The 144,179-nt window shown below is 46.8% G+C and overlaps 1 protein-coding gene across 1 annotated transcript; it reads left to right on the top strand.

Annotated features, from left to right (window-relative positions):
* Positions 1-43,802: 43,802 nt before the first annotated feature.
* Positions 43,803-113,946, top strand: LOC144095563 (uncharacterized). The gene is made up of 7 exons (XM_077629254.1): positions 43,803-43,821; positions 60,400-60,552; positions 64,533-64,618; positions 91,722-91,929; positions 105,595-105,816; positions 106,373-106,676; positions 113,750-113,946. The coding sequence occupies exons 1-6, from the start codon at positions 43,803-43,805 to the stop codon at positions 106,546-106,548; spliced, it is 864 nt and encodes a 287-aa protein (XP_077485380.1). The 3' UTR covers positions 106,549-106,676; positions 113,750-113,946.
* The last annotated feature ends 30,233 nt before the right edge of the window (positions 113,947-144,179 follow it).

Below are 144,179 nucleotides of genomic sequence, written 5' to 3'. Positions count from 1 at the left end.
CTTATCTCCAACAACACGGTTTGACGCCGAAAGCCTGACGGACTTGCTTGTTGTAGCTCCTTGGCCTTGGATCGTCACTGGTGAGTTTAATGCGCCTCACGCAATGTGGGGGGGCATCCGTATGATCTCTAAGGGAAGTCTTTTCTGTTTCGCCTCTTACCACAACCTACAATGCCTTAAAGATGGTTCTCCAACGTACAATCGCGAGCTGTCTTACTGCAGCTGTCTGGACTTGGCATTCGTGTTTCGGTCCCTTGCGAGACGCGTCCGGTGGTTTGCCGATGTAGAATCGCGTCGAAGCGACCACAGCCCCACATATATTATTATCGTTCCAGGTCTCGCTGCATGCAGATCTGTTAAACGTTTGCAACACTTAAACTGGTCTATGTTTGAAAATTCTAATGGGAGATGCCTGCACAGAAGACATTACAACAGGCACTGAAGACTCATCAAGGAGGCTATAGAACACGCGAGATGCTTTTTCTTTCCAATGACAAAGTTTACAGACTTTGATGTGGAGATGCAGCACCTCCGATCGCTCCGATCCCGAAGGGTAGAGAGAAGATACAGGCGCAGAAAGTCGCTGCTCCACTTCAGGGATGCAAGGCGCACGGAGAAGAAAATCCAGCGCAGAATTCAAACCTTCCAGGCTGACCGTAGGAAGGCATTATGTGAACCTCTGGATCCTCGAGAGCCTCTCTCACGCATCTGGAGTATGGTGCGTAGTCTACGAACATCTCCTCAGCAGCTCTAACCATTCAAGTCTCTCGCAGTTCACCAATGACGTAGCGAAGCAGATATTGGTGAAGATATTTGCGCAAGAATAGCAGGACCTAGGAACCCATCCATAACTCTGAATTGCTGTTAAATGTCTATATCTAGGGCTTCGCGAATGGACCATCTTTTCTCTATGGAAGAACTGGACGCCGCCATGGCTGATTGCAAACGGTCTTCAACGCCGGGGCCCGATGAGTAGCATACTCTCTACTTGTAATCCTTGGTAAGGAGGCTCGACGTGCTCTTTTAGATCATTTCAAATCATCATGGTGTGCGGTTACAATTTTGAACGCGTGGAAATCAAGTTGCCTGGTTCCAGTTTTTAAACCCGGAAATCGCCGTTTGAGCTCGCATTGTACCGTCCAATCTCATTGGCTAATTGCGTGGGGAAACTCATGGAAAGGATGGTACTTCCGCGAATTGAGTGGTATCTGCAACACTACCAGATGTACCCAGATGCAACGTCCGGATTTCGGCGTGGACGTTCTTCTACTTATAGCGTGATAGACCTGGTGTCATCAGTTCAACATGAGCAGCATCTGAAGCGCTAGACCACAGCGTTGCTCTGGATGTTAAAGGAACGTATGATAGCGTCACTCATGAAGTTATTTTGGACTCTCTGGAAGCTGCAGAACTTGGTGGTTCATGTTCTGCTGGATAAGCAGTTATCTATCCAACAGATTTCTATTTATGCAGACTGCGGACGGACCAACATCTTCACATTTCACTTTCCGTAGGTTCCCAAAGAGTGGAGTACATAGCCCAGCACTTTTCAGTTTTGCACTTGTCGGCCTTATGAATGTAATACCACAGTCGGCGCGACTCTCTGTCTGTGAGGAGGATATTTTTTATCACTTTCTTGGAGTAATCATCGATCGTAACGTAACATGGAGCCCACATGTCTCCTACAAGAAAAGACGGCATCGATCATTCGCGTCCTCTTCTTAATTGGAGAGAAGTCGTGTGGAGCATCAGTGCAGTCGATGCTAACGCATTACACCGCATTATTCATGGGACTCCTTCGGTACAGTATCCCTGATTCGGAAACTTGAGGAAAATGAACATACGTTGTCTACAAAGTTTTCAAGCTCGAGCTCTCTGGACATGCCTAGGACTGCCAAAATGAGAGTCTACAGCAGCAGCAGTACACATCGCTAAGGAGAATCCAGTGACTCCTATGTAACAATCGAAGCCTTGAGTGCGCATATTCGTCACGTCTCTCGGATTCCCGCACACCATCTTTCCAGTCTTTCTGCCAACCGGCCGAGTACATCGTTTGCGAAATATATTGAAGCTCATTGCGACTTTCTACCAGCCCAATTTACATCACCCTCTAGACTGTCTTCATTATTGAATCTGCACCAACCTCGTGTGCTTCTCTTCATACTGGGCATCAAAAAGAAGGGTGGTTTATCGTCGACAGCATTAAAACAGACCACTCTAGAATATTTGCATGAGAAACATGGGCACCGACTGTACGTATACACCTATGGCTCAGTAACTCCTGCCAGTTTCTCGGGCTCACTGGCCATCCCCGTAAGGATTATAGTTAAGAAAGTGAAAACATCACATCGGGCTTCATTGACTGGTGCAGAACATAAGGCCATTCATGTCATCATTGAGTATATCAGTGAAGAAACACCCCAGCAATGGTCGGTTTTCACTGCGTGAAAGGCAGTCCTCCAAGCCTTACATATGCTCTTCGTCATGGGTCTCATGAACAGCTGGTAGCGGAAATGCGAGACCTCCACCACTTTCACCACTTCGCGCACTTTTGTGTGCGCTCCCAGACACCCTTAGAGCGTGTGGGGGTAGCGGTCTCGGTCACAGAGGAGATGCCCTCGATTCAGCGTGGCAAGCTCAGCCGGAGACCAGCTACCAAATGACAAGAGGGTTGGTCGTTTGGTGCCCAGCTTTCGCCGGTCGCAAGACAGAGAATGGGTCGGAGCCAAAGGTTCACAAACAAAACAAAGTTTATACAGCAATGAGACGATACAGAGGATTTCACAATTAGTCGTACGAGCACATACAAAGTGATTTTCAAAAAAAAAACAATGCAACTCGTGCAAAGTAACAATTGAGAGAGATTAAAATTAAACAGAATCTTTGCACTAACAAAGAAACAAAACAGATTTTGTTCACCAGGCACTGCGAAAGTCCGACGACATGAGGAACACGACGGGGCGGATCCGCAGGTTGGCGAACGTTGTCTCGCAGGTCCGTGGCTGGGCGAGTGATGTCCCCCGGGAGTCGAGTGGACGCGCTTCTCAGAAGCTTAAACGGCGGCTCGGGCTTACAAACAGCGGTTACAGCCCCTCATTTATAGACGCGGTCCGCGTCTGTTCGTTCTTCGCGCCAAGTCAGGCGCGCACAATCACGAGTATCAACTGCGCAAGCTCATTTTCCTTCCCGCACGGGGTGCGCGACCCCATTGGTCGAGCGCGGAAACCGCCTTCGAGAAGATTCCGGGTCGTTCTTGCGATGCGAAGACGCCCTCCCGAGAACGAAGGGGAGAGGGTATCGCCTTAGCCGCGGTCAAGGTTACGCCCTCTCCGTCGACGATGAGTAGAAACTACTCGGACATTCTACATAAATCGACGCTGCGCGTGGCCATGTTTCCTTTGACGCACACTGGCGAGCTGAGTGGAAAGGGCAGCAGCACACGCAAAGTTACGCGCTCTCCGGGGATCGTTCCCCGCTGTTTTTCTGTTTTATTTTACCGCGCGTGGGCGCGATTGCTTACATACCCCGCCGTGTTTTCGAATATGCGCCGAATTTTATGACACTGCCCCTTTCTTTAAGAATAATGTGCAACAATATTCACAAAAGACAAAATTCGTGTGCACATGCTTGCGCTCACAAAGTGAATGGCGAATTCCAAAATACACACATCACTACAATGATGTTTGCACGCACATCTCACTTGAGAACTGTGAAGATTCACTTCAATACATGCCGCAACTGGGCAACACATTAGTATAACATTACACAGCGTGCACACAAGTACGATACATACTTTAGCCGATACTTGCACATAAATTTCCATGCGCGCGTGAGGACTTTCACACTTGCCTTTTGTCGCAACAAGAGTCTCTTCGACTCGCGGGTATTTTTCTCGGTAAACATGAGCTTCTGTTTCGCCCCACCTGAACCCTCCAGATAAATTTGCCGACTCAGAAAAGAATTGTGCGCTCAGGTATGCACACACAAACAAGGCAATCGATAGATTCCAGGGAACCTGCGTCAAAGCACACAGGCTCACAATATTGACCGGTGTGAATACCCTCTTGGTCGCATTCCAGAATTTTCCTGTGCGATTGAAAGGCAGCTGAAGTAATGTGCACAACAGCACGATTAACATGTCCACAACCTGCGCTAAGCTGAGCTTAGCAGAAATTCCGGACACCTTGCCCTCTTGTGCTGCCTTTCTTTCGCGTTTCGCTGCTTCCTCTTGACCATTCCGTGGCCTTTCTTTCGGTTTCGCACGGCTTTCTACTGCAGTGCCCGTCCCTTCCTGTGAAAACGTTTTCTCCTTCACGGGTCGTTCATCCGCGGAGCTCTTCCGTTCATCATGCTTCACTGCTCCTTTGCTTGAGCTAGCACGCTCGCGCTTCCTTCGCCCCTTCGTTTTTGCTTTGCGATCACTGCGCCATTCCAACGAGCAGGATTCGGATTTCTCTGCCTCGTGGCTACTTTCTGGGCCCTTTGGAAATTTTTCCCCCTTTATGTTGCCTAACACGAGGTCGTAAATGGGGCGCTCCATGCATAGTGCAGCTAGTTTCCCGCTGTAGTACGCACTGTGCAAATGTACTTCATCTGCCGGCAAGCATTGAAACGAGCCGTCCACTAGCCACACGAGGCTTTTCGTGTGGCTAGCGGTTACAGCCCCTCATACAGCCCCTCATTACAGACAGCGGTTACAACCCCTCATTTATGGACGCGGTCCGCGTCTGTCCGTTCTTCGCGCCAAGGCAGGCGCGCACATACACGCAGTATCAGCTGCACAATTTCCTTCTCTTTCTCGCGCGGGGTGCGCGACCCCATTGGTCGAGCGCGGAAACCGCCTTCGAGAAGATCCTAGGTCATTCTTGCGATGCGAAGACGCCCGCGCGAGAACGAAGGGGAGAGGGTATCACATCTAGCAGTTCTGCAACTGGATGATCCCTTTCTGATAAAGAGTTCCTATGAAGTTGCAGAGTTCTTAAAAGGTCAGAAAGATGAGGGTGCTATCCCATTATCCATCGATATTAAACTCTTCATTATTCTATACCAAACAGAAAATTGCTCAAGGCAGCAGAAGAAGGCATAGATCACCATGGTTCTATCGCCTTTCAGAACGCTTCCGGTATACCTGTAGTAGGCTTTCTCGGGTTATTGGCCATGCACCTCTCCTCAGTGTTTTGTACATGGAATGAACTCATTTACCTCCAAAAATCAGGAATACCCATAGGGTATTGTATAGCATTCATCCTAAGTGACATTTTTCTGGCTTCCATAGACAGGACCTTGGCTTCCATCCTTCCCAGCTTGTCAGTAGTATGAACATTTAGGCAGGTCGATGATCATCTCGTATTGATAAATATTCACAGGCAGCCGTGCAGAATGTTAAGAATGTTTTCCCTTCGACCATATTTCCTCTAGTCTTAACACACGAGGCGCCAGAAAATTGCACTATCAAATTTCTAGTCCTCAAGCTGGAATTCCAAGGCCACCACATTTGTTGGACCTATGAACCACGTAATAAGAAACCGGTGATTCCGTACCAATCAGCTCATTCGAAATTGGTGAAGAGAGCTATTGCTAGTCTTTGTATGTATAATGCGCTCAAAAAATGATGTCTACACACCATTTAATTTCCGCCTCCCATAAGCTTCAAAAGCACATGAAAAAACAAGGCAGGCAAATTGAAAAAGCTAGTGAGGATAAAGGTAGAAGGAAAAAAAAGCGGCACTCATTCCATACTTCCACGCTCTGTCTCATATTCTCATAAAGATTATGATTCGTGAAAGGTGGTGTTTTCATCACCTCAAAAGGTGGCATACATCTGAAATTGTGTTAACCATTCTCCCAAGACAGCAAGAACACGTAAGACAACACATCAAAAATAATTCGTCTCATGTGATAAGGAAATGATTTATTCATTCCCTTGAACACGTGGCCATCAATACGATGGACAGACGGGCAGATGCATTAATGACCTTTTTCTTGAACACGACAAAAAGGTGGAAAAAAGGGAAAAAGGACATATAGCAGCCCATATAGAAAACTGCAGCGCCTGTAAACCAGAATTCGAACAATGCAAGGTGATAGGACACCACGCTAATCAACTAACTAGGGAAGTGGTTGAAGTCTTTAACATAAAATCTAATAACTACACCTGTGTCAGTGCGCCGTCTGTATTTTTATGAGAAAGAAAGAAAAGAAAAAAAGACAAATTTTTGAGGTTATCTGCTTTTGATTATTTTATGTAAGTGTGTCAGTGCGTACGTAACATGTCAAAACCGTTGAAGGGGAGTGAACTCGCCTTCATTCGTTAAATGTTTCAAGCTTTAAGTTCATTTTATTTACATTATAGATGTGGGTAGGTCCGGGTAAAAAGTGATCGCAGATCACTTGAGGGACCCCCGGACCCCCTTTTATAGGTCATACAGCAGGAAATATGAGTACTATGTAAAAAAGATTGCAAACGTCGGAAGATCGGCCAACACTATAGACAAAAGTTTTACACAGACACAGATATACACACAAAATATTTTTTGACCGCGGCGCCTGCTTTTTTATGGAGGGAAAACGCTAAGGCGCCCGTGTGCTGTGCGATGTCAGTGCACGTTGAAGATCCCCAGGTGGTCGAAATTATTCCGGAGCCCTCCACTACGGGCACCTCTTCCTTTCTTTCTTCTTTCACTCCCTCCTTTATCCCTTCCCATACGGCGCGGTTCAGGTGTCCAACGATATATGAGGCAGAAACTGCGCCATTTCATTTCCCCGAAAAACCTATTATTATTATTATTATAATTATTACACCAATATATATATTTATATATATATATATATATATATATATATATATATATATATATATATATATATATATATATATATATATATATATATATATATATATATATATATATATATATATGGACGAGTGGCGCTGGTGAACACTCTCAAGGTTCGCTTACACCCATTAAACATAAATACCCACGAGAGCAGCAGATTGGACAGCTCTCGCCGTAGCTCAGTTGGTAAGAGCACCGGATGCGATATTCGGAGGTCGTGGGTTCGGCCACCGGCGGCATGGTTGTTTTTTCTGCTGCTTTATAAGTAATTTTCTTTAAGCGATAGATTAATCTAAGTATTATTAACCCAGTGATTAGCACTGCGCATTAAAAAAAATATAAAGATTCCCTTATGCACCTTGGTATCGGTGACTGTTGGCTCCCCTCATAAGCTTGTCAAAAACGAGTCCCTCATCTCCTTTACCTTCTCTGCTATATATATACATATACTGAAGCAGCGTTCTGTTGCTTATGTAAAAGTACCTCTAATTTCGCGCAAGCTGCTTTTTGAAATATCGACATTCATCGACTGTAACTGATTTAATAATTGTGGCATATTGTAGCGTAACATTTGATTCCCATATTTGGTGCGGCAAAAAGGAATATACCATTTTTTGGTATTGCGCAGGGTATAAGCCGGTGCAGTTTGAGTGAGGCAAGTCATGTCTTAAACCCTCGATAATTATATTGTAGAGATTTTTTGTATCTGGTTGCTAAGCAATATTGGTACAAGCTATGAACTGGCCTAATCCGGTAGTGTGAAAATAAGAGATCGGTAGGGGCGTGGTAATCAACATTGGCAATATAACGGACAACTTTCTTTTGCAGCTTGTAAATTTTATGCATATTTGTTTCTGTTGTAGTGCCCCACACCAAAAAACAGTAGTTTAATGAGACAAAATAATGGCATTATATATCTTTAACTTGACTGAGACAGGAAGGAAGTATCGAAATTTATCGAGAATACCAACACACCGTGAAAATTGAGTAACGACAGAATCGACTTGGGCATTCCAGTTCACGTGATTGTGGAAAAGTGTTCCTACTGTTTTAATCATGTCCTTGACTTCTACGTTGGCGCTCCCAAGCTTTATTTCGATGTTCTGAATAATTGATGATTGCCTTCCATGAAAAAGTACGGCTTTAGTTTTTGTCAGTATTTAGAATTAGTACATTATTTTCAATCCAGGTTTTTAATCGATTCATTGCGTCATTTATAATTGGGAGAAGCTGAAATGAGGTGCCTTCAAAAAATAAGCTCGTATAATCTGTGTAAAGGAGATATTTTGGTATTTCATGCATTGTAACCATATCATTTATATATAATATGAACAGGAGAGGCCCTAAAATGCTGCCTTGCGGTACACCAGTACAAACTGCTTGAGATGATGACAGATGGGACCCTATTTGGACTTTCTGATAGCGACGTTGAAGGTAAGACTTTATAAGGTTAGAGGCGTTCCGCGTATGCCGTATAATACCAGTTTCTGTAGTAAAAGACCATGATTGAGGCGGTCGAAAGCCTTTGAAAAGTCTACAAAAATTCCGATACAGATTTCTCGATTTTCAATTGCATCCAGTATGATTTCTGTTTGCGTTAATAACGCCGTTTCGGTTGATTTCCCGTGGATAAAGCAATGCTGGGAAGGGAAAAAAGATTGAACTTTAAGCAAAAATTAATTCTTATTTTGTAGATTATTCTTTCTAATCCTTTCGAAAAAGCCGGTAATATTGAGATTGGTCGATAATTAGACAGATAACCTTTATCTCTCTTTTTGTAGACAATGATAACTTTTGATACGTGCATTAACTTTGGAAATAAACCAGTAGATAGGGCGATACATGGATGAGAATATATGGGTGAGAATATGGGTGAGAATAGAAGCTATGCAGTCAATTACGTATTTTATCGGCGCAATTTGAATGCTATCTATATCACTAGCTCTGCTATTATTTAAGGAGGCAAAAATACTGCGAACTTCCTTTTCATTGGTAGGATCTAAAAACACAGTTTGATCATTGTCTTTTATATTGGGATTTACAGTTTTCGGGGGTGTGTTTTGTGAAACAGCATCCTTAAAAAATGATTGAACTTTTCTGAAAGCTCGATTCCTTCTACCTTATGACCTCGAAAGTAAGACTACTAACACCCGCAGAACTTGATTTGCAATCGAGTAGTTTGTTTATTTTCAACCAGACTTGAGCGCTTCCATCGCAATTTTCGCTCATAAACTCTTTAGGCAGATATTTTCTTTTTTCATTCTTTAAATAAGTAGTTAATTTATTAAGATACTCTTTGAGTCTTTGTCGATCAGCCAGCGACTTTGTTTTCATAAATTGCTTGAACAACTTGGATTTCTTATTAATCATCTTTAGATATTCGCGGTTGATCCAAGGTTTACGATTTCTTTTTGACTTCTTGATCACCTTACCTTTAAAATATTCATGATATAGTGACTTAAAAGGAGAAGTGAATAGCTCACATGCATCATCGGCTGCATCGGAAGAAAATACATTATTCCAACTTTCGTTTATAATATTTGAACGAAACGCTTCAAGGGTCACGTTTGTGATGCAGTGTGTTGTTTTCACAGCAGGTAAATCAGTTGTTTGCTTTTTGAGCCTCGTACAACTACATAAATCGGGTAGTGGTCACTGATATCACAGCATAAAACTCCGGAGAAAACGTAATTACTCTTTTGGTAAGGTGCAAAAATATCAAGAAGGGTAGCAGTTTTCATTATGACGCGGGTTGCAGTTTGGGTTAAAATAAGATGGCCACTGGACTCTACCGTTGACACAAACGTCATTTGAGCAGGAGATGGCTTCAATAGGTCGATATTGAGGTCTCCACTGAGAATGAAGTTAAGATTTTTTGATTGACATAATTCAACAAGTGATCTAAATGACCGATAAAAACATCAACAGAAGAATCTGGTAATCTGTAAATGACTGAAAACACATTTATTTACGACACAACTGTTAAACATTCTACATGATCACTCATAAAAGAAAATTCGGGTATTATATCACAGTATAGAGCATGTTTCATTAGTATTGCCACTCCACCCCCATGTTTAGATGTCCGATTTAGGAAGACAGTTTGGTAGCAGTCTTGTTTGTAAACTTCAGTGGTGCATGTGTACCAAGTTTCAGTCAAAAATATGGCATCGAATTCAAAACAGAATTTATCAAGAAAGACAGATAGTTCGTCTTCTTTATGTCTTGCAGACCGAATGTTTAGATGAAAGCAGGCTGGATATACGTCTGTGTAAGAGCGTTCTACAGCGTTTAAACCACGGGATAAAACTGCCATGCTGAAAACAAAACAAAGAAGCACCTGGTGTCTTTACTCATGCAATTTTTGCCAGATCCTGCTCATCTCGAAGGCGCATTGTATATGACAGTTCGCCTTTCTTTGTCAGGATTTTTCCGCCAATTGTCCAAACAAAGCTCCAGCAAGCGGATTTTTTCTGCGTTACAGCCCTACTCAACAGGGCCTTGAGAGCAGGGCAGAGATGTTCATTTATTTATATTGGTGTTTTGGTTGTTTACTCAAAATCCTCCATTGTAATTTTTATTTTCGGTGCTTTTTGTAGCACTGTGTCGCGCTTGGAACGGTTTCTAAACTGCACAATGATGTTAGGAGCTGTATTTGGATCTTTTCCCGGAATGCGATGGCACACATCAATGTCTGATTCGCTTATAAGTTCATTTAACAGCTCGCCGATTTGACTCAAGGTCTTGGAAAGATCTTCATCTGTCTCTTTTGTTATGCCTTTTATCTCTAGGTTGCATTTTTTAGAGCCCTGCTCTCAAGCAGTCATGCGTTGTTGATGTTCCGAGGTTTTCTTTTTTAACATTTCACATTCTTTGAGCAGTGCCTCATTAGCTTCCTTGAGAGCTTTGTTCTGTTTCGTACTTTACCTGTTCAAGATATTATTTAAAAATTCTAAACTAGTTTTAAATTCTCTTATTTATTTCTCAACTCACGCTCAAGCTTTCCTTTGAATTCATTCATTTCTTTTCGCAGTTCATCACGGAACCGAGTAAATTCCGACAAGTTGGGAAATAGAACAGGCAAACCAGGAAACACAAGGGCAGAAACCAGGGCAGCGCAGTTAGCGTGGCTTGAACACAATGCAAAAGTGTGTAACCAGCAACGATAGCAAGCAATGCTTCCGCCGCCCCCGCTGTGCCAAGCGATCGCTGGTCCGCAGTGCTGTTCTTCTTATAGGCTTTGTCCCTGATGGCGGCACTCTTGATGGCGTTTCTTCTCAGATGATCTGGAGTAGCCAGCTGATAGGAGCGGTCAGGACACTGTCTGTGATTCCAGCCAGCAACTATCTGCAACAATAGCAAGCGCACGTGTCAGGACGAAATGCTTCCGCCGCCCCCGCTCTGCTGTTCTTCTTATAGGCTTTGCCCCTGGTGGCGGCACTCTTGATGACGTTTCTTCTCAGATGATCCGGAGTAGTCAGCTGATAGGTGCGGTCAGGACACTGTCAGTGATTCCAGCCAGCAACGATCTGCAATGATACCAAGCGCACGTGTCAGGACGAAATGCTTCCGCCGCCCCCGCTGTGCCAAGCGATCGCTGGTCCGCAGTGCTGTTCTTCTTATAGGCTTTGTCCCTGATGGCGGCACTCTTGATGGCGTTTCTTCTCAGATGATCTGGAGTAGCCAGCTGATAGGAGCGGTCAGGACACTGTCTGTGATTCCAGCCAGCAACTATCTGCAACAATAGCAAGCGCACGTGTCAGGACGAAATGCTTCCGCCGCCCCCGCTCTGCTGTTCTTCTTATAGGCTTTGCCCCTGGTGGCGGCACTCTTGATGACGTTTCTTCTCAGATGATCCGGAGTAGTCAGCTGATAGGTGCGGTCAGGACACTGTCAGTGATTCCAGCCAGCAACGATCTGCAATGATACCAAGCGCACGTGTCAGGACGAAATGCTTCCGCCGGCCCCGCTGTGCCAAGTGATCGGTGGTCCGCAGTGCTGTTCTTATGGGCGTTGCCCCTGATGGCGGCACTCTTGATGACGTTTCTTCTCAGATGATCCGGAGTAGTCAACTGATAAGAGCGGTCAGGACAGTGTCAGTGATTCCAGCCAGCAACGATCTGCAACTATAGCAAGCGCACGTGTCAGGACGAAGTGCTTCCGCCGGCCCCGCTGTGACAAGTGATCGGTGGTCCGCAGTGCTGTTCTTCTTATGGGCTTTGCGCCTGATGGCGGCACTCTTGATGACGTTTCTTCTCAGATGATCCGGAGTAGTCAGCTGATAGGAGCGGTCAGGACAGTGTCAGTGATTCCAGCCAGCAACGATCTACAACTATAGCAAGCGCACGTGTCAGGACGAAATGCTTCCGCCGCCCCCGCTGCTGCCAAATTCAATCCGGTCTTCTTTTGTCATTTTAGTGGTAAGGTTAATGCAGTTGTCTGCAAAAGCTTGTCACTTTCATATGCGATCCACTTGTTAGATTTTATCGAATTTCATTTTTTATTCATGTATTTTATCGTTTTTGTGGCTCTTTACACCTTGTTACATTATTCGCTATGTAGTAAACCATTTTGGCCTTGCATACTGAGACTGGGGAGCGGTAGATTCAAGACAAAGGGACAACGCCGCGTAGGAACACCCCGAGACACGAGAAACGAGCGCTCGTGTCTCTTGGCTCGTTTTGTTCCTATGTGGTGTTGTCCCTTTGTGTTGAATCTAGCGCTCCCATGTCTCGTGCAACTATATTGCTTTTGTCACCCTTACCATGCCTTTTGAGATTTCATCTTGTTTTATCCTTACCACCATTTTATGTTTTGTCGCTTTTATGGCCATTATGAGTTTTTAGTAATATCAATGTTTAGATTGTTCTATTCTCGTGTTGCTAGAGGAAAAAAATGAGTATTTGAATATTTCATTACGGAATGGCAACTCGTTTATTTGTGAGTGAGGTTGTGGAGGGTCGATTTCGTTTTTGTGGTCGTTATGTATTTTGTAGCAGCCACTTTTAGCTGGTTGTGTATTGGCTGATATATGATTTTAAGTCTAGCAAATTTTGCTCTGTTCTCCAAGGTTAGGAGTTCTGCACGTTTTAGTAATTGCGTTGGGGAATCTGTAAGGGAGTGTTTCGTGTACACACATCTTAGTGCCTTTTTCTGCAACCCTTCAAATTTTTTAATGAGCTTGTTAGTAAAGGAAAACCAAACGTTGTTGCATACTCTAGGATTGGTCTGACAATAGTTTTTATATGCTAGTAATATTGTTTCAGAGAGGGCTAGTTTAAGGCGTCTATAAATAAAGAAGACTTGTTTTAGTGCATTAGATGTAATGATGTTAACGTGCGAATCTCATCTGAAATCAGAGGTTAGTGTCACACCGATGTACTTATGCGCAAGGACAGATGAAAGATGAATAATATTAAGCGTGGACTGAAAAGTTGATATTTGTTTTTTCCTAGTTACAGATAAAAGAACAGATTTATTTAAATTGATGTCCATCTGCCAGTCCTTACACCACTGGGACACTGCTGTTAACGCGTTATTTAAAACTATATGGTCATTAAGCGAGTTAATTTCCTTGTAAAGGACGCAGCCATCTGCGAAAAGTTTAATATTCTGTGAAACACAAGATGGAAGGTCATTTATAAATATTAGGAACAGCACCGGTGCCACAACACGTCCTTGGGGTACTCCCGATGTAACTTTAGTTGTCGCTGATTTCTCATTGTTAATTTCAACAAATTGCATCCGATTACTAAGATAGTCTTTAAACCAGTTTAGAATAGGGCCAGTTCCTAAAGTACGTTGAAGTTTTACAATAAGTTTAGTGCGCGGCACACGATCAAATGCTTTCGAGAAGTCTAAAAATATGAGGTCCATTTGTTTCTGGTTATCAATGCTCATGGATATGTCATGTGTTAATTCGATTAGTTGATAAATAGTAGAAAGACCCTTACGGAAGCCGTGCAGACACGGGGTTAAAATTTCATTTACTTGATGATAAGCGTTTATGTGTTTTAAAACAATATTGCCACACTGCTCACATTCTGCGAGCGCCTTCATGCGGCCGAACGGCATGGCTGGGCTCGTGTGGAAGCGAAGATGACGACGTTCCCGCTCGGACGCGCGCTGCTGGTCCTCTTGGCCTTCGGATTAAAAGCCCCTTTTGTGTCGTCCTACGATTGTCGGCGACATTTTCGTGGAGCCGCTGGGTATCGTCCCATAACCGCTGACCCCGAGGACAATTCTGACGATCATCAGCGCCGCTTGGACACAACACCCGTGCACAAAGCGAGCCGCCGCCTGCGAAGCCTGCAACCTGAGTGTCAGCCACTGACGAGGTCGGTGCGTACCATGACGTCTACTACTGGCAGTCAGACAGGTCAGCCTTCCGGCACTGTCCCACCGGTTGTAGTCCTCACCTCGCTCGCCGCCAACCTTCCACGGCGATCGGTGCGAGGATGTCGAGGACTGGTTGTCCGGCTTTGACCGTGTGGACACTTTTAACCAGTGGGACGACGACCGAAAACTACGAAACGTGTATTTCGCGCTCAAAGACTCGGAGAAGACATAGTTCGAGAACCATGAGGCATCCTTTATCAGCTGGGAAGCGTTCCGTCGTGAGTTGCTCGCGACCTTCAGCACCAACGCATGCAAGGAAAATGCCGAAATCGCCCATCGCTACATGTCACAGCAGTCGTACGAATGCGTGACCTTGTTTATCGAAGATATGCCGCGTCTCTTCAGTCGGGCTGATCCTGCCATTCCGGAGACTACGAAGGTGCGCCACCTCATGCGTGGTCTGAAGGAGCAGCTCTTCGCTGGCCTCATACGCGACCCTCCAAGAACCGTCGCTGACTTCGCCAAAGAAGCCACGGCCATGGAACGTTCCTTGCAGGAACGCAGTGCGCAGTACGGTCGTCTGGGCAGTGTTGCGGCCAGCAACTATTGTGCGACACTGCCAGTCGACGGAGACGAGGCGCTTCGAGAGCTTGTGCGGAGTGTGGTTCGAGAAGAACTGCGCAACCTCCGCTTAGATGTTTCACCTGCCAGCGCTGCAGCTGTAGCCGATGCCGTCCGTGACGGAATTCGGCGAGTGGTCCAGTCACCACCGGCACCACAGCCGGAGCCGTACATCATGAGCTACAGCGAAGCCTTACGGACACCACAGCTGGAGCCGTACATCATGAGCTACAATGAAGCCCTGCGGAGACCCGCGCTAGTGCCACAGGCATTCCGCTCTGCTGCCGAACCAACGCAGGGATACCTTCCCCCCGTCGAGCTGCGTGACACGCGCCCTGTTAGAAAAGCGGACGTGTGGCGCGCACACAACAACCGGCCACTATGCTACCACTGCGGGGAGCCTGGTCATGTCCTCCGCAACTGCCCATACCGGCGGATGGGATTAAGAGGATTTCCACCGAGAGCACATCCACCACGCTATGGTGAGAAACCGCGAGACATTGAGCAGTACCTGGCCGATCATGTGCTGCCCTCACCGCCTCCACGACGTCAGTCTAGGTCGCCGTCTCCAAGACGGGTTCCCAGTCACGCATCATCCGCTGGCCAATTCAGACGCACGTCCCCCCGCCGGGAAAACTGATGACGGTGGCCTCCGGGGGTAGGACCGCCGCTGCCGCAGAGAGTGAACAGCCTCCCTCCGACGGTTGTATGCGACGACCCGAACGTCGACGACCCCAGCCACCGACCAAAAAACGATCTCAACGCCGACCGCAACGACGATGCCACCGCCGATCCCACCGATGAGCGCGTCGACAACCTCACCGATGACTTCACCGACGACCCCATCGATGACGGCACCAAACACCTCAGCGGCGAGTAGTCGAATAATTGTTTCCGCCGTCGAAATTCTTGTTGCCGCCGATGGCTATGACGTGTCAGCACTCGTGTATACCGGAGCCGACTTTTCGGTCATGAGCAGCTACCTAGCCACGACCCTCAGAAAGGTTCTAACACCTTGGCATGGGCCGCAGATACGCACAGCTGGTTGCCATGTGGTGACGCCGGTTGGCGTTTGCGCCTGCCGCATAAAGATCCCAGGTGTAACTTTCATTGGCTCCTTCGCCGTGCCACGAGAGTGTTCCAAAGAACTGATTCTCGGAATGGACTTCCTTAAAGAGTATGGCGCGGTCGTCAACCTTCATGAGCAATTGGTATCGTTTTCGACACAGCGAGCCGTTTCTACAGACCCCGAGCCGCACAGAGCAGCACTACGCATCTCTGACGACCACACAGCGATAACGCCGAGAGCAAGCAAGTGGGATAACAGCTTCGGTACTCGGAGCATTGCCGAAGCGAACATGTCGCTGCTACTGTCTCGGCAAGTGTCTCGGCTACTGTCTCGGCTCGCGCCCTTGTCGACCCTGTTCACGCGCTTATTGAGCTCTTAGTGACTATCTTTGGTAACGAACCCCAAACTTTGACGAAAAACACAGTGATTTTCCATTTTGAAGAACTTGGTGAGCATGCCGCCTAATGTGCCTTGTCCACAACGGACCCCGGAACAGCGGATCAGGACACGGCAAAAGCCATTACGATTGACGTGAACCCTTGCGTTCTGACCAATCAGAAATGCCGCGTGGAAAGCCTTATTGACTCTTTCCGCGACTGTTTTGCGTCAACCTCTAAGATTCTTCAGACGCCAATAACTAAGCAGCGCATTATCGTCGAAAGTGACCAGAGACCACTATGTCAGCGTCCTTATCGTGTTTCGTCGACGGAACTTGATGCCATCCGCCGCCAAGTTGCCGAAATGCACCGCGACGACGTCATACAATCATCGACGAGTCCCTGGGCATTACCTGTTGTTCTCGTCGCAAAGAAAGATGGCAGCCTACGGCTCTGCGTGGATTATCGACGTCGCAACAACGTTACCAAAAAGGATGTATATCCACTGCCGCGTATTGATGACTCATTAGATCGCCTCCGCCATGCTACCAACTTTTCGTCACTCGACCTGCGTAGCGGTTATTGCCAAATCGAGGTCGACGAACGTGACCGAGAAAAGACCGCCTTCGTTACTCCTGACGGACTGTACGAATCTAAGGTGCTTCCTTTCGCTTTTGTTCAGTCCCTGCAACGTTCCAAATGATGGACACCGCACTAACTGACCTGAAGTGGCAGTCCTGCCTTGTGTATCTCGTCGACGTCGTGATTTTCTCCGACACGTTCGAGGAGCACCTGAAACGTTTGCGTGCTGTTTTCGAGGCCATTCGTTCCGCAGGTCTGTCTCTGAAGCCTAAAAAGTGCCACTTCGCATTTAGGGGGCTCAAGTTTCTTGGCCATATTGTCAGCGCTCAGGGCATTATCCCTGACCTCGAAACGACTTCCGCCGCTGCAGCATTTCCCCAGCCAACAGATAAACGAAGCTTGCGGCGTTTTCTGGGGCTTTGCGCCTATTATCGGAGGTTCGTTGAAAACTTCTCCAAACTCGCAGAGCCGCTTACTCGCCTGACAAAAGACTCACATTCTTCTTCTGGGGCCAGGATCAGGAAACAGCTTTCACAGAACTTAAGGCCCGCCTCCAATCTACGCCTATCCTTGGCCACTTGGACGAGAGAGCCGCCACGGAACTGCCAACAGATTCCAGCAATGTTGGCCTCGGTGCGGTGCTTGTGCAGTGGCAAGACGGTGTGGAACGCGTGCTCGCATACGCAAGTCGCACTTTGTCCCGTGCCGAAATGAATTATTCCACCACGGAAAAGGAGTGTCTCGCTGTTGTGTGGGCAATCGCCAAATTTCGTCCCTACCTGTACAGCCACCCGTTTCGAGTCGTCAGCGATCATCACTCCTTGTGTTGGCTTGCGAACCTCAAAGATTCATCGGGGCGTCTTGCACGGTGGAGCCTTTTGTTACAAGCGTTCGACGTCACTATCGTGTATAAGTCGGGTCAGCAACATAGCGATGCAGTCTCTCTCCCGAGCTCCTCTTCCGTGCCCACCAGATGAGCCCGACGACGATTCTGCTTTCCTCGGTGCTGTCACCACTTCCGACCTTGCCCGCCACCAGAAGGCCGACTGCGAACTGCTGCCTCTAATCGAAGACCTCGAAAGAACCGCTCCGTCTCCGCGCAGACTTTTATCTCGCGGACTTTCGTCGTTTTGCTTAATAGATGTGGTCCTCTACAAGAAAAACTACAGCCCGACCGAAACTGCGCATATCCTCGTTGTCCCAACCGCCTTTCGTCAAGAAGTTCTCGCTGCATGCCACGACGACATTTCTTCTGTCCACCTTGGTTTTTCCAGAACATTGGGACGCCTCCGCCATACGTACTACTAGCCTCAGCTTGCTGCGGTCGTCCAACGCTACGTTAGAACCTGTTAGTGTCAACGACGGAAGATACCGCCGACAAATCCGGCCGGCCTTCTGAAGCCAATTGATCCACCGTAAATCCCATTTCAGCTAGTCGGCATGGACTTACTTGGCCCATTACCAGTGTCCTCCATGGGTAACCGGTATATTTTTGTTGCCTCGGACTACCTCAGCCGCTACCGTGAAACCAAGGCTCTTCCCCGTGGCACCGCGGCTGAAATTGAAGTTTTGTTCGCCACATTGTGCTTCGCCACGGCGCCCCCGTGGTTGTATAAACTGACCGGGGAACCGCGTTTAACTCGGCTCTTACACATGAGGTCCTGCGTCTCAGTGGCACCAGTCATAGAAAAACGACTGCTTACCATCCTCAGACGAACGGTCTGACTGAGAGGCTGAACAAGACCATTGCAGATATGATGTCTATGTATGTCGACGCTGACCATCGCAACTGGGACGAAATACTCCCTTACGTCACGTTTGCGTACAACACCACCCTCCAAGAAACGACGCGCTTCACTCCCTTCCGTTTGGTGTATGGCCGGGACGCCGTGACCATGCTGGACGCCATGCTGCTCCCAGATTGTGCCCCTTCGTCTGTCACCGGCGCTGACCAATTCATTCGTGATGCAGAAGTCGCTCGCCACCTTGCTAGACAATAGATTCGACACCAGCAGAAAACTGACGCCCGGCGTTACAACCTTCGCCACAGGGAGGTGATTTGCCAACCCAGCGAGCACGTCTGGGTATGGAGCCCTATACGTTTGCGCGGGCGCTTTGAAAAGCTTCTGTGCCGCTACTTCGGCCCCTACGAAGTGCTACGTCTACTCAGCGAGGTGAACTATGAAGTGTCCCCTCAAGGAGTCGTCCGCTCTTCTCGACCGCTCAAGTCGGAACTCGTCCACGTGTCCCGCATGAAACTGTATTACGCCCGTTAGCCATTGTCGGAGTTCACATCAGTGCCGCTGCCACACGCACCTTCGCACTTTCGATGCCTCAATTCGGTTTTCCCCCTTGCTGGAGGCATCGATGCGATGCCTCTTGAAAGGAGGGGGCCAATGTCACACTGCTCACATTCTGCGAGCGCCGCCATGCGGTCGAACGGCATGGCTGGGCTCGTGTGGGCTCGTGTGGACGACGTTCCCGCTCGGACGCGAGCTGCTGGTCTTCTTAGCCCTCGGATTAAAAGCCCCCTTTTGCGTCGCCCTACGTTCGTCGGCGACAATATGTTCTAATAACTTGCATACAGTGCTCTTTGTTTAGGAATAACCTTGTTTAGGAATTTCGGCCTCTCGTGACAGCTAGAGGCCTCAACTGTTCTACCGAAAAGTCTGAACTCCTGAGAGTGGGCCGACACCAGACTAAGGCGAAACTGGAAGTCACTCTCGAAGGACAACTCATACCGGAATGCAAAATGATCCGCATCCTCGGCATGTGGCTGCAGGGTGTGGGAAGCCTGCTAGACCCACGTTGGGCGGCAAGGGAGCCAGGGCACAGAGCGAGAGAGAGACCCCTCCGAGACAGCGTAAGGTGCGTACGTTACTGTTCGTCCGAGCCGGCCTCTGCCGTTCGGACCAGTTCATACTCGAGCTCGCCAGCGTGGGTCCTCGATCCGCCGCGGCTCGAGCCTGTCCAGGGGTCCAACGACCTATGACAGGCGCACCTTGCGTTGACTGCCCACTCTCTCTCGCAAACGGCCCATCGGCCGACACGAGAGAGATCACAGCACTGCCGCGGGGACAATCTCCTGCAGCGGCGTGCTAGCGGCGCGCATTTCTCTTGTTGCCCCGAGCGCGCACCGGAGCCTTGCTCTGAGCGCGCTCCGGGACGGGGTGACTGTTGAGTTTGTGTATGTACCGCTGGAGGACGGCGTCAATAAACGTCTCCTTTGTGAACTTGGAGGCCTGTTTCTTGCGGCGAGCCGCTCTCCTCTGTGCAGAGGTTGAACGCCGCCGCAGTGGTACCCCAGGGTGCGTGTGGTGACGGCTGATCGGGGGCCTTGGCTCGCGCGAAGCTCGAACCCGCGGTGGGTAGTGGCCTGTGCCTACTGAGAAACCGACAACTGGCGCCCAACGTGCTAAGTCACTGGCTTTTAGCCTTTGATAGCACATTTGCCGAGCAGGTCGCCTTGACGATCACGCTTGCTTACCATGTCTGCCACCCCCATCGGGGCACTCGGCAGCCACGTGTCGGCTGCCTTAGGAGTCGAAGCGTCCTTTGATCCGTTGGTGGCTGTTTCTTTAAATAGCCAAACACCGTTGTTGGCCGCGGCCCCCATTGGCGCATACGGTGGTACAACCCCCAACGTCGATCACGCAGCTCCCATTGGAGCTGTATCGGGAGCACCCTGCGGTGCACCCGTCAATCACATGCCTCCGCTATGCGTGCTTTGCACCCAGTGCGAAAGCGGTGCGTGCGACGCTGCCGCAACCGGCCGTCCTGCACAGCAGCAGCCGTGCCCCACGAGCAGTCAATTCTGCTCTGGGAACGGTGAGGCGCTGGCCCGGCTCCCTGTGGAAACCGCGCCGCTCATCGAATTGGGCGCCTTGCCTCCTGCGTTCGTGCAGCACGCCCAAGCCTCCTCTGAGGCCGGGGTGCAGTCGCTGCTAAGAAGTGCTGCCCAGATGATTCAGTTGCTGTCAGGGGCGGTTGAGACGCTTTTGGCCGCGCCGAAGGTGTCTCACCCCGCGGTCAAGTTGCCCATGCCAACATACCGCGAGTATGATGACCTCCTCAGTTCCCGGGATTTCCTTGAGTCCCTCACCCATTACCAGAGAGCTTTGGGTCTCACTGATCAGGTTGTGCTTGCACACATCATCCCCGCAGCACTGACTGACACAGCAGCTAGGTGGCATCGGCTTTTCGGCCACCGGGCAGCGACTCTCGAGGAGTTCCGTGCAGCAATCTTGCGCGAATTCCTGCCCGCTGACTATGAGCGTAGGATGCGGCGAGAGTTGGAGCTCCGTACACAGGCTCCGGATGAGTCACTCCTGGAGTACGTACGTGCGATGGAGGACCTTTTCTCAATCGCCGAGCCCAGAGCCTCGAACGAGGAACGTGTGGAAAGGACGATCAGGGAGGCACATCCGACTTTTTCGGCATACCTGCGCGGAGGCCGGTTCCGAGATTTTGAGGAGCTGGCCGCCGAGGCAAAGCGCATTCAAGGCGACATTCTCGCCGCGCGCGCCTATCGTCCGCCACCGCCGGCAAGCGAGGCCCTCGAGCCACGCTGTACATGGAGAGGGGCCATGCCCCTACCCAACCGGCGACCACCCGCACACGCTGCCTCTGCAGCCGTTAGCGGGCAAAACGAAGTATGGGAGTTGAGCGAACGAGCTCTCGATCCCTACTCCTACAGGAGACGGACAGCCTGCGCTGCACCGTTTTCTGGATCGCCTGCCGAGGGACGCCAAGCGCCCCAACGCACAGCGGAGGGGGAAGCCCGACTCAGCCAGCCCTTTGGCCGTGCAACGGGCGGAACCAGGCAGGGAGAGGCGCCATTGTTCCGCGACCAAGCTCGCGGCGGTGTGCGCTGTTTCCGCTGTCAAGAGACGGGGCACTTAGCGAGAGAATGCCCCGTAATCAGGTCTCCTTTGAGGCAGGGAAATGGCGGCGCGGGTCGGTCGTAAAGGGACGACCGGCCCAATCCTTGCTAATCCCCTCAGCGTACAGAGCAACCTGCCTTGCTAATGCGCACGCGCCGTTTATTCCGGTCAGCATTGCTGGCCGCGAATTTTTGGCGTTACTGGATACGGGAGCCACTGCCTCCTTGTTCGGTGAAGGGGTGTTGTCCCACTTGCAAAAGCACTCGTTGCGCTTGTGGGACTGCCGTACGAAATTCAACCTTGCGAAAGGCGTAGCCCATTCGGCTGGCGCCGCGAGGCTGACTGTCAGGTGGGGAGAGCGGACGAGACGCACGCGTTTCATCCACCTCCCAGGGCTCAGTGTGCCCGTGATTCTCGGAAGGGACTTTCTCCTGAAAACCGGGATCGTGGTGGACATTGCGAATGGCGGCTATCGCGACGGACCATTTTCCCAGCTGAAGCCGTTCATCTGCCCACCGGCGTCAATAACTGCCTGCGCAGTGAAGGCGTTCGGAGAGTGCCACGCTCAGCGACCAGGGCCAAGCCCTTGTGTCGAGCGTTCCGTCGTTCACGCTCCCCTTTGGGACCGAGCGGCGCGGCACGACCAGGCACCACATCCGCTGGCCGCCTTTGCGGTAACGTTGGATGACACTCAGAAGGCTCGTTTGACAGCACTGTTGCGTCAGTACTATGAGCTCTTCACGGATCAACCTGGCTGTACTAATTTAGTGAGCCACAAGATCCACTCCGGAGATGCGCTTCCTTTGAAGTGCAACCCCAGACCCGTCAGCCTTGCGAAAAGGCAGGTGATCGATGGGTTGCTGGATAAGATGCTGTCGGCGGACATTATCCGTCGCTCGTCCAGCGCTTGGGCGTCTCCGGTTGTGTTGGTGCCTAAGAAAGATGGCAGCCACCGGTTGTGTGTGGATTATCGCCGTCTGAATGCGCTGACTCGAAAGGATGCCTATCCGCTCCCGACGATCAGCTCAATCGTAGGAAACCTGGGCAGTGCGCGGTACGTTTCCACGCTAGATGCCTCCAAAGGTTACCTACAGGTCCAGATGGCGGACGCTGACCGGTCTAAGACCGCGTTCACGTGCCACAGAGGGCTGTTTGAGTTCACTCGCATGCCCTTCGGTCTCTGCAATGGTCCTGCGACTTTTCAGAGGCTCATGGACCGCGTCCTAGGGGAAGCTAAATGGTCTCATGCCATGTGCTACCTGGACGATATCGTGATTTATTCACGAACCTTCGATGAGCACTTAGGCCACATTGCCGACATGCTCGCGAGGGTACGGTCTGCTGGGATGACTTTGAATCCTGCGAAAGCCCAAATAGCGCGGACCCGAGTTCAGTTGCTAGGGTTCACGCTGGGCGAGGGCTCCATTGAGCCCGATGCGGACAAACTCCGAGCCATACTCGAGTTTCCCGCGCCCAAGGACGTACGCGGCCTCCGCCGTTTTCTGGGAATGGCCAATTTCTATCGGTCGTTCATCCCGTCCTGTGCCCGCGTGCAGGCACCCTTGACCAAGCTCTTGGGAAAGACTGCTGCGTGGCGATGGGGGCCCGAGCAAGAGCGATCCTTTCGCCTCCTGTCGAGTGCCATTGCCGAGACAGCGCAGCTCAGGCTACCCGACCTGACCAGACAGTTCGTAGTCCAGACTGACGCGAGCGATCTGGGTTTAGGAGCAGTTCTCCTACAGGATTTCGATGGCGTGCTGCAGCCGCTGGCCTTTGCCAGCCGCTCCTTGCTGCCCTCGGACAGGAATTATTCCGTGACCCAGAAGGAGTACCTCGCCATCGTGTTTGCACTGCGGAAATTCGACGTCAGCTGCCTTGACGGAACGCATTTCGTGGTGCAGACAGACCACAGTGCGCTCAGTTGGCTGATGCGGCTCCGCGAGCCTGCGGCGGGTCGGCTGGCGCGCTGGGCTCTCCTGATACACCATTACGACTTTTCGGTGCAGTATCGAAAGGGGAGCACGAACGTGGTAGCTGGCGCGCTATCCCGTGCCCCACTCGGCAGCGGCGCCTTGACGCCAGCAGGCGGAGCGGGCGAAAAAGCGGACGAGCCGCCGGGCGGCAAGGAGGGGGATCCCGCAAACGGGCTAACCCATTCCGCTAACCAGGCAAGCAGCGCTTCGCAAAGCGGGCGAGAGGCAGAGCTCCGCGTGAGCGCCTCGGAGACGCCGTTGCGAGCGGAAATTTTGGCTGCAAACCTGAAGGGGGACGAGACCAGGCCCCCCTCTGGGGTAACTGGAATCGTTTTCAGCCGGAAAGAGCTGCTGAAAGCCCAGCAAAATGACCCCATGTGTCGCGAGATGAGCGACGGTCTCAGGGAGACGGAGCGCCGGGACGCTACTTGTATTGTAGCGGGCGCAGGGGGTGAAAGCCAGCGTGTGTCGCGGCGAGCCCCGGGGGATTCATATTTGCTGGGCCATGACGGGCTCGTGCTGAAATACATAGCCACCGATGATGAGTCCATTGACCCGTTCAAGGTGGTTATCCCCAAACGTCTGAGAGGCGCACTGTTGCGATTTTCTCATGGCGAACCACTGGCCGGTCACATGAGTGGCTCCAAAGTTTTTGCAAAACTGAGTCAATCGGTGACGTGGCCCGGCATGAAGCGTGACATTTTCCGCTATTGCCGTTCCTGCCATGTCTGTCAAGCGGTGAAGTCAAGGGGCGGCAAGCCGCCCGGAATGATGAAACCAATTGACAGTGTGCGTCCGTGGCAGATGGCCACCTGCGATCTGATGGGGCCTTTCCCCAGGAGTAAGCAGGGGTTCATTCACCTGATGGTAGTAGCTGACCATTTTTCCAAATGGGTCGAGTTGTACCCGCTTCGGAAAGTGTCAGCACGAGCGGTGCTGGATAAACTCCTGGAAGTGTTCTGTCGGTTCGGCTTTCCGAAAAGACTGATCACGGACAATGCGTCCTATTTTACCGCTCGGGTGTTCGGTAACACGTGCCGTTCCCTCGGAATCGAGCACTACACCACTTCACCCTACCATCCCCAGTCCAACTTGACCGAGCAAATCAACCGAACGCTCAAGCCAATGCTGGCGACCTTTGCCGAGTGTCAAAAGGACTGGGCAGACCATTTGAGCGAATTTGCGTTCGCCATTCGAACCGCTGAGAATCGCTCAACTGGTTTCTCTCCCGCCTTCCTCAATTTCGGGAGGGAGCTGGCGAATCCGATGTCAAACGTCGTGCAGAGCCAGCTCAGGGATGAGCAGACGCGGGCAGACTGCTCTGCTTATGCGTCAATGCTTCGGGACCGGCTTGGTCGGGCTCTCAACAGAGCAAGGCAGAGTTTGGCGGCATCCAGAGCCCAACAGAAGGCTCAGTATGACCGCAAGCACCGCAGCCTGACTTTTCAGGCGGGCGATCTTGTCCTGAAGCGCAACCACGTTATTAGTGATGCGAGCAAGGGGTTCTCAGCCTCGCTCGCTCCTAAGTGGCTTGGTCCGTACCGAGTGGTCAGAGACTGGTCGCCGCTCGCGTACCTGCTGGAGGATCCCCTTACGGGGAAAACCAGCCGTGCCCACATCGCAGACCTGAAGGCCTATGCGTCACGGTCTGACGAGTTTGCGTCGGTACCCATTGGTATCACAAGCAAGCGCAAAGGCACAACTGGTGCTGCGGAACGCAACCGTACCGAGCACCGGTACAATCTGAGGCGACGGTCACCGATGTGATTGATGCCGGATGGCGGACTCTTCCGCAACCGAAGGCACGCAGCCTCAGCTCGCTGGCGAGCTTTCTCGTCGGGCCCTACCCCAGGTGAAGCACGGCGGTTTCTTTTTTTTGTTTGTTTGCCGCATGCTCAGTTCCAGCCTTGTGCAGTTATTTAGTCGTTTGTTTGTTTTAGTCAGTCTGTAGCATATTTTTGTTTCCAGTGTATTCGTTGTTTCTTCTAACGTTCTGAGATCTGTACATATGTAATATACGTTTGCGTTGGCGTTCAGTTTTTTTAAACCAGACTTGTACATATGTAAAGTTCAGCCTACTCGCGACTGCACTTTTCTTGTAGCGCAGAGATGGCCTTCTTTTGTACAGCGCGCCTTCTTTTCATTTACGTTTTGACCCCACTGGTGCGGCCTGCCTCGCGAACACGGGACCGGCTGGTTCGCGGAGGGGTCGGCGAAAGTCTCCCCTTCCGGCTGGGGAGTGGTTTGCTCGTTAAGGAGCGAGTGTCTCGCGGCATGGTCTTTGTGTGGCTATGGGGAGCGTGAAGAGTGCCTCTGAAGAGTGTGTCCTTTGACCCCTGCCACGGCGCCTCGGAACGATTCCGACAAGCGGGTCGTTGTGACTGATCAATGTCCGCTTCTGTGCCGGTGCGTGCCTGGGATGATGTGCGTGTTCCCAAGATCAAAGGCAACGCCGAGAAGGGGGCAGGAAGGACAGCACCCTTTCCCGTGCGGGTCCTCTTCGGCATCGTCGAGCGTCGTCGACCTCCTCATGCTCAACTTTGATGACCTTGTGGAGGACATGGGACCGCCGTCAATAAATCGTCCACCGGGACCCGGAAGGCAGCAAAAGCGTGAGTTGGCAGCCGACAGGCCCAATGGGCCGAGCCACCGAACATTATGAGGCTGCAGGCCACCTGTCAGCTGGCCTTGTGTACAGTGTACAGTGTAGTTAGTTTTGTCTCCTTGAAACGTATGCAAGTGTTGTTTGTTTTCTGTTCTTGTTTGTTTGTCTTTTGAGTTTATGGCTGGAACTGAAGTGTGGTAGTTTTATATGAATTATTTTTTTATTTATTTATTTTGCCGCACGCTTTCGCCGATGGGTAGGAGGGCATTTAAGGAGAGGAGGATGTGGGAAGCCTGCTAGATTCCCGCTGTAGCGTCTGCGGGGCATCCCGTGTCGCTCTCTTTCCCTTTCTCCCGCCTCCGGCGGCGGAGAGACGGCTGGTGGCTAATCGCTGTCATTCGGCCGCAGCTCCGCTCCCGGCTTCCCAAGGGCCTTTGCCGTTGGTGACTTTTGGCGGGAATTCGGGACCCGTTTGGGGTGGTCGCGCGGCGCGCGACGATCCGAGCGGGGCCCAGAGCGAGAGAGAGACCCCTCCGAGACAGCGTAAGGTGCGTACGTTACTGTTCGTCCGAGCCGGCCTCTGCCGTTCGGACCAGTTCATACTCGAGCTCGCCAGCGTGAGTCCTCCATCCGCCGCGGCCCGAGCCTGTCCAGGGGTCCGACGACCTATGACAGGCGCACCTTGCGTTGACTGCCCACTCTCTCTCGCAAACGGCCCATCGGCCGACACGAGAGAGATCACAGCACTGCCGCGGGGACAATCTCCTGCAGCGGCATGCTAGCGGCGCGCATTTCTCTTGTTGCCCCGAGCGCGCACCGGAGCCTTGCTCTGAGCGCGCCCCGGGACGGGGTGACTGTTGAGTTTGTGTATGTACCGCTGGAGGACGGCGTCAATAAACGTCTCCTTTGTGAACTTGGAGGCCTGTTTCTTGCGGCGAGCCGCTCTCCTCTGTGCAGAGGTTGAACGCCGCCGCAGCGGTGCCCCAGGGTGCGTGTGGTGACGGCTGATCGGGGGCCTTGGCTCGCGCGAAGCTCGAACCCGCGGTGGGTAGTGGCCTGTGCCTACTGAGAAACCCACAAGGGTAGTAGGAAATGCGACCACACGATTTCCCTACTCAAGAAATCAACAGAAAGTGTCAGCAGAATGATAAGCAGAGTCTCTCAAAGAAGACATGGGATGAAAGAAGAAGACACCCTAAGATTGGTCAACAGCCTCATAGTAATCAGAGTTACGTACTCGCTTCCCTTCCACGTAAGGACCAAAACGTCTAATGAAGAAATCGAAACCATTCTAAGGAAAGCATACAAGACAGCATTACACCTGTCAAGAAACACACCCAACGAAAAGCTCATGCAGCTTGGCGTCAACAACACCTTCCTAGAAATGGTGGAAGCGCAACGAAAATCGCAAATTAAAAGACTAGGAGGGACCTACACTGGAAGAGCACTGCTCGACAGAATAGGCTGCGAATACATCGACACAAAGCGGTACGAAGACATGCCTACCGAAATAAGGAAAACATTTTATGTCAGACCCATTCCAAAGAACATGGACCCCAGGCTCCACGAAGGCAGAAGGAAGGCCAGGGCAGAACACATTGAAAGAACACTAGCGGGGAAGGATAACACCTTCTACACGGACGCAAGCGCTATGGAAGTAGCGAGCGGCAGAAGCAAATACATAGGTACGGCAGTGGTAGTCAACAAAGATGGGGAACTAACCTCCGGGGCATCCACGGAAATCTGGAGTATAACGGACGCCGAGGAGTTAGCCGTAGCGCTGGCGGCAGCAAAAGGATATAGGGAGAACAAATCATTGAATATTCTCACGGACTCAAAAGAGACCTGTCAAAATTATACGAAGGGCAGAATTAGCAAAGCTGCCCTTAAGGTGCTCAGAGAGTGCAACCTCTCAGAGAGCATAACAGTCCAACATAATTTAATCTGGATACCTGCGCACGAGGGCATGAGGGGCAATGAGGCGGCGGATGGTCTAGCTCGAGCTTTTTGCCGAGTCGGACAGCAGCAGGAGAGCCGTGGTCTGAGCGCCATGATCCTCGGGGACAGCTATTCAGAACTACTCCAACATCACAGAGGGGTGAGATATAAATATCCGCCCCCGCATAAAGCACTAACAAAGGAGGAGGCAACAGATTGGCGTAGATTACAAACAGGTTCCTTCCCCAACCTCTTTATATACAACAAGATGTTCCCAACGCAATATAGGGGCACATTCCCGTGGTGCGGGGCCACACCCACACTATTTCACATAACATGGGAATGCGAACGAAACAATGCATTCCGAGAACACAAACCCCCGAGTGCGGAGCACTGGGAGAGCCGGCTCGTCAGCTGCGAGCTCGCCGTCCAAAAGAGGATGGTAGAGCACGCAAGGGATGCAGCCAAACTCAGTGGAGCCCTGGACTGAGGGACCACCCTTTGCTGAAGAAGCCTTCCCTGCAGCGCAGCGTGAAGACAGCGACACGCGAAGCAAGCAAGAAGACTTCTGATCGCCTAAATACTTATGATTCAATAAAAGTTTTCCTATCCTATCCTATCAGCCTCTCGTGCTGTGGCACGAGTGTTTAGAAAAGTTCCGAAACGAAGTCCGTGAGAAGAAACGAAACCTTCATTATTGCTTATCGAAGAAAGATGCGCTACAGCTAAGCACAACAGCTCGATGTTACCGAACTGATGAATAAACGTAATTTCTTCCACCTCCATTGTAGGTCCAATAATTATTGACCACAATTCACCTAATCACTTTGACTTGTGACTTTCCTAGCTACGTGAAAAGCTTTTATTACGATTGATACTCCTTCCACCCTTGTCGCTGCGATTGCTCAGTGGTTACGGTGCATGGCTTCTGACCCGAAAGACCGGGGTTCGATCTTGCCCGCAGCGGTCGCATTTCGATGACGCGAAATTTTAGAGGACCCTGTACTGCGCCATGTCAGTGCTCGTTAAAGAACTCAATGTGGTATAAATTATCCGGAGCCCTTCACTACGAGGTCCCTTATACCCGAGTTACTTTGGGAGGTTAAACCCTTTGAAAACATAAATCAAACTTTCCGCTTTTCTTTACGCACGGCCTTCAGTCACTCAACCTGAGAAATTTAGAAGAAAAAAACCGTATTTAACTAATATCTACTGCCCATTTCCCCTCGTGCCTTGAACGTCCTCAAAAGAACACAGGGTGTGGTGGCCGTTGAATAAACAAATCTTACCTTCCCCATATTAGTGCTTAACTATTTGTAATAGCTGGTATTAGCTTCTTTGACCCCTGCTGCTCTGTTTATGGTTTTGGTTGTTTAGTTACGTTTAAATCTTGCACTTTGTATGGATCGTATTCAAGGTTATAGTTTTATTCTATTGTAGCAATATGTGTTTTTTTGTTTTCTGATATCATTGCTTTGAGATTTCGGTCTATCGGCTGTAACCACCCCAATCTAATACACTTAGGCATGAGGGCCTTTTGGGGTATTTTGCATAAATAAATAAAAAATTGCCACACTGAACGCTAGGCGCTGATGCAGCACCCAAGAACGGAGTCATAGAGAATGCAGAATGAAAATTGAAAAATATACCACTTCTGTATGCTCAGGAAAACTATTGATGCGAGTCTCGCCACCGATACAGAACACCTGTGCTGACTGAACGCTTGCGTTATGGAAGTTAAGTTTCATACTTACAAAATAACCATTGTTAAATTATTGAGTATTCTCAGATAATTGGCTTTTTATATTTCCCCAACAATTTACTTCACAATACAAAATAAATTACGCTCTCGAAGGAAATTCCTAGATATTTGAATGTAAGTTCTGCGTAATTTCTTAAGAAATCTGAATAGACATATGGGTACCGTTAATTTTTTCCAGCACATTTTTGTTGAACCAACGGTGACCATTGCCACCAAAAACCGCTTACAACGAAATCAAGAACGCTGATTTCACAGTGATGCAAAGAGCTGTGTAACTTCATGGTTATTTTGTGTTCTGTATTGTTCTTTTATTCTATACTGTCAGTTGTGTTGCTTTTTATTTTATTTTAGGCCGTGCATGGAAAAAAAAAGCTCTAACTTGGTTTTCAGGCCGCAGCATTGTTTTCGACTTTATTAATGATGGTAGGGGATGCGGTAATTAAGCTTGATATAAAAATCTCTGGCACTTCTCATTTACTGAGTTCTTATGTGCTCACTACTTAGAAACTCCAGCGTTGTTACCAAGAAATAGGGTAGCGTAGTGACTCAGTTGGCCACCCGCTGTAGAAGCAACCTAGGTGGGCCACTATGTCACATAACATTGTGGCGTCAGCACAACCTGCCCAACGTATTGTGAGCAAACTCACCACCGTGGCAGGTGGCTGCTTAACTAATGACTGATCGCGCCAGGTTTCTCGGGAAGAGCAACTTGGGTCGCACAATCCCTACCGGTTGCAGCGCCTGCCATCTCAATGCAGTTGCGCATTACTTAGGCGCTGCATCATTGCGGAACGATTCGTGTGAGGAATTGCAGACTTATGAATGTAAGGTTGATAATGGCCAATTTTGCATATATGGGCATTAACCGTATCACGTCATATGCTTAAGGCGGATCTTAACTGTCCCATCTGGTTCCAATTCTGATTCTGTTAAGTTTCAAATAGCAGATAGCGATCTCGGCTAGTCGATGCGGTACACCCGAGAGCTTGTCTATTTGAGAAGGTCTCATTATTATGCATTGGCTGGCTGCGATGAGTGCTCAGTTGGATTGCTGCAGCTGTTGGACTGTTTTTTTTTAACAGGTCGTGCTTCCTCCTCAACAGTCTAGGAATGCAATGCATTGATTTTAAGCGACCATGCGCCTTTTCGTTCCAGTGGCGCGCTTGAAGGACTTGAGATCTGCCGACAACTTATCACTCTGTGCACATAGAAACTTCTCCAAAAATAGCTTAGTGTGTCTGAGATATCAGTGCGGTTGGAAGGCGCACACGCGAACTTCTAGCTAATGCACAACGCGCCACTAGAATATCGATACCGTCCTTAATATAAGTGGTGTCGTTCTCAAAAAGAAAAAAAGACACATAAATATCTAAAACTGTGTCACGAATTGGCAGGGGCAAAAACTTTGTTTAGGAAACAAGAAAGAACAAAATCTAATAAATAATATCGTGTGTGAGAGAAAACTACAAAAATAGGCAGGAAAAAGAGAAGAATGGTGGAGTAAAATAATACAAATTGTTTAATCTTTGCCCATGTTTTGCAGAGACGTGTACTGAAAGCTTGAAACAAACAAAAAAAAGTTTGAAGGCAGGGGTGATCAAAATTCGGCAGCAATTGTTTGCACCTCTGCTTAACTTAAAATTTTGTGATTTGCAAAAATGGTATGGCTCACCGAGTATTAAGGAATGAAGTGCGGAAGTAGGTCGTAATTGTTGAGTACCGAAGGGAATTATTTAATGGTTAAAATCTAGTAACCATGTGTTGCCCTGCATGCGAAGCCAGACTGCAATAAATAAGAGCAAGGAGATATTTTGCTTTGTCTTGATCGCCGTTTACAAAATTACCGGAGAAGGTAGCGCAGGCTGCCCTTGCCAAGGCAGCATTGCCGACCAAACACAAGCTCGCTTCAAGTAGCTTTTGCGCGAACTTCATGAAGCATCTCACCCTGGCTGGAAGGAAAAGATGAAGTTAGAGCCCGAACCGGTAGATGCATGGCTGTTGTAGGTAGCTTGCGCTCCCTCGAGATTAACGCTGCGTGTGCAAAGACGAGCCTGTAAGACAGCTGCTTCCATGGGAACAATTGTTTGTACCACTGTACAATATCCTTGCATTTGTATTGAAACTTAGTTTCCTAACCAAATGCACTCCGAGTTTGGCACAAGTGGATGATCATAAACACCTTGAGCAGACAGAAATGCCTACACTTGAGTTAGTTGGGTTTTCATGATTTATGAGCGGCTCATCAGCCTAATGGCCAAGACAAGCATACGGAACAGCGCTTGTTATGTCTGGTACTGTTCCAAGCCCATGGGCCTCAGTTTGTTGCACTGGCGACCTACTAAATAAGTTGTTCCTCCTCGTCTTTTTAAACCATGGTAAATGTCACAAATCGTAATGGCCTACAGAATTCTAAAAAAGCCAAACAAGGCCGAGTCCCGTTTATAACGTACGATTTCACACAAAGCCGTTTTGAGCCCGGCCAGATTTTTCACCTAACGACAACAACTGGTTCTCTTTCTACACGATATGAAATGGTCGCTTTGCTCATGAAAGTCTCTTTTACGCCATATAAGCCCCGTCGATACTCCTCTCCACTGTTTTATCTCCCGACGAGCTGCTCGACCACCTCATTCCCCACCGGCGGTGGTCTGAGTACAGCACTCGCGATAGCTGCCCCGCTGGCGCCTGAGCCTCCACTGCCCCTAACAGCAGCAGTTCCAGTGAACCTTTGACAGTAGGGCCCTGCTGCGTGTATGTGCGTTTTTTTTCAGAACAAACAGCTGCAAAGAAAACAGGTCATTTTTGTTGTAGAATGAAGCATAAACTGTGCTTACATTTCGCTGTCGCCTTTTTGAATATCACTGGTGCGTGGGCACTTGGCTATTCCGGCCCACCTTGGGATTTGATATATTTTACTTGCTCCTTTGGTTACGTATTCAGCGCTGTACGAAATTAAACCTCTAATGAAGAATCGCTGAAACGCGTGCACCCTCGGTAATTGGCGCAGCCTCGCCCAAACTTGTGATCTTAACGAGCAGACTAAATTAATCGTCGCTTACAGGCTGTAACATATTTCTTAACCTTGTCGCTTACTCTGTGCGGCAAGCATGAATATTCGATCTTTTTACATCTCTCATGAGTGCAGGCTCAACCCATCAGGAGAAAGATTTCTTTGGTCCTCACTTTGATAAAGACGAACTTGCCATTTCTCCAACGCCCTTTTACGATGGAACAGTAGACTGCGCGCGTACACACTGGCGATGACAGCGACTGAGGGGTTTCAAAAGTCCCGAAATTTTCGGCGAGATTTCTCTAAAAATTTTTTACCAGTTTTCTGCTCAAAGCCCACTGCAATTAAGAAAATTCAAAATTCTAAGGCATTCCGAAGCAGACTAAGGCACTTTGATGCAGAAGGAACTAGATTTCCTTTTACACTAGCGCGTTGGCCATCTGCAAACCAACGTTGCTGCTATGCGACGTGGTTGTAGTGCGGCGCATGCTCTGCTGGCATTCATGGGCGAAGGATGTGTTTCATTAAAGCGCAGTTGTTAGTTCCAGTCGCAGAGGGGTATATGTTAAAAAGGCAAACGCCTCAGCACAGTGCCGTAGCTGGAGCACTGTTTATTCTTCTGCCTTCTGCTCATGCTTTATTCTCGCGGCTCTGTAAATATACGATGGCTCGAAGCCGCGCCATCCCGTGCCTTCACGTAGAGTGGACAACCTATCTGAAGCTTTGAGTAGCCGCAGCCACTTGTCGATTTTCTAAAATAGAAACTTTTCCAAAGGTAGCTTATCTGGCAGGAGATAAAAGTGCAGTGGCTAGAAAGACAACCCAAGAAATCAAACAGCATTGCGTCCCACCAAAATTATAATGTCTATAGACACTGTCGATAGTATTATCAGTATTAAAAGAGCAGATTAAATGTCCGAAAAAATATATTCGACGGCGGCTACAAGAGTTATTAGAACATGAAATAGAAATGCTTACAACTTTACGGCGTGCAAACAAAATACAACCAAAAGTTTCGAACTACGTAGAGAAAGGGAAGGTGCGGTAATAAAATAAACATTCAAAAAGCGCTTTTAAGTATTGCAAATGTTTCGCACAAAGACATTCTCATGTATCGAAAACAAGTGCAAGAAAATGGAGATTTAAAAGTGTGAAAAAAGTGTTTGTATACGTTCTCACTGTAAAATAATAAAGCACTTAACTAATCAGGTGGGCCTCATATTAAGAAATGAACAGAACAAGGTGCTCTTTTCTCAGAATTTAGCGAAGCCAAATTATTAAACAAGCGTTTGCCTAGAAGGGAAGCTTGGCAGTGCGTACGATTCACGCGCTAAACGGTCCTGTCCTTATCGCAATTATCAAGAAATAAAGGTATAGGTAGCGCATCTTCACTTTTCGAAGGCAGCGGCGCCCACACGAGGTTACCTTGCATACAGTAGTGTTTCCTTGAACTACACAAAGCTCCTCTTTTACGCTGGAGGCCAAAGGTAGCAGCCGCATCCGTAACCTTTGATGGCTTTGATGGCCTCACGCTGAACCCAGATTCAACGAAAGCGATTAACGACAACCTTAAAAAATATCTGCAATGCAAATGCCTTGTAGAGGTCGAATGGATTCAATTTGCGTTGCGGGAATACATCAATTATGTTTTTTCCTATGCTAAGAATGGGGCACGACACCGCATTCAGCTCTGACACGCCTCCTTGCGAGCCTGTGTCTTGATTGCGACGCAATAGGCCGAAGGTTGGACGCAGCAACCAGTTACGACCGATCATCAGCAGCTAATCTGGCAACAACGAGCACATTCTGCCATTATCCACGATGACCGCCGAGAATATAAGCAGCTATCAGCAGCCACCCCTGCGGGCCACAACGTCGCGTTCAGAATGGTGCACTCAACACGTATCTTATTCCAGACTGGCCATATACTCAAGGCGGATATAAAGTGGTGGCGAAGGCTGGGCCGAAAAGTGGTTTAGCGCGACTGCAGCACAACCAGAGGATGGGGGGCAAAACACTCATATAAAGAAATGATAAATCTACAAAATTGGAATGTAATCTGCCAATAGAAAAGAAAAAAATATATTAGCACCTTGTTTTATGAAAGAGGTAAGTCATTTTATTAAAACCTGGCAAATTTTGTATTTTTGCAACACTCTTGACCTGCCCCCTATTCATGAGTGTGCGGTGCATTACAGCGCGTCTTTGCAGGCCTTGTTTCGATACCCGGCTAACCCGGCCACGCCAGTGTCTGGAAGTGTTGCTGCCTTTCTATGCTGCCCCTCCTTTACCAGTCACTTTCATTGCGTTCCCAATTGTACATTAACAAGGCCATAACTAGCAGGAACTCGAGCACACAAGGCGAGCACATTTGACTGGCAAAGGTTGGGGCGCGCTGAAAGGCAGCAACCTTCGAGAGGTACGGGCTCGAAAACGCGGATTCTACAGAAAGACCGCTTTATAATTCGCGCCAAAGCATACGTATGCGTGACGTCATTCTACGTCACGTTTGCGTAGTTTGCTCCCCAAAATCCAGGGGGTGCTGGAGTGCCCACGAGCCGCCATTTTTTGGACCAATGGGTGTCTATGGAGCCTTCGCTACCAGTGTACATCTACCTTGGTATACTCGGCACGTTTGCTGCAACACCTGACACAGTCTCTCTGCGAGCCTCTGACCTGACTACTACGCAATGCGCCAAAGATTGGACGCAGCGACCAGTTACGAGCGATCATCTGCGGCCAATCTGACAACAACGAGCACATTCTGGCGTTATCAGCGATGACCACCATGAAAATTAGCAGCTACCAGCAGAGGCCCCGGCGGGGCCCGACATCGCGTTCAGAATGGTTCACTCAACTCGCCTTTTCTTCCAGGCTGGCCTTATACTCGGCATGTTTTCTGCAACGCCTGACATAGCCTCCCTGCGAGCCTGTGTCTTGAATGCGACGCAATGGGCCGAGTATCGGACGCAGCAACCAGTTACGACTGATCATTAGCGGGAAATATGGCAACAAGCACACTCCGCCAGTACCTACGATGACTGTAGATAACATAAACAGCTACCAGCGGCTGCCGATACGCGGCACGACATCGCGTTCAGAATGGTGCACTCGACTCGCCTCTTCCTCCAGGCTGGCCTTATACTCAGCATGTTTGCTGGAACGCCTGACAGTCTCCCTGCGAGCCTGTGGCGTGACTTTGAAGCAATGGGTCGAGGATTGGAAGCAGTGACTAGATACGACCGATCATCAGCGGCAAACCTGCGAACATCGAGCACATCCCGGCGCTATCAGCGATGACCGCCGAGAATTTAGGCAGCTACCAGCAGCCGCTCCTGCGGGGCACGACACTGCATTCAGAATTGTGCACTCAACTCGCCTCTTCTCCCATGCTGGCCTTATATTCGGCATGTTTGCTGCAACAATTCACACAGCCTTCCTGCGAGCCTGTGCCCAGGCAGCGACGCAATGGGCCGAGGATTGGACGCAGCGACCAGTTACGACCGATCATAAGCGGCTAATCTGCCAACATCGAGCACATCCCGGCGCTATCAGCGATGACCGCCGAGAATTTAGGCAGCTACCAGCAGCCGCTTCTGCGGGGCACGACACCGCATTCAGAATTGTGCACTCAACTCGCCTCTTCTTCCATGCTAGCCTTATATTCGGCATGTTTGCTGCAACAATTCACACAGCCTTCCTGCGAGCCTGTGCTCTGGCAGCGACGCAATGGGCCTAGGATTGGACGCAGCGACCAGTTACGACCGATAATCAGCGGCTAATCTGCAAACATCGAGCACATCCCGGCGCTCTCAGCGATGACCGCCGAGAATATAACCCCTTCAGCGGCGGTGTGTACAATTGTACACATCAAATTTGGCGCCACTTTGCGCTCCCGCCCTTGCTTCAAACGGGCCGACACCCCACGTGAGCATTGATGAATGCCTTATAAGTGAACAACTAGTGAAACCTAGTTTCACCTAGTTCAGACGGCATGGCTCATGACTTTGAGCTCTATCAAGGGAAAGGCACTGGCGTAAGCAACGACCATTCACATTTGGGCCTTGGTGGTTCGGTTGTGGTGCGGCTTATGGAAGCGCTCCCGCATGGCCTCAACATGAGATGCTACATGGACAATTATTTCTCTTCTGTGCCGCTCTTCCGAGAGCTGAAATTGCTTGGAATTTTAGCGTCTGGCACGATTAGGGCCAACAGAATTCTAGGCTGTGAGCTGAAAAGCGAAAAAGAGCTGAAGAAGGGAGGGCGCGGAAGCTACGACTTCAAGATTGTTGAAGAGGAACACATGGCCATTGTTCGCTGGCACAACAATGGTCCAGTCAACATGATCTCTACAGCTGTAGGACTAGGCAGTATCACTAAGGTGAAGAGATGGAGTAAAGCAGCAAAGGAGCATGCTGACATCAACCGCCCGCAGGTAATCGCCGAGTACAATCGATTTATGGGTGGCGTTGACAAGTTGGATTTTTTGATGTCGCTCTATCCCCTTCATACAAAGACGAAGAAATGGCCAGTAAGGGTAATCTACCACTTCATTTCCTTTGCAGTTTAAGACAGCTGGCTTGAGTACATTCACGATGCTAATGCAGAGGAACTGCCAAAAAAGGATGTGAAGGACGTTATGGCCTTTCAGTCCGACATTGCAAGGAGCTTGATTGCAAGCAACAGGACTGCACCAAACAAGAGGGGAAGACCGAGCACCAGCTCTGCAAAGCCTGCCCAAAACTCACATATCGGCATGCCCATGCCGACAAACTCTACAAGGTTTGACGGAAACAATCACTGGCCCATTCACATGAATGCCAACTTCCTGCAAAGGTGCCGAAACACAGGCTGTGTTTCGAAGTCTTGAGTTTGCTGTCGCAAATGCGCAGTTTTCCTCTGCCTAAGTGCCGCAAGGGATTGTTACTATAAATTTCATGCCAAAAAGTAGAAGCAATCGAAGTGGGCAAGCTGTGAGGCATTTAAATTCATTCTGAAGTACTTGTGAAGAGTCACAGCACCTAGAAATAGTTCTGCCTATGTGAGTGGTTGTCGACATACTTTACGGCCTAGAGGCGCCATGTGTACAAATGTCCACATCACAAAAAATTTCTGTTGACTTAATAAACATGTTTTTCTTCATACCACTCAGTGTGGGTAGCTGTTTATAGGCAATATTTGAAGGAATCACAATTTTTCTTCATCTTGTCGTAATTCGCGCCTGAAGGGGATAAGCAGCTACCAGCAGCCGCCCCTGCGGGGCACGGCACCGCATTCAGAATTGTGCACTCAACTCGCCTCTTCTTCCATGCTGGCCTTATATTCGGCATGTTTGCCGCAACAATTCACACAGCCTTCCTGCGAGCCTGTGCCCTGGCAGCGACGCAATGGGCCGAGGATTGGACGCAGCGAGCAGTTACGACCGATCATCAGCGGCTAATCTGCAAACATCGAGCACATCCCGGCGCTATCAGCGCTGACCGCCGAGAATATAAGCAGCTACCAGCAGCCGCCTCTGCCGGGCACGACACCGCATTCAGAATGGTGCACTCAACTCCCCTCTTCTTCCAGGCTGGCCTTATACTCGGCATGTTTGCTGCAACAATTCACACAGCCTTCCTGCGAGCCTGTGCCTTGGCTGCGACGCAATGGGCCGTGGATTGGACGCAATAACCAGTTACGACCGATCATCAGTGGTTAATAAGCAAAAACCGAGCACATTCCGGCGCTATCAGCGATGACCACCGGGAATATAAGCAGCTACCAGCAGCCGCCCCTGCGAGGCACGACACCGCATTTAGAATGGTGCACTCAGCTCGCCTCTTCTTCCACGCTGGCATGCTTGCTGCAACGCCTGACACAGCCTCCCTCTGAGCCTGTGCCCTGACTGCGACGCAATGGGCCGACGATTGGACGCAGCGACCAGTTAAGATCGATCATCAGCGGCCACTCTGCCAACAACGAGCACATTCTGGCGCTATCAGCGATAACCACCGAGAATATAAGCAGCTAAAAAAGCTGCCCCTGCAGGGCACGATATCACGTTCAGAAGGCTGCACTCAACTCTGTTCTTCTAGGCTGGCCTTATCCTCGGCAAGTTTGCTGACACAATTCACACAGCCTTCCGGCGAGCCTGTGCTCTGGCTGCGACGCAATGGACCGTGGATTGGACGCAGCGAGCAGTTACGACCGATCATCAGTGGATAATATGCAAACAACGAGCACACTCCGGCGATATCAGCGATTACCACCGGGAATATAAGCAGCTACCAGCAGCCGCCTCTGTGTGGCACGACACCGCAATCAGAATGGTTGGCTCAACTGGCCCCTTCTTCCAGGCTGGCCTTACACTCGACATGATTGCTGCAACGCGTGACACAGTCTCCCTGCGAGCCTGTGGCGTGACTGCGATGCAATTGGCCGAGGACTGTACGCAGCAACCAGTTACGACCGATAATTTGCGGCTAATCTTGCAACAACAGGCGCACTCCGCCGCTATCCACGATAACCGCCGAGAATATAAACAGCTACCAGCAGTCGCCCCTGCGGAGCACGACGTCTCATTTAGAATGGTGCACTCAACTCGCCACTTCTTCCAGGTTGGCCTTATACTCGGCATGTTTGGTGCCACAATTCACAAAGCCTTTATGCGAGACTGTGCCCTGGCTGCGATGCAGTGGACCGAGTATTGGACGCAGCGACCAGTTACGACCGATTATCAGCGGCTAATCTGGCAACAACGAGCACCTCCCGGCCCTATCTGCGATGACCGCCGAGGATATAGGCTGCTATCAGCAGGCGCCTCTGTGTGGCACGACACCGCAATCAGAATGGTGGGCTCAACTGGCCCCTTCTTCCAGGCTGGCCTTACACTCGACATGATTGCTGCAACGCCTGACAGTCTCCCTGCGAGAACATCGTGGCAAATAATACTTATACTGACAAATGTAAAATGTCAGTTAGCCAGAAGCATTCAACCTCGCTGTTTACTTATACCCTTAACAGCGTCACACTGACCCGCACGTCTTCTTATAAATACTGAGGTCTTTATCTGACTTGAAAGGTTTCCTGGGCGGAACATATTCAAAACATAACTGCTAAAGCATCGCGCACGCTTGGGTACGTGAAGTGAAATCTTCATAGCGCACCTCTTTTTACCCGCAAGCTAGCATACTTAACATTTGTCGGTCCACAACTAGAATATACGTCAGGTATCTGGTCACCCCATCACGCTTATATAATTCATTCTGTCGAATTCAGAAGCGTGCAGCGCGTTTTATTTCTCACTTTAACCGTCATTCCAGCATAACAAACGTTAATTTATCCTTATCTCTAACAAGTTTACAGACACGTAGGGATATCGCACTTGTTTGCCTACTACAGAAGGAAATGTGCCGTCGTCACGCGACAACACTGCCACTTACACGCCCATTGCGCACTTCATGTCAGCTGCATAATAATCTAAGCTTCCAACGTGTATTCGGCCGAACACTCGCGTTTAATTCTTCTGGTTAGCCACATGCTATAAAGTGTTGGAAAAGTGTTCCGGACTGCATTGCTACGACATGTGACCATTCATATTCAAAAATGAATTGACTACGTTTATGGATTCTTTATATAGTACATAGATCGTGTTCGCAATGTTTGGTTTGGTTTATGGGGGTTTAACGTCCCAAAGCAACTCAACCTATGAGGGAGGCCGTAGTGAAGGGCTCCGAAAATTTCGATCTCTTGGCGTTCTTTTACGTGCACTGAGATCGCACTGTACACGGGCCCCTAGAACCTCGCCTCCATCGAAATTCGACCGCTGCGTGTGTCCGCAATGAGTAAGTTGAATCAATGCAGTGCCGCTATTCGTGTACGTTTTTCTGTTTTAAATATAATACGTTTTTGTTTCAAGCAGGTTTCAATAAATGTATTTAGTCCAATGGATTTACCACCCTATTGAAAAATCCTATATGAATTTTAAACCGGAACCGCATACCGATTTATTGTACAAGATTTCCGATACCCAATTACCGCGGTATCATGTATGAAACAGGATAGTCAATATATTAAACAGGATAGCCCTGTATTATACAGGATAGCCCTGTATTATACAGGGAAGCCCTTTATTATACAGGATAGCCCTGTGTCATGCAGGCTAGCCTTGTATTATATAGGACGGTTCTGTATCACAGGACGAAGGCAGAAATAAAATGCTTCAAATATATCCCACTGGTACTAAATCTGCACAAAACTGGGGCATTTCTCCAACAAGTGCCATAAGTGTATGTACAGTACTCACGGATTGAAATAGGACATTCGGAGCGCTAGCCTTGCAGTGCCACGCAGGCATGTGGTAAACCACAGGCCGGCTGATTGGCTACTGCAAGGAACAATTCTGCTTTGTACATGTTCTCCCTCTCGCGCCATACCACAATGCACCACCTTGGTTCCATGAGCGTCTACGGGCGGCGCTCCACGAAGCGACGGCCACGCGCTCCGAATGTCCTATTTCAATCCGTGAGTACTGTACATACCAAATGCTGCAGTACACAGAGCCTCAGAAACTGGTAACCTGCGATTATCTGTCATTCGCATTTGCAGTCGATGTGCAATTCTTATTTGCTCACAGGTTTCACCAAGTATTGGCAGCTCTCTGAATGATGCCTAAAGCAACTACAAAAATGTTTATTTCTTGCGCATATAATGGACCAGCTCACTCAAATAGTGGTTTAGCTTCTTGCGACAATCTGTCGGTGCAGGCTTCTCTAGAGGGTTCTGGCTAATGAAGTATTCAAGAGCACGTGTGGAAAAGAAAATGATTGCTGGTACATATACCCCCAGCTGATCAATGGATTAGGCACTGACACACAGCACAACGCATGAAGCACTGTGACATTCAACTTACAGCCAATGACTTGTAGGTTTTCCGGTGTCGTTGCCTTTCTAACCACTGCGGAGAACTCTGTTTTGAGGTAGCAATGCCAAGCTTGGACTGTCACGCTCCTTTCCAGGAGCTGTGGTGTCGTCCACAGGCTGCGGGGCGCGCCCTTACAAAAACGTGAGTCCTTCGGTGACATCATAAGTCCTGTCCGCTTTGTTGAAGGCATAAAAATGAAATTTCCGAGGTGGACCTGTATGCACACACAATATCTATATTTGAACGAGGAGTAACAGAGCAATATACAGGGTGTCCTAGCTAACTTTACCCAGAATTAAAATATATTCCGCCGCACTCTAAGACAACGGTACCAAATGCAGGTTGCTGGCTATTGCATGGAGCAACTCACACTATTTTTTTCGATTGGGCTTAATTGCATATTAGTCGAGATAAAATAACCAACTTTGTAAGAAACGAAGATATAGGCGAAAAAGTTCAATTGAAAAGTTTTAGCATCCCATAGAACAGTTTCTAACTATGCATCTATTACGTATCGTTTTTCTTCTCTGCAGATGATCGCGAAATACAAAAAATACCACGTTAGGTGTCCGCAATTGCGCCGCGATAGCAGTGCCGTCCGACGTTCTGCCCAACAAACAAACAGGCTTAATTGCATAATAGTCGGAATTAAATAACCTACTTCATAAGAAAATAAGGTATAGGCGAAGACGTCCAAATAAAAAGTTTTAAAACGACCAGCGAAACCTCCCATTGAACTGTTTCTAACTATACATCTGCTACGTATTGTTTTTGTTTTCTTCAGATGCCAGCAAAATACAAAAGAATACCACGATTGGTGTCCGCAATTGAGCCACGATAGCAGTGCTTTCCGACGTTCGGCCCAACAAACAAACAGCATTAATTGCATAATAGTCGAAATTAAATAACCTACTTCATAAGAAACGAAGATATAGGTGAAAAAGTCCAATTGAAAAGTTTCAAAACGGCCAGCGAAACCTCCCCATTGAACAGTTTCTAACTATTCATCTGCTATGTATTGTTATTGTTTTTTTTCAGATGCCCGCAAAATACAAAAAAATACCACGTTAGGTGTTCGCAATTGCGCCACGATAGCAGTGCTGTCCGACGTTCGGCCCAACAAACAAACAGGCTTAATTGCATAAAAGTCGAAATTACATAACCTACTTCATAAGAAACGAAGATATAGGCGAAAAAGTCCAATGAAAAAGTTTTAAAACGGCCAGCGAAACCTCCCATTGAACAGCTTCTAGCTATTCATCTGCTACGTGTTGTTTTTGTTTTCTTCAGATGTTCGAAAAATACAAAAAAATAACACGTTAGGTGTCCGCAGTTGCGCCATGATAGCAGTGTTGTCCGACGTTCGGCCCAACAAACAGATAGGCTTAATTGCGTAATAGTCGAAATTAAATAACCTACTTCATAAGAAACGAAGATATAGGCGAAAAAGTCCAATTAAAAAGTTTTAAAACGGCCAGCGAAACCTCCCATTGAACAGTTTCTAACTATACATCTACTACGCATTGTTTTTGTTTTCTTCAGATGCCCGGAAAATACAATAAATACCACGTCAGATGTCCGCATGCGCGCCACGATTGCAGTGCTCTCAGACGTTCGGCCCAACAAACAAACAGCTGATCTAGCCAGGTGTGCTGCTGCTTAAAAGGTGATACTGGGCTATTATTATACTAGATCTAGAGCTATCGGAGCATCGATGAGCCCCGCGAACATCTATGAAGGGAAGCTCAGAGAGGCCATCGATCTCTTTCAGCTGCGCGCAAAAAAGTATGCCAGAAGTAACGCGCTTTCGGAAGGACTACTCGGAGTCTTTGGCTGACGGCGCAGCCAATGGTAACGCTAGGCGCAGCGGGGTCGTCTGCTGCACTTGCGCAAGTGCGCCGAGATGGCACCCAAGAAGGGAGGTGAGCAGCTTCAAAAATTGTTTCGTGACCGCCTCTCTTGAGCCGCGAGCAACGCGCCAAACCGCCAAACGCATCGTCCGCCGTTCGCTTCCTCACTCTCAGGTATGCACGGAGCAGACAACTCACGTTGCACAACGTCGCCCCACAATACATGCTACGCGGCAGACCCATTTCTGTATTCCTCGTAACCACACCGTTGCATTCTAGACTGTAAAATTATGAGATCACTGCGGCACCTTATATTTAAAAACGGCACGCTTCGTTTTTAAATTTGGCGCCAGTTTTCCTCCGGCCCGCCCACTTTTTGATATTTTAGCTCTAATTACCTAGTTAGCCCACATGCACCTCACGCTTCCTTCTGAGAGATTTTTTGATGCTCTATCGAATGCAATCACTCTTTTTCTTATAACTCAATTCGTTCGAAAGTTATTGTGATGACACGAAGTCGCAAACATAGCCATACGATGCTTAAGCATTAATAAAAGCTCAGTAATCAGTACTGAGTTCATTGAGCCATCCTATATTAGACAGGCACGAAACAGGCAGAGTGCACCAACATACTCATCTCTTACCTGCCCCTTTATGTCTACAAATGCAGGCGGTGGCGGCTGATGGGCGTCAGATTGGGGTGCGTCCATCTGCATGGACAGATATAACGTACTGGAAAGATTGTATTCGCACAAAAAATACCCGAATATCGACGACTTGTGTTGAGCATGCCCACAAACTGATTGGAAGATTAAAAACAAACCGAAAAACGTCAGAGTCGTCCACTCACTCGCCCTGAGCGCTCCGAGGGCCCAAAGGAATTTTAAACCACGAACTTCACCGCGCGGTTTTCACCTGGATATGCTTCAATGCCAAACGGTCGAGTAAAGTAAAATCGCATCTGCGTCATGTGCCAGCAAATGTTGCGAACAAAATTATATCGCACGTAAGATACAGAAAGTTAATCGACATATATACTCATGCAGACATACGGCAGAATGCGAAATGATTTCAACTCACCTCCTAGCTCCAGAATATCCGCATTGTTGTAATAGCCTTCTTCGCCGTGTCGAATATCTGACCTCCAATACGTGCTCACGTTCTTCCTCGTGTCTGTCGGGCTCTCGGCTTACAATCACTGATTAGCGGAACACGTACGATGGCCTTGCCGCCGTCACCGTAGCGCACATACGCGTAAGTTGAAAAACGCATTTTCATTAGAGTTTTAGTTTCACGTACGTACAGAGTTCACGTACGCAAACGTGAGAAGTCTACGTAGCATACGCGCATGTAGTTTCAATCCCTTTTAGTTGCATGTACGCGACATACGCCGCGCGCTCTTCTACTCACAGATGAAGATACTGCGGTAGCCACTCTAAGACGAGTCAAAGCCAAGCCAGTCGAACTGCGTCGGAACGCTGCTTCGTCAGGCTTAACAGCTGAAAAACCGCCCTTCTGTCTCAAAAACAAAAGCTCTTTGCCACTTGAAACCTTATGCGAGGGTAAGAATGGGCAAATTGAAGGCGAATACTACAGTTTAGAACGCGATATCACGTCGAGGGATTAGCGACGAAGCTTTTATCGCTGTGAAGCGGCGGGCAGGGCACCGCCGTGTTTGTAAACGCTACGTACGCAAGCAACACAAAGACCGCAACGTAAAAATCCGAATCTCACGTACGCACGTGAGACTCGCGTATACCCTTTGCGTTCTGCGCATGCGCACTGGTCACCCGTAAGAGCTCTACGTACGTGAAGCCTCTACGTACGTGATACTAAAACCCTCTATTGTTAGAAATTGAGGTACCGCATAGAGAATGCTATAAAATAAAAACGACTGCTTTAAAACAGATCGAAGTCGCTGAGAAACAAAATTACTGCTACAAACGAGTGCGATATATATTAAGTAGAATTGTAAGCAGGATATCTTATATTAATTCAACACGAAAAGCCCAAAAACTGAGAGCTTCGCTTCCCGCGCACGGACGCCACAGACCGTTTGGCGAAATGCCGACAAGCGAGGCACAAAGCCTAGTCCCGCAAGCCTCCCCGTCACGCCGACAGAAGTGGCCCTGCCTGCCCAGAAGACGGCCCAGCCCAGAGCGGACGCGCGGGCCGTCTGGTGGTGGTAGCAAAAACTTATTCTGGAAGATAATTCGAGGAACGCAGGCAGGCACGTAGCCAGAATTGTTTTTTTCGGCAGGGGCGCACCTAAAGTTTCCCCCACTGCACCAGTGCCCTTCTCCCTGGGCAGTCATTTTCGAACTTGTCCGGGCACGTCACAGGCGGAGCGCATTGAGTCAGCAACGTATCGATTGGTACACGCGCTGCTCTCCCCGCTGGCACTCTCTTTCATTGTGTGCACGTGCAGTCCTGCTAGCAAGTGCACAAATGAGGGGTTGCCGCTCGTTGTGTCGCGGCATTCAGAGTGTGGAGGAACTTATTCTTGCGTCAGGGACTGTCAGAATAGTTATCTGAACACCAAAGGCAAAAAGCTGGCCGTGAAATTGTACAGATTTGCTGGAGATGTCCTACATTGTTGAGGAAAATACGCGTATTTTATTAATGGTAAATTGTAAGGTACGTTAATGGAAATATTTAAGGTAATGACCCATCCTTTCAATGTGTTGCAAAATCTCTTTAAAATTTTTCATAGCTCGCATCGAGCAGTTCACGACAGCGAAAACGTCAATAGCAAGAATAAATGCAATTGCCTGTAGATGGTAGATTATTACAGTATAATCTTGAAATGTATGAAAAAATACGTTCATACACTCGTTCCCAGTCAAAAAATTATTTTATTCGGAATTGTTGACTATGAAATCGTTGTGAACCAGATACGGCAAGTCTGAATGACTGATGCGCAGGGAGGAGTCGGCATTTCTCTCTTGCTAAACTTGTTTGGTATGTTACACATGTAATATTAATTCTGACCAGTTAACGTTGTAAATAATTAAGCATGCAGTCTATTTTAGTAAAGATCGCGCTAAAGGTACAAATGTTTATTACTATTTATTCGCCAGTAAAGCCCCCCGCCGGTCAGGTAATGCAAAAAAAATTATTTTGGAGACTGAAATCAAGAAGGAGGAGGAGCAAAGGCAGGGAGGTAAACCAGAAGAATAGCCTGTTTGGTACCCTGAACAGGGGAAACGGGTTGAGGGCAGAAAAATACGACGGAGAAAAGCCAGTTGAGGAAATTTTTTACATGCAGTAAAGTAACTTCGGAAAGTGAGCCAGGCGTCACACGTCCGGACAATAAGGCGGTCACTGACCTTTCCTCACACGCATCTGCATAACGCAGCTGTTGACTGGCATCAAACCAAATACAGGTCGGGTATGTCCGATTTGCACTCGGAACCATCTGTCCGATTTGCACTGTGAACCATACTTGTCTGTTCGGTTTGAGCTCCAGACCGGACTCGTCTGTCCGGTTTGAGCTCTGTACCACACTGGTCTCTTGAGTTTCGAGCTCCGTACCGGACCAGTCTGTCCTGTACGAGCTTCGAACCGGACATGGCCTGTCCGGTTTGAGTTTCATACCGGACTGGTCTGTCCGGTTTCAGTTACATAACGGACTGATATGAATCAATATGTTCCGGTAAAATCCGGTTCGTCGCGATACGAGATTTTTGAATAGGGCATTGTTTACATTTGTACTTTTCGACGTTGTACCAGATTTTGTCTGGAAAATATTGTAACCCCTCCCCTCATAAAATGTTCCAAGATTGAAACCAGTGAGGTATTTGTATAAATAAATAATAAATAAAACAGTGCAACAAATGAACGCATGCTTCAGGGCCTCCTATGTCTGGTCATTGTTTCAGTTCACCGTGCTCCAGTTTGCTGCGCTCCACGTTACGGAAGAGCCTAGTTAATACCTCCTAAAGTTTTCTGTTGCTGCGTCCATTTCAAGGATCAAAATGTTCCCATCGTGCTTACGACTGAGTAAAATTTAACGCACGCCTACTTCGTACATACGCTGCATTTTCTATCGAAGGAAAAGAAGTTGCCTTTTGAGGTAAAATAAGGACCCCGCTTTGCTTCTTAAAGCCGATAGAGGTTTTATCAGCCACTTCAAAGCTCCTCTCGACTGGTTTATCTCACGACGATTTTCTGTGCCACTTCATTCGCCGCTGCCAGTTCTTAGAATTTCCTGCTAGCGTGAGCTTGCCCACTCTGGCCTAAGGTTCCTGCATCGCCGCTTCTCACATGAGTAGTGTCCGCACAAGCGTTTGACAGTATGGCCTGCTGCCAAAGTGTTGGCTTTTCGAGAATACCTACCGGAATGCAAGGCCGGGGGAATCTTGTATGGCATAAAATGAGGTCCACGGCTTGTCTGGTTTTGCTTCTCCTCGTGTGCGAGACAACTGGTGAGTCAATCCTTGGCAAATGACTCCCTTACGTCTCCATGCGCACTCCTCCTCTTCTTTGATTAAGCTGTCATTTGTTCAAACAAAATCATGAAGGAGCATCTTCCGAACTAGAAAATGACCCTACTGTTCCAAGTGCTTTTTTACTCACCACTGTAAAGAGAATGCAATGCATGAATTCAAGTCTGTGGTAGCAAACAGTGAATACATAAGCGAAATATTTTTTTGTTGTCTAGACCTAATCTAGTCAAGTTAACTAGGCAAGCTATTTTAAAACCCTTTTGTTGGCTTTTAAAAAATTCCACGCCCTGACGCTGGCGCTCGAAAGTAAGAAATAATAAGCGCCCTTTCTGTTCTTCTTTCCCGAAGCCTCAGCCTAGGAGGAGAAAAATTTCTTCTGTCCACAAATCAATGATGGTAATGATGAACCTGTCATTGCTCCAACGTCCGTTTGCGATGGAACAGTAGACTGTGATCCCCCGAGTGCCGACGACAGCAGCTAAAATCTTTTCGACGAAAGTCCTGAGATTTGTGGTAAGATCAAACCTTTTTTTTCCAACTTAATACCAATAGTCCTGTGCAAATGACAATTCAAATTTCCTATATTGATTGAACGTTTCTGGCTCCTGTTTTATTGAAGAAGTATACCGAAAAACCAAATTTACTGTATACTAGCCTAATGTTTAGGTAAACGAATTTCTATAAGTCATCGCTTATTGTCTCTTCTAGCTCCGCCCTCGTACCTGGAGAAAAATGTTTCACTCAAGAGCCGAGACGTGACCAGCACTTCCGCAAAAGTTTCCTGGTCAGCGGTCACACGATATGTTTAAGATCACAAACTAAAATTAGCCGGCTACTTCTTTTCTAAGCAGTCGGCACCCCAGTCGTTCCAGAACACTGTGTCAGCGCGCCTGAATTCTTATCAGCTGCAATGGCTGAAGCCCTGGACTAAGTACACGCTGGTTCTCCGACCTTTTTACACAGTGAGCGGCAAGCATGAAAGAGAATACAAGCTCGGCAGAGCGGCTTCGGCGACGTTAAAGACGCTTTCATCAGGCAAGCTGATAACACTCAAACGAAATTCGAGAGCTTGGTTTCTCTTATTTTTATTTGTCATCATCATCAGAGTGACTACGCCCATTGCAGGCCAAAGGCCTCTCCCATGTCACTCCAACAAACCCTGTCCTTTGCCTGTTGCGGCCACTGTATCCCCGTAAACTTCCTAATCTCATTCCCTCAGCTAACTTTTTGCCACCCCCTGCTGCGCTTGCCTTCACTTGAAATCCACTACGTTGCCCTTAAGGACCATTGGTTATCTTGCCTGCAAAAGACATACCCTTCCGAACACCATTTCTTTCTCTTGATTTCAACTAGGATGTTATTAATCCGGGCGTGTTCCCTCACCCACTCTGTCCGCTTCCGGTCTCTTAACGTTACAAATGTCACGTTTTTTTTTCCATACCTCGCTGCCTTGTCCTTACCTTAGGCTGATTCCTTTTGGTTAGTCTCCAGGTTTCGGCCCTATAGGTGAGTACCGGTAAGATAAGCTGTTGAATACTTTTCTGCTGAGGAAAAAGTGCCGTTCATTGTCTGAGAAAACCTGCCTTATGCACTCCACCGTATTCTTAATTTTCTAGTTATTTCTCTCACGATCAGAATCAGTGATCACTACCTCCCTAAGCAGACGTATTCTCTTACCTGTTTCAGCACCTCTCTACCGGTTGTGGACTGCTGTTCCCTTGCGAGACTGTTGAATATTGCTTTAATTTTCTGCATGTTAATTTTCCACCCACCGTTCTGCTCGGCCGGTCTAACTCATAGATCACGCTTTGCAGTTCACCTCATGAGTGACTTAGCAAAACAATGTAATCAGAGAGTTGCAAATTTTTAATTGTAGTACCGTTCAACTGTAACATTCAAGCTTTTTTAAAGGGATGGGGAAATATTGTTAGTTACACTTTAAGCGCATTAGAAAAAACACACGAAGTGCAGAGAAAGGCTAGAACAGCCTGAAATGACACGAAGTAACATTAAGAAATCAGGCCTGCCAAATATACAGTTTCTATTACCCCCCCGCGGATTTGTCTGCAGCTGCGCTTCGTACGTTTATTTTGTTACGATGAATAAAATAAGCACGAATAAAGAACTTACAAAAGAAATAGTGCCCATTAAATGTAGTTCATGGAAAGTAGTTCACAATTCTGTTATGTGCTGGTGAATTTAAAAATTATATATGTTTGTGAAGGACAACCAGGCAGCACACTACCAGTTTATTAACTGAAGCACACTAAAAAAAGTTCAATTTTTGTTTCAAATTTCGTACGACCAGAAAAATACGGCTGCATATTTGTCGCTGTATTAAAATAGGCTTCAGTCAAACGTCCGCATTTTGCTTGAACCTAGCCCATATCTTTGGTTGTTTTTATCAAGTATTACACAGCTTCCGAAATCCAAAATAATTATTTCAGATATTTTACTGTCTTACTTATTTATATCTGTCTTTAAGAGTGTTGACATCACACTAATGCATATTACGTCTAGGGTCGCCACTGGTGCTTCTTTAAAAAAATAGGCTACCTGGCGACTCTCGTTGGATTTGCGTAGAAGTATTTTCCCGAATATATCTTTTCTTTTCATGAGCGCTCTTTAATGCTGACACGAAAAATCGATTTATTTTGTTTTACTTACAAAAATTTACCTTACTCCTCATGGCCAGTGGCGTTACAGAGAAGTAGTGGTGAATATACACAAACACGGCGAGAAAAAATGCATTGTGGTACATGAATGTTAAATAGCACTTGAATATGCAATGTTAGCTAGTGCTACACGTCATTGCTAATATTTTCAATGGCAACAACTTCTTCGGGAATGTGGTTCTATTCATGTGAGGAATTCGCGCCATGAATGATTTCGAGAACCATTCCGTCTTACATGACAACATTACGACTTTGTGATGATAATCAATCCGGAGGGATACATAAATCTGCTGGGCGATGAAGTGACCAAGTAGAGCGATATGATGATACAACTTGCGCGACAGGGTGGTACGGAGCACGTTTCTACGTGACATTACCATCGGAAGGCAGAGATTGGACAATGGCAGTTACACTCGCTGTACGTTTGTAGTTAGAAGAAAACATACAGAGTTATTCTGGATTATCTCAAGATCCCTATGTTCTCATGCGTAGGTTCCCATACCAGAGTAGCATACTCGAAGTTACGTGGCATTGATGTTTATATAACAATAGTATAAAGTAATAAGGAACATTTAAAAAAACTGCGACGTAAGTAGCGTAGCATTCGATTAGTATTTTTGATAATGTTCTCTCAATGAATTGACCGGATAAGGTTAGGAGTAATGCAAACGCGTAGGTATTTATATGACGAGGTTGATTTCAAAGAATAGTTATCGATGTACTAGAAAGATGGCGCTGAAGTTTTTACATGCTGGTTGGCTCTCCGTTTCTCTTATTTGGCTGCATTAACCATTTTTTTGCCCCAATTTCCTAATATGATTAGGTCGGACTGAATTATTGTAAACTCGTTAGCGTTGGTTATTCCTCTCAAAATTACGCTCTCATCAGCGAATAGCTGAATATGAGAGTTCGTAGGGAAGGGGAGATCAATAACCTAAATTAGAAACAACACGGGTCCACGAACTGAACTTTGTGGAATTCCGCAAGACACCTCTGTAAAGCTGGAGTCATAACCGCTAGCAAAAACAAAGTGTGCGTGATTAAATAGAAAAACTTCAATCCATTTCAATAAGTTGAAGTCACTATTCAGTTGTTTCAGTTTGTGAAGTAATAGCGTGTGACATACCTTGTCGAAAGCTTTTGAAAAATCTAATTTACAGCCAGCTACTGATGATAGGTCTAGAATCTGATAAAATCCACGTGTAAACGATAATAACTCGTTTCACATGAGTAAGATTTTCGAAAACCATGTTGTGCTGGAGCAAAAAATGAGTTCGTTTCAAGGAAGTTTACAAGATTGGTGCTTATGACATGGTCGAGAATTTTAAACAAGTAACAGTAAGGGATATAGGACACTGTTTACTAGGGGACAATTTGCTGCCGGATTTGTAGATTGAAACCGCTTTTCTGTTTTTTCATTCAATACGTAGCGTTGATTGGTCAAATGCTTGCTTGAAAAGTTTGCTTAGTATTATGGAAGAATAAGCTTAAGTGCTTTTTAAGAATGCAACCATAACACGAAGCGGCATGAACACTGAGTCCATCAATAAGCTTATTTACACCAGGAGCGCCAACAGTTGCAGGCCGAAGGGTAACATACTAACAAGAGGAGTGTTTTTAAGCATATGTACATCAGATATGGCTGTAAAGATGTCAGCGAATGTGCGGTTTAGAGTCGTGGCGCAAATGTGGAAGGAATGGGATCACCTGAAGGGCATATAAGTCGATGGTATCTTTGGTGGAAGGATTATTTATACGTCAGAATTATTTTACATCGGTGGTTAGCGTAGGGGGCAGGAAATGTCAGTGGAAGTGCTTTTTAGCGTCGTTGAACGCCTCCACATACGTGTTGGACGCCACCGTAGGCGCTGCCATCGTTTGTTAGTTGGCGAAAGTTTTGCGATGCGGTAGAGAGTTTAGTTTTGTTAGATAAATGGTTAATGTGATTATTATGTCAGATAGAGTTTAAGTGGGTGTTAACCTTGCATTGTGGAATGTATTGTTCCGTAAGACTATAGCTGTGAACATGCTCTAGACAGTTTCAAAATTGCGGCTATCAAAGCTATGAAAGAAAACATCGATAAAAGAAGATCAACATTTAATGCGTAAAAATTTTCTAGGTTGTAATTTCTAACTATTTTCTCATTTCATTCGTATTCGGAGGGGCCAGATTAATGTGAAAGTGCAGTAGTAAGTGGTCGCTGATGCCTGGCAGGTATGTAATAGGTGATACTATGTCAGATCGATTTGTCAGAATTAAATCTAGTGTATTCGCTGCAATAGCTATTGTACTTGCTTGTATGCACAACTTCACTAACAAAATACTGAATACATATCTAAAAATTCGCGACCTTGATACGAGAACCCGGAAAATAAAGGGTAAACGGTGATCAATTTTTTTCGGGAAATTTAAATCGCTAATTCATAATAGTTGGAATGACTGCAAGCCTGTTGCGACGATATTAATAGCATTGTAAACTTCCCTACTAAACATAAGCGAGGAGAAATGCAGATGGTAGCATAACTGTATTACTGCTCTGTGTTGATTAAGGGCAATCGCAGACCATAATATTTCTGGGCTAGTCTGGAGATGTACACATGATGACGGCATACTAGTTGCAAAAAACAGAAGCACACCGCTGCCTCTCTGCATGCCACGATCAAAGTGGAGGAATGAAAACGTCGAGCATTCAAAAGTATAGCAGTGTCTCGAACATGCGCATTGAGCCATGTTTCTGTTAACGCGTTGGTTGGAGCTAATTTTTAAGTTTGAAATGAGATACAATGACAACTCTACTTCGGAGCATTTCCCTTGTGTTGCTTAATTTTGTCCAATTTTGTCTGACGATGACCCAGCAGTATATTACGGGCATCGCTACTGGGCAGAAACTTCCCTTACTGCGAAGAAACTCAAAGGTTAAGGCGAAAACCCAAAATTAAGCGGAAGACAGTGCGGCAGGCTGTGGACAATAAAATGAAGGTCAGACATTACGAGAAAGCAAAATAATGATATCCTGGTTAAAGTAAGGAGGAGGAGGAGGAGAAGGACGAGTAGAAGAATGTCGCGAATTGGTTGCGCGTCCCCGACTTTCCGAAGGGGAATGCTATCGCGTGCGGATTCGAACAAGAGGACAAGAGAACAAAGAGATCAAACAAAACAAAACGCAGCCGTATTTATAATTTAAAGGAAAAGGGGTCAATAAGAAACGGAAACGAAAACAAGAAAAACACACACTCAACACGCGTACAATACTACACAATAAAAGGAAAGAGTTCACCAGGTACTGAGCGTCCCAGGTGAAGCGGGGATGCCTTGCAGACAGGGCGGACGTGGGTGGTGGTAGTGCGACACGTCGTTGGCGCTGCGTCGAAGGAAGCAACAGAAGGTAGCCAGGTGGTATTAGGAGCGGAGAGGAACACAGGGAGACGCCAGTGTTCTCCCGTCAACAGCCCGAAGAACTTGGCGGTGGCAGGAGAAGGGTAGCCAGGACCCGTCGACGGCGTCACGAAACGCCGGAGGGTTAAAGCAGGCTATCCTTTCGGCAGCACGGACCCGGAGTCCATCGGCTGCCACCTCCACGCTTGCAAAGAACGCAGTAGGCTTTGGTCGGTGATTCAAAGTAGGTCACGTGGCAGCACGGACCCCACGTCCGACGGCTGCCACCTCCACGCTTGAATGACATGACCTCCTCTGCGCTCTCTCCTCTACACCTCCGTCGTATGACACGTTAGCTCTCCGCTCCTTATGCTCGCGACGCTCCCTGTCTCGTCGCCTTTTACAAACCTTTCGCACGTGCACACGCGCAACGCTGGGCTGGCACTTGCAGCGCTCCGCTGTCCGACGTACTACTGTCGACGCACCGCGTTCAAATATCCTACGCAGATGTGTTGTGCACCTCACTAGTATAACCGGAAGAGTAACCGGTTTGTAATTAAACTAAAGGAAAAGAAATGGGCATGGGCAGAACCTATGAGCCTAACGAAGGAAAACCGACTGGTAGCATAGGAAGGTAGGCCTGAGTGGCCGATGGACAAATGAGGTCACGATGAGGAGACACCGAGATTGCGGGGTTACGGTGGCTAGTGCTAACACAACATAATGCCATAGGTTTTTTGGGAGGAATATAAGATATGATCTTCACCTGCGACCGGGGTGATGGTGACGATAAACAAAAAAAATTGAAAAGGTTAACAACGAACCTCGTTTAAGAGCTATGAGAGCATTTTCCCTTATTTCAGAGCCAACCGCAAACATAAAAGAGTTTGGTTTATAATTTTATCTTTAATAACAATATTTGTAGAAAAATGAAGCAATAATCACTACTAGCGCAGGGCAACAGCAGTTCAGGTAAGTCGCAAAGCGCTTGAATCGGTAAGGTAATACATTCATGTAAAGCATATAGCGACCGCGCGCTACTGACGATAGGCACGGTAAATAGAAGAATAAAAAGGAGATGGGGAGCGTTTGGCAAGGACTCTGAGATGATGAATGGATGTTTACTAGTATCTCCACAAAGAAAAATATTAAAAAACTACCTTACCAGTACATATCTATGGGGCAGAAACATTGAGGCTAACGAGAAGGCTTTAATTTATATTGAGGACAACGCACCGTGGTATGCAAAAGAAAATGATGGTTGTAGCGTTAACGCGGGAAAATGGAAGAGTAGCTAAGGAAACAAAGACGAGAGAGAGAGAACAAACATTTAACTGTAAAAAGAAGACCGGGGCGGATTGTGGGTGGGGTCCTCAGTCCAAGACTCCAGTGGCTTCCGCCGATGCTTTGGCGATGGCGACTAGCGCCTCCTGGTCTTTCCAGGGTGCCGCTAGCTAGCGTCATCTCCCACTGCTCCAGCGCCGCGTTGCGCGGCTTTAAGTGGTTCGGTTTATCTGAGCATGTCCGTTTAATGTGCGTGCATGTGGGAATTTCGCCACACCAAGGACATGTATCTGCCTATAATGTTGGGTGAATGCGGTGTAGGTGGTGAAGATTGGGTAAAGTGAGTGTTTGCATGCGCCTTAGGTGGTAGGATTCCATCGGGGAAGGTTTCTTATGTGGCGGGAGGTAGAGACGCCTATTTAGGTGGGGGATGTATTGGCGGGTTGAAAAATGGGTTAAGATGGGGTAGAGAGTGGAGTCAGTTTGCCCCGCTCGGTTGGTGTAATTTCGAGTTAGGCCATCTGCTTAATATTGCCACCGAGACCTGTATGTCCTGGGACCCAGGTGATGACGTGACCACACTGGAGATGGCTGTCCAGTACGCGGAGAGCCGTGCGCTGGACGCGTCCACACGTATCGGCTCTACATGCGGCTTGTGAGTCTGTAAAAATGTGAGTGCCGTGGTGTTGCCTGTCGCTCATTTTTATGGTGATTGCTATTGCAATGGCTTCAGCGGCCGTCGGATCCAGTGCCTTGAAGGACGCTCCAAGAAAAGGGACGTGTTGGCGTGAATGACAGCAGAGCAAGCATATCTGTGGGGCTCTGCATAGGAAGCCGCATCCACATACATAGCGGAGGTGCCTTGGCCGTATTGCCTACGGAGGCTGTGAAGACGGGCCAGACGGCGCGGGGCCTGTGACTCGTGGTTCATATGGCGAGGGACAGGGTCCATGTAAAGGCGTGCGCGGACAGCATTTGGAAGAACTCTGGTCAGAGCCATGGTCCTGGAGGCTTGCGGATCACCTATCCTTGAAAGGATGGCCCTACTTGCCGAGGTGGTGAGGAGACGAGTCTGTTGGGAGTTCAGAACAGCCTCCTGGATTTCAGCAAACGAGTTAAGAATATCCTAGTTGAAATGAAGAGGAAAAGGGAATCGGCAGTTAATGCGCAGGCAAGATAACCGATTGTCTTTGAGGGTAACGGACTGTATTCCGAGAGAAGGCACGTGCAGCAGGGGGGCTGTAGCAAGCCAGGCGGGTAGATCAGATTCTGCAGTCTGCGGGGATAAGGCTGCCGTAGCTGGCATAGGACATGGTCTTTTGGAGAGAAATAAAATATTCGTTTGTCCTGAAATGGCGTAATTAGCGTAATGAGGTATGGATTAATATGTGTGATTAGCCCAAATTCAAATATGCCAGCCCTCTGTGAGCCTCAAAATTGTGCAATGAAATCAAAAGCTCTCCTATTTTCATAATGCGACAAAGAAATTATCCATTTAAAAAAAAGACCAGGAATAATTATCTAACTGTTCTGGAATGAATCCTTTACTGGGAAGAGAAATACAATTCTGCCAATTTTTCTTTTTTGAATTAATAGTTATCCTCATTATTTTATTTGAACCATCAGTAAATAAGATCAACGGCCTCTCGATTATTTTTCTGACACCATTAAACTTGAAGAATATAAGGAAAATGAATTTTTATTTCTAAAATAGCAGCAACATTTCTTTATTGCTCTTTCTTTGAGAGAGCACCAAAAGGAGGAGTTTATACAGATATCCTTGCGCATTTATATGCAACATAAATACATATATATGCAATTATGATTGTGAGGTAATATTTCCATCGCGTATTTCACAGCTTGTTTGAATGCCGGAAACGTGAAATGGTTTGTTAGTATTGTTGAAACCGGAAAAATCCATGAGTACCGTTCTCTTTGGGACAAGCCTTCAGAATAGAATTAACTATCAGGTTTCGCACGTAGCAACGATGTATTCCTTGCTCGATCTTCAATGGGTGGAAAAAATATCGAACGGTCAGGGTCAGGTGTAGTCCTGCCGTTCCATACCACGTTAACAGATGTTTATGTTTTAACATTGTTGAGCAATTCGAGTACATACTTTATCAGATTTTTTCGCGTCAATCATGTAATCAGGTGTGGAAGTTGAAGCTTTTCCTTTTACCCTTTTTTGTCAGAAAGAAAAATTTCAACATTTAAAGCTCAATTTTATCTGCTTTGCAAATAAACCCTTCTTCGAATTTTCTTGTTTTCTCTTGCTGTATGATGGTTGTGCAAAATACCCCAACTGTAATATTGATTACCTGCATCCCCAGAAACTCTCAGTTGTCACTGGTAAAATGAAACACTTTTGGCCTTGTCAGAGACAAATTTTTGTGGTGTTGTTTAAAAAAATGTTCAAATGCTCAAAAGAACAAAACAGGTCAAAAACTGCGATAAGAGGTGGTTTATTCGACGAAAAATAAGGATATATAAGATATGTGTCTTTCACTGGTAGTGAGTTCTGCGCCAATGCTCCTGTTTGAAAATATTGGCGTTTATGTTATAATCTTATAATCTATACCATTGAGGTGACTGGGGTAAAAGTTTTCTGACTGTGTGTACCAGATGTGAGGGCACAAATTTACTGTTTTTGTAAGTGTTTTCGTGGGCAGTGTCCTATTGTGACCGGCGAGGTGATTGCACGGTGTCGTCACACACGCTGTCCTCTTCCTAGCGCGGAGCCTGCCGAAGATGACGAAAGCAGTGCGAGGCGCATGCAAAGAGTGGTCACGTGATCACGAAATGGAGCCACACGTCCGTATCATAGCTAAGCGGTAAAGGCCAGTGGTGAAGTCCTTTCCTGGCTAGCGTGCCTTTTGGAGCAACAAAATATGATACAGCTGTCTAGGTGAAAGAAACCGAGATTCAAGCAAAATTGTCTTCACAGTGACCGGAACGCAAGGAATAAGCGGCGTCATATTACATCACATTGGCCTGCCTACAGGGCAAGGTAGTGCGAAAGATGGCCAACCCCAGTTAAGAGCAGTGGGACGCTGCGCGGTCCAGTACAAGCCTGAAAGACCAGCTGAAACTGATAACCCGGGCTCGCTTGTCAGCTGAGGCCTCTGGGCCTCTGTACCTGAGTCCTCACCTACTAGACCTCGCCACAGTTTTAGTGCGCAAGCAATATTGGCCACGAACTCGCAGTTTCGCCGTGCCCACATTCCCACCGTGCTCGTACCGCACCACATGACCAACCACGTGACTGGTCACGTGACCAACCGCGTGACGAACCACGTGACAACAACTAGCCAGACAACCAGACTAACCTGGACTTGCAATCAAGATTAACCAATGCTAACCAAGCTATGCTACGTATATGCTACGTGCTTGTACGTATATGCTACGTACACGCGTATGCTACGTGCTTTCGCTATGTATATCCTGGCATAGCCGAGCTAAGCAACTGCCAATTTTTCTTTTTTTCATGTCCATAGTTTACCCTGAATATTTTGCGCAGACATTACAGGCACTTTCAATGTTATCTTCAAGCAGCAAAAAAACAAACAAACATATTTGCACTGTAGAGAACATAACGCTTTTAGAGACATTAGCTTTCTGTAGATGTAAAACACCGACATTCCACAACCATCAACTTTAAATAAAACCATGCTCAGTCACTGCATACGTGGATACAGTTTTGTATGGTTATTTAAAAAAAAAACGTGTGGGGACTGTAAATAAATTTTTACGGCTTTGAAACAATCATTCATACCACACCGATTAAATCGGAAATCAAATGTTTAGAATTTCTTGGAAAGATTAACAAAATTTATTTATTTGTAGTGAGCTAAACCTTTATATTGCACTGGTCAGTACGCATTAATTTTCTGGCGTATGCCACATTTGCATTAGCTCTAGCCGCGGTCTCAGGAGGCGGCAAAAACCGGTCATCCGACTGCGGCTTTCCACTCTTCGATGGGCTAAGCCACGCTTCAAGAAATCTATCTGCGCCGTAACATCAAAAATAACAAAAAGCACACATTTCTCCAATGCCTTTGTTGGTATTGGTGACTCTTTTTATCTCCCAACCCTTGTCTGCTTAATAGTTCAACGAGAACCTCTGTTCTCTACGTGGTGTTCTCATACTAGTGATAATTTCATTCTTCCGCCCTAACCGTTTATGTTCCAAGTGATAGTCTGGCCAATACTTGACGTTCAACGCCAGCCGCTTGCACGACACTGCGGCTGGTTAACCCTTTTAAGGTTAGGCGATGCATAACCTATACGTTCCTGAAAGTAACAGATTGGCCAGCCACCGCCATAACTCATTTGGTAGAGCAGCGCACTCTCATACGGGTGATGTGGGCTCGAGCCCACTGGCAGCATGAGGCTCTTGTTCTGTTTTCTATTATTCTCGATTATCTTACAGGCATAAAATTATGACACTATTAATTTCAAATTCATCAACACGAGAAATAAAAAAAACAATTTTGAATGCATTTCTTGGATTAGGTTACAGTTGGTTTTCTTCACCCTTAGTTGTTTAGATTAGACTCAGCGTCATTCTTGATGCCTTCAGTCATGATTTCCTAATCCGGGCACAACCATTTCCCGAATGGGAAGCCAACACCAATAGTCGCTTGAGTGCATATACGGTGGGTCAGCAGTCATGCTTTTTGGCTACTTTTCTCAGAGCCTGAAATGCCCGGACTGGTGTCGGTGCTCGTCTCACAAGAACGAAACCTGTTGCTGAGCATCGTCGGCCCTTCGGCTTGGAACAGCAACCCAGCCGGATTCCACGTGCGCTGGCAGACAACCATCGAGAGCCAGGGGCCACGTTGAGAGCTAGACATTGGGCTGTCAGCAGACTGGTCGCCTGAAGAAAACGTGCTGAACGCAACTCTTCCTCTAAAAGGAGCCATCGACTTCCATCTGTTCGTGAGCGCAGTGGGTTCGGGCGACTCCGAACAAACCCTACGGGGCCCAGGAGTTCAGCTAAACGCTAGTGTGCCATTGGGTGAGTCATGACAGCTGCTATGTATGCACGAAATGCGAGTCAACATTTCGCTTTGAATATATCAGCGATACCTGGCAATGCGTGTAGAAAAGCTGTATCCCACTGCCGCTTGCAGCGTAAACAAGTGATATGAAGATTTACTGCCTACCTTTTATAATTTTATTTTTTATTTCTTCGCAAAAAGGTTTGAGATTTCCTGAAAGCCACAACCGAGAAAAGCTCATGTAAAACACGTCTTATATTAAAAACAAAACTTTGTAGTATCTTTTATACAAGAACATACGAATGTCGAAGGAAAATTTCAGAAAATACCAGCACAAAAATGAGCCCAGCGTAAAGTTAGCTATTTTGAAATTAGAATAAAACATCCATTCCTAACACGTTTCGCGTCTCTACAATGTTTCGTATAAATGTTTCACTACCTTAGCGAGATGCAAGATTTCTTCACTTTTGTGGGGTATCAGATAAAATGGGGTGTCCAAATTCTTTTTATGAACATGAGCTTACTAGAGAAATATTTCATCGTTCTGAGGAAACTATACAAATTATAAACAGCTCCCACTGATTTCTATGACATCTTTTAGATTTTTAAAATTTTTCCTTTCTATGTGGTTGTCGCAAAAAATATGCTGAAGTGTAGGTTAGACAAAATATTTCAAAGCCATTAGCATCATTTATTGATGCTATAAGAGAAATATAAAAAATCTGATTTCTCTTTCTACCATGATTTCTCTTCTAGCCTAGTTTTGCATAAGAATATGTAAACGCTTCATCGCAAATTGTGCGCAATTCTTTAAGTGCTTCTAGCTTTTCAAAATGCATCCAGGGCGACGTTCAAGAGTGCGAAAGCACCTGAGTGTTGTTATTGCATGTAATGATAGCTAAAAAGGCTTTTTCATGACAAACAACCATCGGCCGTGATGAGCAAAAAGCTCATGCTTCATAAAATTCTCCTTACCGGGAAAGAGATGGCAAGAGCTCCTGCGGAAAGCATGACTATGACAACCCTGACCACCATCTCTTCCTAAAGTGTCGCGCACATGGATGATCAGACGCCAACTCGACTGAAAATTCTCAGCGGGTCTAAGAAGCATTGAAACCTTATGTGAGCAGTTAGATCAGTTGGTGTGAAGCATTGCCATTGTCATCTTCTGGATTTTCAGAATCGCAACTTGGTAATTCAAACACTAGCCTCAATACCTCAAGTAAACAGAGAGCATTCGCGAGTTAATGAGGGCAGTATTCTATAAGCCTCCTTCCTGTCTTTATTATAAAATACAAAGAAACCATAGCTACGTCCGGCTTACAGAAGACCAGCCCAAGCTACTGAAATTATTTTGTAGTAATATAATGAGAGAAATGGGAAGATAGCGCGAAATGACAACTCATATCCAGGCACATCAAGAAAACCAAAGGTGATATTTGGCTGAGTATTTGCTTGTATGTTGTGAAAGCTAACTCTACGAAATGTGAGTCTGAAGGAGTAGTTATATATTAGGTTGCATTCATACAATGTCGTAATACACCAACTGCATGTCCCTCTTTTTTTTCTTGGTCATCGGTCATCGTGAGAAGGAATTCCTTATTTTGTCAACCCCATAACGAGTAGCCAATGCTTACGCCATCTCGCTTGATGAGAAGAAATGCGTGTGATATCACAAACACCTTTTAGTCAGGGCGACATAAGAAACAACCTTAGTTTTCAAAAGAATTACTGCTTTATCTCTTCACAATGCCATACGAATGGCGAATCGCTGTTAGAATTTGTTTCTTTCCAATATGGCAGCAGACAAGGGAAAGGGTGACTGTGACAACGGTTTTAGGATAAGCAAGGGGAAGTTATTAGTAGCGTACTTAGAGTCATGAGCACCTTCTTCCGCAAACCGGAATCTGGGAGTGGAAGTGGCAGACCGAGAATGGCGAAACTAAAAATGGAATTGACTTAACATTGCGCGCGCATTCTCGCACCGTATAGTGCTCGGGAAACCAAGATGTAGTGACCGCACGATGGTAGGATCCCCAGTTTGCATTCACTAGTGGAGGCCTGGAAGGAAACTTGCGCGACTCAGGTTGCTTTCCCGAGCAGCCTCTCGCAACCAAGCATTCATATACCTGACACTGTGCGCTGTTTGCTCACAAACTGGTGGGCAGGTTGTGGTAACGCCAAGGCAGTCCACCTGCATCCTAGTTGGCTTTGCTGGATATTTTCGAGAAATGTTGTAGCGATAGCTACATTACGGTAGCATTTCGAGCCTTGAGCATGGCGGCGCCACCACGCTGTCACCTGAATGGTCACGCTGCAGGGCAGCTGCCGGCGGCGCGACGCCGTAGCTGATCACGTGGTTCGTTACGTGGCTGGTCACGTGACCAGCCACGTGGTGCGGAGCAGCTGCTGCTGCTGGCGGCGCGCCGAATCGGCGAAACCCAGCTGCAACAGCTGTGCGCATGCACCGTGTCAAGTAGGACGAAAGTGAAGAAGGAACGCCCAGCGAAACTGTAGCTATCGCGTCGCTCCGGGTTTAAAAAGAGCAAAACCACCTCCAATTTCACTTATGGTCAACGGCGACGACGTTCAATTTACTGCGACACGACCTCATTAAGGCTATCGCGTTAATACTGCGGCGCTCAGCAGCGCAGCAGACGCAGGCGGTGCGGCAATAGAGCGCCACGAATAGCCCTGAAGGAGAAGGCAACCGCAGCGCCTGCAGAATATGAGGGAGAAAGCAAGGACCTCGGATCCGCATCAGGGGCGGCGCGGAGGGAGCGTTCTGCTAGCGCCACTGCCAAATTCGAGCGCCACCTACCAGATGACTTGCAAAGCTTTCTTAGATAAAGCAAAATTGGTCCACTCTTGCCAGCGTAGTCGGCGCTCCCGCCAAGCAACCGTTATTTGGCAGCTTAGGTGAGGGTATATCATTGACGTACTAGACGCTGCTAAAAAAGCTGCGGACCAACACAGTCGCTATGATCATTGAGGGAAAGCAAAGAAGTTGAAGATTTTTAAGCTATAGTCACTAAATCATAGAGTAACTAAAATTTTGTGTATCCTGGGTACGAATTTTAATATAGCCTCCTTACCGCCTGAGTCGCTTTTGGACGTTAGGCCCTGCAAAGTGAAAAAAAATTTAGTATAGAGGAGACGAGGTTTTTTTAATCCGAAATAAGAACAAACAAAAAACATCAATTCCATATCTGCGGAACCGGTACACATGACGTCAGAAAATTTTTATATCTATCAAGGTGCTTTTGATGTAATAAAACTAAAAGATCCACAGAAACTATCTGAAAAGCTGGGAGAATTAATTTTGTTATGACATGAAACTCGAAAGAACAACCCAAGTATTTGCTTTAGTTTGCAATCATAATTTATTTATTTATTTCAATAGGGTCATGGCCAAACGGGTGTTACAGACAGGGGTGGTGCAAAAAAGAAAGAAAAACGCAAGTAATATTAGTACTATTAAAAAAGGTGGTCGATCAGTGCCGATTTGAACGATGATGCATCCACAAATATGAGAGTAGCGGGGGGAAGGGGGTTGCACTCAGTGCAAGATTTTGGCAAAGATGAGTAGGAGACAACATTGTTACGGCAGCAGGGAATAGCGCCCTTAAACCGGTAGTCAATGAGAGATGATACGTACGAAGGCTGGACAAGAATTTCGCTTTTTAATTATGGTTTAAAAAAGAAAGTTTTATGAAACTGGGACCGGAGAGAAGTTTTCCTACAGAGATGTAAATCTAGTAACCTAAAATTCGATTTCATTAATAAAGCGCTGGCTGTACGACGATAGCTGGAGCTAATGAAAAGAGTGAATCTGATACGTACAAATTCAATGTCGTCAGTCAAGCTTTGTTGAGCTGGATGCTATATTGCCGATGCGTAGGAGAGTAATATTGGTAAAAATAACGAAATATGTAGTCTTCTAATTCCGAAAAAAAAATTGACCTAACACCTGATAATTCAATCCCTCTTGTTACAGATTCTTACGAACTATCAGCTATCGCAATAGACTCTTCCAGAGCAGTCATTTCCTGGCATTCTTCAGAGCGAGCGGACATTTTCAAGGTAATTTTCACACGTGACGCTTACACCGCTTCCGATGTTTTGCTGCTAAAAAAATTTCGGAATGTTTAATTCTATTGCACTGATGCTTTCCACAAGCTCCCTTAAATAACTGCGGTCGCTGAGATGTGGCAGCTGCTTCATAGTGTCCTGGCAAAAGGGAAAAAAACCTAATTGCCTTCATTTTCTCTCACTCGTCGGCGCTCGGGAATTCAGCCACAGGCGAAATGAGTTTGTCAAAAAAAAAACTGATCTAACAAAACGAGCTAAAACGTTGGGGATGTTTCTGTGTGAGAAGTCGATTACCAATAAGCTAGTTTCTTCAGCCTTATGCGACCATGAGCGAGATCAATTGTGAAATCATAGAACAGGGCCACCGTCTGTACACTGTTTTTCCCAATGCACATGGGCATATTCGACCTTATTATACTGAAGCGTTGCATGCACAATGTGCTGATTTTTAGCGCAGTCTGCGGTTGCTTAGCACAGTGTACGTCAAGAATTCTCTACTAAGAATTCCACTCTAAGTGAGATGACTGTGTATTTACTGATCAGTGTCGGTGGACTGTTATAAAAGAAAAATACAGCAGCAGCAATCTGAAGATAATCTAAACTTTTCATTTTTCTCAGGTGACAGTTTTTATTGACGAAGTGAGTGCAGCAAAAATGTTTCTTTACTTTTGTGTTAGGCAACCAAAAACCAATTATTGCTAGAGAGGCTGTTATCAACAGGCTCACGGCAAGGTTAGATGAAGAGGGTTACGCACAAACGCAACATTCCTTAGCTTCTGTTTCGCTATTTGTAATTTCTCTATGGGTTTAATTGCTTTCATGCTTCCGCGTTTCAATGAGGTCTTTTGTGTCCCGAGATAGCTTGACAGTATCTTGCCTCTATACTGAATAAAAATCTGATATAAAGGTTACGCTTAAGAGGGTGCTTACGAGCAATTAATCGGAAGTGGGCGTTACATTGAACCACGCTGTGTCGATGAGAATCTTTTCCAGGCATTGTTTTACAGAAAAAATCTTTTCATCGGCAGCGTTGCGGCTGAGTGTACACGCCAACAAAAATTAGACGCATTTACTGAAGATACTCTTTAGCGAATCTACAGGATAATCAGATGTTCTGGGAACAGTTGGATTTACCCCCTATGTTTAATTCGATGTTTTCGCTGTAAGGAATACTGCTGCCTGGCCTTCTAGTCGACAGCGGAATTGTGGAGTGTGAAGAGAGGTAGGTTGGCGGTAGGCAGCGCTTCTGGAGGGCAAAGTTGGGTGGGTGGGTGGTGCATGCCGCTTCTAGACGGCGAGGGTAGGCTACAGTGGGTAGTTTAAACGAGGTTGACGGAGGGTGCGGTAGGAAGATGCATGGTAGATGGTGCTCATGAAGGGTGAGACTTCATTCTCAAGGCCAAAAACAAACTACTCCTTTTCTTTATTGTCACTCGGGTACTGTATTTGTGACACAAGCTAGTTGCGGATCTTGTGGGGTGCGATCTGGTTGTCTGGATTACGTTCCACTTATTGTTTCTAAATTTATCAGGCTCTTTGACCACGTGCACTTATGAGAACAATAAATTGCGCACTGAAGTTATTACGAATTGTTTGTGTTTGCCACACGTTGTGAACCAGGTTACGTATAGTGCAGAACTTTCCGAGGATTCAAACTAGAGCCTTGACATGGCATGTGGTAAAATCAACCCGAGAAAATCGCTGTTCCGAGTGAGGAAAATACTTTAGCGTGTACTGACGACTCCCTCATACCAGAACGCCGATGTGCGTAGTTAAAATATATTTTAGTAGCTTAGTTATTGCAAGAATTAGTTTAATCTCTTTTCTTTCTCATTAAAAGAAATTCCAGTTTGTAAGTATACTCAGCACTTCTAGGCTTCTTTTCTAAGCGAAGAAAACTGGCGTGCCTACACAACTCGGGTTTTTGAAGGAACAGGGAAGGTGACTTCAAGATACAGCGCCATTATCACGAAATTACAGCCCTGGAAGTTCTATATGGTGCTCCTCGAAGGTTGCATCGCTGAAAACTGCAGTGGTGCTTTGAACACAACGTTCAGCACACTAACGGAACGTAAGTATGAAAATTTCATCCTTCCCCACATAAAGGAATGCGCCTGGCTAACCCTATCTTTTGCATTGAAGCAAGAAGAGTTTGGCCAGCTTACACCCACTCTAATTTGTGTATTAATTAAGCCAAAACCCCAACATGCATTATAGGTCGATGGGTCTACACAAACCCAGTAACCTTGCTGACTTGGAGTCTGTAACCGCATAAACAGTTTCCATGAAAAGGACATTAAACAACAAAACTCTTAGACGTCAGCAGGGCGATTCGAATTATGAAAAGACATTTCAACATTGCCAAAAGACATTGAGCATATTATAAGGACTGTTCAGAATATTTTCTTTAGCGCATTATTCTAATTAAAAAATTGAAGCTCATCTGTCTTACACTGAAGTGCGGCACCTTTAAAGTACGTTGTTGGTTTTCTGAGATATACTCAGCTAGGTAAATATTCCTCTTTATCAGTCCGATGATACCAGGACAACCAAGTTGAAATCGGATTATTAGCAGCAGAAATCTGTGCATTTATATGGACTCCTAATGCACTACTTCTTTTAAAAGCTCTGACTGATGTTTCTGTAGCAGCTGAATTCAGGACTGCAAGATCTCGCCTCAGGCTACCTTAAGAGTTCCAATTCTGTCGAATGAGTTCTGTGTAGTGAAAGGAACAAATTGTCACCATGTAGGCATAAAAATCTAGAACCCTTCCGTGCTCTGGCTGCAGTATAGTCATTTTTTTCTGCCATCTTAGCTTGGGTGTAAACAGTTACTTGTATTCTGAAACCTGGGGCGACCTTACCTTGTTCATGTCAGAACTATTCGTCAGTGCGTTTTTCTTCTCCAGTAATTGTCTACCATTTTTTTTCTTTGCAATTAATTATACCATGTAAAGATGAAAATCCCACACATAATGTGAACAGCCACAATCTTTTTCTTTACAAAACGTTGTGGCTCTCTAAACCAGCGTTCGTCAGCGCAAACCCGAGCTTCGTCAGGTTCGTCTTCTTAATGCTGTTCCTCGGCCGTCGGCTGTGGCCGCCGCTGCGACAAGCGTCACCTGTCTTGCTTACAATACCCCCGGAGTGAAAAGGCGAGATGCTGGCGGCCTAAGGACACGATACGACAGCAGGGTGTTAGTAGGGTTGCAGGCGGTCTACTCGGACAATTTCAAGGCCGCGGCGACCGCTACCAGGCGAAGGCGTGAGGGCCTGGTCGAGATAATTTACCGGATAAGTTTGTTGAAGAATGCGATAGGGGCCCTGGTATTTACTCAGCAGTTTGGTAGACTCCCAGGACTGGAAGAGGGCACCGAAATCGAAACCAAGGAGTCCAGAATATCAGAAGATGGCAGACAGATAGAAGCGGCGCGGGTTCTTTTCTGGTAGCGCTGGTCGTGAGATGTGAAAGAACGGACGAGTTTCCGGCATTCTTCGGCATGCGTAGCGGTCGATTGTAAATTCGGAGGCATCTGGGCGGTAAGGGAGTATGGTGTCGATAAAGTAGGAAAGCTCCCAGCCATAAAGAAGAAAATACAAGGAGAAACCAGTAGTTGCTTGCATTGCAGGTTGTAAGCGTAGGTAATGAAGGGTAAAACATGTCCTAAATTTGGATGATAGAAAGAAAATGTACTTCGCCATCGTGTCACCGAGGGTCCGGTTAAACCGCTTGGTCATGCCGTTCGGCCGCCATGCTACGGAAACGTTATGCGATGAATGATATGACCCTCCCGAAGAAGGATTTCCACGACGCCGCACATGAACACGCTACCACGAGCCGTGAGAAATTCCTAACAGGTGACGTCATATGCCATCACAGCTGTTAGTGGGCCAGTTTACGCATAGCGCGTGAGATGGTCAATGGCGGGAATGATCCAGTTGTACCCTGCCGAAGAGGTGAGAAGAGGGCCATTAAGATCAACCCCAAAGCGGTCAAATTGGCAGGCTTGACAAGGTTAAAGCTGCAGGGGAGTAGGTAAACGCGTTTATAGGTTCCTGAGACGGTGACGTTCGAGATAAGATCAGACGTACCGGAGAACAAAACAATACATGCCACGCCAGTAGTACCGAAGACACAGGTGGGTAAAACAGCAGGGTAGCATGGGCGCATTGCGGTTCGTCATGATAACTGGTACAAATCACGGAGCAGAGCTGCCGCGGAATTCCGAGGAGGCATTTGCGACCATTTTCTGGGTAGTTCTCACGCTACAGCAAGTCGTCACGCAGGACAATGTGATGGGGTTCACGACGGAGAGCCCTAGAAGGGGGCCGCGATGAACGGTTGGCTAAGTAATCCGGAACAGAAGCAACCCTAGAATGCTTTCGCTGTTCAGAAGCCATATCAGCGGTGATAAGAGAAGAGGGTATGAGGCTAGAGAAAAACGGAGGGTCAGGATCAGAGGATACAGTGGAACGCGAGAGGGCGTGGGCATCTGAGTGCTTCGACCGGAGCGATAGGTGACCCGACTATCGTAATGTTGTAAACGGATAGCTCAACGAGCGAGACGGCTCGACATATCTTTGAGAGAAGTCTGCTAGCAACGAGCATCGTGACATGTGATGGCATCGAACGGGCGCCCGTATAAGTAACTGAGAAATTTTTTGATTGCCGAAATATTTGCTAAGCATTCTTTTTGCGTGACTGAGTAATAAGTATGCTTTTGTGAGCGTACGGCTGGCGTAAGCAATGACGTACTAACAGAAACCAGGTTTCCGCTGAGCAAAAACGGTTACTCAGAACAATAGGGTGTTCGTGTGGAGTTCTGTCGGTGTAGAAGGGTTGAAATGACACAAGGTCGAAGGAGAAGTGAGAAGACAACGTGGCGTTGTAAAGGCTTCGTCGCACGCAGGAGACCATTATGACAAGTCGTGGCTGCTGGCGAGAAGTTTTCAAGGAGGCGATAATAGCAGGAAAAAATCTGAAGAAGCGGCGAAATTACAAAATAGGGCCAATATAGCTTCTGAGCTCTTTCAGGGATGTGGGCTACGGAGCATCAGTCGGGGTGCTTAGCAGGGTCCGGGAGGACACCGTGTTTGCACACGACGTGGACAAAGATAGTCAGCTGGCGGGCGCCAAAGCGACACTTCTTTAAGTTGAGCTACAGGCTAGAACCACTGAGACATGAAAGAACACCCTCGAAACAATGAATATGAGACGGAAAGTCTGACGAGGAGATAACAGCATCATCCATGTAGCAGAGGCAAGACTGCCATTTCAGCCCGCGGAGTATGTTGTCAATCATTTGCTCAATAGTGGAAGGAGCGTTGCTCAGACCAGTGGGCATGAGAGTTTTATTTATCTATTTCACTATACTCCGAGCCTTTTCTAAGCTCTGGCAGGAGTGGAATGATGTAACAATACATACAAAAAAGTCAAGGCGTTCCGAAACATGAATCAAGGAAACAAACCACATGTGAATCATCCCATCAGTAGGGTGCACAGCTGTATGCTCAGTCAAGGACACTCATGAACAAGAAATTATAAAAGAAAGTAGCGGCGAGCAATATTATTTGACAAAAGGGACTTTGTAGAAGAAATATTCAACATTTCTAAGAAAAGCATCAAGTGACAGATCATTCATAAACTGGTGGGGCAGGTTATTACGTAATTCGATGGCACGAGGAAACAATGAAAACTTTACGTCATTCCTTGAAGCCAGCGGTCTTATCCACGTACCGGGATTGAATCCTTTAGAGTTGTGATCAAGTGGATTTAGGTAGGCGTCTTTATCTATGCTAACTTTATCGGAATAAAGCATTAAAAGAAATTTCATGCTCTAATCTGTCGTCAGCAGTCTAACGTCGAGATGCCCGCCCTTTTTCCAGAAACGTCACGCTATTGTATTGTAAGTAACGACAGTAAACGAAACGGGCTGCTAGGTATTGAATTATTTCTAATTTCTTTTTTTTTCAGGTAAGACTGGCCGGGGCTTCAAACTATCGCCCTGTACTCAAGAATGGGTCTTAATAGGGTCTTGTAGGCGTTAAGCTTAACATGCAAGGGTGAAGCTGACAACTGTCGTCGGGTGAATCCAAGTTGTTGTTGTATCGTAGTAATGATAATTAGCAATGAAACAGTACACGTAGCATACAGTCGAGCCGATCTCTATTCTCCTACTTCGTCGTCTTCTCTCTCCCCATGCGCGCAAGTGCGTGCAGCGCACTTGCCACACTTCATCTTTATCACATTTCCGCCGCACTTAAAAAAAACAAAATGTCTAGCGGATGTCATAGTCTTTGAACCATGCGGGCCGCTTCTTTTTGCGAGTACTTCGGCGAGGCGGCGCAGGAGGTGAAGCCGCAGTTGCCGCTGTGGATTTGCTACACGAGGGTTGAGGAGCGGCTGCCGATTCCGGAGCGGGCATCATATGGATTGAAGGCGCGTCCGAAGAAGGACCCTGGACCACGGTTCCGGACTGTGGACTGGGCGGCGGCATTCGGTTGCCGTCGATAGGCGGCGAAATATCAGCGAAAAGGGCCGCTGGAGCTGAGGAGGACAGTTGCTGCTGAACTACTTCTGGGCGAACCGCAGAAAACTTGGACGAGTGCCACACTCGCCCATCATCCAGCAGATAAGATGCAGGTCCACGCTGCTCCACAACCTTCCGAGGCTCCGAAAACCGAGCTGACAGTTTGCCTCGCACATTTGGTTTGCGGACACGCACGTACTGGCCAATCTGAAAGTCACGACACTAGGCGCCACTCCGCTGGTCCGCATAAAGCTTGTATTGCGCTTGCTTCTCGTCAAGCCTCTGCCGCAAAAGCTTAAGCGCTTTTGTCGGATCCATTGAGAAGGACTGATCCGGCAGTCCTACGACGTTAAGTCTTGTGCGGGGCAACCGGCCATGAAGTAGGACAGCGGGTGCAATTCCTGCCGTGGCATGGGGCGTACAGCGGTAGACACCGAGGTAGTCCACAATCGGTGTACGTAGGTCGCGTCGCTCGCACAGAGCTAGCTGAATGTAGGAGTTAAGCACTCGATTGAATCGTTCAACGAGTCCATTAACTTGGGGATGGTACACTGAAGAGTAGCAATGGCGTATCCCCCGTTCGCGGAGGAAAGTTTGCATGGCCATCGATGAAAATTGAGGTCCGTGGTCAGAGACAATCTCTTGAGGGTAACCCTCACGAGCGAAGAGGCCAAGCAGGAATTTCTGAACGGTTTGAGTTGTGATGGCATCAGCGAAGACAACTTCTGGCCACTTACTGTAATAATCCATGAGGGTAATCGCGAAGCGGCAGCCACTGGGAGCTTGGTCGAAAGGCCCCACGATATCAATGGCAACCTTATCCCAAGGTTTCTCTGGGAAGGCGACAGGTTGCAGAGGAGCTGCCACCGGACGAGCCGATTTGTCACAGGACTGGCACACGACGCATGTCCGTACCATTTCTTCGACGTGCTCGTCCATTCGCGTCCACCAGTAGAGCTCTCGCAGTCGACTTTTCGTGCGGCTGATCCCGGGGTGTGACTCGTGCGCGATGTCCATGAGGCGTCGTCGCAAACTTTCGGGAACGACGAGCCTGTCACCTCGGTACAAGACGCCTTGCACGACGGACAGCTCCGAGCGCAGGAGATAGTATGGCCTAAGGTTCTCCGGTAGGGATTTCTTGTCCGGCCATGTCGCTGATGTAAACTGAATGGCTTGAGCAACTGCCGCGTCGCTGATGGTTGCCTCTTGCAGCTCTTGTAGAGTCACGGCTGGCGATAGCAGGCAGACGAAGTCGTCGTCACTGGCGTCGAACTCACTGGGCTCACTGCACGATGTGGTCGGTAAGGGAAGGCGAGACAGAGCATCCGCAGCAGAGTTGTCATTGCATTTGCGGTACCCTACAGTGTAGTTGTAGCACAACAGGCGAGCCGACCAACGTGAAATTCGCAACGGCCGATGGCCCGTTCCTTTCGTCGACAGCAAAATGACAAGTGCACTGTGCTCGGTGCGTAGAACAAAAGGCCGGCCCCACAAATACACGTGCCACCGTTCGCACGCCCAAACGCAAGCTAGGGCCTCACGTTCACCAACAGAGTACTTTCTCTCTTGGGGTGTCAAGGTAGGGGAGGCAAACGCAACAGTTTGCAGGGAATGGCCGTTGTCTTGCTGAAGCACTGCCCCAAGGCCATATCCGGAAGCATCAGTCGTTACGACCACGGGAAGGGCAGGATAAAAAAAAATGCAACACGTCACATGACGTCAACATGGACTTCAGTAGTTTGAAGCTTGAATCCGCAGCAGCAGTCCAAGTGAAGGCGGAGTCGCTGCCTCGAAGTAGGGCGCGCATAGGCTCAACGACGTCGGAGTAATGCGGGATAAACTTGGAGTAGAAACCCGCAAGTCCAAGGAGGGAGCGAAGCTCGCTGATGTTAGATGGAGTCGGAGCCTTCGTAATCGCCTCGATGGCAGAAGAAAGCGGAAACAGTCCTTCACCGCTGACAACATGCCCCAAGAAAGTGAGCTTCGGAACATCGAAGACACATTTGTGGTTGAGCTTGAGTCCGGCTTGGGACAGGCGCTCGAGAACAGCACGAAGGTTGGTCAGGTGCTCCTGTCGGGAGGTGCCATGGACTATGATGTCGTCGATGTAGAAGAGGACACCTTTGCACCCTTTTAAAATTAAGTGCATCATCTTCTGAAAAGCCGAAGGCGCCGAAGCAAGGCCGAAACACACTCGCTTGAAGCGGAGGAGGCCATCATGGGTAATGAATGTGGTCAATTCCCGACTCTCAGGGCTAAGTGGTACTTGATGGTAAGCCGAGGCAAGGTCCAACTTCGAAAAACGCTGTGACCCGGCCAAGCTATGTAGAAGTTCTTCCGTTTGAGGCAAAGGAAAACTGTCGACCACAATAGCCTTGTTCGGCTCACGCAAATCGACGCACATTCGGATGGAGCCATCTTTTTTCCGAGCCACGACTATGGGTGAAATCCACTTGGAAGCGTCGACCCGTTCAATGATGTCTTGAGCTTCAAGCTTCTGGAGTTCCTCGGACACCTGCTGACGAATGGCAAACGGCAGCCGTCGGAGCTTGCAAACAACAGGAGAAACGGAATCCTGCACTCTGACTTTGTGCACGTAGCCACGAGCAACTCCGAGTTCCTTGGAGAAGAGATGTTCGAAGTGTGGACGTAGCTCAGGAGGTAACAGAGGCGTATCAGGTGTCATGGAAAGACATTCCAACGATGCACCTTTGATCTTCATTTGTAGAGCGGCAATGGAATCCAGGCCCAGCAGCGTTGTGCCTCCCGAGACAACGTACAACAGGATGCAGGCGGTACGGTCGTGGAACTTTGCTGTGGCAACAAAACACCTTTGGACTATAATCCGAGACTTAGAATAGTCCAATAGTTGAACTGCAGTTGATTTAAGCGGAAAACATTTAGCGAAGAATCGGTGGTATAGATCTTCAGAAATAATTGACACAGATGAGCCGGTGTCAATCAGGAAGCGGATGAACTTGCCTTCAATCAGGACTGATGCGAAAATTCCGTTTTTTTGACTTTCAACATTGAGAATAGACGCACTGCTGGAGCCATCCGGCATCGACGATGTGTCAGCAGTATCTGCAACTTGCTGAACTTGAACAGGACGGTCGGACGACTTGCAGAGAGAGTCGAAATGGCCCACCTTGCCGCACCGACGACACTTGCGGTTGCGGGCTCGGCATGCAGGGTTGTTCGCTAGGTGAGTTGTAGAACCGACGCGGTAGCACATGCGCTCTGGTATTGCAGCAGCAGGTTGTGATGGTTGAATTTGGCACTTGCAGCAATGGCCTGAGGTGGTGTTTGTCTCGATCCGCGCTCGCATCTCACACGATGTACTGGAGCGTCCTCCTCAGCCAATTCCCTGGCTTCCCGGGAAGCTTGCTCACACTGTCGAGCAAGGAGCATGGCGCGCGACAGAGTCAAGGAGGAGCCTTCCATGAGTAGGCGCTCACGCAGATGGCAACTCGAGGTCTTCTCCACCAGCTGGTCCCTGATCATATCGTCCGCCATGGTCCCAAACCCGCCGTCGCCGACAAGGCTGCGAAGGACAGCGACGTACTCATCGGTTGTCTCTCCTGGAGCCTGAACTCGACGGCGAAAGCGATGACGTGCGGCGATTACATTCACGGACGATTTTTAATGCTCCGACAGGATGGATATCGCCGCATCAAATTCGTCAAGGCGGGGCGCCTCGTCACCGGAGTGCGAAGCCGCAGCTGTAGGCGCTGGAGTGGATGACGGCGGCGCCAATGTATAAAAAATGAGCTGACCTTCCAGTCCGAGGCAATTCAGCAGGATGGCCTTCCGCCTGTCCGCGCCCAGAGTAGAGGCACCAGAGGCCAGCATGTAATTCCGGAACGCCAGCTCCCATTGCTCCCATGGAAGGGCAGGACGACCAGGAGTCGGCAGGAAGGGTGGTGGTGGCTGAAGCCCAGAAAAGCTCATGACGGATGGTGAGCAGGCCACGTGAAGGTCCCGAATCAAAACAGCATCCTCGTCACCAAAATATGTTGTATCGTAGTTATGATAATTAGCAATGAAACAGTACACGTAGCATACGGTCGAGCCGATCTCTATTCTCCTACTTCGTCGTCTTCTCTCTCCCCATGCGCGCGAGTGCGTGCAGCGCACTTGCCACACTTCATCTTTATCACAGTTGTCAGTGTGCTTTTGCACATATGTCTATCTGTGATTCCCAAGACAATTTTTCAGTGAATCTCAGGCCCAAGTATCCTGAATAATTATTACACATCACACCAGATCCTGATAAGAGATAAGTAAAGTAAATTGGATTCTTCTTCCTCGTTATGCTAATTGATGATGTTTTTTGACACTTATTTTCTTACCCCAATTGTCATAATAGAAAGCAATGTTACGCAGTGTTAAGTTCAGATTAAGTTGGTTATCTTCAGAACGAACAAAATTGCACACAATGCAGTCGTCAGCAAACAGTCTTAATGCAATATTTCGAGTGACGCAAGGAAAAATATTATTGATATATATTTAAAATAAGCGCAGGCCCTAATACGGATCATGTCAGGCGTGATGAAAGGCGTTTTCGGGCGATCAGCTTTGGTCATTGGCACCTGGTAGTACCCACAGCGCGGATGCAGAGAATAAAAGCACTAAGTCCCCTACAGGCAGTCAAGCGGATCATTATTACGAGGCAAGGGGTAGAGATCCTTCCGAAAAATTTTGATTACACGACGACAGTCAAACAAGAAGCAAATAGAGCCGTTTCTTTTCTTTACAAGTACGACCGGAGAAGCCAAGGAACTCTGAGAGGGTTGGATCACTCCATGCTGTAGCATGTCGCTCGCCTGCTGTTCATCAATTACACGGCGGTAGTGGCGGAGACGCGGTAGGGGCGCTGGCGGAAGGAACCATGCGCTCTGATGTTGATATGGTGGTTAACTCTCCCCAACGTTGGTTGGTGGGAGTCGAAGGACCCGCGGAAGGGTTGAAGCAAGACGACGAGTTGGGCGCGTTGGAGAGGCGGTAAAGCAGCATCGACGGATTGAGAAAACGCATCTGGTGCGGTCATGTCAGCGACTTCGATGAGAGGAGTAAGGGCATTGATGTAATTCACGTCATGGTGATCAATCACAGGAGAAGCGTCGACTGAATCGATGACAGCAACAGTGCCGAACGATTCTCCCCGAAGTAAGTTGGTGGAAAAAGGTGACGGGTTCACAGGCGCAGCATTAGTTGATGGCAGGCGCAGCAATAGTGAATTAATCTACCCTTAAGGATAGCATTTTATGATGTTTTTAGAGTTGTTTTATATGTGGGAGTCGCAAGCTGTCAATGCATATTGAAGTGTAGGTCTGAAGTAAACTTCGTAAGCCTCAAGTCTTAAAAGCTTGGAGCTCTTGTCTTCACAGTGCACACAGATACAATGTATTTTGTCAAATTTTTGTGGTGGTTTTATTCCTGACTGTTTATTTTGATTTACAAATATAATATAACGAGGAAATGGTTTGCTTGCATTAAATGTACGATTACTTAAATTAGTTACAGCCGCAAAGGAACACAGTTAATTATAGTTACTACGATTACCCATCAATCAGGCTAATATGACAATGATTGCAAGATATAATTGAGGATAAGTTGACAGGAAAGGAATTTACTCTTTATGAATAATCCAATAGACAGGAGATCGCTAAATTTATACTGAAGGCGTTCAGGGTTTCGACAGCATTAATAATGTAGATAACAAATAATATTGGAACCAGACCAACGCCTGTGTATAGCCCGAATAAATATGAAATCATCAACAACTAAAACTATCAATACATGATCACATAAACTTGACAAGAAAGTATGAAACTTAACCTAAGAAAGTAACTGCTCATCAATGTTCACCTATATATGGTAAGGTTGCTTCCGAAAGAAGGCTAGAAAATTTGAACAGAAAATTCAACGCTGAATAAATTAATAATGTTCTTGGGTAGAACGTCCGTAAAGGGATGGCATCTTGAAATTAGAATTTGATTACTTTCTTATTTCAAACATTATTCCGGCGTGGCAGGTTTTCCCCTTACATGTGAACTGTCCCTGTTCCTGCATACAGTGATGGGCCTTGCATTCTACTCGGTGTCTTCGTTTGCAGCGAGAGCCAGGCGCGTACTATTTTCTAGTCCGAGCTCTACAGCACGAGGTCTCAACCAAACTATTTGACGATGCATACTTTCGGGCGTCTCAAAAGATTGGCCATAGAGGTGAGAAACCTTTAATTCTCACAGTGATGGCCATGTTCAGAAATTGAAAATTGAAAATTGAATTTGGGGGAAAGGAAATGGCGCCGTATCTATCTCACATATTGGCGGGCACCTGAACCGCGCCGTAAGGGAAGGGATAAAGGAAAAAGTGAAAGAAGAAAGGAAGGAAAATGTACCGTAGTGGAGGGCTCCGGAATAATTTCGACCACCTGGGGATCATTAACGTGCACCGACATCGCACAGCACACGGGCGCCTTAGCATTTCGCCTCCAACGAAACGTGGCCGCCGCGGCCGGGCTCGAACAGGAAAACCCGGGTTCGACTTCGGGCTCTCGATCAGTAGCCGAGCGCTCTAACCACTGAGACACTGTGGCGGGTCATGTTCAGCTCAAAACCCGATAAAGAATTATCAAGTCTGATATGAACTGAAGTGGTTAGAGTGCAAGAAAGGCTCCTTTTAGAAATCTAAACAGAAGCATAATTATTTAATGATCTCACCGAGGTAACGTATGAGGCGGTGCCAGACGGGTTATCGACATCCAAGTGACGTCAGCAACAAGTCGACGTCGTCCATGTTGTTCGTATGAAGCCGTACTACTCGGAGCGATCTTGACCTCCTACTTTCCTTTCTTACCATCGAGACGATGCTTCCTGAGGAGGGGGCAAATGCCGCATGCAAGAAGCCGCCAAAGATGACGACTGGATCTAGGAGCGCAAGGCTGGAAGACGAAGAAACTAAAAACGCGAAGGGACTCTTTCTGGTAGACCAGTGAACCGTTTTTTATCTTCATCTCTCCTTTGGGTTCTACCGAGTCGTGACAATATGTAGCGTACAATATGAACCACATGAAAAGGAGAGCTTAGAGTTTAAAAAATGTCTGAGCTCCTACAAGTCAAATCCGCGTAAAATCGGTGTATTTTATGCTAAACATAAGCTTCGAATTCAATATTTCGTACTCCTTTTTTCAGCGCAGTATTTACTGCAGTAAAATACTAAGTGTTCAAGAACTGTTAGAAAGAAACCAGGCATCAAATTACGCAGAACAGCGTTGGTACAGTGTTTTGGGGGAAGCTAGCAAAGTGGAGCAGATTTGCAATAACGAAGCAATTACTCAATGCCGCGGCTACCCGGCGCTACCATACGGCTACAAATAAAAGCTGTACAGCTTATATAGACATTTCAAAATTGAAGCAAAATTATTCCTGGTCCGGGGCTCCAACCCGGACAGCAGATTATTGCATCTATAAACTCATCCTCAAGCAAAACAAAAGTCCCAGTCTCGCAAGGGCAAAAAAAAGCATTCAGCGTGAGCCACAAGCTAGCTGCTAGAAGAGTCACAGCTACCGGTAAACGGGGCGGTGCAGTTTTTATTGAATTACGAGTCCATATCCCTAGTGCTTTTCACCAGGGCACCAGTATAGAGCTCTGCTATTCAGTGGGTAGCCACATTCCGGCGCTCTCCAACCAAATATTGTCCAGTGGGCCCCTCAGAATATGACACAATTGGTGCAACAACGATAATTGCCTGTGCTGTAGTTACGCATACAACGTTTGAAGACATTTGAAGGCTACAGTTTAAAGTAGCTTTTTTTGTGTTGAAGCCAGTAATTTCAAATTACTGTTATTAAAATTGCAAAGGCTTTTATTTGTGTGAAGGATAATCTCGTCAGCTTTGATACAAGAATTTGTGAAATCAAACTCAACGGTTAGCCTTGAGACGTCATGAATAAGCATCTTCTAAAGTGAACCAACGGCATTACGCATGGGCGTATGCAGTTTCAAAAGAGTCCAAGAGGGCATGTTGTCGGGATTTTTGGGGCATGAAATTACAAACGGAAAAAAGCGAAAAAAATGACTTGACGAGAGAACGAGACAACACGAGCGCTGGTGTTGATCTGGTGTCTGGTGTTTACAGCGCCGGTGTTGTCTTGTTCTCTCGTCAAGTCTTTGTTTTTTCACTGTTTTTGGTTTATAACTTCAAGAGAGTCTCACTCGCAGTTTAAAGCATTAATCTTCAACTGCACCCATTGCGGATGAACTTTTGCATGGTCGCATTCTCAATTGCCAGCGTGACCACAGTGTGTCTGGAGAAAGCAATGGACTTTTTAGCACTCAAAATGCACCGACGACGGAGAACTGCAATGAAATAAAGTCGGCCGAGATAAGCATTACAGTTTAATCGAATGAATGTTTAAGAGTTTATTTGAATGAAAATATGCTCCCTAATAGCCTAAGTGGTACGAGATTTGCGATTGCAATGAGCCATGAGAGCACTATAGGACTCTCAGCACAGTCTTGACTGGCCCAGTATGCGCAGTTGGATCACACATGCAGTCGAAGTTTTCACACCTTAAGGAGAGGTATGTGCCCGGCCGGAACCATTTCGTCTCATTCCTGAGAATACCAGGAACAACTTGACTCCCCATGCTTTGTGCTCTCACCTACATAACGTAGTTCTGCTGCAGAATAATTAGGCTTCGTAACACAATGCTCAGTCTCAGCAAGATAAATGATGCCTTCTTTAAGAGAAACCACCTCTTCTATACTGTAGGGACCAAGCGCCGTCGACGCACATGCGACTACAGTTCTGTCTTCCTTCCTGGTGGGTGCAAAAAGAGCTTCATCACAAAGACAATGACTTATGAGTGTATAAATAGCTACAGCAAGTCCATCGTCAATAGGAGTCTGTTATTTCTAAGACGACGCAAATTTAGCAAGCTTATCTGCTTCCGAAAGATTTGCATGGTAAACTGAGTTTTTATGAACAATAGGTGAGCTAGTATGTTTTATTACGGTGGACGAGTGTGATGACAAGCCGACAACGGCACCGAGAACTTCCGCTGGATCCATGAAGTGCTCCTGCAAAGAGGCTTCTGTAATAGATGGAAGCAGCTCAGGACCTTCACAACATAAGACACAGTGCAGTCCTCAGTAGGTCGCCCTCAGCGTCAGCGCTATCGAGAAGGAATACGAAGTGACCCCACCCTAGTGCAACCGAGATACAAATGGCCTTGTATGCAACAAAAGTAGGCTACGAATTCTGGAAGCAGTGGAGTTATGGTCCGTCGCTAAATGTAACGCCATCAACAAGCGTCAACTTCACACCGCGATTAACCGTCCGCATCTCCTTAATTTCTGAGATGCAGAAAACAAGACCTTGTGTTGGACTAGTCGATTTCGGTTCATTCTCCATTCAAAAGGGGCGAAAATAGGACAAAATACGAAAGTTAATAGCACAAAGCGCCCCTGTCTTTTTATCGGCTTTCGTGTTTTCTCCTGTTTTCGCGCATTTAAATAACTAGTATAAAAATATTTCGAGATGAACACTGTTTTCCTAACGAAGAAAATTTTTCATTTTGTTTTTACCTACACCAGTTATGGTAACTGACATAAAAGTTTAAATGCGTATAAACGTCTCATTATTCTTCAAATTGTATTGGAGATGTTTCTCTCTCTGTACTGATGCTTTTGGTTATTCTGCGTAGTTCTATAATATTGCTACGCTACAAACAACTCTAGTGGCACCATACAGCGGCTAAACTGCATTTCCTGGCAGTTGGCAAGCCTTGAGCCATCTCGGGGCTAGATGCTTCGTCTTCATCTCTGGTGCTGTCTGCTGCCTTGCGCGTTCCAACGCCTTGCGCGTCTAATTAAAGCAAGTAAACCAGCCCTGCTTACGCCAACCGTTTCTCAGTGACATATTTGGTGGAGGTGCGGGGTAACGGCCCATGCACGCTGACCTCGAGGACACCTTTGACGTCAGCTCTCAACGCGTGGCTACAACACCAGTCCACAAGGCGAGCCGCCGCCTGCGAGGCCTACAACCCGAGTTCGGCCAACTGACAGCGCCGGTAAGGGCCATGACATCCACAGCGGCTAGCCAGACAAGTCAGCACTCCGGGAATACCCCGCCATTTGTCCTTCGCGCACCTCGATCGCCGCCACCGTTCCACGGGGACAGGTTCGAGGACGTCGAAGACTGGTTGGCCAGCTTTGACCGAGTGGCGGGTTTCAATGAGTGGGACGGCGAGCGCAAGCTGCGCAACGTCTACTTTGCGCCTCAGGACTCGGCCAAAACGTGGTTTGAGAACCACGAAGCTTCCTTTACCACCTGGGAGGCTTTTCGTCGACAGCTGCTAGCGACATTTACCAGCAGCGAAAGAAAAGAGAAAGCTGAAATCGCCCTGCGCTCGAGATCACAGCAGCCGAACGAGGGCGTCGCGATGTTCATCGAGGACATGACCCGACTGTTCAATCAGGCTGACTCTGCTATGCCCGAAGCCCAGAAGGTACGCCACTTAATGCGTGGCGTAAAAGAGAAGCTGTTTGCCGGACTGGTCCGTGACCCGCCACGAACAGTGTCCGACTTCACCAAGGAGGCAATGAGTATCGAGCGCTCTTTACAGGAACGGGGCGCCCACTACGGACGTCAGGCTACTGTAGCAGCCGCTTCACAGTCCCAGTACACGCCTACGTCGCTGCCCGCCGAGGACCTTCGGGAGCTTGTAAGAAGCCTGGTGCGCGAGGAACTGGCGAAACTTCGCTTTGAAGCTCCACAGGTCAGCGTCGCTGCCGTTACGGACGTGGTCCGCGAAGAAATCCGACGAGTTGTGCAGCCACCCCCAGCTCCACACCCGGCGCCCTCCGTTATGACGTACAGCGAGGCGCTACGAAGTCCCGGGCCGGCGATGCGAGCCTTTTCCCCCATCGCTCCTGTGAAATACCTGCAGGAGCCAATCGCAACAGCACCCTCCGTGCCGCAGGAGCTCAGGCCCTCCGTGAGCAAAGCGCACGTTTGGCGTACGCCAAACAATCGGCCGCTCTGTTACCACTGCGGAGAGCCTGGCCACATCCTCCGCCACTGCCCCTACCGCAGGATGGGTTTAAGGGGGTTTTCACCTGACGCACCTCGACCACGCTACGGTGAAAGACCACGGGATATCGAACAGTACTTGGCTGAAAACGTGCAATCTTCGACCTCGCAGCGACGCCAGTCTCGATCGCCATCCCCAAGGCGGTTCTCTTCGCCCGGTCGCCCGTCATCCTCTGGCCAGTTCAGAGGTACGTCCCCACGGGAGAACTGAAGACGGCGTCCTCCGGGGGTAGGGCTGCCGCTACTGGACCGAGTCAAGAGCCTCCACCCGACGATTCGCCGCGACGCTCCGACCGACGACGACCTGACCCGACGACCTCGACGACGCTCTGCGACCGACTGGCCTCCGCCGAAATTCCGGTATCCGCCGACAACCACGACGTTACCGCACTTGTGGATACCGGCGCCGATTTTTCGGTAATGAGCAGACGGTTAGCCACGGTCTTGAGGAAGGTTCTGACCCCTTGGTCTGGGCAGCAGATCCGGACAGCTGGTGGCCACGTGGTAACTCCCGTCGTTGTCTGCTCTTCGCGAATCCAGATCCGCGGTGTTACTTTCCCTGGCTGCTTTGCTGTGTTACCCGAGTGCTCCAAAGACCTCATACTCGGTTTGGATTTCCTTCAAGAGAACGGTGCCGTTATCAACCTCCAGGAGCTAATCGTGTCGTTCTCCACCCAAGGTCCTGTCGATGACGATACCGAGCCACACAGGGCTAAGTTATGCGTCTGTGACGACCACGTTTTGATCCCATCAAGATCCAGCATGTTTGTTACTGTAGAGTGCGATAACAGCACCAAAATTCGTGGCATTGCTGAAACCAACATGTCGCTGCTCCTTGGTCGGCAAGTCTGTGTTGCTCGAGGAATTGTTGAACTGGACAAGGGCCGAACCGAACTCTTGGTGACCAATTTTGGTTGTGAACCTCAGTGTTTGCCTGGCAGAACAGCTATTGCGTATTTCGAGGAACTCAGCGAATTCGCGGGACAGCACGCTTTGTCCTGAGCCCCGGCATCAGTGGAGGAACCGACCACTCCCATAAACACTGACGTGAACCCAAACCTCCCAACTAATCAGAAACGCTGCTTGGAAAGCGTTATCGAGTCTTTTTGCGACTGCTTTGCCTCGACATCCAAGGTTAGGCAGACACCTCTCACAAAGCACCGAATTATAGTTGACGCCAACCAACGGCCTTTATGTCAGCCGCCCTACCCATCTCTTCGAAGGAGCGCGATGCCATTCACCGCCAAGTTCAAGAAATGCTCAAGGACGACGTGATACAGCCATTGACGAGCCCGTGGGCGTCGCCTGTTGTTCTAGTGGCAGATAAAGATGGAACCCTACGGTTCTGCGTTGATTACAGACGTTTAAACAAAGTCACTAAAAATGATGTTTATCCTCTCCCGCGTATTGATGACTCCCCGGACCGGCTGTGTCACGCCAAGTACTTCTCATCGCTAGAGTTACGAAGCGGCTATTGGCAAATCGAGGTGGACGAACGCGACCGGGAAAAGACCGCCTTTATTACACCGGACGGTCTGTACGAATTCCGGGTGCTCCATTTCGGCCTGAGCTCGGCTCCTGCAGCCTTCCAGAGGATGATGGACGCCGTTCTTGCCGATCTCAAATGGCAGTCTTGTCTCGTGTACTTGGATGACGTTGTCATCTTTTCTGACACGTTCGAAGAGCACCTGAGACGCCTGCGTGCTGTGTTCGAAGCAATTCGGTCGGCCGGTCTTTCCCTGAAGCCCGAAAAGTGTCACTTCGCTTTCGAAGAGTTGAAGTTTCTGGGCCACTTCGTGAGCGCTAAAGTGGTTAGCTCAGACCCCGATAAGACTGCTGCCGTGGCTGCTTTTCCTGTGCCCACCGATAAGCGCAGTGTGCGCCGCTTTCTGGGTCTCTGCGCATATTATCGGCGTTTTGTGCAGAACTTCTCCCAGATCGCTGAGCCCCTCACGCGACTCACGAAAGATTCCGAACCATTCTTCTGGGGCCTGGAGCAACAGCAAGCCTTTGAAGACCTCCGCACTCGTCTCCAAAGTACGCCCATCCTTGGACACTTCGACGAGTCAGCCGACACTGAACTACACACAGACGCCAGCAACGTCGGCCTCGGTGCGTTCCTTGTGCAGAGGCAGGGTGGTCTCGAACGCGTAATCGCATACGCGAGCCGCACATTGTCACGATCTGAGGCGAACTATTCTACTACCGAAAAAGAGTGCCTGGCCATTGTGTGGGCAGTAACAAAATTTCGCCCGTACCTATATGGCCACCCTTTCAGGGTCGTCAGCGACCACCACTCGCTGTGTTGGCTGGCGAACCTCAAAGATCCCTCGGGACAGCTTGCACGCTATAGTCTTCGACTTCAAGAATTCGATGTCACCATCGTCTATACGTCTGGTAGGAAGCACAGTGATGCCGACTGTTTGTCTCGTGCTCCTATCGAGAACAACCGAGCTGACCCCGACGACGATTCTGTTTTTCTTGGTGCCATCTCCACGTCCATCCTCATTCAGCACCAAAGGAACGACCGCGAACTACGGCCCCTCATTGAGTATCTAGAAGGAAGCGCTCAGTCTTACCCGCGAATCTTTTCGCGCGGGCTGTCGTCGTTCTGTTTACGTGACGACGTCCTGTATAAGAAAAACTACAGTCCAACAGAAGCTGTCTATCTACTCATCGTGCCTACGGCCCTTCGCGACGAAGTCCTGCAGGCGAGCCATGATGACCCATCTTCTGGTCACCTGGGTTTTTGTCGAACTTTGGCACGAATACGGCAAAAATACTACTGGCCAAGGGTTGCTGCAGTTGTGAAACGTTACATAAGAACTTGCCGCGAGTGCCAGCGTCGCAAGACGCCACCGACTGAGCCAGCCGGACTTCTCAAGCCTATAGATCCGCCTCCGGTTCCCTTCCACCAAGTTGGCATGGACATACTCGGCCCATTTCCGGAGTCCTCGCTGGGCAACCGCTACACTGTGGTCGCCACCGACTACCTCAGCCGATACTGTGAGACTAAAGCTCTTCCCTGTGGTACTGCTGACGAAATTGCGAACTTTTTCATTCAAAACATTGTGCTTCGTCATGGTGCACCCACCATCGTTTTAACTGACAGGGGAACAGCGTTCACCTCGGCCCTTACGCAGGAGGTTATGCGCCTAAGCGGCACCAGTCACCGCAAAACAACCGCTTACCACCCTCAAACGAACAGCCTCACCGAACGGCTGAACAAGACGATCGCCGACATAATTTCTATGTATGTCGACGCGGACCACCGGAACTGGGACGCCATACTCCCTTACGTCACCTTTGCTTATAATACTGCGGTCCAGGAAACGACACGCTTCACTCCATTTCGTTTAGTACGTAGTCGCGAAGCCGCAACCATGCTGGATGCAGTGCTGCTTCCAGCTAGCGCTACCCCCTCTGTTATGGGTGCTGCCCAATTTGTTCGTTACGCTGAGGCCGCCCGCAAACTCGCTCGACAGCGCATCCGGCACCAGCAAGTTCACGACGCTCAGCGATACAACCTCCGCCACCGGAATGTGCGTTACCTGCCCGGCGACCAAGTCTGGGTGTGGTGCCCTATCCGCATGAGGGGGCGCTCTGAGAAGCTTCTACGCAGATACTTTGGGCCCTACGAGGAGCTCCGCCAGCTCAGTCAAGTTACCTACGAAGTTCTCCCCCAAGGAACAGCTCGCTCTTCTAGACGGCCGACCTCCGAAGTTGTCCACGTCGCTCGGATGAAGCCGTACCACGCCCGCTACCCCCGCGCGCGTGTCTACACCACACGCCAGACACGTGCGACTACCCTTGTGGTCCTGCCTGCAATTGCTACCACACCGAGTCGGTGTCTTCAAGAGAGGGGGAGCAATGCTACGCTACTAACTACTCTAGTGGCGCCATACAGCGGCTAAACTGCATTTCCTGGCAGTTGGCAAGCCTTGAGCCATCTCGGGGCTAGATGCTTCGCCTTCATCTCTGGTGCTGCCTGCTGCCTTGCGCGTTCCAGCGTCTTGCGCGTCTAATTAAAGCAAGTAAACCAGCCTTCCTTACGCCAACCGTTTCTCAGTGACAATATAGTGGTCTTATCTCAAGTTTTTATGTATTCTAAAATGGTTTGCTCCTTTTCTCCCACCACGGTCCCCATTACTTTTAAAGAATTCCCGTCTCCCTCAATTATCAGAGTCGAAGCGACTGACACAAGTACATTGAAACTCGCCTGGGTGTTTCCTGAACCGGACCGACGCGTCTTCAACGGATTCCGAGTGCGTTATTGTCCGAAAAACGTCGACTCATGCTTCTTGATTTATATAAAAGATACGACCTTGAAGGTTAACGGGCTGGAGCCTGGCTCAGTTATCAGTATTGACGTGCGAGCACAATTCATAAGTACCAGGGGAAGACTTTTACTTGGACCTCCTGGAACAGCAACGGTCAATACGTGGACTAACGGTAAGTAGACTATTTGTCTCGCATCAGGGCTGCTATTTCCTGTACTGGACAGGCGAATTATATGTGTTAACAGAAGTTTTTTTTTGCAAAATAAAGCTGCTATGATAATAGCACTGTATGGAGTACACGTTTGTTCTCATGAGACTTATTTCTTATCAGGTTAAGATGAAATCTGGGAAAGTTAGTCCACCCGTGCGAACGCGGGTCGTAAGTACTCATGTGGAAAACGTTGAAACCTCTTGGTCCTGCCTGCAGTTTTACCAAGGTGCTTTGTCACTCTGTTTCACCCTTCAGAGCGCTTCATAAATAGAGCACTGCTGTTCGAAGCAACAAGGTCACCGAAGATTACGTATCCCAGTGTTAAATAAAGCGCTCTTTTCAGTAGTCAAGCACGTGAATTGCTGCCTTATATTCAGTAATAAATTCTATGAATTTCCGCCTTAGGATATAGTACTCTGTTACCATAAAGGCAAATGTGAATAGGAGTTTTTCAATGTCTAGTCCATATATGGGCCTCCTGTTTAGTAAGCAAGTACATGAATTGATGCATATTGTTCACTCTACTGTGGAAATCTATCAGAGTCGTCAGACCATATAAATATTTATGACCAAATAGGTGAACGTGAATTGAGCTTTTGCGTTTTCCTGATTATGTACGAGGTGTCTCCGCAAAGTAAGGAAACAGGGAGCACCAGCCGGTAAGTTAAAAAGATTTTTCAAAGGCGGCAGCGCCACAACAAGTTTGTCGTCTTCATGTTTTAGCGGACGTCCTCCGCTTGGACCAGCTCCATGCTTTGGAATAGTATGCCTCTATCCCCACTTCCGCCAAATACGTAGGGCTATCTGTGAGTCACCTGCCGTCGCAAAGCGAACAAACAAACCACATTCACTGAGATATTTTTTGCTGTTTGTGGTCATATTACGAAAATGCAAGAATGACAAAATCACAGTGCTAAGGCCTTTATTCAAGGCAATCAACAGTTCCGATATATGCTGATTTAACATGAAATATTGCTTTAAAATGACAGTTCAATACGTTATGTGTTCCAGATTCACTGCAAAGTTATCAGCGTGCCTTGACTTTCCAGTGTGCCTTGACATCACTTTACAACTATGTTGGCATCGGCATGTTCATTATGTTATTGGAAAGCTTGCAATTTGTAGTGTTTTTTTCGCCGTAACACGAGAATGTTGCGCAAGATTTTAGGCATTTACTGTTCAAAACGTATGTTAGATCTGTGCTTGAATATGCTTGCACTGTATGGGACCCGCCGACAAAGACGGACAGAGAGAAATTAGAAATAGTTCTGAACTTAGTGACTCGCTATGTGTGTGAAAATGATAGTATACACATTAGTGCGCCTAGCGTAAAACTGGAAGTACATTGGGAACCTCTTGAAGTGAGATGTAGAAAGCCAAGGCTAAATTTTTTTCGTAATATATATTCCACTAAAATTGCAATTCCCAGAGAAAGGTACATTTTGCATCTATACTATACATTCGAGTGGGTTGTTCACAACTATAAAGTGCGCGAATTCAGATCAAGAACTGATTTTTTCGAGATGTGGTTCTTTCCCCACACTCTTCGAGAATCGAGTGCTTTATCTTCTTTTCTTGTTAATAATACAGGCAATGAAGTGTTTGCATCGTCATTTTTACTGATCTTGCAATTTGTCCTTCTTGCATGACACTTGGAGTAAATAGGTGTGATGCCTTTTTATGAAGAACGTACGTCATCTTTATAAAAAGCGCCTAGTGTAACTTAGGCGGAAATACCTTTTAATATTGTCATGACCACGTATTGATTACAGTTCCAGTCGCGGAGCTGTTCAATGAAGCAATTATTCGAGGCACTACTGACGCTGTCTTGCAGTCCTGGAGATGTAGCAACAGCAGCTTCGATCACCTGCACGTACGATAATGTAATGCGCAAGGAGGAAATGTTCAGTCATGGTTACAGCTGCTTTCGGACAAATAAGAATGTCTCACGGACAACTGACCGGAGCTATACTCTTAAAAGACGGTCTTCTGGACGTCTATCGCATTTACGGTGCTCTTTCCTGGCACCAGTAGTCGATCTGGCGTTTGTTTGAGCGCATGTTAAGGCGTTTGGTCTGTACTGTCCCATCGGCGTTTTTGCCAACCCTGTTACACCTAAGGCAAGAGGGACCGCACCCCTCATCTCTGATAGCCCTGTGCAGGGCTGGCCTATGCAACCCTGTGTCCACAAATTATAGAATCTCGTACCACGGCTGACCTACTGCCTTTCTCCGTAACGCCTTCGATGCCTTTCGAGGGGCTTATTAGCCTACTGCTGTTGACATGGAAACGCGAATCTCAAAAATGTCGCTTTTGTCTCCTTTATATTTCTCAGAATAACCTTAATTCGAGTTTGCAATCGCGGTGCCATTCACCCGTATTCTGAAGCCCACCTGGGGCGGAAGACGTAAGGAACACTTCCTTTTGAACTGACTGCGGTGGCTGAGTGGTTAGCGTGCTCGGCCACTGTGCTGGTGGACCCGGGTTTGATTATGGTCGCGGCGGCCACTTGTGATGGAGGCAAAACGCAAAAAAGTGTCCATGTGCTGAGAAAGTGTCAGCACATGTTGAAGAGTGACAGCTGGTCTGAATTAATCGGTAGCCTTTCGTTAAGATGTACATCCTAGCCCAAGTTACACTTGCAGATGCTAAAAAATGAACTTTAGTTTGCTTTAGTGCCTCTCTTTGTCAAGGTGAGGGTTTGTTTTATCACAATCAAAACTTTCCTGCTGTAAAGTTCCCTCAAATGGCTATCGCTGAAAGAAACAAAATTTCGTTTGGTTTGCATATCAACGCAGGGAGATTGCTAGATCCGCGGCTATTTTACTGTGCCAATATAAAAAGGCAATGATCTCTATATTATGATCAAGGTTTCTTGCTCTCTTTTGCAATCAGTGATCGAACACATTATTTTTGAGCAGGGTCGCACATGGGTAGCGGATCTGTTGAAGCCGTGCTGCTTTTGTTGCCGTTTTGCTTGCATACGGTATTGGTGCACTGTTCAGAATGGGTATCACAGCTGCCACTGTTGGCGGAAAACTAAATGCTTCCGGCTGCTATGTGTACTCAGATTAAGTACAGAGTTTGCAAGTTTTAACCATTTATTAAGTTATGCTTCTTCATTACCACGCACATTTTCTCGCACTTGTGCGTACACTACCAGGCACCATTAGAGCGTCTGAGGGTAGCGATCTCGGTCTCAGAGGAGAAGCCCTAGACTCAGCGTTGCAAGCTCAGTCAGAAACCAGCTAGAAATTGACAAGGGGTGGTCGTTTGGTGTCCAGGTTTCGCAGGTCGCAAGCCATAGATTTGGTCGGAGCCAAAGGTTCACAAACAAACAAAGCCAGTACAGCAAAGACAGGATAGAGAGGATTGCATAGTCACTCTTATGAGCTCATACAAAGTCCCTTAGAATACAACTCGTAACTCGAGAGAGACTGCAATACAACAAGAAGTCTTGCACTTAAAGTGCACTAGCTAATATGAGGCAGAGAAAAAACAGACAAAACACAACTTACCCTGCACTGTTAAAGTGAACGACCAAACGATAACGATGGAGCCGTCCCGTAGGCTGGCGCACGCTGCCTCACTGGTTCGTGGCTGGGCGAGTAGTGTTTACCCGGGAGTCGAGCGGGTGCGTTTATCTGAAGCATGAGCGGCAGCTCGGGCTGACAAACACATATTCAAATATATAGGCGCACTCCGCGTCTGTTCGTTCTTAGCGCCAAGGTAGGCGCGCGTATACACAAAATACCACGTGTACAATTTCCTTCTCATTCACGCTCCGGGCGCTAGTCCCCTTTGGTCAGGCGTGGAGACCGGCTTCGAGAACCTTCCAGTCCTTCTTGCGATGCGCCGTCGCTGGCGCGCGAGCGAAGGGAAGAGGGCATCACAAAGCACCCTCAATGCTACGCCCTCTTCGTCGACGATGGGTAGAACTTAGTCAAATTTTCTCCAATTGAAGGCGTGCGTGCAGATGTTTCCTTTCGCGCCGCGTCAGCTAACAAAGTGGAAAGGGCGGAAAACCGAGAAGGTTAGGCGCTCTCCGGGGTTTCTTCGCCACTGCTGTAGATTTCTGTACGGCGCTCGCTGGCGATTGTTGCGTGCTCCGCTGATATCCCGAAATTGCGCCGAATTTTGTGACACCCACCGCCTCTGGCAACCACCGTTTTCTTGTCTGTTGCGCAGTTGGCTTTGGTTTCTAGTTCGACTATGGTCAACTTGAAGAGTTCTCGCAATGCCAAAAATTGCAGGTCACTATAATTTTCAGCACATTCAAATCAGCCTGAATATTATATTTTTCCACATCGGAGAATGTCAAAGACCGCGGGTGGGGTCGGCCAAATTTTGTGATTGGCCTGGGTCAAATTTGCAGGTCACCATTGTATATGGCACATTGAAACTAGCCTGCATAACATTTTTGGTCCAAATACGAGGTGAAATTTCAGTAATTGGGGTGGGCCAAACTTTGAAATGGCCAAGACCAAATTTCGTGGTAACCATCGTGTTGGACGCATTTTAATTAAGTTAGTATCGATTTTGGTTCCTTCTAGGAGGTGAAACTTTCAGGGCGGAGTTCGGCCAAATTTGGTACTGACCGAGTCCAAATTTGCAGGTCACTATCGTATTGCGAATTTTCAAATTACTTTGGATATCGATTTTGGTCCAAATTCAACAAGGTCAAATTCCGGGGATGGCTCAATTTCGGGGGTGGGGTGTGCCAATGTTTATCATGACTAAGCCCAAATTTTGGGACACCATTGCATTCTCCATTGTCAAAGTAAGCTTCGGCATCTGACCAAGGGCTGTTGCTATGAAATAGCAAAGAAGTCAGATCTACACGAGATCTACCTCACATCAATGTCAGATCTACCTGCTGTAACTCGGGTTTCGGCATGGAATACACCCGTCGCTTTAAGTATTATTCTAATTACCCGCGCAACCAAATGTATCTGCTCTTCTTTGTATACAGTACAAGACAACAGAGCGTGGACAATGGACAACCTGCGACGAATCGGCCAACTGCGAAGCCACTGTGAACCACGGACGGACTCGGGTGTTCACGAGTGGTGACCTGATACTCACACAGCAATCTCTGCGAGATTACGTTTGGGTTCGCTGCTGCAATAACCACGGATGCGGAAATCCAGATCATGGCACTTTGCGATCCTACAGTGTAGGTATGGCAATCAGCAATTTTGAAATGCATATTATTTTAGTGCGACGGCACCAAGAATCTTATAGCGTCCCTGATCTTGAGGGTAAAGAAATGAAATTAATATTGCCGCCACAGAGCTTCTAGCTCGCAGAGGCGCGAACAGATCAGCTTTGCTGACCACTGCGCGAGAGCACTATGCTATCACCGTGGCGGATCGCGCCTCGCGTTAAACTGCAACACACTCTCGCAATGTGCATTGCACATCGTCGTCTTCACAAACTTCCTTCTGCGGTACGAACAAATCACATCAACTTAACCTCGATAAAAGCTTAACCGGAGTCTAATATCGTCGCCAGACGGGCCGATGGCCCAGCAGAACAAAACCATGAGCCAACCACGGTAACCACAACATTTCGCACATCTACTTGGCTTAACTACGTAAAAACCTTACCACTTTATTCTTCCTCGCCGAAAGCAGAATATTGGAGGGCGTATATATAGATGTCGCGAACCTTTATGTTTATTCATCGATGAACGTTTAGCGGATGCATGAATGGATTCTGTGTCCCTTAATAACAAATGTAATTAAAATATTATAAAAATCAGAGAACATAAGTACACTACGCAGTGTAATAAATACGACCGAGGGTAGTAATGCGAAGTTTAAACAGTGCGTTGTTTCAGCCAGATTATATTGAGGAAAATTTTGCTAATGAACAATACGCCGCGTAAAACATGATAACACAGGCTCGACAGCTATGTAGTTCTTCAGAATGCTGCCACAGTACGTAATACTGTATGTTTTTAAGGGGCGTTTGGTGTTGTTTTAACGCTTTTTTAGCCTTTTATTGGCAATTGTAAGAATGTGGAGTAGGCATGATGCAAAAAACACTATAATTTTCATGTTCTCTCTGTTTTCTGCTTGGGTTTCGAAATTTCTCCGCCCGTTTGATATTGAGGGTGGGGAGCCTTTCGGAGTGTCTATGATTGTCGGCTTTTCTGTATTCGCTGTCGCTACAATCCATATTGCCGTCATGTTTTGTCGCTCGACGGGAGCGCAGCTGTTTTCTCGCGGCATGGAACCATAAAATGTCGAAGCGCCGCCGGAGCTGCCTTTGGGCTACCTTCGAGTGCACGAAGGACGGGCGCGTTGCGCAAGGCGGCATTACCGCGATACAGTCAATTGTCCCATGTCACAGAAAAGCCGGTGCCGTCGGCAACAATAAGCAGCTTGTCTAAAACTGTGTAAAGCAGCGGATAAGCAGCTTGTATAAAATTGACGTGGAAAGAAAATTCAGGTAACTTCAATTCTGTTAGGAATTGAACTCACGACCTTTGGTCTCTGATACGGGCACCATACCCACAAGCAACGGAACGGCGTTGATTAACCTGAGTAAAGGTGGATGTGGCGAATGCAATTATCGTGGTCTTCGACTTAGGCGCCTTGGAGGCATGTCGTGATGCATGCGTGAGCAATTATTAGTATGCTAATTAGCAATTAAGTATATAAAGAAGCGACGCGAAGCGGACAAGGTAACAGTATTGCGTTTTACCCTCAAGGGTGAAGCTTAGGAGTTCCCCTATTTTTTTCTTCAAGAGGTGTGATCCCGCCTAAGCGAAACGCAGGTACGGAGTACTGCTGTGTCGTGGCCCGCTACAAGAGTGGACAGAAAACTAAAGAACGATATGCACCTGTGCAACTGCGCCAATTCCCAGGAAGGTAGTGCGAGAACGAACGGCGACAAGCGTTGGTCACCACAGTAAAAAGAATGCAACATTTCCAGCTGTCTTTTATTTCGCTTTCTGCTCTGGATATTGCAGATTTTGCTTCCTTTTGCCTCTTCCAATGACCTTAATTATTAACTAACAATGGGTACGTTAGCGACCACTGCGCTAATTTTTGCTCACTTGTTATTGTCGAGTTACGACTGCCTCGAAGAAAACAACGCGTTGTTAAAGCCCATATTTTTTTGAAAAATCAACAAAGCGAGAGATGGGCACTGGACGAGAAACATCATTTGCAGCATTTACTGCTTTTCCATCACGGCTAATCTCGTTTCTGTTGTGTTGTTCCTTCAAATAGAAGTTTAATAATTGTTGCGCATTTTTTAAGCGAAATTTATTGCCCCAGGGCATCGATGATGGGTGAAGGTGTGATGAATGATGTAGTAGAGATTACATGAATGGAAAAAGGTTAGCTGATTTGATGAAGTACAGTAGAGAACGATGGTACGGTCCCTACGTCCAGGCAATGTATGAAGCAGGGTTGCTTGGTGAAAGACCTGCTACCATCAGGTGCCGGATCCTTGTAGGCTTGAGAGCTCGGCAGTCCCACAGTAAGTGATGTATGTCGGCTTCAATGTCCTCGTGTTTACATATCGGACACCCTACCGAGGAAAAAAATCTCGGTACTGAGGCCATTTCCGAGTGACGGCTGGTGTGAGGGCAACCCCGACCCGGATCCTCCTAAGCGCAACCTCCTCTGCACGGGTAAGACCGCGGAGTTAGCGCACACGGAGGGATGAGAGCACGTGTGCGGCGCCGAAGGAGTTCCTTTGTTGATGAAAGGAGGGAAAAATTGTCCAAATGAAGGAGCCCAGGCGGTGATGAGTTTTTATTCGCAAGGCGGGTCGCTAAATCTGCTTGACTTTGATAGGTCAGCAGATTCCGTGGGATCCACTCAATACGTGCTGGCTGACGGATGCTTGCCACGACCCGGTGGATGTCCTGACATATCGTTGGACAGCGGCTAACACGTCGCAGCAACCGGACAACTTGAAGGGCGTCAGTGCGTATGAAAACGCGGGCTGCAGGGAGCATAGTTACGTCGGCCACGGAGCAGAGTGCTTCTTGAACTGCAACGCACTCAGCACAAAAGGACGAAGGGGGTTCCGTAAGCTGAAACCAAGAGGTTTGATTCAAGGAAGGTTTGCACGGGCAGTAGGTAGTTGTTGTTGCCTTGCAATCTTGTATGCTTGCGTCTACGTAGACAACAATGGATCTGTCAGGCAGGCAAGCATCTTGCTCCTCAAATTTCTGGCGAAGCAACGATGCCGAATTAGCAGATGTTGGCCGGCGATTATCTGTTCGCTTGTTGTCGCTGAGCTGTACAAACTTCCATGGGGGAAGAACTGGCGTTGGCGGCTGAAGAATGGAGTGTGACGTTGCATAAGTCCTCAGTGCATGCGTGGAGTGCGATAGACTTACCTTAAGGCTGCGCGCTTCACGGCGCTGCTGCACCAGCTCATCAATGGTATTGAGCTGCGCATTCTCTTGTAAAGCTATGACCGGTGTGATGCGTGGAAGGCACGTAATGGTCATCACAGCCTCTCGGTTCACGGCTTCAAGACAATCCCATTGGGCTCTTGTAAGATTTTGAAACTGGGCTTAATAAACAATACGGAGCTGCAGAACTGCCCTCACCAACTGCCGTGCAACGAACGAGCCTGCACCACCAGTTTTAGGAGCAATTCTTCTAATCAAACCGAAAGTCTGAATAGCTTGCATTTTTGAATGAGAAAGCCATGCAGTCACTGGTCATGATTGGTGAATCATTAAGCCAAGGATTTTTACACTCGGACTTTCCTGTAGTGGGGTGCCTGATAGACAAAGACGGATTGGAATTGCAGCAAGTTTACGGCGACTCCAGCGGTTGGCGACTGACGTGTTTTATGCACGGATAGTTAAAGTCCGATGGATGATGCGTGATTACAGGTAACATCCAAGGCAGATTGAAGGGCAGACTCCTGAGTACGGAGATCTTGGTGAGTACTCCGCACCGTGATGTGGTCAGCGTACTGAAGAAATTTTATGTCACGGATGTCATGTAAGCGCCAAGCCAGCGGGTTGAAAGCAATATTAAATAACGTCGGCGACAATACTGACCCCTGGGGCACGCCGCAGAGAGGGACAAATGATCCGAACGCTTCGCCGCCGAGCCGTATTGCAAATTTTCTGCCTTCCAAAAATCATTGGACAAAACTACGCCCTCTCAGAGGGAGATGAAACATGTCAATGGAGTTCAGAATGGCTGCATGACTGATGTTGTCATAAGCCTTTTCAACGTCCATTGCTAAAACAGTACGCACATTGCGGCTGTGGGTAGACGACAAAACTGCAGATGCCAAGACAGCCAACCCGTCCTCTGTACCAATATATGGACTAAAGCCGATTTGTGCTGTGTGGTAAAAACCGTGCTGCTCTAGCCACCATGAAAATCGTGCGGCTAGCGTTTTATCCGCCAGCTTGCAGAGCGTAGAAGTTAAGGAGATAGGTAGCAAGTTGGCAAGGTCCGCCGGAGGCTTTCCTGGTTTCGGGATAGGAATCACGACAGCCGATTTCCAGCCCTCGGGCACTAAGCCATCCAACCATACTTTGTTTATGGTGTTTAGTAGTTGAGGGAGTGCAGCGATACTCAGGTTCTTGTACACCTAGTACTGAATATTGTCTGGGCTGGGCTCTATTTTCCGTTTTGCATCATCTATTGCAGCCAGCAACTCAGGCATAGAGAATGTACACGCAATTCCACCTACGTCGACATCAGACGGCATTTGCAATACATGCGCTAGGATGCGTGTCATATTTAAACTAGCGGCTGAATAAGGCACAGCATCGTATTTTGGGAAAACTTTCGCGCTGCTTCTTTGGCGAAATCATCTGGCGACAAGTTAGCCGCGAAGCATGCGGTTGCTGCTGCGTCAGTCGAACAGCGACCGCGTTCCATTGTACGGAATGTTCGCTAGAGAGAGACATTCGAGGATTTTGCTGAACATTGTTCGCACCACGCATGCCACTGCCGTCGAGAGAGTTCGCGTTCATATTTGTGTGCATTAGCTGAAACATAGTGCAATCGCGTACGTGCCTGCGACGAAGGGTCTCGCGTAGCAGCCAGCTCGGCTTGCGGCGTGCCGCCCACAAGAAGGCCGAGGTCTTGTGCCGGTCGACCAACATCAGTCCAGGTGGTAGTTGTAGCACTGTTGAGCGCTGTTTGTAAGCGCTCAACAAGGATTGGCGAAGAATCAGAGGAGACATTGTCCATACAGGAGCGAAAACTGTCCCAGTTGATCACAGAACATTTGTAAAGTAAAGGTCGGAAATGTGAGGTGTGAACGCCGACGATGATAGGGTGATGATCACTTCCCCAAAAGTCTGGCTCCATGAACCAGGAGGGAGTACCCGGACCCGGCCACCACGTCAAGTCTGGAGCATAAGAAGCACTTCGAGTTTGACGCACTGGCAGTATTGCTGTCCCAAGATCGTTGAGCAGCACAAATTGGGCACTCGTGAAGGCGTCCCGCACACACCTGCCACGAGGGCTCGAAGTGGGGTACCCCAATCCTGGTGAGAGGCGTTAAAGTTGCCTCCGACTAAAATCGGACACCCGGGATACTGCCGACGGACACTTGCTAACCAGCCAAGATTAATACGGGAGGAAGCACCACCGGCTGGTCTAACGTAAAATGAAATGACCACAACGGTTCCCTTCTTAAATTTCGCAGCCCCTGCCGCTACCTCTAGATACGACGTACACCAATTTTCGAGAGCAAGGCGTACATGCGGAAAACGTCAGTCCACATACACCGCCGCCTTTCCCGGAGGTGCAGCAGTTTGTACACGACAGTCTATCATTGAAGGAGACATGTAGGCACTGAAGCCTGCAATCGATGGCAAGGTGTTTCTTTCCTGTAGCAACATGGCCCATATCTGGAGCTTGTGAATTTGTAGTCGGGTCTAGAGCTCTCCCACATTCGTGGAAATGCCTCTGCAGTTCCACTGCAGCACACCAGTACGACTGGAACTTGCCATTTCTAGCTACTAGCCCAAGCCCTGTAGAATCACGGACGTCAGGTTGGATAACTGGTTGACCATAATCCGGAGCAAAGAAGTCGCAGAGTTGTCCAGTTGGCATTGCGGTAATCTCGGAAGAGGCGGCAGGAAATGACACTGGTGGGCGCCAAGAAGGCGATGTTGCTGCGCCATTGACAGATGTGGCGGATGATTCCGCTGCCCATCTACGTCGAGCGAGGAGTTCACGGTGTTGCCGGAGATTGGTAACCTCCGCTAAAAGACGTGCGATTTTTTCGTCGACTGTAGCCATATCGTCTAGTGTTCGTTCAGGCACACTGCGCTGCTTTGTTGGCTGTTTTCGGAGGCGTTCTTTTCGCACGGTATTGTTAGAAGGCTGCTGAGCTGAAGGATCATGCGAGGTGTGCTCAGGGAGCTCCGGCCACTCGTCGTCATATCACTGGAGAGCTGCGAACCGACTGGACGTCTGCAATGAAGTTATACTGTCATGTATTGGCCAATGCTTACTCATTCGACGACGAGCCTTTTGTGTTCCCTTTTGTTTTGTCGGACAGCTTGGAGATATCTCGTGGTCGTCGGATTTACAAAGGTCGCATCATATGCCACTTTTCCTTCCGATGTACTTTCACCGGCAGCAAAGAAGGGGCAGGATTTGCGCATATGCCCTGTACGGAAGCAGTTATAGCAGTGTACCGCACTCGGTTTATATGGCCGTGGCCGTAAAATACATCCATATTAGTACAGACGGGCTGGTAGTGTCAGAGGGCCTTGCAAAGTGACTATGCAAGCGCACCCCTTTTCCATGCGTCGGGCCTGGATGACACGGTGCGTGGGACAGTACAGCTCAAGCTGGAGTGCAGTTTGATCCTCAGTGATATCGATGTTGTAGACGACGCAGCGCTGCAAGTCGGAACCTTCAACTATATACACTTTTACTGGCACTGATACTTGTCAGTGAAATACTGGTGAGTGTTTGCAGCCGTTTTACGGCAGTCAGAGTCGGAAGCCACACTGCAATAGTGCTGGACTTTGTCCTGGCTGTGAAGTCCCGGAAACCTTTGGTTCGGAGGTACGCGTCCAGGTTAGCTTGTAAAATCTTGTTGGGTATATCCGTGAGGCTTTTGTTGGCCAGTGATTTAATGGTCACTTTGTAAGAAGACGATCCGGGTGTAGGTTCCACCGAGCTCTCCATTTATTTATTTATTTATACAAATACCTCAAAGGTTCCACACTTGGAACATTGTGTGAGGGGAGGGGTTACAATATTTAGCAGACAAAAGATGATACAAAGTGGAAAGAACAAAAATTAAACAATATTAAATACATTGGACTGCAAACAATGATTACACCGTACATGAAAAAAAAACGTAATATATTGACACAGAGGAAAAACAGCAAACAAATAGTGGCACTGCATGGATTTGACAACACATACGAAAACAATTTATGTACAATATCATGGATGCATGAAGGTGGTCAATTCGTTTTTGAAGATTAATGGGTCCCGTATGGTAGCAATGCAATCCGGAAGGCCATTCCAACACTTGATAGCACGTGGCAAAGCAGAAGAATTAAACGCGAGTGTTCGGCCGAATAGACGTTGGAAGCTAAGATTATTATGTAGGCGACGTGAAGTGCGCATTGGGCGTGTAAGAGGCAGTGTGGATGCGTGACGACTGTATATTAGTTTCTGTAGTAAGCAAAGAAGTGCGATATCCCTACATGTCTGTAAACTTGTTAGCGATAAAGATAACTTGATGCTTGTTACGCTGGAATGACGGTTGTAGTCGTGAGAAATAAAACGCGCTGCACGGTTCTGAATTGCTTCGAGTGAATGAATTAAATAAGCCTGATGTGGTGACCAGATGGCTGATGCATATTCGAATTTGGGACGGACAAATGTTAAGTATGCTAGCTTGCGGTTAGAAACAGGTGCGCTATGAAGATTTCTTATCAGGTAGCCAAGCGTGCGCGATGCTTTAGCAGTTATGCATTGAATATGTTCCGGCCAAGAAAGATTTGAAGTCAGATAAACGCCAAGGTATTTATAAGAAGACGTGCGGGATAGTGTGACACTGTTAAGGGAATAAGTGAATAGCGAGTTTGAATGCTTCCGGCTAACTGTCATGATTTTACATTTGTCAGTATTAAGTGTCATTTGCCATGATGTGCACCAGTTAGTTACACATTCAAAGTCCTGCTGAAGAATTGCATGGTCAGTGGTTGAGCGGATTTGGCGATAAATTATGCAGTCATCGGCGAACAGTCGGACCGATGATGTAAGATGCGATGGCAGGTCATTTATGAAAATTGAAAATAATAAGGGACCGAGAACACTTCCCTGAGGGACGCCAGAAGTGACGTCACTAAGGGGTGATGAAAAGTTGTTTGTTACCGTGAACTGCTTACGAAAAGATATGAAGTTCCGGATCCAGGAGACAGTTAGCGAGTCTAAATTAAGCGACGATATTTTAGCTATAAGGCGACAATGGGCAACACGGTCAAACGCTCTGGAAAAGTCAATGAATATGCAGTCAGTCTGGTAGTTTTCATCCATGTTCTTGAATAAATCACTGGTAAGTTCAATTAGTTGTGTATCACAGGAAAACCCTTTTCTGAATCCGTGCTGGCGTGGGAAAAAGAAATCATTGTTCTCGAGATAGCGCGCGACGTTAGATGCAACGATGTGTTCAAGTAACTTACATGGAATACTCGTTAGTGATATGGGGCGGTAGTTACTGTGTTTTTGTCGCCAGATTTGTAAACAGGGATTATTTTGCCAATCTACCAGTCATAAGGAATTTCGCCGGTTGCTAAAGATTGCCTGAAAATATGACACAGAATGATACTAGAGGGATGTATGGTGTGTTTGAGAATTTTTGTATTTATTCCGTCTACCCCTGAGGAAGTTGATACCTTAAGACTGTTAATTAGAGACGCTACGCCTTCTGCTGTTATATCTATTGTAGTCATGAATGGGTAATTGAGTTCTTGGGGTTGAGGTAGGTTGGAATAGTCTTCGGTAGTGAATACTGATGTGAAGTAGTCATTAAACGTGACTGGACAGTTCTCTTGGGGTATTGGACATTTGTTTTCATCAAGCAATGAAATGGTGTCCGACGTGCGTGACGGGGAAATTGTTTTCCAAAATTTTGCGGGGTTATTTTTTATGAGCGATTGAAGGTCCTGTGATAAAAATTTATGTTTGGCCTTCCTGATGGCATGGCAGTATGCTTCCCACAGTCTGTGCTCAGCATGCGCAGAATCAGTGCGCAATCGTTTCGCGGCTCTGAAAAGACGTTTTTTCTTGTTTTTCAATGCTCGTAAGGAATTGTTATACCAAGGTTTAGATATGTTGACCCGTAATGTTATTCTCGGAATGTGTTTGCGCACCAGTTTCGCTATTTTTTCTTTGAACAAAGTCCAGTTTTCGTTAACAGACCGGGATGAAAAATCACGCACAAAAATTTCGGAGAAATGCTCGAGACAACGATTAATATCGTCAAAGTCAGCCTTCCTGTAATTTAGAATCTGTTTTGGTTGAGTGCGACGTGAGTAATAAGGGGCATTAATCGATAACTGAAGAAGCTGATGATCACTGAACCCGTCATTATAAGATATATCACTAACCCTCTCGGGAGCAGATGATAATATAAGGTCTAAAATATTAGCATCGCGTGTTGGAGCATTGACTAGTTGAACAAAAGAAAAGTCGAGTGTTAGCTGCATGAACTCATTAGAGGCAGATGAATGTGAACATAGGTTCAGCCAATCAATGTCTGGGTAATTAAAATCCCCGAACAAGAAAATGTCAGATTTAGGAAATCTGGTTCGAATAGCCGTGATATTGTCATGTAGGTCAGCGACAAACGTGGCAGGGGAGTCCGGGGGCCTGTAGCAGATGCCTAAGACAGTGTTACCGAGGCGGGATGCTATTGCTACCCATATGATTTCCAGTTCACATGGAATATCCACAAGGAAAGACAAAATGTTATTATTAACTGCAATTAATACTCCGCCGCCCCTTTTGCTTATTCTATCTTTTCGGTAAATTTGAAAACCGTTGCTATCAGGCAGAAGTTCCTCGTCAGCGATATCTGGACGCAACCACGTTTCCGTTAGAAGTAGTATATTACAGTTGCTATTATCAAGATATGAGCAGAGTTCAGTGCGTTTAGGAAGAAGGCTGCGTATGTTAGTGAATGTCAAATGGAGAGGTGGGCTTGGAATGCTATCTATAGGCGACTGGATCGGGTTTTTGGTAACACGTGCATTGCTTCGGCATCTTAGCTATCGTGAGACTTCTATTACTTGGTCAGTGTCAGAGTCGTACATGTATACTGAATCACCCATGCGCAGTTTGTCTACGCTGAGCTTGTAGGCCGTTTTTTTAGATTTGGCAAATTCCAAGAGCTTTTTCCTGGCGAGCCGCGTTTGTAGTGAAAATTCCTCACGCACTGCATAATCGGTGTCTTTAGACTTCGTTCCGTTTTCGAGAATAAGTTGTTTATCCTTAAAATATGTACGTTTTACTATGATTGGCCTGCATTTCTCAGTCTGAAACTGCCCTAGACGATGCGATCTTTCAATTTGTGTAGATTGAAGATTAACCCCTAGTTTTTCGGAACAGAGATTTATAACTTTATTTTCTGCTGTCGACCATGTTTCAGACATCTCGTCCGGAATGCCAAAAAACAGCAGATTGGATCGCCTAAGTTTGTTTTCCGCGTCTTCACATCTCGATTCGATTTTTCGAAGCTGTGCGCCAATAGTACCCGACATATTCGGTCCGGACTCGGATGCTGCCGAAACCTGCTCAATCTTACGTTCCGCCATATCAACTTCGACTGTGCGAATCCTTTCAGATAGTTGCTTCAGCTCGACGTAAACACAGGCACGCCAGTGCTTAAGCGCAGTCAATTCGCTCCGAATGTCGTTTTGACCAAATTCTATTCTTTGTACCGTAGCGAGCACAGTTGACAGTACATCCTCGTTTCCGGGGTTGGGACCAGGGTTTGTCTCCACGTCGCCGCAGAGCATCAAGAGCAGGTTACTAACGCCGTGAGCGGCTTTGCCGTCAAGCAATCCTAACACATCACACAACAGCTCAGGGCACGACACCGCAAAGAAACAACGATTGCTGGATCTAACGCAACGGCAAGCGTTTAGGTAACTGACCTGGAAGAAGAGGCGAGGTGAGTGCACCATTCTGAATGCGGTGTCGTGCCCCGCAGGCGCGGCTGCTGGAGGCTGCTTATATTCCCGGTGGTCATCGCTGATAGTGGTGGAATGCGCTCGTTGTTGCCAGATTAGCCGCTGGTGATCTGTCGTAACTGGTTGCTGCGTCCAATCCTCGGGCCATTGCGTCGAAGTCAAGGCACAGGCTCGCAGGGAGGCCGTGTCAGGCGTCGCAGCAAGTATTCCGAGTACAAGGCCAGCCTGGAAGAAGAGGCGAGGTGAGTGCACCATTCTGAATGCGGTGTCGTGCCCGTCGTGTCCGGTGTCGTAAGGCAAGTGCGCTTACCTTGGAGCCATCACTCGCCGAAGATGGAATCGGTTGGCTGTCGTTTTAGGAACGCTTGTGAGTTGCGCGAGGGCACTTTTGCACGGCTAGAGGTGCCTATAAGTCCATTGGAATGCCCTGTTCATCATGCCGTGCGGTTTGAGGCCCATCCGGTGGTGTAGAGTTGATGGCCATGTGCCCTGGTGGCAGATCACTCGCGAGTAGTCCGGCATTTCGGGAAGGCAGGAGGGGTGCGTCTGCCGATGAACCGGGAGCACAAAGCTGGACTTGGAGCCGCGGACCAGGTGTCAACTCCGTGGCAGATGCTGCCACGAGAGACGCCGCCAGCGCCACCTCCGCCAGCGCGGCAGCGGAGGCACTAAGCCTAGCGTCAGTGCCCAGCTCAGCTGCACTCATGCATGTTTTCCAGGAGGCCTCAGATGGTGGGAGGACGTCCGGAGCTTCTTTGGAAGGCGAGGATGCATTTCTTTTCAAATAGAGCACGCATTTACGTAGATGGCGAGGTATTTCTGATGAGCGATGTGCAGCCATTTTGGCAGGGACACACTTCTTCCTTTTGCGCTTTTATTATGAAAATTGGCAAAGGCTTGGGCCTCATGGCGTTTACATGTTGAAAACGCTGCTTATATTAACAAACGGTGTGTTTTTTTGATGTTCCTTTGTTTTTCAACGGTGTTATATTAGTAAATTATCGGTGTTAAAACCCACTGAAGAATTGCACGGTTTTTACAGAGTTGTTTCTGTTGGATGTCGCACGCGCGATACAACAGCACGCCTGAGGTTCGGCACAACACGCACGCAACACCGCATTCACGCCACAAATCATAGAAAAGCAAAGCTGATATTCTCACAGAAATGAATTAGAAGCATGTCGTAAGAACCGAAATAAACGCGACGAGCGCTACGCCTGGCTTCTAAGAGCTTGAAGCTCATCTGCCACATGACGCAGCGAGTGGGTTATGGCTACGTGCACAGGGCACGCATGTCCCATACTTTGCCACGATGTTATGTCGAGTAGCATGCTTTTGCCGTGCCGAAGATATTTTTTCTGGGCTCCTTGTACTTTGTTCCGCGAACGCACGCAATTAGATTTAGTAAGGTCGTAACATATAAAACTAGCAATGCATATCGTATATGTTTCAGGCTGCCGATTGCACGAGTTGCTAATAATATTGACTTTTCATGTTCTTCTGTGCCTGCTAAGTGTTTGTAAGGATCCTCACATGTACAATGCAACTTGTTATTTGTCATTTTTAAAATGTTTTGCTCGCCCAATCATGCAAGAGCCTCGTACGAGAGGGTATAAATAAGTAAATAAATAAATAAATAAATAAATAAATAAATAAATAAATGATTAAAATTTAAATAAATAAATAAATATTTTACGGCAGTGAACAAGTGCACCACTTCATTTCAGTGTGCTGATAGTATACTTTCCATATTTGAAGCATATAATTAAACATCGGATTTACCTCCACGCACACGTTGTACATGATGTGATCGCTGATTTGAAAAACACACTTCGAAGTGAAATGTTCTTCAGTGTCGTTAATCACCTGCTCGACACAGTAGGCGTCATTATTGAGCTTCTCCCCTTTAATAAATTCTGCTTTTTGCATATGTGTTTAAATCTGCCTTATCTACTTGAACCTGCAGTGCAGACGATGCATTACGACGTGTGAGCGTGAGGGCGTACACATGCAAGTAAGCGCTAGAGAACACTGCTCCGTAAGCAGCCAGCGCCGCGGTCATCCCCCTTGATTTTCATTTGTTCCACAGATGATGCCGCACGTCAGGAACAGCACGAACTGCCAGCGCCAATCGGCTAAGCTTTGGAAGCCTACGCACGGTCTATAGCTACTTGTTGGAACCATGCCGACGACATGTGCGATCATAAGCAACATTAAATGAGACGCCTTCCTCGGAATCTAAAAAAATTCTAGTATGTGGCCAGGACTACGTTCGGCGCTCAAGCCCGACATATCGTCTGGAGTCGTTTGTATGTTACTCCACCTGAAAAAAAATTCAAAGCACAAATTCAAAACAACCACGTAGCTTTTTAGGGGAATGAGAAGACGCATATGGGAGTACAAGAACCAGAAAGCCGTTTATTGCAGCACAGAAAAAAATCCGAGGCAACATACCTTTTAGTTATGCCGTTCTCTCGCAACATAGTATCGAAAACATAAAGTGGTGTGAACGGTATGAAGCAAACAGTCTAAAGCTGCTTCTGCTGGAGGCTCTCAGAAGAGTTACGTATTCGCTTCTCAGTCGTCTGCACACACGACACAAGTAAAGCGCACATCCTCCAGACAACTACCATTACGACTTAACAGTTTAGTCATTTAATTATTTCAGGTCACCCTTCGATTACGGCAGCAACTGTTATACCGGACAAGCAGAGCACTGTTGTGAAATTCGTTCCTCGGCGAGAAAGCAGCTACGAGGACTTTGAAGTCAAATGGCGCTGCAACGGGGACAAGGAAGCTACCTCTAACTACGAATTTTCCAAGAGAGAATTTTCCAACCCCTATCATCGATTCGATAGAGGTATACGGATGCAGGAGACAACCATCAACGGTAAGTTCTTTGCACCCAGTGGCAAAACTTGTTGCCTGCTGGCGTAACATGCCCAAGGCAGTCATCAATCTGCCGCATTACACCGTCGCCTCTTTTAGGTTCCACCGACTAAGCAATGTTGCAGCTGTTGATAGCAAAACAAGTATCCACACCGCGATTCTCTAGATGTTGGTCAAATACTATTGCTCTCAACCATGATGTGTTAAACTTCTGAAGGAACGCATGTCAGGATACGGCCTCGAAGGCTTAGTTGTGTAAACTGTATTTGCTTTGATTTCTTCAATTCAATGTTCTATTCCGGTGACAACACTAACGACGGATTTAATACAGAGTCAACCTTAACACTATGCAGCGAATTCAGCTTCCTTAACCACCTTGATCGTCTTGACTGGCTTCTGGCATTCATGTACTGCGGCCTAAATCTTTTACCTCCGACATGGTTAAGATCTTTATTTTTCTTCGGTGCGATCTTTTTTTCTTCGGTGCATCCTGGTAGTGAGGGCAGAGCAGCACTACCAGGATGCGGAGCAAAAACCCGTTCCTCTATATTGTGCAGATCGTCTTCGGTGTACTGCTTCCAGTCAACACCCCCAGACACGAAGGAACCGTGAAGAATATTACCCAATCAGCCGGAACCACCAGCTTCCACGTGCGGAATCTGCCATCGCTGACAGCACGAGATTACCCGTTCCAGCGGCCAACATTCACAAGAGCGCTCAACGGAGCACATGACCTGCTGCAAGCGCCACCAAATTGGAATATATATATATATATATACGCGCGACGAAGAATCCGCTCGATTTAGGCACGGCAGCTCTACCAGGATGCGGTGCAATAACCGGTTCCTCTATATTGTCCAGGTGAGAAAACTATCTGGTAAATGTGTCCCCTCAAATGACCTCTTTATGTTCGTGCTGCCGTTCCTGCAGCAATTGTCTTGTATCGCTGTGGTATTGAGCAAGTTGTTGCTCTTATGCGGTGATTTTGAAACTAACCTAGGCCCGGATCTAACCCAAGTTGCCAAACAACTCAACGATATCGCTAGCGGCATAAAAGACATAAAGGAAGTACGCCTCGTTGATATAGAAAAGAAGCTTGATGCATTATCACACCTTGAAAAGAAACTCGCCACCTGCCAAAACGAAATCTCACGAATGGATCGCGTATTGAAACAATGGAAAAGAAAATCGATGAGCTGGGAAACCGTAGCAGACGGTCCAACTTAATAATATACGGAGTGCCGGAGGAGGAAGAAGAAACTAATGAAAGTCTTGAAGAAAGAGTGAAAAAAGTTATAGTACAAGATACCCTCGAACTACAAGCTGTCGCCATCGAGTGAATTCACAGGCTAGGTAGAAAAGAAAAAAACAAGACTAGGCCAGTTATTATGAAGTTGCTAGATTCGAGACAAAAAACGCTAATATTGAAAAGCGGCTTCAAACTAAAAGACACAGAGTACGCTATCGGTGAAGATTTTTCTGCCAGAGTTCGAGATGTTAGAAAGAAACTGTGGGCCAGCGCCAAACAAGAACGAGAAAATAAAGAATAGGTTGCGCTAGCCTTTGACAGCTTGATCATAAATAAGCGCGTTTATATTTGGGACGAAGAAAAAAATAGCAGAGTTCCTATGCAACAAAAAGAACACATAATTCAGCCCTCGAGTGACTCTTCAGAACACTCAGATAAAGAATTGTACATCATAAATATAGATGCAAGAAGCATAGTGAACAAAACAGTCACTTGAAAGCCTCTTGCTTTGTCTTGAACGAGACGTAATTGGAATCACCGAAACATGGCTTTCACCTGAAATTTAAAATCATGGATTCGCTCCACTGAACTGTTCTGTCATCAGAAAAGACCATGGTTCACGAGGAGGGGGCGTGGCAATACTGATAAAGAAGCAGCTACCTTTCGTTATTCTCCCTGAAGTTTCTTGCGCGGAAGCTGTTTTGTGCAAGATAATTTGTAAAGATACAGACATAATTACCGGCTGCTTTACAGAAGTCCTTGTACCGGATATGAAGCCATCACTGCAATGCAGGAATTCCTTCAGAACCGGACCCGCAATTCACAGATTATTATCATAGGTGATCTCAACCTCCTCGACATAAACTGGACAACAATGCACTATACATCAAGAGATTGAGAGGCCCTCATTGATTTAATGTTCAATTTTATTCTTCATCAAATTGTTTCAACACCCACACGTACCCAAGGAACAACTGGTAATATTCTAGATTTGATACTAATCATTGTGCGCATAAAAGTAGTCTGATTGATCCATTTCCTGAAAACGGTGCTCAGGTTGACGTCATAGATGGCATCGCGGACCACAGTATACCTACCTGCCCATTACCATTACAGAGCAGTATAATATATCAGAAAAGCATGCAGATCGTAACTTATTTCGCTAAAGCAGACGACACTAGTGTTATAAAACACCTTGCGTACGAATTCTAATCATTTTCCGACATTGCTTCGCGTGAGAGCACTGAAATGAACACCTTGAGGGAACAGTTTAGAAACACGGTAACCTACTGTGTAGGCGCATTCGTTCCGCGAAAAATAAAACGGCCCAAGAAAAACAACTCGTGGATTACAAGGGATGTAATTCACGCACCATGGCAAGTCATGCGGCTTCGTAGATCAATTAACAAAAAGGGGCAAACTGCGACCAAATCATTGAAACTAAGCAGTGCAAACGCAAGGCTAAAAGAAATATCAAAACATGCAAAGGAACAGAACTTTAATGTGACCTTCCCTACACTTCTTAGAAATAATCGTCATAGATTGTGGAAATATTTTCGCAAAGATAAAATGACAGCCACATACAACTTTTCCTTGGGGGGAAAACTGAACAAACCTAACATGCACAACGATTTCTTTATCTGTTTTTACAAAAGATACCGTCATTCTCCCTAACAGTTTCTGTACATCTACGCCATGCATTGGTCCTCTCCACATAACAGATGATGGTATTTTAACTTGCTGCTAAACCTAGACATAAAGAAAGCAAGTGGTACAGACGACATCCAAAATCAGTTCCTTAAACGATATGCAGAATGGTGCAGTAAATATCTCTATCATTTTTCGTAAGTCTTTATCTACTTCGAAAATACCCGGCAATTGGAAAAAAGCAAAGGTTCTACCCATTCATAAATCCGGAGATACAAACTCACCCTCTAACTATCGACCGATTTCACTTACTAGTACGTCGCGCAAAATTATGGAGCACATTATAACAAAACACTTAAAAGAACTTTCTGGAGACCGAAAACTTATTATCACCCCATCAACTTCGCTTTCGTCGTGCCTTGTCAACTGTCACCCTACTAACAGAGGTTGTGAATGACCTAGCCCTTAGTATTGACGACTGCAGTCAAACAGATATTATACTACTAGACTTCTCTAAAGCATTTGACAGTGTAAGCCGCAACAAACTAATATAAAAATTACGCATCATAATTGGAGATGGCCAAGTGTTACACTGGATCACGGGTTTTTTGACGAACCGCTCACAATTTTAACTTTCGAACAAGTTCAATCACGACCAGTTCCCCTTACATCAGGAGTAGCGCAGGGATCTGTTCTAGGACCAGTGTTGTTTTTAGTTTTCATCAACGATATTACAAATAATATTTACTGCAACATAAAACTTTTCACCGATGATTTCATTCTGTACAAAACGATAAAAAATCCTGAAGACTACCTCATGCTAAGCAGCTCTATTAACACAATTGTTGAATGGCGTAACACTTGGAAGATGACATTAAACAACAAAAAATCCGTTTTCATGACAGTCACCAGAAAAAAAAAACAGCCATATAACTATGCCTACAGTATCAATAAATCAACGCTTTCAAGTGTCTCTGAACATAAGTACCTAGACTAAACTTTAACTTCTGACCCAAGATGGGACGCGCAAATCGCCAATGTTACCTCTGCCTTGCGAAAGCTGTTCTTCCTTTGAAGATGCTTACGTCTGGCCCCTCAAAACACCAAGATTTTTGCATACACTGCTATCGTAAAGCCAATTTCAGAATACGCAAGCACTGTTTGGTTCGCGCAATCAATCCCTAATATCACTCGGCTTGAGAGATTGCAGCGAAAAACTGTAAGGTTCATTCATAACAAATACAAACCCTCTGAATCCCCTACCGATCTTGTCGCATTATCTGGCCTTCTATCACTATTATCTTGGGCAAAAGAATCCCGCCTAAAGTTTTTATGTCAATTATTACACAACAGCTACAGTATGCGTCTAAATATGCATCCTTCTTACAGTCACGGAAATCCCGGCACAAGCATGCGCACACGCTAACTGAATACTCATGCCGAACGAACATTCTCAAACATTCTTTCTTTCCTTTAGTCATCAACGAATGCAATAAACTGCATCCATCAATTACCATGTCCGACTCACTATCTTCTTGAACCTCACGATTAGTAGAATGTAACAAAAATCAATAAAGTTCCAAAAGTCCTACATTTTACCAAATGACTGCCCAACAATCATTTCTGTACATCTCTTAATACTATGTTATGTTTAAGGATGATTGCATTGTCTATTGTCACCCGTTGCCTTCTTTTTTGCTTTCTTCTAGTTCCTATTGTTAACTATCTCGAATACTAGCATGCTGGCCGGCATGAACGACTGCTGCTGTACTTGTTTTCTTTTTTTCTGTTACAGTTCTGAATCCTCAAAGTAGTCTTGGTAGCCTGCCGACTAGTAGTTATCTAACACTTATTGTACGAGTTATCTTTTTTGTTGATCTGCTTGTAATTTCTCTTTTGTGGTTTGAACTCTATATTAGACTCATTGCCTACCTGCTAAGGTCACTTACTGAGACTGGCAGTATTGTATATAAAAAAGTAAAAATAAATAAATAAAAGCACGTTGTGTTCTTAAGTACAATTCGTTACCTAAAACACGGTAATGAAGATGGTGCTCATGATTAGTTTCCTCCTTCGCTGTACCACTCATAATCATCAGCAACAGCTTAAATACGCCCGCTGCAGGACCTAAGCATCATCCTTATTCCTTTAGTTCACCGTCTCCTGTGTCAGCTGCACATAAGCTACGCCTGCAAACATTCCACTCTTTGTGCCAGTGCGACAGGCCGAAACATGTAACACACCAAGAAGACTCTACAAAAACATTGAAAACGACGGTATCTGGCACAATTCTACTCACGTCGCATAGTACACGGCCCTCTAGCTTTTTGTGTCCATCAAAATGCGACCGACAAGGACGGGATCTAACTCGCGTCTTTTGGGTGAGCAGAGAATTCCCAAATTCACTAAGCCACCGCGGCGCTTCAAGACAACAATGGTCGTATCTTCAAAACAATCATTCGGTGGTCGTGCTTGCTTCGAACCTAGATGGAATCATGGGAGTTTTCTCAAGTCGATACCGAATCGGGTGGAAATGACTTTGGATGCCTGTTGGTTAACCGATGGGTCACCGTTTACCATTTTTTGATTCGATAAAAATTAAAGACTATTTATTATATTCAGATCTTACGACACACAATTTGTTTGTCTTCCAGATCAAAATACCAACCGTCATTTTTGGCGGGAATGTGCAACATTTTGTTCAAAGTGTTATGGTCTATGAGGTTTAACGTCCCAAAGCAACTCAGGCTATGAGGGACGCCGTAGTGAAGGGCTCCGGAAATTTTGACCACCTCGGGTTTTTTAACGTGCGCTCGCATCGCACAGTACACGGGTCTCTAGAACTTCGCCTCCATCGAGATGGGGTCACCGCGGCCGCGATCGACCCCACCTTTTTCGGGTCAGCAGCCGAGCGCCATAACCACTGAGCCACCACGGCGGCATTTCGTTCAAAGTGTCACGAGTGCTAGCATCGTTTTTTTCTCAGTAGCCAGCTTACTGTGCATTTCCGAAATCGGAAATATTTCCCCTGTCATTTGACTGCTTTCTAAATGAGCTGCGTAAGTTCGCTGTCGCTGTTGGGGTTAATGATGACATTTCTTTCAACGTGTCATGATTAACGGCAATAGGAACTGCGAGCTGACGCTGCTTATCAAGTGACCACTCGAAGGACCGTGGAAATAATTTCTGTTTGGAAGATGCACAGTAAGATATGTATTGACAAAATAAAATAACGATACTAGTACTAATGACAAAATATCTTTGCAGAAAGGGGAATGATGTGCTAACCCACTGACTGTTCATGAAATACAATTTTCTGTTTCAATGCACGGCATAAAAACCACATTACTCAGGCAATAAGGAATAAAAATTCACCAGAAATAAAGAAATTTGCTGCTAGTTGCAGCCCACATTCTTAAAAAGTGGCAGTTTGTTTTCTATGCAGTTTTGTACTCAGCGCGTCAAAGGGTCAAGCTGATATTTGGCTTTCTTTAGAGAGGCCATGTTTGAATGAGACTGACGGAAATGAAATGATGGTGCTCTTTCTTTCTGTGCGTTTTTCACCGCTCTTTGTCTCATGACCAGAGCAGCACAAAAGCGCTAAAAGCAATAAAATGTTCAAGTGTTGATTTTTAATCAGTGAGGCAAGCAGACGCGAGCGACAACCATGATGAGGGGTGCGGTACAAGGCCATCTGCTTGATATGAAAGGTGGCGGGCGGAAAATAAGAGCAAGAAACAGCGGCCGGAGAAAGTAGCCTCTGCGAGAGGTTGTAGCTATGCCGCCGCTTGCTTTTTGCAGAAGTTGATGTTTCAGCCGGGTAGTGTGCGCGCGGCGCCAACTCGGTAAGGCGACTGACTGGCAGCCAATACCAGTACGCTAAACAACCTACCTAAAGCTTTGTGAGATGCTGATGAGGAAGTAAAAGTGCGCCGAGAGAGCCAAACGAAGCAGGGTGAGTCTACCTGACATAGAAAGAAAAATTAAACGTAGAATCCTAATTGTAAAATACCCGCCGCGAAGAGTGAACAGGTATGTCCATCGGCTTGTGATTAGAAGGTAAGAGCTTGGAGTCTAGTTGTACTTACAGCTGCTGATTATTCATGGAAGCAAGAGGTAAGCAATCTCATTTCTCACACATCTACAAATAACCTATTTCCGAAGTATGGGGTCATTCGTTTCCTGCACAGTTATGAATATGAACTCGTAAACCGGCTTTATTTTTCGTCCGTTGAATCTGAAAATTTTGTTAAAACTGTTGCAACATTACAACAGCGAACAATAGATGTTTTCACTAGAAACCCCCCGCAATGGCTAGTTCCCTATTTCCTCACCCATAACAAGTATTAGTCATTAAAGCATAATGTTCAATCACTTCTAAACAAATATCCAAAGAATTTTTTCTATCTAACAAAGAATGTGAAAATTATTTCTGTAACTTCAGCTTAACTCTTACGTGTCACCCTGATTTGATGTGTCTTCACTTGGTTTTAAACTGACTAATTGTCCTTTGACCGTGTGCTTCCATATCATCTTATGATTTTTTTCTTTTTATCTCACGGTTTGTTTAGTGTATATATACGATTTTGAGACCTGCTTTATTGCCCATATATTTTCAATGTGATCTTTGATGAGTGCGGTTTTCTTTCTTGTGTTGATAATCTGAGTCGACTGCTGTCTTGTAACTTGGCCGCTGGGCCGTCGTCAAGTTGCTTAGTGCAACGTTTAGTCCAGGGCGCCGTTCAGAGTTTGTGTTTGTACCGCTCTGGAAAATAAACGAATTGAATTGAATTTACTGAATGATGTTGGTACGCGTGGGGCACCATAGTGGTGTACCAGCCAAAGGCGACATGTAGATACGCGAAGGTAACCCGTAAACATTTACAAACACATACACGTACAAAAGGAGCAGCCGAAAAAATTCCTGACATTGAAACCACATTCAAAATCTCTTGCATGTGCTGGCTTTATCCGGCTTCTGAAGTTTAATGCATGGTACTGATGCGAATGCTGCGACCCTGTTTGACTGATTTTGCAGGGTTGCCCACCAACGCAGAGGGATGCGAGTTCTTCGTCTCAATGTTTCAAGATATCGACGAACGGAGATAATACAGCTCACCACTCCAGGCCGTTCAAGCCTAGATTCTGAGCAGCAATCTCCATTTATTGGTTACTTTCGACTTAGGGTGATTTTTATCTTAAACCACACAAAAAAATAAAGCTTGTAGAGATGTACTCAAGGCTCTCTGACCTTTCGCTCGTCGTATACACTAATCGCCTTTATGCGCAATAAAAGCTTAAAGCAATCAAAGCTAAGCTCATTCAGTGTCATGGGTTTAATGCGCATCAAATAGACAAGAATCATGTTATCCACCAGCTCCTCGCAATCGACTCTACCGACGAAAGCACTTGCCGCTTTTCTTAGGCAGCGAAATACATTTGTTTTGCAAACTCCCATTTGATATTAATATATAACAGAGGTCATATCTTGTCAAGGGCTGGTTAGTAGATCCAGTGAATATAGATTTGCTGAGATGGCTGGCAAGCTTCCATCAAATCATGTTGCAAACCTTGGTGATGATATGGCAAGTAAACATATTCTGTTAAATATCAAAAATGAGAAAAAAAATGGCAAGGTTTTAACGTAGTTTAGTAGCAGCGGTCGAGCGAAAGGCTGTGTTTTGCTTGGTTTAACTTGGTTTAGCTGTTTAGGATGTCATTTATCTTTCCGACGAGTAATTGTTGCTGCAAAGGTATATCATTTTAGTTTGCACTGCTCTTCATGTTACCTGTTGAGTCCCCTTCTTTTAAGTCTTCTTTTATCGGCTCAGTGAGCTTCAAATGGTAGAAGTTTACGTAATTAAACCGAATATATCGAGCCACAGGTCTGTTTCGCTAGGTTAATATTCGTTTCTCTTAGCTTAGTTTGGTTGTAATCTACAGAGAGTAATCTTCAAAGGCGGGCCACGTTTAGCGGCAATATTAGTCCGATAGTAGCATTAGTTGATTAAGACAACGACGTGCAATTCATAGAGCGGTAGTGTGCTGCTGTTCAACAGATGTCATCGCCTGCGGCATTACCATAGTGCTCTCGCGCAGATGACGGCGCAGCTCATCAGCTCGCGCCACCACTGGTTGGATTGCCAGTCGCGGCAATGTTTAGTTCATTTATTTAAGGTAAACTCAATGTGAGGCTTCAGCGATTTCCCGGCTTTTGTAGGTTTGGTCGTGAAGTAGAGGTTTAGAAAGGTCTCCTGTAAACAGAAGTACCGAGTTCCTAAAAACGTATGTTTTAAAATGAGAAAATTAACTGGCAACGCTTCATGCGGGCATTTCGCGCTCTCAGAGACTGGAACAACATAAAATTCAAGAGTACAAAGGTGATTGAAACATATCGCAGTTAATAAATAATATAATTTTCATGACCTCCTATTTTTAAGTTTAATAACGAAACGTTGGCGTGTTTACTAAGAACAATCTAATATGTTGACATCAATCTATCTGAACAGCGTATTTTTTGTGACTAACCTGTAATGTTGATTAAACGCTCAAGGAATCGTGGAGTGCGCAGATGTGTAGGGGAGCAGTCTCTTCTAGCTTCGTGGTCCGTACCGCCAGCATATGTGAGCACCTAGAAAGGCTAGCGTGAAGTCAAGAAATCGCATTGCGCTGTTTTCTGGGAGTTCACTCGTTATTTTTAGTCCTAGTTCTTCTAGTCCTTAGCAAAAGCAACAAAGAAAGCCGCATTGGCGAGATCCTGTCATCATGAAGTTCACGGCAGTTTTGACGCCCAGAACAGTCGGCTTAAAGCAGCAGATTACCCGACGAGACTGCTATCCAGTGTCGCAGAAGGGATTCTGCAAGCACTTTGAGGCAGAAAATATGTCACAACCACTTGAGAAGAAGGGAAGCCGTACGCGGTCATTCCTTACATTAATGGCATTTCCTACAGTCTCAAAAAGGTAAGCGCAAGAGCTGGTGTAAAACTGCTCATGTCAGCACCCAACAAATTAAGAAGCCTGTGCGCCAAAGTAAACAGCAAACAAAGAAAAATCAATGCAAGAAAAAGCACCCGAAAAAACATGTCAAATACGTGAAAAGGGGGTTTATAAAATACCTCTGTCATGCGGACGCACCTACATTGTTCAAACAGGGCGCTGTTTGAATGAACGGCTTCGAGAGCACAAAAGATCCCTAAAGGGCGCCATCAGCAGTGAATTAGTAAAACGATGCAGAGAGCGTGAATGTGACCTGCAGTTAAGCAACACAATGGTTATGACGTCATATTTTTATCAACGGACCAGGGGGACTGAAGAAACCTTCAGCATCCCACAAAAGAGCGACGTATGCGTCAGCATGCTTTCGTTAGCGTTTCTTGACAGCGAAATTGAATATCTGCGTGCGTTGTCCTAATCTTTTATCACGTGTACATCTTATGCGTTTGTCATGCGTCTGTCCCTCCTTTCCTTATTGCACGATATATATATATATATATATATATATATATATATGTGTGTGTGTGTGTGTGTGTGTGTGTGTGTGTGTGTGTGTGTGTGTGTGTGTGTGTGTGTGTGTGTGTGTGTGTGTGTGTGTGTGTGTGTGTGTGTGTGTGTGTGTGTGTGTGTGTGTGTGTGTGTGTGTGTGTGTGTGTGTGTTCGACAAACGTGCATTAAAAATCTGGTTGTTAGTCAGCGTCGATTCCCGCCTTACTCTTCTTTGTTTCGTGCTGCGCTGCTCCCGCTACAAGAACATGAAATGTGCTAGAATTTTACACACAAAGAAATATGAATTCAAAATGTCGCCCGATCCCGCCCATATAACAGGAAATAGCATCAAAATAGAGATGCAATTTCAGTTTATCAGATGTGCTCCTTGCATATAAATGAATACAACCAGGAGACGCATACGCATACACCATTTAACACACAATGTACGGAGCACTACGGCACCAGCATGTAATAGTGGCCAAATGTTTTCTCTAGCTCTGAGAAATCGCAAAAAAATGAAGCAATAAAAACTTAATACAGGCTTAAAGTTGATGCACCTCAAGCAAACATTCTAAAGGGTACAAAAGCATATATGCACACGCAAAAGCAAACGCAAGTAAAGAGCAACCTGGGTGCCAAAAGAAAACACGATACGGGCTTAGGATACAGACACGCGGTTTCAGGTCACGGGTATTTTGCAGGGTGAAACCTCCCTCTGGCTTTGCCTCTCGTACGAGCCTCCGTGTAAGCTTGAGCGTGTTATCAAAACAGGAAAGAAATTAATTCTACGAGGCGAAAATAAAAAATGAGCATAAACCAACATACCTTGACGACGTTGCCAACGGAAACCCGGGGATGAAATTAAATGCTGCAACTATATATATATGAATTCAACGCACCCTTCAGTCCTGCGCCTTCTCACAGCAGAGCGAACGCTCAAACATACGCCTTACATCCTCGTTACAACCCCGTTTTATTTTCTTGTGACTAAGTGTGGAGATAAGACTGCTTGGAGCCGGATGGAAAGGAGTACGTCTTTAGGTAGGAGCCCTGGCGCGCCGCACCCATGGTACAGCAGACACCGCGTGCGGCACAATACGGCGTGGGGGGGCGATATCAAAGTGATCAAGGCACAAGTAATCTGGTGGGTGTGGGTTCGGAGTCAGCGACGCGAACACAACACAAACTAGACCTCTGCGACAGGACGGCAATGTAGGTAGAGCAGGTTAATCCATGGGCACTCGCAGCAAGAGTCTGGTGGGCCTCCGAAGATCTCCCGCCTATGACCGCAGTGGACCGTCACGCTGCCACCAACAGCACGCCCCAGTCGTCGGAGGCGCTGAGAAATGCAGAGTGCGCGCTAGGAGTCGCCCATTGCCTTGAAATACGGTGCCGCGAATGACGCCTGGAAGAGCGCCATTACGGTGTAGGTCCGTTCAGCTGCGCGGCCGCTGCATCATTTCCAAAAGGAATTATGTGGGCACGCCGAGGTGCGCGGGAAAGCTGCCACGAATCTTTAGCTGTGAACTTCACGACAGCTCAGTGATGTGTGCAAGAGCTGCCGCGCGCTGGGGCTTGCGTGCCAGCGGCTAGGGGCTGCGCTAGTACGTGTGCTCAAGATGGCTTCTGTCCAGCGAGGAAGCCGGGCGATCGACGGGAGGCCATTCCTGCGCCTCTGCTAGACAGCGGCGCAACGAGGACTGCTGGTAGCTGGATATGCGTGCAGGGACCGCCGCACCGTGCTGAAGTTGGAAACATTAGAGAAGACTGGCGCGTTGGCGATCGCGGCTCCCGGCTGCGCGATCAAAATGTAGACCGCTGTCGCCTGCCTGCCTGCCTGCAGCATGGAGCCGACGGCCCACGAGAGAGATTCCTCTCATAGCGGACGGACGGAAGACAACTAGAGCGTCACATCGTCGTCATGACAACGGTATCCAGCGGAAAAAACTTTACCCGCGAGCTGGAGTCTAACCGCTGTTGTGGAAAAAAGAGCAGCTTCGTGTCCCGGTCACTTAGATAATTCAGCCACGGTCGCAGCATTACCGCGCTACACGCATTTGCAGGACGTATTCAGTTTTAAGCATCAGCGGACCTCCGGTCGCGAGATGCGCCGGTATTGTCGAAACCGAAACTAACCGGACTTTTCTACATCTGACCTGGCGCCCTTTAACTGAGGCTAAATTCGGAATTCATCAATAGTTTGAGAGTTCTGTATTTATCTTCATGATCTTATGCCTTTTTTACTATTTTACCAGTTGTTAACTAGGCCAAGTCGTTTGAGCTGAAGCACGTTCTGTGCATTGTTTTTGCGTTTCTTGTTTGGTGCCTTTTTCATGGTGTTTCCAAAGGAAGTGGCCATCAAGTGCTTAACCGTTAGCTCATTAAGAAATGCCTTGGTTGTATTGGTATAGCAGAGTAGCTCCTATGCTTGCTCTGGAAAGCATTTTTTTCGCCTTTTAAGTAGCAAACTCAGGCCCAGTCATAGCTTCACCTGAGGCTTTTAATGATTTGTGTTTTAAATTACAGAGACATTCCTATGGATAACATGCTTGGGAACCTATCAGAGCGTCAAAGAGAGCGCTTAAATACGCCTTCCGCTTTATTGTCCAATAAACTGACAGCCTACGTTTCTAAGCGTCGAGTGTGTTCCTTTATGTTGTCCTTACCCTTTCGCGTAGTTACAGCCTTCTTCGGCAGTCAGAGAAGCCATCAACGGCCTTTCGCTTCCTCATGGACCGAACATACAGGAGCTCCATCCACAACCGACGCGGGTGAGACCGCCCGGTTAATGCGAACGTGTGACCTAATATCGTCAAAATCACCGACAGTCGACGCATGAATTGATTGTGCGGACAACCTCGGTGAAATCTAGCGTTGGACCAGCTGACTGACAACCTGTACGCACTATCGAGGTTAGAAGGACCAGCGAAGTGCTAGTATGACTCCCTGCTATCCGTCCACGAAACCTGGCCGGAATGGAAAGTGCCGCTGTAGCCCCCCCCTCCCCCCTCTTCTCAACGACAGCACGGATTCAACGGCTCCATCATTAAATGAAGCAACGATCTCACAAGCGAAGTGAGCTCTCGAGCTCTCGGAGGCACGCCGGTGCAGCATAACAAACAAGGCTAGCATTGTATATCTCATAACAGGCTTTAACGCCATGAATGCCTTTTAGAGCAGTAGAGTTGAGCATGCGCTTGTACACTCTGGCGAACCAACTTCAGTACCTCAAACGTCTTGAACAGCTAATCGGAAATATTGGTTCTACATTTGCGAGCCAAGCAGCCCCCGAAACGCACCAGCCAAACGCATCACCTATCACAAAAATAAGCAAGCATCGGCGTCGACCTTGGACGTCAGCTGCGATCGCAAGAACCCTTGTCGAAGGGCGGTGAGGAAGCTGTACTATAACAAGAGAGGAGAATCCCTCTGCTGTAACTGCAGTTATCACGGCCCTGTCTGCCTCAGGTTCCCGGAATCGCAGGAAAGGAAATATTCGATGCCTGCAGGTGGAGTGGTCAAGACGGAAAGGACTGCAAAGAAAACAAAAGAGCGGACCATGGCATCTGATTTCGAGATAGCGGAGCCGGCAAATGTAAAGTGCTTCACGGTGGAGAATGCAAACGGCTACGTCATACTGGCCTACATCGATCTTGGTAGCCAGTGCGTTACCCTACGGCAAGACGATGCGGATATAACTGAAATCCCTTACACGAAATAGACCAAGTAATTCACAATCACAGGTCGTGGGTCTGGACGTAGGACACCGTGTGTAGAAAGGAGCATTACCCTAACGGCCGACCAAACAGCAGTCATTCCCGCGTTGATCGTTTCGAACGTGGCACAGTCTATACCCATGAGAGTCTATACCCTGCAACCCCACGTAAGGTACACCCCACGGACTTTTCAGGAGCTCAATAATGTGGGAGAAAGCAATGACACGCTGCAATCCATTGATATCCCTGATGCCCTAAAATGTCTCGTCTCCTTTCGAAGCAGGGAACCCACACTACGTCGGATTCGTTAAGCTCTGTGCCTCAGGCAGGACACCAAACTCTGATGTATTCGTGGACATTCAGCTGAGGTGCCAAGAACGACGAAACTTTAAATACCACGATATGTCTTCAACGTTCACGAGGGAAACGAATCATTCATGCTCAACATGAACATTTTGAATCATGACTCGACCACGAAAAAAGAACGACAGGATTGCGCGACCAATAACTTGCCACATTGAGGATGAGTCTCTCTGAACGGGTGAGTAGGACAACAGCGTTGCTAAGCCACTAGCGATACTGAGCGAAGCAGTGAAAACGGGAGAACGTGTTAGCCAGAGCAGTGAGAGAAGCTCTAACTTAATATTGACGACTATCATGAGGTGCTTCGCAAGCAGCGTTTCAGAAATCGGCTGCACGAACTCCGCCGAAATGGGCATTGAACTGACAAACGTGGCGCTTGTGATGATTCGTCCTTACCAACTCTCCTTCGCGGAACGGGCACGCACAAAGATAATGATGGAGGCAAAGCAGGCTGCATCGTTGTCGACTTCAAATTGGATTATGCAAGCCCCGTCTTCTTTGTGCGCAAAAAGTCAAGCAGCAACGGCTCTGTGAGGATTACCGTGCTTTCAACCATGCGGCAACAAAGGTACGGTACTAGTTGCTGTTGATTGGTGATCAGTTTGACCGTCCCAAGGGAGAGTTCTCAAGTGTAGATTTCCAGTGAAACAGCGCAACGGCACAAGACCAGAGGACAAGAAAGGACGATACACAGCGGACGATACACGTCGGGTCCCTGTGGGGAGTAATTGCGCTATACGAAATTGGGGTTGCCCCTGCTTATAATAAAGGTGTCCCAATGTCGGTGTTGCTAGGGCTTCCTCAAGCCGCATTGCGACACTAGCCCACATCGGCCCCTTTTCCGGTGCCTGAGGGCAGATGGAACATCATTGTGGGCTGTATAATCAAATTACCGCTGCTAGCCCAAATGGGGCTGCCTACTCGAAACCGCAGTAGGTCCCACATATGCCGTGGCGGGACTGAGAAACGCTCGTGCCCAAGTGCTACCCAGTACGGTCCCTTGTGGGGTACTCGAGGGGAGATGCAAAGCAAATGTGGGCTCTCCGCTGAAAAATTGTCTTTTATTATTTTGATACAAATGGAGCTGCCAACAAAAAACTGCTGTAGACACCACGTAGGCCGTTGTGGCGCTGGAAACAGTACGCGTCCACATGCTTCCCACATTGGAATATTGCATGGTACTTGTGGACAGGTCGAACATAAATATGGGCTTTGTGCGGGAAAACAAAGTCAAACCAAATTGGGGCTGCACACCCCAGACTGCAAAGACCTCACATCGGCCGTGCCGTGGCTGGAAAGCGGGCGTGCCTCACAAAGTACTCACATAAGTTCCTTTTCCGTGTCTTCTTGGCAGATCCAATACTAATGCTTGCCCTGTACGGGAACAAACGCTGCAAGCCTAAATTGTGCAGCCGATGCATTGCCGCAGGCGATCCTGCATCGACTACAGCTGGGCTTAACCCACCAGCGGGCTCCATCATGTTATGCACGCATTTTTTAAGTTCATAAATTTGTATTATACACACTCCAAGCTGACTGTCCTAGAGGCAGTAGTACTAGTGGCACCTGAAGCACCAGAAATTTCTTTAATAGTTGCTTATTCACAGTCACTCCCGCTCCAGTCTCAGTGAGAATCAATTGCATGCATAAAGTTTCAAAATTTTTTCATTAGTAATTACAAATGTTATGTTTATACAGAAGGCTAAAGATAGAGGGCCCAAAACTTGGCACTGCAATGGCACTGCACAAACGCAAAAAAAAGAATAAATAGCAATACGAAGAAGCAGTTCATAGGAATACAAACTTGTTAGCGATATTTAAAAATATACTATGAAGTGAAAGGAAGCAATGCAACAAAAAAGTGGTTTTGATCAGAGAGCAAATCAGCTAGAACTAATGTGAATTAAAAAGCTTCTTAATCAAGAGTAACGAATATGCGAGCGGAGTGTACGGTTAAATGACGATACATATGACGATATTTTAATATTATGAGGCAATGAAGTCTACAGTTTTATTAAAGAAAACCATACAGTCGGCAGTTTAGATAGTTGGAACTTTTGGTAGTGCAAAAGTATTGTAGGATAAAAATCAAGTAGTGTTACGGTTGATCACTTCTTGGATGTGTATGCACTGTAGAAGGTTGTGGTTATTTAACACAAGATAAGCAAATATGCGCAGGTATAAATTTATCAGTTCTGAAAAGCGAAGGATGTTGAGCTGAGAGTATAATGGGATAATTGAGGAATCCCTATTAGACCAAGCAATTATACGGAACGCTTGGTTCTGAATAACTTTAAATACGGAAAAATGACAATGATATATCTGACCTCAAGAGGTGATACAATAATAAAGATGACAATGAATAAAAGCGCAGTAGAGTTGAATTAAGGTACGTAAAATAAACTAACGAAGTGCCTGCAGAAGAATTCTGAACCCATATGACATATTGTTTCGATGTTGTTAGATGAGTGTGTTAAATTTCAATTGATGAAGCAGTTCTACAGCAAGAATTGTACAATGATCCGAGGGATGTAATTGTTAACAGTTGATTGAAAGAAAATTTGATACAGTTGTAAGCTTCGAGCTGAACACTATGAACTTAGATTTAGCAGGGTTAATCAGAAGTATATTTTTATTGCATTACTTAGTAATGATAACAAGATCATAATCGAGCCTGAATGTCAAGATATCAGAAGACTTATGTGAAGAGAGAAGAGTGGTACCATCTGCATAAATTATACAATCGGTGGCACGAGAGACAGTTAGGATTATTTATGCAGGTTGGAAAGAGAATTGGAACTAGAATGGAACCTTGCGGGACACCCACGTTAATATTCTTTTTGTCAGAAAAGTCAACTGATATATATATATATATATATATATATATATATATATATATATATATATATATATATATATATATATATATATATATATATATATATATATATATATATATATATATATAAACGTATTGGTTGCTAGAGGCAAAATGCAAAGCTGTGAAACGCTTCATTTAGCCGCAGATTTATTTTGAGTCGGCGTTTCGGACAGAGCCTGTCCTTTCTCAAGACTGCAGTTATAGAGATCTTCCTCTTCTTAAGGGGTTGGCATTTGCACACATAAACAAAACAAACAAACAAACGGTGTCTGGAAAGAAGATGGGCACATAGGAAAGAATACTAGAAAAGAGATAGAGAAAGAAAAAGAGGGAGACAAATAAAAACGAAAAACGCGCTGTCCCCCCCGCCGCCCACCCCGCAGCCGCGGGAAGCCGACCCGGGACGAGAAAAAAAGAAAGAAAGAAAGAAAAACGAGGAGCGGGAGGGGATAATGGCCGCCCCTCATGGCAACAGAGCGGCAGCGAGTAAGGTGCACAGAAACCGACGGTGGCGGGATCGTCCAACAGACAAAAATTAGAGACGCGTGCACTCGCGTGCCCCGGCCATAAAGAGTAAATAAATAAACAGAATAAAATGCAGACAGGGCCGGAGACTTCCGTCATCTGGAACCCCTTCGGCAGCCAGAGTCAAGGCCGAATCAGCGGCGCAGTGAGCTTAACTAGACATACGTGCACTGTGCATGAAAACACCCAGACACTCAATGCAAAAGCAGCCGAGCTCATGCCAGTGTCGTGTGGGGGCTAAATGACAATGGCGGGAGCATTTAAGCGAGTAAGGTGTACAGAAACAGACGGTGGCCGAATTGTCCAACATAAAAAAATTAGAGATGCGTGCACTCGCGTGCCCCGGCCAGAAAGAGTAAACAAATAAACAGAATAAAATGCAGACAGGACAGGAGACTTCCGTCATCAGGAACAATTTCGGCAGCCCGACTCACGGCAGAATCAGCGGCGCCGTGAGCTTAACTAGACACACGTGCACAGTGCCTGAAAAGAACCAGACACACACAAAAGAAAAAGAAAAAGGTGGCAAAACATCCGAATTCGGGCAAGTGTCGTGTTGGAGGTAAATGTGAATGGCGGGAGCACTTAGGCAACGGCTCTTCAATTGTACCCCGCTCAGCAAGGTAATCGAACTGCAAAGATTGGGGTGGGATAGGGTGGGGGAGGAAGAAATTTGTGTGAGCTTGAAAAAGCTGTCGCTGGCAAGAAACAACCGAGGTATGTCAAGCTGGCACTCGGAAGGTCAGCAACCGCCCTGCAATAGACGGATGGAAGGCAATACACCTGGACTTTCATTAATGCCGTGAGGAATTGTTCCAAATTTGTAAATAAAGTACGACTCGCGTTGATCTCTTTCCCGGGTGTTGTGGAACCCACCCTGTAGGATTGTTAACTTAATTGCATCAAATTTGTGGCTTCTCTCATTAATGTGTTTGACAAGGGAAGGTTGGGTAGGGATAAGATACGCGCGGTGGCTAATAAAGCCAATTCGTAGAGGGTTGACGGTCTGTCCAATGTACTGCATACTGCACACAGTGCATTCTAGGAGGTATATTACGTTGCAGGAATCACAATCAAAGTTGCCATTTATTTTCCATTTGAAGCCTGAAGATGTGCTTACTGCACAGCTTGATGTTTTGTATGTGTTTGCAGACCTGCCATCTACTTTTTCCACAGGGCCGGCACTCCAAAACCTGCTGGTTTTTTGTTTTTGAGTGTACTAGAATGTTTTGAATGCTTTTTGGTCGTCTGTAGACCGCGTGAGGGGGAGTAGTGAAAATTTTGGTGAGGCGCTCGCTTTTTTCGAGAATATTTGCCCGCTGATCTGTTTCCTCGCAGTAGCGACGTCCCTCCAGTATTTGCTCTGGGTTGAGTTTAGAAGCCTTTTCAATGACATTGTCGACAATGGCGGGGGGGGGGGGGGGGTATCGTTGCTTAATGAGGACTTCTCGCATGCGTCTGGAATTTTTTTATGAAGTCCTCGTCTTGGGAACTTATTCTTTTAAATCGATGTGCCTGAGGGTATGGGATGCTTGTTAGAGTGACGAGGATATATATATATATATATATATATATATATATATATATATATATATATATATATATATATATATATATATATATATATATATTAGCACACAAAGTTAAGGAAATGAGGGGCTCGTTTAATAAACTTATGAAGGAAGCCAACAGTCACAGAAACCAAGGTGCATAGGGGAATGTTTAATTTCATTTAAATGTGTAGTACTGATCGGTGGGATAATAATACTTCGATTAGTCTATATCTTAAAGAAAATAACTTATAAAGCAGCCGAAAAACAACCATACCACCGGTGGGATCCGAACCCACGACCTCCGAATATCGCGTGCGGTGCTCTACCAACTGAGCACGGCGACGGCTGTCCAATCTGCTGCTCTCGTGAGTATTTATGTTTATTGGGTGTAAGCGAAACTTGAGAGTGTTCACCAGCGCCACCCTCGTCCATAGCGGCGGACGTAGCATGTCCTGTATTACCGCGAGTGTGACGTCGTCATATTATAAACAAAAACGTAGCATATGGACAGGACGAAGAAGGGAAAAGACAGGACGGTTGCTACACTTACAACTGAATAGAACTAAATGAGACGGTAAACCACACCAAAGTTAAGGAAACGAGGGGCTCCTTTGATGGAGGGAGCCACCAGTCACCGAAACGAAGGTGCATAGCAAAGTTTATCAAACGAGCCCCTCATTTCCTTACTTTGCCTGCTAATAGCTTAACGGGGGTCTCGGTTCTGGCAGTCTTGATGCCATAGGCACCATAAGAGGGCTCTCGCACAGTTTCCGCTCTCGCCGTTAGATGACGTTCTACGACACACTCACGGTAATACAGGACGTGCTACGTCCGCCGCTATGGACGAGGTTGGCGCTGGTGAACACTCTCAAGGTTCGCTTACACCCAATAAACATAAATACCCACGAAAGCAGCAGATTGGACAGCCGTCGCCGTAGCTCAGTTGGTAAGAGCACCGGACGCGATATTCGGAGGTCGTGGGTTCGGATCCCAACGGCGGCATGGTTGTTTTTTCTGCTGCCTTATAAGTAAATTTTCCTTAAGCGATAGATTAATCCAAAGTATTATTAACCCAGTTATTAGCACTAGACATTTAAAAAAAAATAACAATCAATAAAAAAAAAATAAACATTCCCATATGCACCTTGGTTTCGTTGACTGTTGCTCCCTTCAAAAGTTTTTCGAAAACGAGTTCCTCATCTCCTTTACCTTGTCTGCTAATTGCTTAACGAGGGTCTCGGTTCTGGCAGTCTTGATGCCATAGGTAGCATAAGAGGGCTTTCGCACAGTGTCCGCTCTCGTCGTTGGATGACGTTCGACGTCACACTCGCGGGAACACAGGACGTGCTACGTCCGCCGCTATGGACGAGGGTGGCGCTGGTGAGCGCTCTCAAGGTTCGCTTACACCCATTAAAACATAAATACCTACGAGAGCAGCAGATTGGACAACCGTCGCCGTAGGTCAGTTGGTAAGAGCACTGGACGCGATATTCGGAGGTCGTGGGTTCGGATCCCACCGGCGGCATGGTTGTTTTTTCTGCTGCTTTATAAGTAATTTTCTTTACACCGATAGATTAATGCAAGTAATATTATCCTATTGATTGCGCACTAGACATTAAAAATATAATAAAAAAATAATAAAAATTAAACATTCCCCTATGCACCTTGGTTTCAATGACTGTTAGCTCCCTTCATAAGTTTGTCAAAAACGAGTCCCTCATTTCCTTTACCTTGTCAGCATATATATATATATATATATATATATATATATATATATATATATATACATGAAGCATACATGAACCAGTCTAGTGCAATTAGGTAAAGTTGGCTAGTGTGGTGCTAGGGGCTTAAATTCGGAATCTGAACACTTGCTATGGTAGCCGCCGTTGTAGAGCGGATTGAGTTACTGCACAAGGGCGGATTTATGTGCGCCAGTAATGCATCAGACATGTTTTAATTGTGAGATTGTATATGAACGTGCGTAAAATCTGCACGCACGAATATTTTTCCATTGTGCCTTTATCGAAATGGGCCTGGAGCAGCCGGGACTTTATTCCCCGTTTTCGAGCTAGCAGTCGAATGCCTTAACCGCTAAGCTACTGCGGTGAATGCAAGTTGTCCCACGAAACATAAAACACAACTAAACTAAAACCAAACCTTAGTTACAAAGGACCATATATTGGCGATCACTTATTCTCACACGGTATGCTTCTGATGGTAGTCAAAAATTTTATAGAAAGGAACACAAAAAGGCAGGCGGGCTTCCTGCAGTCTAATCTGGAAGCACAAAAAGTTAACATTTGCTGCCAGTCATATTAGTCAAATTCCGTGTATAACAGCTTCGTTTTTGCTCGTCTTCTGCAGCATTGACGACTGAAGGCACTCTTCCGCTGAACTGATACAAGGGGCTATAACAGCACGCGCATATGCACTGCATAACTGCCTTAGCTCTAACCAGTCGGTGCACTTCATCAAGATGTAGGCTTTTCACCTGTGCTGCAGAGTCACCATTGTGATAGCTTTGGAATCAAGTGCACAATGAATTTCACTGTTACGAAAACAGGCCTATGGAGAGAGCTGGCGAAGTTGCTGCAAAACGCTAACACCCTGATTCACCCACGCTTCGGCACAGCGCAGGATCAGATGCCAATGTAGTTCCCTAAGTGGTAATTGCGCTGATTGCCCGGAACAGCTAACGATTTCGTGCTCTCAAGCACCGAAGTATCACCTGTGAAAAATAGCTGGAATGTAGCGGAGGGCAGAGTAAGCACCGCGAGGCTCAGCCCGGTATCACCTTTCTTACGGGACTACAGCTGGGATATAGTTGCAAGAGTACCGAGTGTACTTTCCGCTGAATTCATCAATACGCCTCAACGCGACGTTGTATCTGGCCTCCGTCGTGTGACGAAAATGGTTGAGGCCTTCCACAGTGTCTGTTCCGAGTTAGCATGAATGCCGCATGGAATCAAAAATAAGATAGTTTACCTGGAATGTACATCTCGCTAAAGGTAACAGGCACTTTTTGTCGCGTAATTACATGCCACATTAATTTTAGAAGTCGGTAAGGTGAACACGTACCACTCACAGATTAAAGCAGCAGAGCAGAAGTCCTGCGGTGTCTTTCGCCTTTCCCTCGAGTGATACTGTGCTGGTCGCTTCTGAAAACTATGTCAAATCAACTAGCGAGCCTTCCGCTTCTCGCTCCAGCCATGCGAACAAACTTGACTAGGAATCTTGATGATCACAGTTTAGTAAGACATGGTTTCTTGGCTAGACGGCAAGGCAGCAGTGAATAATGCTCGGAAACAATCGCAGCTGTCAACTGCTCTTGAAGTCCATGATGCATGCGTCCAACAACGGTTTAAGCCTTTTTTTGGGGACTGGCGCAAAATTTTGGAATTTTCTCTGCCTGCGGATGTCAGCAGTCAGCGGAGAAAAATCTCGGGAGTTTTGCAGCGCACTGCAACACATCCTCCTGAACTAAGGATCTTGACTCATAAGGACTGAATGCTGGTGGCAATTTCGAAACCAGCTAGGCGGCTCAACTCCCTAACCCGATCTAACCTACTGATCTAGCAGAGATGTAACTTAGAAAGTGCAAATGTATAAATTTATATCAACTGTTAAAAGATGTCTTGGATTCCTCAAACATCATCTGCGCCACGTATCAATAAACGTAAAATTTTGTGCTTACAAATAAGTGCACACTTGCCCGATATAAGTTGCAATATGTCTCTGCCGTGTGGAACTCTTTTGTAATATATCCAACAAATTTCTCAAAATCTCTTTAGAATCGAGGTTCTAGATTCATTCACTCATGCTATTCATGCAACGTCAGCATATTATCATTAAAAACAGAATCTCGCGTTACAACCTTGGCTTGTCGTCATCTAATCACAAGTTTGTATTTATTTAAAAGCTGATTTGCAGCTAACTTCATGTGCCGCCTTATATCTCTGCTCCAGCGCGCATATCGCTCCGATTTTTACATCCCCTTCAAGGTGCCAGGCAACGTGTGCGCTCTAAAACAATTGCTACAGCATTATTTCCTCTAGCAGGCTCGGACATGTGCCCATCCACATTTCTCAAAATGTCTAGCTCCCATATTAAACAGCGAACATATGTGTATTTAACGTGGTTTATTTGTGTAAATAATTTTTTCTACTAGATGTCATTCACCCCTTATATAATGCTCCAAATCCAGAGGACTTTTAAGGTAATAAAATGAAGTAAAGTGAAACATAATCGCTTAAAAACGCCATTCCCATCCGCTCAATTTAATTGTTTCTTTAACGAGAGAAGTAAAACTACATAACTCTCTGCTAACGCCAGGCCGGTTCTGAAGATCTACCATGCATCCTAATGTGGTGGGCAAGCCAATGCATGCACCACATATGTTTGCATTCCCTAACTGTGCCTCCGGAGCACTCCAAGTTTTTCTATGCCGTTCCCCGTTAGTACGCCGCTGTATGCGGAAAATCTCGAATCTGGTCTGAAGGGATCGAGGTCGCAAATACCCGTGAGATGAGCTACCAAACTCGGCACACAGCTTGAAATGCGCTCGTGCCACAGTTTGTTCAGCAGCTGCAGCAATGGACTCAGCAACTTTGCACAATTATCCGTGCTCCGTGTCAGTGCCAGGCACGTTAGGAGGCTAGCTACAGTCATCTTCGTAAAGTGATAATGTGTCACAAGTTTCCTGTAAAAGCATCTGAAGACTCAACTAGACCGATTCTTCGGTGCATAGTTCTCTTCATTAGCATTGTATACACTTTCGATAAAACTCCAATTACGGTTAAAAAAAATCCGAAGACCAGGGAAATAATGCGACGTCCACTATGTTTACTTGCACACTAACCTTCGAGGAACCCTAAACAGCATTTGTGCAGCATCAAGGCTCTCAAGAAAATCCCTAAGTTTTTCATCGGATCAACGATCGATTCGAGTGTACGTTGGTTTCTCAAACTCAAAATGACCCTCGTGTGCTGCTCGAAGCCAAAGTTTAATGGAGCCTTGTTTAAGATTTCTGCGGCTCAGCTGGAAGCTTCAAGCGAGTTACGGTTTGTCATTCCTGATTAGGACTGTTTCTGAGCTCGTTTGTGCCCAGTAAACCATTAGTTTTGCGTTCCATCGAATAATTTGTATTAGATTATGTTGGGCCGTTCGCTGTGCCCGCGGCGAAATAGTTACAGCGGTGGTCGTGGTGTCTTTTTAAGCGAAGCAGATCACGAGGTCCGTCTGTGGTCTAACGAGAGCTAGCCGTATCATCGATGAAGCAGCGGCAATACTCCGAGCGCGTGGGCAGCTGAAAGCGCTTCGCATTTCATAAGCCTGCGGAATGCTAGATGAAAAATGACATTGTGTTTCGTCTAACGCCCCCGCGCCCAACTAGTTACAGCGATGGTCATGCTGTCCTTTTAAGCGAAGCAGATCATAAGCTACCATTGTCAGCACTCTTAACACGAACGCTCCGCAGCGTGGCCTGGACCGGCTCTGACTAATGACAGCACCGCGAAGTTTGGGGCGCTGTTGACGAGATCATATCTCGGTACGTTTGCAGCTGCTGAGGATAGCTGGAGCGCAGCTCGATTTGACTGATCGTCTTGTCTTTCGCTTGTATCTGAAAGGCGGGGCCAGTGCGCTCACTTTCGTCACTCGTGGCTGCGGTCTCATGTGCTCGCAGAAAACATATTGCGGTTTGCTTATCTCAACAAAGCCGGATAGCTTGTGACATCATGCGCGGCTTTCGAGGTTGGTCTCAACGCTGCCACTTGAAAGATATTAAGATTCGGAGAAGCAGAGCAAACCCAGGTTTGGGGAGTTGGTAAAGGCTGGACAAAAAATCTGCATATCCGGTGGCATTGTTGTGCAGGTTCTTGATTACTCAAATTCTTTGACAGTGGGCATCGTAGCGCTCGGAAGGTCAGAGTCTGGCTTCCTGTTTTGTCCACGCTGCACTAGAGATCCAGTGCAGAGGCGCAAGAGCTGCGCGTATTCTGGGCAAGAAAGACGCCTGCATGTGATTCAAACGAATTTTTCCATGCCTAGTTATAAGCGAAAGCGCTATGTGTCATCTTGCCGGATAAAAAACTGACTCTTTAGGCATACTTTATTTGGTTTTATTGTATTTAATGTCCCCAAGCGACTCCGGCTATAGATGCCTTAGTGGAGGGCTGCGATTAATGTTTACCACCTGTAGTTCATTCACGTGCAGTGACATCGCACAAATCAAGGGCGTCTAGAAGTTCGCCTCCATCAAAATACTACCGCCGCGTCCGCGATCGAACTAACGGTTTTCGGTCAGCCGACGAGGGCCATAACCACTGATCGACTGCAGCAACACCACTTGTTTACGTTAGTCTATTTGCAGCTTTAAACGTAGAAGAGGGCGTAAGTTTCATTAATGCGACTGAAGTGTTAGTCACATCACGAGAAACGCTTATCCTGGAGATGGTACAGGAAATCTCAGCGATGGCCAGCAAGAAATGTGACGTCATAGAGTGGCCTTAGGACGCATACGGCAAGCCAAGCACCGCCAATTTAGACAGTCCTATACATGCCGTTCTTCTATATGTACCCGCCACTGGCCGAACTTCATGTGGTGACATTGATGGGGTGGGATTCCTACCAATATTTTGAAGCAACCATTGGTCATACAGCGTTCCAGGGGATGTCATTCACGCATGTCTCTGTGAGTGCGTGGTGCTTAAATTTAAACAGATTGGCTAAAATAAACACAATTCGCAAACCGCAACCAAACGTCTCTGTCTGCATGACATGCTTTTGCATTCCCACACGTAAGCAGTTTTGAGTGTCTCTGCCGAATGTTTTTTGATTGGAATATACGGCCATAAATACAACCTGCAGTTTGCCTTTTTAAAAACTAGCGATAACACCATATAGGAAACGCGGATTGCAAATTTTCCTCGTTTTGTTACTTTTAACCTTATGTCCAAGTCCAAAAAATTTCGTTGTAAATAAGTTCGGGAACCCAATATTTAAGGCATCGAGATGTGGCGGGGGTATCGAGGTATGTCTCATGTGGACTTACAAAATGCTACCTTTCGATATATTTCATTTATGGCCAGCGTCTTTCTAGTTACCTAAAAAGCCAGTTTCTTACCTGACAGAATGTCACTTAGCACTTTGCGCTAACAACTATACATTAAAATCTTAGTTTGAATCTCATCCACGTGTATTTCTTGCTCAGAGCACAAGCATCTCTTACGCCCCGTCAATGGACATGGGACATGGGAGCAGCCTTCCCGGCACCATGGCTAACGCAACTCTGCTCTACGTTCCGCAGGTTATAATGGCCCTGGCAACGTCCTGCATGCTGGCCTCGCCGTGCATCGTGACTTACCCCGGTTTTTCACGGTCACTGGAAATGGAAAAACCATCACCTGCGTGCGCATCGTTGGAAGGACTACCTATCACCGGCACTTCTATCGCATCGCCACACGTGTCGATCGGATCAGGGACTGAAGCCTGCGTGGCAGACTACTTAAGCAGGCCACATCTCGACTGCAGTTTCAGTGGACATGGAAGCAGCCTTCCCGGCACCATGGCTAACGCAACTCTGCTCTACGTTCCGCAGGTTTGTACAAGCTATTCGCTTATGCTAAAAGATCGGACAACCGATTTCTCTTTCTGCTCCAATGTCCACATGTGCTGCTCGCAACCTTCAGTGAATGTGTTGATGTATCGCTTGTACTACTTTGCTACGGAGACATTGAGACCAACCCCGGCCCATCTAAGCCGCGCCCAGTCATTTCAAAGTCAGTACCAAATGACGATCCTGAAACGTCTATATTAGCGATGCTTACAAGCATCAATGACCGGACCTTAGAATTAGCTAAAGGTCAAGCACAGATCTGCGCAGACGTTAAGATCATTAAAGGAAATCAAGCATCACTGGAAAGCAAAATATTAGATGTATTCAATCGCCTTGAAGTTCTTGAATCAAAAACTAACATTCTTAATACTATCCAGCCTGAGTTAGTTTCAATTCAGGAGACTACTAGTCGTCTGACATCGCACCAGGCGGTACTGCAGTCTCGTCTAGATAGCCTGGAAGACCAGTCCAGAAGGAATAATCTGATCCTGCATGGCATTCCTGATGAAAGCGAGTCATAGCATGAGACTGAAAAGAAAACGCTTGCTGCGTTGTCGGAAGTACTTGACGACGATTCCACACAGCTAAGCATTGAACGTGCTCATCGTCTCGGCACTTTTTCACGCTCCAAAAATCGCCCTATTATCATCAAATTTTCCTCTTTCAAATACAGAATGAAAGTGTTAGACCTCCGTACTAAACTAAGTGGCAAACAACTTTCCGTGTCTGAAGATTTTTCCCCCGCCACTCGTTTTGCCCGCAAAAAACTAACAAAATTGGCGAAAAAACTACCGCGATCTCCCAAGTACCGCCTGCGATATAACAAGTTGGTTGTTAATCGCAAGTGCTACATCTTTAACGCTGATACCGATACCATTGAGGAGCTGCAAGTCCAATCTTTTGTCGACAGCGAGCAGAGCCGTCCCGCTCCCCTTGCGGTAAGCAATATTTCGGAAAGCGAAGAAGGTAACCCATAGCATGGAACGAGGGGAAGTGGTCTGGCTTTATCACCTCCTCGCACATCCGTTCTACTGGCCAACGCTAGAAGCATTCTTAATAAACGCGAATCGTCTCACTCCGCTGTCGACACGTGCGAGGCTGATATCATCGCAATAACAGAAACCTGGCTTCATCCTAACGTACACGATAGTGAGATATTTGACGATACATCCCGCTTTTCAGTTTACAGACGCGATCGCACTCAGCGACCAGGCGGTGGTGTCTTGCTTGCTGTATCGAAAACAATACAGTCCTATCACATTCCTGTACAAACTAATCTAGAATCCATTTGGGCCTGCTTTGAACTAAACCATCACAAGTACGTTTTTGGTGTATGTTATCGACCTCCCAATTATCCTTCCACGTTCACATCAGAATTGCATGATGTGCTTGACCTTGTTGTTACGCGGCACCCTGCAGCGCCCATTACTTTGTTAGGCGATTTTAACTTTCCTGAGCTGACATGGTCTTCGGAAATAACTCCTAAATCATCCCCATCGTCGCAAGGCAATGAGTTCTTGGACCTTTGTTCACTCTTTTCCTTCTCTCAGCTAGTATCCCAACCAACCCGTCTATCAGACACCACTACTAACATATTAGACTTAGTGTTGACGTCCCATTCTGATCTCGTTTCAGACTTGACCTGCATGCCCGGCATAAGTGACCACTTCCTAGTCTCGTTTAATTTCTGCATTCCTTTAAATAACGCTGACAAGAAAGTCAAGCGTATCCGTGATTATAGCAGAGCTGGCTTTCAGGCTGTCAACGAAGAACTATTTTCATTTCTCGATGCATTTTTAACAGATTTTGATAGCCGGGGGGCGCAGGTGAACTGGAACATTTTCGTTGCTAAGGTTAACGAACTAACGGAAAGATATATCCCCCTACGCACAATTACAACTCATAGAAATGCACTGTGGCACAACGCTCACATAAGAAGGCTTTGTAACAGGAAAAAACGCTTTTACCGAAACGCAAGAAAAATGTAACTCCGTTTCTAAATGGGATGCTTATCATGCGGCAAATAGCGTGTATGTATCGGCAATGAAAAACGCCAAAGATCATTTTCTACAGCACACACTGCCCAACATGCTCACAAATGATCCCAAAAAATTTTGGCGTGCCATTAATCCCAATAGAAATCATTCAATTAAATTGTTAGATGAAAACGGTTCAACTATCGCTGATACTGATTGTCCTAAAATTCTAAATGAAACATTTTGTCGCAATTTTGTTCTTTCTTCCAACGTCCCGTTTCCTACAGTGGAGGACTGCCAATTCTCAATCATGGATGCAATATCCATCGAGCCCTTGGAATAGAAAAATTAATAGAAAATCTTAAGACCTATACAAGCCCTGGAACGGATTTAATTAACGCGAAGTTCTTGAAGAGTACTAAACTTTATTCCTCAATCATCCTTTCCAAAATTTTCCAGCAGTCACTTGAGACGTCAGTGCTTCCAGCGGACTGGACGATCGGGAAGGTGGTTCCGTTGCACAAGTCAGGTAGTACTAATTCCCCTCTTAATTACTGCCCAATATCACTAACCAGCATACCACGCAAAATTTTTGAGCACATCCTATACACTAACTTAGTTACCTTTCTCGAATCTAACTCCTTCTTCACTGACGCTCAACACGGCTTTCGCAAATAATTCTCGTGCGAGACGCAGTTACTTACCTTCACGCACAAACTTCACGCTATTCTGGATCGTCGTTCATGCGCGGACTGTATCTTTCTAGACTTCTCCAAGGCTTTCGAGAAGGTTAGTCACAAAAACTTCTTTTTAAACTTAGCAAGCTAAATCTTCTCCCAAATGTTTTAGCATGGTTAGAATATTTCCGTTGTAATAGAACACAGTTTGTAATGGCTAATAACATTTGTTCTCCTTTCACTTCCGTGCATTCTGGGGTCCCACAGGGGTCTGTCCTTGGGCCCCTTTTGTTCCTGATATATATTAATGACGTTGCTATTTTCGTTACCTCCCACATTCATTTATTTGCAGATGGCTGTGTAATATTTCGTGAAATTAACGACCCTAACGACTCTCTTCTTTTGCAAAAAGACATTAAAGGAATTCTTGAGTGGTGTAATCGTGGTCAATGGAACTAAACAAAACCAAATGTAAAGTACTACGTGTGTCACGCATTTCTATACACCCCACCTCTTATCATCTAGATAACATCGAACTAGAACAAGTGTCTTCATACCGCTATTTAGGCGTTCACATAGCAAGTGATCTAACTTGGTCTTTTCACATCAATTCAATGATTAACAACGCCAACCGTGCCCTCGGCTACCTTCGCCGTGACTTTCTCTCTGCCCCCACTTTCTTGAAACTTCTCTATAAATCTGTCGTTCGTAGTGAGTTGGAATATGCTGCGTCCATTTGGGATCCCTTCATGGAAAACTTGATCAGTTGCCTCGAATTAATTCAGAATAACTCGGCACGTTTCATCCTTCAGAACTATAACCGTACCGCTAGCGTAACCTCTATGAAGAATACATTACAGTTACCATCTCTTGCTAGCCGTCGAAAGCACGCTCGCCTTTGCCTAATGCATAAAATAATGTATCATAACCCCAGACTGCACCGCGATCTTATACTTCCTCCATCATATGTTTCATCACGAGTTTATCATGCGCATAAAATCGGCATTCCTTTCTTTAAAACAAAATGCGCAGCTGAGTCTTTCCTTCCACGAACAGCAAAGGACTGGAACCACCTTCCCGGAAGTAAAGCCTCCATCATCGACCATCAGCGTTTTTGTTCCGCCTTAGCTATCATTGTATAACTAGAAATCAAACGCCTTGTACTAAACCCCTGTATACAACCACTCCCCTCTTCAATGCCATCGGGTCTTGAGGGTAGAATAAATGAAATGAAATGAAATGGATGCCCAGTGTAGCGTGCACTAAGCAGTAAGCCGGACACTAACGTGCGAGAAGTCTTCGATGAGCGCTGTGCGAAAATATAAGATATGACGAACCTGCACAACGATGTCATCGGAATTGCAGATTTATTGTCCAACCTTTAAAATCGCCCCAAACCCGATTTTGCTCTGCTTTTCCGAATCTTCATTTCATTCAAGCGGCAGCTCTGAAGCCAACCCCGAAAGGCGCGTGAACTGTGGAATGCCATTCCACTTCACTTCACTTCACTTTATTACCTTAAAGACCCCACTTTGGGGGTGTTACATAAGGGGTGGGAGTACAAATATGGGTTGAATATGATTGCTTACATGATATTTATGAAATGCATATTTAAATTGTTCACAAAACTTGATTGGCAGGTGATGGCATCAACGTCGTGGGGAAGGCCATTCCAGTCTTTAGCAGTGCGAAGAAAAAAGGATGCGGAAAAAGTGACGGTGCGGGTGCGTTGGCATGACACTTGCAGTGGATGGCCGGTGCGATGAGATATGCGAGCGGGCGGTGTGATGTAGGGTGGTTGTCCGAGGGAACTGTAAAAAAACTTATGAAACAGACTAAGAGAAGCAATGCGACGACGATGGGCAAGAGTTGATAAACCTGATTGTCGTTTAAGTGACGATACACTGATGTCGTATGAATAGGCAGAATGAATGAACCTCGTGGCGCGATTTTGGACATATTCTAGTGAACTGATGAGATATGCTTGTTGCGGGCTCCAGATAGCAGATGCGTATTCTAGTTTTGGTCGAATGAGTGATTGGTAGGCGAGAAGTTTAATACTTTGAGGGGCGTGCCGTAGATGACGTTTCAAAAAACCCAATGACCGGTTAGCTGATGCGACGATGTTCATTACATGAGAGCGCCAGGAGAGATCCTGGCACAAGGTGACACCTAGGTACTTGTATGAGTATACAGATTCTAGTGGAACGTTAGCAACGGAGTAAGAGAAAATATGGGGGTTACGCCGGCGGTGAAAAGATACGAGTTTACATTTATTAGGATTAAGCGACATTAGCCAGTCATCGCACCAGGCATGCACTGTGTCAATGTCGTTTTGCAGCTGTGATTGGTCAAAGGTGTTGGAAATCGTGTGGTAAATAACGCAGTCGTCTGCAAACAGACGAACATTGCAAACCAGGTTTGAGGGTAAGTCGTTTATGTAGATTAAGAATAGGAGGGGAGCAAGTACAGAACCTTGGGGTACGCCTGATGTTACTGGAAGAGGGTTGGAACTCTGGCTGTTAACGAGAACAAACTGGGAGCGCTTAGAAAGGAATTCTTCGATCCACAATAAGACGTTAGGATGCAGTTTTAGCATGGTTAGTTTTAGCAGTAAACGCCTGTGGGGAACTTTATCAAATGCTTTAGCAAAGTCTAGAAAAATAGCGTCAGTTTGTAAATTTAGGTCGAGGTTAGAGTGAACGTCATGAAGAAAGACGGCCAGTTGAGTTTCACTTGACAAACCCTTGCGAAACCCGTGTTGTGAGGGATGAAAGAAGTTGATAGCGTCAAGAAAGTCCATGATTTGAGTCGATATAAGCAAACCGCAACGTCTTTTACTGGTGAAGAGCGGAGAAACGGTATTGTCAAGTGAGAGCACTCGCCCCGCCATTCACACGGAAGTGAAAGACAAGGCGACTAGTCAAATAAATTTCTTTTGCGCAAATAAAACGACACACGAGAAAGGCGACACACACACACAAGAACATTTCTAGATCAAGATGAACAACCAACTCGCCCAACAGGAAGTTTTAATGTAGTCAAATAAAGGCCCCTGATATTGAAAGTAGCGCATTTCTGCGATCTTTGCCGCCGCGTCGCCGACCTTCGCACATCCTACTCGCCCGACACTCTGCTCGGCGCTTTTCTGAACGATGATTGGTCCCTCCGGCCGTCGCCCAGGCAACGCGCTGAAAAGAATCGTTTCCTAATAATAACAATAACTGTTTTTTGGGAAAAGGCAACGGCGCAGTATCTGTCTCAATAATGTTGGGCACCTGAACAGCGCCGTAAGGGAAGGAATAAAAGAGGGATTGAAAGAAGAAAGGAAGAATGAAGTTCCTTAGAGGAGCGCTACGGAATAATTCGACCACCTGGGGATCTTTAACGTGCACTCACATAACACAGCACACGGGCGCCTTAGCGTTTTACCTCCATAAAAACGCAGCCGCCGCGGTCGGGTTCGAACACGGGAACACCGGATCAGTAGCCGAGCGCCCTAACCACTGAGCCACCTCGGCGAGTTGATCGTTTCCTAGTGTTTTCGTTTTTCGTCGGCGCCATGCGCATGCCTTCTGCCTCTGCTGCTGGTCCAGCTCTATTGATTTACGCGCTGACTATTCGAACTCTACATTTTGTGCCACGTTATGCCCGGTTGCGGTGCATTTCAGCGCACAGGCCGGAGGGAAAAATGGCGTCGTGCTTATGGCAATTGCTGGACGAAAAAATGACATCAGCCGAAGAAAAAAGGGGACCCACAACATCGCCCTTACAGACTTCGTTCCGACAAAGCATGCCGTCCTCGGCGAAGTCCTGTGCATTTTTTTCTACCTAAACTAGTGCGCATACTTAAAACTTCTTGCGAGATCATGAGGAAGCTGATGTTCTTGCTTAGTTTACTGATCACTGTGCGTCGTTTCACTCGCTAATCTTTCAATTTGATGGCATTGATCTGTGTGTTCTATTCGCGTCTCTTGGCGTGTGCAATGCGCCTATTATAGCCACTTTAATTGCTGAATCTCAGTGGCAGCTTCCGCGGAAAACGGCTGCATCGTCGACGTTATTTTTTTTCCTAGTAAATACGCGTGCTCCTTAACTAGTGCCAAATAGAAAACATGTTGATTTTCACAGACTGTACGGCAGTCTCTCTCCCGTGTGCCCCAGAACTTTAGCATTGTAGCATTAACGGCGTTATACTATCGTCTGTGTAGGGATGATACGGGATGTTAATATTTAGAGCGATTAAGGCTTTCGTTCCACTGTTGCGATGGCGCGAAACTTTACGGCGATTCAAAGATCTAATTCCACCTGAAGAGCGAGTCACAGAAAAGGTGCCTTTTAGAACAAGCTATGAGCTGTCGCAGGCGAAATTATTATCACAACTGCATTTAATGGTGTTTTCAAAATATGATTCTTTAACTCTGTAGTTTATAAGATAGTACGAATCGTGCTTTACAGCGCTCAATATTGATTCAGCACGGGCATATGAAGCATTCCTTCAATGCATTTGAGGGATTAGCGCAGATGAGTCAGCATATCTTTTCGCCACTTAATAAACTCCTCTGTTGGCAGCAGCAATCACCCCAAACTTATAAATCAAATTAACCCTTAACTAGATTCACTTCAGCACGGTAGTTAATAAGGTTAACGAAAAAGTTAGGAAATAAAATTCTTCTCTTGCAAGCAGCCATGAAAGTTGTAATGACCAGGCAAAAAAGCCGCTGCGTGTGCAACGCTCCGAGGAGCCGAGCTTAAAAGTTTTGATCTGAAACCTGCTCAAAAAAACATAGCGCGCATTAAAGGACATTTCCCAGCATTTCAGTAGCCACCCACCCACTCGTGAAACACCTTTCCCTAGATTACGGCAATCTTTACCTCGCTCGATTGCAGAAGAACGGCGTCATTGACTGTATTTCGGCGAAAATGTAGTGCTAGGTCAAATCTGCATTTAGCGGAGCGTCATTGTGCTGAAAAATATTGAATATACGAAATTAACGCAAATCTTAGGCTAACAAAAACTCTGCCGTATTAAGGAGTACGGAGTGCAGTTTGACGTTCCATGCCGCAAGCGCTCACGTTTAGTGCTTTCATTGCTCAAACGAGAAGATGATAGATGTGGCTCGTGGTAGAGTCACGCATGTCGCATCACTTTCTTTCGGTTGTGCTTAATAACAAAGCGTGAAAAAAAAAGCGCAAACTTCGGCACGCTCATGTGTGCCAGCGAACACATCGGGCCAGCGAGCGCGCAATGGCTTGCGAAGCGTGCCGTGAGCAGTGCGCAAAGCCGGCGGGTGAGGGCAATCGAGGAGAACAACGCGAGAGTGGAGGAGAGTGTCTCTACTTTCAATATCAAGGGGCTTCATAGTCAAATCGAGCTGCGCTCAAGCTGTCGTCAGCAGCAGCCAAACATACCAAGATATCTCGGCAACAGCGGCCAGCACTTCGCGGCGCTGTCGTCAGTCCAAGCCGGTCCAGGCCACGCTGCGGAGCGTTCGTGTTTAGCGTGCTGAGGATGCATCTGTGGTCCTATGAGAGCTATCGGTATCTCCGATGAAGTAGCAGCACTCCAGGCATGAGGCCAGTGAAGAGCGCTTCACCTGCCAGATATCTGTGCAATGCAAGGTGAAAAATTACGTTGAGTTCTGTTTGCTGCACCACTGCCAAGTAGTTCCAGCGATGGTCGTGGTATCCTTTTAAGCAAAGCAAATCATGAGAGTCTATGAGAGCTGGCCAAATCATCGATGAAGCAGCAGCGGCACTCCAAGCACGTGGGCAGTTGAAAGCCCTTCGCCTGCCATTCGCCGGTGAAATTCAACGTGAAAAATGACGTTGTGTTCCATTCGCTGCCCCCGCTGCCAAAATCGTGCTCAGAGGAGGATCCCTGCCACAAAAACTTATTTTAGCAGCCATACTTTATTTACTCATGGTGTGAGATTGAAAACGCCTGCAATTGGTTTTATTGTCATCCAAGGAATGGTGTTTGCGACAAAGACGAAGATGGTAGAGGATGAATGCACTCGAAGGAAAATGAGCCTGACTCACAACGATCGGTATAATTCCACACCAGCCCTCCCCCCCCCCCCCCCTCCCCCGCCTCGCCGGGGAAAAGCGACCATCCTGGTTGCGAGATAGAGGGATGAGTGGCGATGGGCAAAGACATTGAGTAGCGACACATTGACGATCTCGATGCCACGACAGCGACCAGGTGAAACGGGTGGAACAGGATAGTTAATTGGAGGGATTAGCTTGAGCACAGTATAAGGGCTATTGTAGGGGCTGATAATTCTTTAACGTACCCCTGGTTTGCGCAATGGTGTACAGAGTAAAAGCTCTAACCGAGGGAAACAGAAACTGCATGGTGGATAAGGTCAGAGCTTCGTTTCCGGGAGGCCTGGCATGCTTTTGTGTTCCATCGCGCACGTTGAGTTGGTGATCCGATAACGATATTTTTTATTTCATTTTTAATTCTAGATTTTTTTCAATCACAACCAAAACCAAGGCAAGCAACATTGCTATAAGCATCCGGATCCCTAGCTGGCCGGCTAGTTGGGATCCATGCGCATTATGTCCCGAAAACTAAATCAGCAGTAAGCACTGACATGGCACACACTTTCAAAGGATCAAAATAAAAGCAACAACAAGTAGCAATTCCCATGACTGAAGCCATGCAGAGAAGTTACTATTTTGCTTTATTTCTATTGGGATTTCATTCCAGATTATAGACCGTACATACTGAAGAATTTTTTCCATACACATTTCTGCTAATTGCACTGACAAAAATATTTATCGCAACCATTCTCGGTCTACATTCTGACGATCAACGTGAGATGTGGCTAAAGGTTAGTTGCTGTTGATCGAACGGTGCGCCATTAGCGCAGTTGTGTTGAAATATAAAATGAAGGCGAAGTATCCCTAAAGATTTCAACATAATCGACGTATGAGCATGACAACTAGCACATGATATGAACCTAATTGCGCTTTTTTAGTTTTGAAAAGTGTTTCTAAATATGTCGGACTGGTATGCCCCTAAGATTCAACACAACACGACAGGTGGCTGTGTAATAAAACGATCGATATTGTTCTGAATGGGACTGTATCAAAATACTGTTGTAATTTTAACACTGCAAAGCAGACACTGTATAACTTCTAGCATAAACATTCGATGTGTGGTTGTCAGTCAAACTGCTCATCTAGTAAAACTCCGAAGTATGTGATTGCAGCAATTTGTTTATTAACAGTCTTGAATGCAAACATACAGGTGTTTAGTTGGTGGCGACCAGCGTGGGGAGCGGAATAAAACGTATTTTGTTCTAGCATAGTAAAGTGCTAGCTTATGGCAAACCAATCAGAGAAAGATTTAAGTTTTACGTATGCACTGTTAATAATACCTTCATATCGTTAACTAGCGAAAATCAAGGCAATGTCGTCAGCATACTTGAATGCTGTAAGTTTATTTAATGTTTCAGGTAGGTCATTTATATTTATAAACAACAAGAGATGCTCTTGTTCGTAGGAGGATGCTCGCAGCAGGGTGCTGAAGGAATGAGGACCGAAAAGAAAGATGCTTCCATGACCAAGGTAGAGGTGCAGCCATACACAAGGAAAAAGTTTAGCAACGGGTTGTTCGTTGCAGCGCAGTATTGTAGGCAAATGTAACATATCATAACAGGGACACCAAGTTGGTACGGTCCGGTTCACTGTAGGTGGAAAGCATGCCAGAAAGGGACCGATATACGCGTTCTGTGACGCCATTGGCTTGGGGGTGGAAAGCAGATGTTGTTTGGTGGGTGGGATTCGAAGTATGAAGAACTTTGCCCAAGACGGCGCGAAGGAACGCCTCGCCACGGTCGCTGAAAAGAACACGAGCTGATCCATGGCACAGAAGAATGCCATACAGAAAAAAAGGGTGATATTTGCAGCGGAGCCGTAATGAAGAGCAGCAGTTTCTGCGTATCTGGCAGCCCATGAAAGTTACTATTCTTTGATGCCCGCCTATGTCAACGGCAGAGGGACGTGAAGGTTCATGCCGACAAATTCGAACGTGGTGAATCTGCAAGGAGTGGCGGGGGAAGGGGGCGAGGCAGGGTTTAGGAATCCCTCACAATGAGACGTTGGCTGTTTACAGCGTTGGCATAGAACACAGGAGGCTACCTATTTTACAACGCTTGTTGAATGACCGGGAAAAAAGTTGTGGCTTTTAAGGTGGTCGTAGATCTTTTAAAAACTCAGGTCTCCAGCGGTCCGATCATTGTGGAACGCTTGCATCAGCTGACGGTGGAAAGAACAGAGAACAACGTGAACCCAGGAGTGGCTAAGAGGGCTGTAGTTGGCAGGGGCAGCGTGCCGTTCTGCATTGTGAAATTGATACGTTGGCGGCGCAGTGTAGCTTACGGAAGGTGGGTAGCAGAGGTAATGCGATTGGTGAGCGTTTGGAAGTATGTATTGGACCTTTGTTCGGAGACGAGATCTCAGGACATTTTTGGGAGAAGAAATCAATGGGGGCGGTTGTCATTACATTAGGCGGTGTATCCTAAGGACGGCCTCGTGTCAAAAAAGACGACGTTGCTACAGTGGTGCCAAATGGGCGGACAAAAATAAAAAGCGCGGTGTCTTTGTGTTGCTCGCCATATTTGTATGTGGCTTTAAAATCGAAATTGTGGAGGCAGAGAATC

Source organism: Amblyomma americanum, chromosome 6 (genome assembly GCF_052857255.1).
Source record: "Amblyomma americanum isolate KBUSLIRL-KWMA chromosome 6, ASM5285725v1, whole genome shotgun sequence".
In the NCBI taxonomy this organism is placed as follows: domain Eukaryota; kingdom Metazoa; phylum Arthropoda; class Arachnida; order Ixodida; family Ixodidae; genus Amblyomma; species Amblyomma americanum.
Note: the sequence above shows the minus strand (reverse complement) of the source record. Positions and strands in the feature narration are given on the sequence as shown.

Bases quoted from the DNA above. Each gene is read 5' to 3' on its own strand.
- LOC144095563 (XM_077629254.1), top strand. The intron at 91,930-105,594 runs GTATGGCAATCA...TAATTATTTCAG, and splicing joins TTTGCGATCCTACAGTGTAG to GTCACCCTTCGATTACGGCA. The intron at 105,817-106,372 runs GTAAGTTCTTTG...TATATTGTGCAG, and splicing joins GCAGGAGACAACCATCAACG to ATCGTCTTCGGTGTACTGCT.